Below are 141,890 nucleotides of genomic sequence, written 5' to 3' on the forward strand. Positions count from 1 at the left end.
GGTCTTGGTCTGGCAGGTGAGTTTCAGGGACACTGAACTGGTGAACCTGGGGTGCATATGGTGGATTTTCTCCAACCATTGGGCTCCAAGTCACCGCCATTTACCACCTTTTTGCTGTGAAAGAACACACATGGGCTATTCATCTATTCAGTTGACAAATACCTATCTATTTTTCAAGTATTTATTTATTTGGAAGGCAGAGTTACAAAAACAGAGGGAGAGAGAGAGATCTTCCATCCACAAGTTCCCTCCCAGTATGGCTGCAATGGCCAGGGCTGGACTAGGACCCTAGGACTGCAGTTGGATCTCACACATGTGGCAAGAGCCCAGACATTTAGGCCCACCTTCTGCTAGGTGCATTAGCAGGGAGCTAGGGAGCTGGATTAGAAATGGAACCACTGGGATTTGAACTAGCACTCCTCTGGGTTGCGCGCACTGCAGGTGGTGGCTGATCCCACTGCACTGCAATGCTGACACCGACAGATACATGTTACCTACTGACTGAGTGTTACACAGTGAAGCTGCAACAGCAAAGACACAGCCTCTGTTCTTGGGGAGTCACCATTGGGTAGGAGATGAGGGGTGGAGGGGCAGGTGGGAACAACAGAATTCCCAACAGCAACTTAGATCATAAGAAGACCAGAAAATGGGGAGGAAAGATAGAGAGCCTCGGAGGCCATTTGTAGGGAGAAGAGGGTATGATTCTCGTCAGGGTGACATTCAGCTCAAACCTGCTGAGAGAGCAAAATCTGGGGAAAGATTATTGACGGGGGAGGGATTGACCCAACATGTGCAAAGGCCCTGCGGCAGGGAAGGGCTTGTGGAACAAAGAGACACCTCTGTGCGTGGGAGTCAGCCGGGGTGTGACTGCCGAGTCACATTCATTTCCCCAAGTGAGGCTCTGATAAGGAGGTCAGCTGGAAAAACAGCCTGTGCTTGGGGAAGTGGCCGCCCACATCCCCAGGGGCCGTGTGTCACCCTGGCTGGGAATGCTTTTTCAACAGCTCAGCTTCTCCCAGGACACTCAGCGCAGGTGGCAGAGACATACTCCTGTCTACTTGCAACTTTTCTGCATGCCATTTCCCTGATTTAAAAAAAAAAAAAAATGCAAGCAGGAGAGCAGAGAAAGCTAATGGAGTGGCTGGCAGGAGCTGTGCTCAGGAATTCAGCTTTTCCCCAGGAGCCTGGGTGTGGTAGGGTATGGTGGGGTGGGGATTGCAAGGCGTGGCCACAACACGCAGGCTGGCCATGCAGAAGCCAAGAGCCTGGAGCTTCATCCAGATGTTCCACATGGGTACAAGGGCCCAAGGACTTAAACCTTTTTCTGCTGTTTTCCCAAGGAGCGGGGTTGGAAGTAGCGCAAACACAACTTGAACTGATGCCCATATGTGATGCTGGCACCGCAGACAGCAATTTAACTTGCAGTGCCACAACACCAACCCTCCAAAGTGATTGTCAGACTCAGCAGGTTGTCCCACCAGGAGTCTGGAATTGACATCTCCCCCTGCTCCAAAGGAGCCTGCTTTGGCCTTTGAGAATACTCAAAGCATCCATGGGTCTTGCCCTCCCTGTTGGCCAGGCTCCACCGTGGTGTTGCCAGGAATCCCCCACCTGGCCCCGCTTTTGCACTCAATTAAGCGAGCATCTCCGCGTGTGGTTTCATCTGTCATGGCACAGCACGCAGCCTGGATTGCAGGCGGTCCATCTCTCTTGCCTGCTTACCCCGGAAGAGAATTATTGGCAGATCTGCTGCTGCCCCAAGACAAACGGCTCCGGTTATCCGTGTGCGCAGGAAACGGCGGCCCCTCCGGGAAGAATGGCCGCAATCACGGCGGAGAGCAGCCTGCAGGAGGCGGCAATTACCCCCGTTACACTCTCCTCCCTCTCCTACTAACCCTTGATTCAGAAATGTGCACTTTTAGGCGTGAGGCGTTAGAATAAATTAGACAATACAATTACATGTAATTAAAGGGGAAAATGGGTAGCAAGCTGCAAAGATGAGCTGTGTTTTTGCTGAAGCAAAGCATGCCTCTGTCTGCGGGCTGGCCTCGGGAGGTGGCAGGGGAACAATTATCCTTTATAACTTCAGGAGGGTTGGCGTTGCTGGTTTTCATTATGGCGAGAGCTTGGTGAAACGCAGGCGGTACGTCTCTGAACCCACTGCCTTCTGCGCGCACGAGACGGCTTGAGTCTGGGTGAAGACTCCGTGGCACTCTCCACAAATGGAGATTGTTCCGGGTGATGCTGCAATTCGGATTTTCAAGCCCATGCAAAACTGTCTGCAGGCCAGAGCTAAGCAGTTGGATTTCTCCACCTCCCCCCTCCCCCAGTCCCACCCCGCCCTGGGAGGGACTCCACAGCCTCCCTGCTCTGGGAGCAGCGAGTTTCAGCCGCACTTGGCTTATTAAAGCCACCTGTGCCCCGGCTCTGTGCTCACATTCCCCAGCCCCCGTCTGCAGCTGCCCGTTTCTGCTTGTAACGGCTCTCCTTTCCACGCCGATTTGTGGGCGGCATGGTAAAAGCTCGCCTTTTACGGCTCTCATAAAATCCCATCTACTGAGGCCTAGGACCAGCCAGCAGGGCTGGGGTGAGCAGATCAGGTTGCAGCCTCTTACAGAGATGCACAAACACACCCAGAACAGCTCTGGTTTTCTTTCGGAAATGGAGGCAAGCAAAGCCAGCCGCACCTCTAGTGGTGCGCAAGGCAGGGAGAGAGGCAGATTGAGGGGGCACCTGCAGCAAGGGGCTGCCCAGGAACTCTCAGAAGGCAGCAACGGGAGGTTCAGGTCAGAGGCTCAGCCAGGAGGAAGGGTCGGGCAGCAGCAGGAGGTGGAAGGGCCACATATCCAGCCAGGCCGGCCCAGGAGATGTGGTCAGGGTCAAGGGACTTGTGTGGAAGGGGGCGTCCTGGACAGTGTGGTGGGGGCGGCAGGGCTGGGGACTCAGAAGCACCGAGGGTTCCCAGGGCACAGTGAAGACCTGAGCAGCTCTGTGGCTGTTCTGCGGCTCACGTGCTGACAGTAACTTCCCAGCCTGGGGACACCAGAGCCCCCCAGAAGCCTCCGAAGCTCCTCTCCTTTCCCAGGCAGTGGGGCCAGGGGTCCCCACCTGGCTGCAAGGACAGCAGGCTGAGGCGTGGGAGCTAGAAGAGAACCATGGAATTTGGGGGAAATTTTCAGGAAAGAAACACAGGCAGAGTGTTCAGTCTCTCAGCCCTGATGGGTGTTTAAGCTGGGGCATGGGGCCCAGGGGAGAGCATGTGGCCCCAACATCTGCCCACAGCGCATGTCAAACACACACACCTCTCCTACGAGATTCCTCTCCTGACCTAAGGGTCAAATACAGACAGTGCTGTGTTGGATCTTTCAGCGACCACAACACAAGACGGGCCACTGTCCGGTCTCCATGCCTAGGCTTCCCTGCTGATGAGAGGAGAGTGGAACAGAGAGCTGTGAACAGGACCTGTGCAGTTAGGGAACAGCCAAAAACGCAGGCTGTGGTCTTGGAATGTCTGTGTGGGGACCACACACTTCCCCTCAAAGTTGGCTCCAAGCAAGCAAGATGGGTAGGTGTCTGGCAGAGTAACCAAGGCGCTGTAGACACCAGCATCCCTGATCGGCCATGCCTGGGGTTCAATCCCTGCATCCTGCATCGTGTTACTGTGTGCTTTACCAGACAGCAACCAAGGCTCAAGAGGCTAGGTTCCTGGTTCACAAGAGAGGGATTGACTTCCTGTTGCCAGCAGGCATTTGGGAAGTGACCCCACAGAGGGAATCAGTATGGCTCTCAGAAAAGATGAAACAGCACAAAGAAAGGTCCCCGACTCCCACAACCCCAGGGTTCCCTCTGCCATCCCAGGCCATGGAGGTATTGCCAAGGGGTTCTAAGGATCCAGCTGGAAAATTGCGGGGTCTGGAGGGGAGGAAGTCCCACTTGCCTCTGAGCTTGGGTCTCGTGAGAGATTGTTTAAAAGACCGCAATGACATCCATTACACTGAGCAGCTGACCACCCAGGCCCTGCCAGAGCTATGCACAGTCAGGGATCTGGAGCCTCGTGCAAGGACCCGGTGCAAATGGAGCTGTGGTCGGCGTGGAATGTACAGCCGATTTTAAGACTCACGAAGGGAAGAAGGGCTTGGAAGATGCCATGGATCATTTTTATATGGAACACATGCTGAAAAGATAATATTTTGGATATATGAGGTTAAATAAACTCTATTACTAACAGTCATTTCATCGGTTTCTTGTTACCTGTTAAAATTGCCACTAAGAAAAGGTGGGTGACATTCACCCCTAAGCGGGTCCCCCTCTCTTCTGCGGGGCAGTACACAGGAGGAGTGGGGTCTCCCATCTTTTCTGGTCCTTGATGATGAAGTAACGGGGGGGCGGGGGGGGGGACGCAGGCCACCTCAGTGGGGCCAAAGGTGTGGCCTGTGCACAATTCAAGCTTTAGGGTTTTTGTTTGGGCTGTAAACTTAACCTGGGGTGCTTAAGGGAGACTGTGGGGAAGGGATCCCCACACTGTATTCGGATTTTAGATAAACCTCAAAAAATGTTTCAGTGTAAGCCGATGACTGTTGGTGCCCCACACGCTGTTTTCTGAATCTGACGACCCTTTGCAGAAACAAGGAAGATCCTATCAGAGAGGGCTACTGGACTGAAGAGGGAGGCAGCAGCCACCGACATTGAGGAACCTTGGCAGGAACTTAGGCGGAGACTCGGCTTCCACATCTGTGAAATGGGTCTCATTAAAGAAATGCACGTCCGACCGCAGGGAGTGCCCACGCGGGTCAGCCACTGCCCCCTCCAGCCTTCCCTCTCCTGTGCCCCGTTGGGATGGGGAGCCTGTGGTGGACAGCGCCACAGCGCCGCCCGGAGTCGACTTCCTCTCTGTGGTTAGGAGACTGGCTTCCCCTTTGTTTCCTGCTCCGGGACCACTTTTGGGCAGAGCTGTAATGTTCCCCCCTCGACCTGGGCAGCTTCCGAGGCGCGTGGGCAGGCCGGGAGGAGACCCCGGGCACAGTTCGGGCAGGCAGTGACACCTGCGAGTGGCCAGGGCCGAGCGCGGCGTGCTCCGCGAGGGCAGGCGCTTGTTTGCAGAGCGGGGCGAGTCCCCGTGCACCTAGATAAAGGAAAACATTTATTAACGTGTCGCTGCGAGGGGGAGCGCCCTGTGGGACGCTCGGCTCCTAGCAGGCACGAGCGAGCAGAAACGGAACGCGGAGGGCAGGCAAGGATCGCTTCGTTGCCAGCACAGGGCACCCTCTCCATGGCCCGCCTGACTTTGCGGCGATTGTAATGCTCGCTCGGGCGTGCTAAGAGCGCACGCGGCTCCGGCCCGCGGCCCAGCTCCCGAGCGAACCCCACATCTGTCCCGACTTTCGGCCGGGGGCGAGCGGGAAACGAATGGGTCCCCGCGAGGGTGCGCGCTTGGAGCCGGGAGCGCGGTCACCCGGGTCCCGAGAGCCGCGGAGACTCCCGCCCTCCTCCCGCTGCCCCGTGCGGGGCCAGACTTCGGGGAGAGGCCGTTCGCCCTCCCGGCGCAGGTAGAGCGGGTCCCCGGCCGGCGCGCGCCCGCATCCCCCGCGCCGAGGCCAGCGGGCAGCCTTAGGGGCCCGGGCGCGCGGTGCCAGGGCGCTGGCTCGGGCCGCGAGGCCGGCGGCGCTGGGAGATTTAAGAACCGCCCGGGCAGGGCGCGGAGACGGACTTTGGCGAGGGCGGCGCGCCGGGGCGGGGGCCGGGGGCGGCGGCGGGGCCGGGGGGCGGGGAGGAGGAGGAGGAGGGAGGAGGCAGGAGGAGGAGCAGCCGCCGTGCTCGCCGGGGGATGCAGCAGCAGCGGCGGTGGTGGCGGCGGCGGCGGCGGCAGCAGCAGCGGCGCGGAGTCCCCTGCGCCCCGCGGCCCGGCTGGGCTGCGGCAGAGGCGGCAGCGTCGCGCGCCGGGTGAGGCCGCCCGGGCCGTGCGTGCCGGTGAGTGGGGCGCGCGGGGCAGGTGGGCGGGCCGTGGCCACGCCGGGGCTCCCGGCGTTCGGGAGCTTCCCTCGCGGGGAGCACGACCACCAGCGCCACCCAGGTGAGGCGGGACCGGTGCGGTCCGGTCCGCCCGGCTGCTGCTGCGGCTCGGGCTCCGGCCCCGGGCCAAGCGCGCGGAGGTGGGACCTGGAACGCGGGGCGGGAGGCTCCGGCGCCGGCCGGCCGCTGGGGGATGACCCGTTTGACCCCGCCGGCGGGATGGGCGGGCAGGCGGGCGGGCGAGGACTTCCCGCCGCGCCCCTAACCCGCGGACCCGCCACGCCGAGCCCTGGTGGCCCTGGGGGAAGGGGGAAGGGGGAAGGCGCGCCTCGGCCAGCCGGCCGCACGGACACAGCCTCGTTGACCCTTTTGGGGTGCGACCCGGAGGGAGAGCCGGCTGGAAGCCAGCCCACGTGGGGCTTGTCCGGGCAGGACGCGGCAGAGCGGGGACCGGATTTCCAGAGTGACTACGAACTCGTAGCTCCCGAGGGAACACGCGGGCTGAAAGACAAACTTGCTCCCGGGCCAGGTCAAGCCAGTTGGGCTGCCCCGTGGGAGATGGCCCCTCCGCATCCCCCTCGAGGCCCTCTGAGGTCCAGCGGGCAAGCGGCAGCTGTTGCCAAGAGTGCCTCGTGTGGCTTGAACATTGCCTGTCCTGGTTCATTCGTTGTTCTGTTCCGGCTTTTGGGGATCTCCTTGTGGTGCCAGGCCCCCCTGCTGAGTGTCAGGACACCCGAGCGAGCCCCTGTGCTGCCTCTGGCCCCACTTAGAGGACAAAGGGGATGAGGTGGGGTCTCAGGTGGGGAAACGTCAGGAGAGACACCTGGAATCTTGCTGTGGTGGGCGCCGGTGTCCACACAGTTCGCCGCCCGGCCGGTCAGAGGCTGAGGTCCCCAACCCTGCACACAGTAGGTGCTGCACACAGTAGGAGGAGCAAGCCAGCCTCCTCTGTCCCCCTTGTGAAAGTTCTCTTACCTTCCCTGCGTCCTCCACCCCCGTCCTGTCTGGACTGTCTTTCCTGCAGCTTGTTTTAATCACTTTGTGAGTTAAAAGTCAATATTTAATTAACCAAGTAATTACGTTCAGCTTACGTTTGAATCTGGGCATGCGCCCCTCCCCCCTCCATCTGTCCCAGGCCTCTTTCCCCGCAGTGACCCCCTCCCCCTTGGGTGGGGGCTCTTGGGGGCTGCAGGAGCAGGGCACCCCTGGAGGCGCCGGCTGTGGCCGCTCCGGTCAGCAGTGCCGGGGACTCTCCCAGTGCAGCTCCACTTGTCCTAGCAGGACCCCCTCATTTAATCCGATCCCTTGAGAGAGAAGGCAGCCGGGGAGGGCGCTGCATTGATTCAATGGCCAGCGAGCAGCTCGGAGGACACTGTGCAGGTGTGGCTGCTGGCACGTGGGGCATAGGCCGTTTGTTCACGAGAGTTCTTATTTCCTCCCCGAAGTTCATGAATGTGAAGCCCCAGTGTTGGCATTACCGCCATGACCGAGGGCTGGCATGGGTTGGGGTTTGGGCTTTGTGTGTTGTTTCTGGGGTTTTCTATTTGCGTTTATGGCTTTTTCAGAAACCCTAATAACATGGTTAAGTTTTTGCCACTTAAGAGGTCCTGGACGATGGGTGAGTTGTCAGAAGTGTGGGTTTGGAGAAAGATCTCCATCGTGTGGCCCTGCCAGCACCCTCTCCCAAGGGTTCCTCTGGGCTGCTCTCCCGGCTGGTGACAGATACACAGCCACTGGGACTGCCCCTTCTCCTGGGTCAGCTGCGTTTCCCAGCTCGAACCTGCCTGCAGGGGGCGACTCTGACCTGGGAGTTTGGCCCGGAGGGAGAAGGCGTTGGCCTCTTCTTGGTCTTTGCCTCTGGAAGGGAGACGCAGCTCTGCTGCAGAGTGCACCAGCAGTTCCAGTTCAGTGCGGGGAAAGGTCTCCTCCAGACCCCAGGTGCCCGTTGGGATGGGACCCCAGCCCCGCAGCAGGCCCCGGTGTGACAGCTGGGCTCCTCGGGCACAGAGAGGCTGTGGGGTGCCTGGGATGTGGAGACCGAAGCAGCAAGAGGCCCATGGCTTCCCTACAGGTGCTTGGGGATAGGGCCCCCGTGCAGACTCAACTTTGGCCTTCTCTGCTGCGGACACACACACCTGTGGAGGAGTGTCGCAAGGGAACCGCTTTGTACCGTCTCGTCCTTCTGCGGCACCTGCGCCGGCTAGGAGCTCTCGCGTGGGAGGCCTCGGGGTGTGTCGGCTCAGGGAAGAATCTGTGGTCGCCCAGCCCTCTTTCCTCCTGCCTGCCAGAATACCCTGTGTCGACTCCTGTCACCGCACAAAGTGAAATGCCAGATGTGGCTGGCACAGAGGGGCCGGAGGCGGGCGGGCGGGGGGTGGTCTGAGACGAAGCCTTGAGCCGTGCACAAAGGCCAGAGCCTGGCAGATTCTGTGGCAGGTGCCACCCTCTTGTGGCAGGCAGCGGAGTCACATGGACCTGGTCCTGGAGGGGACCCCACCCCAGCCCACCTCCTGGTCCAGGGTGCTATGCCCCTGGGTGTGGCTGGGGGGCTAGGAGAGTCTGCCTTTCAGAGCCCTGCTTGTGATGGGCCCAGGGGGGGACCTGCAGGCACCCCTGATCGGGCAGATTCAAGGCGCTATCTAATTGGGAGATCATTAAGTTCATTATAATTAATTGGCATCCTGATAAATGGCATGATTGCCTAATTGGGGTGGTTGCTAGGGAACCAGGCCTCACTTGGAGCCAAAAGGGGAAGAGGCGCTGGGCGGGCCACGGTGGGTGTCAGGGCTGCCGCTCCAGCGGCTGAGGGGCAGGAAGTGGGAATAAACCTCGCTCTTGTGGAGCTGCAAATGGAGTGTCAGTGAGGGGCACTTTCCTAGAAGCACTGTGAAGTCATCAGGACTCTTTCTGCTGCAATCAACAGAAAAAAAATAATCGCTCAAAGCCGGCTTAAAGAGACAGGAAGACTCAGGCGTGCCCCTAACACCTGGGTACCTCTGGCATTGGGCACACCCGCCTTTGAGGTGCAACCTTGGCCCTGGGAACCCTGTCCTCCACATCTCTGCCCTGCCTTTCGTGGGGCCGAGCTCATTCTCTAGCTCCGAGGGGTGGGCTCTGGCAGCCCTGGGCACTATGGTTAGGGAAACCAGGCTGCCCGGCCCCCTGCCCAGTGACAAGCTGGAGGCGGGTGACTCAACCTCTCCACCTCAATGTTCTCATCCGGCGACTGGCGATGAACACGGCACCTGTCTCCTGGTTGGTGGTACAGGATGCAGTGAGATCATCTGGCGAGTGCTCTGGCGTGGCGTCTGGCACCGAGAGCTCTGGGCAAACACAGGTTCTTACCACGCTGGAGGGTGCCCCTGCAGGCCCTTGAGCTCAGCCCAGACCAAGGGAGTAGGCCTCTCTCCTGGGAAAGCTCCAGGATGCCCAAGCTTCCCACCAACCACCCCATTTTTGCCATGTGCTTGCAGCCATCCTTCACCTGTGTGAAAAATGAGGTCCTCCTCGGTGTCCCCCTACTGCTAGGGCAGAATGACCCTGAGACCCCCAGAGCCTGGGAGGACAAAGCAACAAGTTCAGTAACAGGCAGGCTTGCTTGCTCTGCCTGTCACAAGGGCTGCTAGCATGAGTGATGGAGGGTGGACGGGCCTATCCGCATTTTGGCCAAGGTGGATGCCATGGAAACAGGCTCCTCCTCCCACTGGGCCAGCCGGCAGGGAGGCCCGCCTTGTCTGCACTGGCCTGCAGCCTGGGCTGAGTGGGGGCCGGGGCCAGGGCTTGCCCAGCCTTCTGCCAGGAGAATCATCTGGAAGTATTTCTTTGGAAAAGCATGGCCTGGACCCTGCTGAGCAGAGTTCTGAGGGAGGATCTGGACGCTGGGGGAATTGCTGTACCTGGGTGTCTGCACGGCAGTGGGAGGGCTCAGGCACCGGGGCCCAGGGTGTGGGGACTTGGCCTACGGGATGCCTGGGGGAAGGTTCCAGGCTCTGGCCACACTGCTATGCAGGTTAAGGGGGCAGTTCTCTGCATTTGAGTATGTGTGTTTACTGAGCACCTACTATGTTCCTAACCATTGGGAGGCACCAGGGACAAACAGGAGAAAAACCTGGGCTCCTGGAGCTGGCATCTCAGAGGGTGGAAAGCTGATATCACCCCAGTAAACCAGTTCATGAGCACAGCCATCTCCCAGGGCAGAAAGCTCAGTGGAGGACACGACAGTGTAGCCTGGTACTCGGGAACCGCGAGGGGTCAGGATCAGCATTGATGACCAAGGAGGACTCTGCACGTGTGCCCTTTGAGCTGTGGGAACAGTGTTGCAGGTAGAGGGAACAGCAGTGCCAAGGCCTGGAAGCAGAGGAGAGGCTTGTCTCAGGTACCTGTCCCAACGGAAACTCTAAGTGCAGTTGGAAGGGGAGGCCAGGGTGGGAAGTGCATGCCATGTCATGGTGTGGTGTTTAGACTTGATTGTTGAATGTGAAAGGCAGAATTACAGAGAAGTCTTCTGTTGGCTATTTCACTCCCCAGCTAGCCAGGCAGGCTGCAGCCAGGAGCCTGGGACTGTATCTGGATCTCCCACGTGGATGGTAGGAGTCTCCCAGAGCATGACTTGGGCCATGCCCTGTCGCTTTCCCAGCTGCCTGAGCCAGCAGCAAGCAGGCTTGGGCCGGACTGGCCGGCTGTGGAACCAGTGATCCGAAACAAAAGCCGTGGCCTGACCCACGGGGCCTCGACTCCAGCTCGTTGTGTTTCTGTTGACCCGTAGTAACACATCAGTGTTTGTGGGTCACAGTGTGGTGCTGGTACACATCGTGTGATGATCAACTTGGAGTGGTCACTCGCACGGCCCTCTTCGAGCTAGGACATTGGAACAGGCCTGAGAGCTGGGTGGGAGGTGGGCGTGGGGGGCAGTCGGCTTGATGGCCCAGGGGGTGATGAGGACACCTGCCATCCACATCACAACACCTGGGGAGTGCCCCGCTCTCGCTGCTGACCCCAGGCCTAGAAGGCAGCAGGTGGCGCTCCACGTGGCCAGGTCTAGTGGGAGACCCGAGTTGAGCTCAGGCTCCTGGCTTCAGCCTGGTCCAGTCCTGGCCGTTGTGGGTGTTTACACTTGATCTTCTGTGTGGTCTCTCTCCCTCCCCACCTGTACCCTCTCTCTCTTAAAAAAAAAAAAAAATCCTCTGCTAGCTCATTAGCTATCTACAAAGCTTTCCTGTTAAGTAGGACTCTCAGCTGTGCCCTGGAAGGCCAGCCCTTGTTCTGCCTCACTTTGCATCATTGTACTGGTGGAATAACCTCTTCGCTTCTGGGACTTCAGACTTTAAAAAGACCTGATGCTCCACTTCCCATCCAGCTCCCTGCTTGTGGCTCAGGAAAGCAGTGGAGGACAGCCCAAAGCCTTGGGACCCTGCACCTGCTTGGGAGACCTGGAAGAGGCTCCTGGCTTCGGATCAGCTCAACTCTGGCCATTGCGGCCGCTTGGGGAGTGAATTAGTGGACAGAAGATCTTACTCTCTGTATCTCCTTCTCTCTGTATATCTGCCTTCCCAATAAAAATAAATAAATCTAAAAAAAAAAAAATACCTGGGGGTGGAGAGCTGTTGGATCCTGGGTGCTTTACAAGTGGAAGTTGTGACCACAGGCAGGGCAGCCAGGCCGGCAGTGGCTAGCCAAGGGTGGCAGGCGTGCAGATGGAGTTCGTGGGCGGCGTGTTCTGGAGGTGGAGCCGGCGGATGGGATGTCCGGAAGAGCTGAGCTGCTCAGCCCAGAGGCGCCTGGCCCAGAGGGAGGATTTTTGGTTGTCACAGCTGGTGAGAGAATGCTGCTGGTGGCTTTGGGGACACTGGGGCGGGACAGGGGCCAGGGATACTGTGGGAATCCTACGGGACGTGGATCACCCCAAATCCCATACCACAGGGAGGCAGTTTGGGGCCTGGTGATTCCTAAATGAGCAAGATTTTGGAACATGGTGGTGGGGTTGGGGCATGATCTGGAATTCAGTGGTGGAGAGGCGGGTGTGAGAGTCTGGGAGCTGGGTGTGTGCGGCCACACAGGGCAGCAGCCGGGACTCCTCAGCCCTCCGGGAGAAGGTGCTGTGTGCTCAGGTATAATTCCCTCCCCACGCTTTGGTTTGTGGGAGCTTATAGCACAGGCCGTGCTGAAGGCTGACTCCTGGTCACTGGCAGGCAGCGTTCAATGTTCCAGCCTGTGACTTGGGACCGTGGCCCCGGTTCCCAAAGGTGGCCTCGGTGGGCCACTGGTGCGGCTTGACCTAAACAGCGTCTCCAACCCAGACTGTGACGGCGAGGGAGTCTCCCCTGCCAGACTGCGCTTGTCCACGCACCTGGGATCTGCTGGAGGCGTTGGCCCGTCAGGTCTCCGCGTGGGAGGTGATGGACAGCCGTGTCCCTGGGGACGCCAGGCGGTGCCCCGGAAAGTGTTTGGCCAGGTGGATGCCAGATGTGTGTGTGGGGGGGGGAACAACATAGCCAGAGGCTTTTCTTATTGGCTGCGGGGCAAGAGCTCCTGCAGGGGACTTGACCCATCTCCGTGGCCCCGGGAGGAGCTTTGGGGACCGGACTGCAAACACTGCTGGCCCACACAAGTTCAGGAGACAGTTTGTTCTTGTTGAAAACCGGATAGTGCCAGAACTAAGTCTCCGGCCCTCTGTGGACACAGGCAGGGAGCTGACTTTCAGAGAGCAGGGAAGCCCGTGTGGGGTCTAACGGGCCCGAGCCCTGACCATTCGGAGGTGGATGGAGGCACATTCACTGCAAGAATTACCACGCCTGGAGAAATAGCAGAAACGCTTCAGTTGCACCCCTCCCCAAAGCAGGGGTGTGTGGGGCTGAGTCTGCCCAGACAAGGACGTCCTCATGGACTCACATCTTTCTCACCCCTGTTCCTCTGTTAGCATGTATTTGACCTTGCTCCCTCTTAGCCTTATGATGGCTGCCACCGCTCCAGACATATCACCTGATGATTGGGACCGCAGAGGGGGACACCCTTGCTGTCTCTCATAACCAGAAAGTAAAACTGTCCCTGCCCGTCTGTCTTTGCGCCGGAGAGGAACGTCCTTCCAAGAACCCCCACATCCTAGCGGCCTTTGGCGTTGTCTCCTGGGGCCAGGGTTGGGTTTTGCACTTATCTCTAAAGTAAACACTGGGAAAGAGAAATGGATTGTATTGTTTGACTTAATATCCAGCTGTTCTCCCCAACCATCAGCAAATCAAATACCTCCTTCTTTACACCATTTTTTTTTTTGCCAAGTTTACCTGGAATCAACTCATCATTAACCTAGGCACACACATTCTCATGAATGAACGCCCTGACTGTGGTTCGGAAACGGAAGGGAAGTGAACTCCCTACAGGTGCCTGGGGACAGTGACCGGGCAGTCATTCTGCCAGAGTCACGTGATGCTCACGGGGCAGGGGAGGGGCCGCTGATGCCGATGCCACGGGTCTAGTGACCCGGCGGCCATAAACAGGGTTCACGTTCCAAGACAGTCAGCAGTTTTTAAATTGTCATTTATTTATTTTCACTTTACTTGAAAAACAGAGGATTAGAGAAGAAAAAAAGGGTCTTGCATTCACTGGTTCACACCCCATGACCAAGACTGGGCCAGGCCAAAACTGTGTGTTTTGTGGAGTGAACCAGTGGATGGAATACCACACACACACACACCTTCTTTTTCTGTTCCTCCTCCTCTCCCCTTCTCTCCCCTCCTCTTCCTCTTCTCTCATTCCACCTTTCCAAATAAATCCTTAAAATGTACAGAGGTGGGAAATACCAGGTGGACCCCAGCAGTGACCCCAAGTGCCTCTCCCTGCCCACTCGCCGCCCTCATTTGCTCCGAGACATGGACGTGGCGACTCCAGCAAGCGTGGCTGGGAGCTCCGTGCAGACCTGGCAGAGCTGGGCAGGAGTTGTGTGAGAGACGGAGAGCATGGAGTCTGCAGCCACGACGCCTGGGTTCCGGCCCCAGCCGGGTCTCTCTGAGCCGGCATTCTGGCTCCTGGAGAATGGAGTGATCATGGCAGCTTTCTCCTGGAGTTACTGTGGACCCCGAGCCCAGGCCTGAGCCCATGGAGATGGCTTCCACGTGGCTGGTGGCCTGGCATTTGGCCCGGCAGTTGAGTCTTCCACGACCCAATCAGAGAGCCCGGGTTCAGGTGCCAGTATTGCTTCTCGCTCCAGTGTCCTGCTGACATGCGCCCTGGGAGGTGGTAACAGTGGCTCTGGTGCCTGGATCCCCGCCACCCACATGGGAAACCTGGATTGCACTGCTCCCAGCCTTGGCCGTGGCCCTGGCCGGGTCTCAGCCATTGCAGCAGGTGTGGGCGGAGTGTGAACCAGTGAGTGGGAGCACTTCTCTCACTCTTTCTTGGTCACTCTCAAAAAAAAAAAAAAAACAATAGTAATAAATTACAAAGGGAATGGACTAACGAATGGAAGATCTTCCTCTGTCTGCTTCTCTGTAAATCTGCCTTTGCAATTAAAAACAATAATAAATCTTAAAAAAAAAAAAACACATATTTGCTTATTTATTTGAAAGGCAGACAGCCAGAGGCCTCCCATCCAGTGGTTCATTCCCCAAATGCCTGCCACCTGTGCTAGCAGGAACCTGGAGCTCCACCCCGGCCTCCCACATGGGAGCCCGAGCCCGAGCCGGGTGTCCAGCCCTGAAGTTTAAGTTCCCGGGCACTCGCTTCATGCCTGGTAGTGCGTTAAGTGATGCCCATGTGAGCAGACATCACAGACAAGGACAGCGGAGCACAAAGAAGCCGCTCTTTGTCACCCCAGGCAGCGTCTCAATCCACAACGCTGGTGCCTTTGGAGCCTGTGAAATGGGTGGTTCTCAGGACTGCGGCAGTCGTGTGAGTTCATGTTGCAATTAGAGTTTTCAGATCCTCCTAAAAGAAAATGGGGAGATGGAGACGGTCTCTGACCACACTGGGCACTCCTTCCATGCCCCACCATCTGAGGCTGTGGCCAAGTTCGTTGCCATGGATCAGTCAGTCTCTGTAGTTCTGCTCTGTCAGTGGGGGCCAGGGCTGGGTTTTCCTTGCACTTGACAGTCCCCACCCTGGGCAGGTAACATCTGCCCAGCCCACGTGGTGCTTGCCTCTGCTTTTCCCACACTGCAGGAGGCCGTGGGTGGGTCCCAGGACACTGAGGCACTGTTGGTGGTGCCCACGCTGGCTGTGGGAGTGAGTGACAGGTGGGGAGGACCGTACCCACAAGCCGGACAGGTGGAAGGGCTGAGCCTGTGTCCTTAGCCTCTGGGTGCAAGGTCAGTGCCCAGGATACCTGGCGGGCATCAGCGTCTGCATCTGTGATTTGCCCACGCATGGTAATGCCCACAGCCCCAGCATCCCCAGCCCTGATGGGTCCTGGCTGGGAACCCCGGGGCTGGTGAGGCCTTGGCGTCCTTCCATCTGGTACTCCTCAGTCAGCCCCCACAAACCCAGCACCCTCGCGTCCCTACACAGAGCTGGTCAGTGGACCAGAGTCGTTCCTGATGTGGTCCCTGGCCTGGGAGTCTTGGTTGCTGGAATGGTTGTAAGGCGCCAGGCCGTTTCCAAGGTGAGCTAATGAGCGGCTCGGCTGCTCCTAGCAGGGGCGCGAGGCATGCGGGTGGTGCACGCACACGACCAGGGACTTGGGTAGAAAAGGAAGCAATAATTGGATTATTCATACTGAGCGGTCAGAATGTCTTTTTTTCTCTTGTGTGCTCCATGCTGAGCAAAACCCTGACCTCTGGGCACAGCGGGTTGTGTTGCATGCGGTTCTTGGGGCTGAGGAAGCGGGAGGTTAAGGAGTGGGGGAGGGGCCGCCTGGGCCACCACAATTAGGCGTGAATAATGATTCTCTTGAAGTCCCACTTTATTGCTTTTGGCCAGAGGCCTTCTGCAGAAATAACTTTGTAACTCCCTGCCAGGGAACCATTTGTCCACAGCCCAGACAAAGGAACAAAGGGGAGGTGGGGGATTTCTGTGTCTAGTTCCCACTTCCCCTAAGCACCCAGCAAGGACGGCAGGTGTGGCCTGGCTGGAAGGCAGGGGTAGGGGTCAGGCTGCCCCTCGGCGGAGCGAGCTGGCCTTCGCGCTTGCTTTTGCCTTTGCCAGGAAAGCACCTCACCCACAGCAGGCTTCGCCGCCTCCTCTGAGAGCGCTCCCCGGATTGACTCTTCAAAGCTCCTAGCATAGGAGCCGAGCCTGGGGTTGGAAAGTGGGTTGAGCGTTTGCTTCTCCAGTGTGAGTCAGGCCACTGCAAACAGGTGCCTGTCTCCCGAGGTGACCAGCTGATGTTGACTGCTTGTAAGCCGGGCCTTTCCCTGGGTTGTCCCGGGCACAGGTGACAGGAACTGGATTGAGGGGAAGTGCACAGGGGTGGGACCCAGCGGCCCTTGCAGGACAGGAATGTGCCTGGGGCATAGGTGACGCTGGTTCTCCTTCTTCAGACTTTCTGAGTTGTGAAGAAAGGCAGCAGCGCCCTGCCCCTTGGTCCCATGTGAGGCCTGTTTCCTGATTATGGGAAAGCTCGCGGAGTCCACACAGGCCAGTGTTGCGGCATCTTTAGCTGTCTGTGTGTGTGTGGTTCTCGGCTGGGGCACTGTTTTGCCCTCTAGGAGCCATTGGGGGTGGGGAGGGCATTCAGTTGGGGCTGGATGCTCCATGTAGGACAGGACCCCAAGAGGAGCAGTGACCTGGCCTCCCACGTCGGCAGTGACCGGGCCACAGGGAACTCAATCCCAGGCTGAGACAGCGAGTGAAGTGGGTGCTACAGCTTGCATGTGTGTGCCCATGGCTTGGAGCATGGTCAAGACCGACCAAGCTGGGTCTAGTGCAGCACAAGGACCCCTTGGCTTTGCTCTAGAAGCCCCTGCCCTGCAAGGCTGCCCGATTTCCCCAGAAACAGCTGGGAGCTGCTGCTGTGGCTGGGCTGAGTGGAGAAGCTGGGTGGTCCGAGCAAGGTCTGGCAGAGTGGGCCTGGTGCCAGCTGCCCTGCCCCACCGGGCCCCGATCCCCTGTCCCGGTCCTCCACGCTGCAGACATGTGCCTCTCGGAACGATGTTCACATTGACCTTGGCCCTGAGCACGCCTGGGTTCAATCGTTTCTCACCCCTGCAGGAGGGTGAGGCCGGGACGGCTCCCAAGCTAGCGCCCAGCCTGCTGCAGCTGGCCTTTCTGGGTTGTTGGGCTGTTGCCTTCCTACCCTGAGGAGGTGGAGTTACAGAGAGGGGCGCCTTGCAGCTCTAACTAGGAGTGCGTGATCTCTGACACTGAAGAGGGGGCTCTCTGCACCTGACCTGGTGACCCCATGCGAAGGGACAGTGTAGCCGGGGCAGTCACCTAGTGAGCCTGCAGGCCCAGGGCATCTTTGGGGTGGGTGTGACCTGCTGGGCAGCGATTCATGGGCTGCTGACTTCCTAGAAGGGACAGTGCAGGGAGGGACCTGGGCACTGAGCCCTTCCAGGCCAGGCCTCTGGACCGGGCAGCTTTCCAAGATAGCCACAAGGTGCCCATGTGCTCATCCACAGTGCCCTCGGCATGTCTCCTGGGGAAGCAGGGTTTGTAACTCCAGCCAACCGTGTGCACCCCTGTAACAGGGTGTGGAGAGTGGTGGCAGGGCACTGTGGGGGAGCGGAGAAGTGAAAGCAGCCCTGCCCGTGTGGCCTCCGAGGAGCCAGGCTGTGTGCTTGGGCCTGTGGAGAGGCAGCGTGTGAACGCCCCCACAGCCAGGGGTGCCGTGCTGGGCCTGTGCTGCAGCTGTGGCTTATGTCCCAGAGCGGAGTGGTCCGCAGTGCCAGGCCTGCCCCAGAGCTGACTGGCCCATGGTGCCAGGGCTGTCCCAGAGCTGACTGGCCCATGGTGCCAGGGCTGTCCCAGAGCTGAGCGCTCCATGGTGCCAGGGCTGTCCCAGAGTTGACTGGCCTGTGGTGCCAGGGCTGTCCCAGAGCTGAGCACTCCATGGTGCCAGGGCTATCCCAGAGCTGACTGGCCCATGGTGCCAGGGCCTGTCCGAGACTCCTGGCTCCAGTTCTCTGAGCATGGAGGAGACAGAGTAATTCCACACTCACTTGTGGAGTGACTCGTTACCCAGGATTCGTGATCCTGTAGAACCATGTCAGAATGCGTCCAGCACTCCTTTGCCATTCCCGCCCTGGGCCAAGCACTGTTCTCTCTCCTCGGGACTCTGCGCCCCCTGGCCTCCCTGCGCACAGCCCGTTCGGACCACGTTGCCCTTCGGGTCCCTCCTCTGCTCCATCCAGCAGGCACTGTGCACTTCTTGTGCCTAAGGGACGTTTACCCTGCTGTGCCCTGTGGCTAGAATGCTGTTCCCTAAATCATCGGCACCGCAGCAGGCGCTGGACAGGGCCCTCTGCTGGCCACTGCCAAGGGAGTTCCCGGCATGGCACCCTCAGCAGGCAGCCTCTCTCCCTGCATGGTTTCTCACCTCATCGGCCTTGCCATTTGCTCTGGTGTCTGGTGCACAAAGGGCTGATTTTCCAGATCTCCTAGCACTTAGAAGAGGGCCTGGTGCATGGTGGGAGCTTGTGAGTACCTGGAGGTGCCAGGGCTTGGCACCATGGGATGAACCAGAGAGTGCCTGTCCCCAGGGTGAAGGGGACATGGCCCTCCCACCCCGCAGGTGACTCCGAAGCAGAAATGAAGGACCCTGGTGTTGTGATAGGTGCTCTATTGAGAGCAGCCGGGGAGGTGGGGGATGCAGGAAGGCCCTCTGCCCCTCCCCAGGCTCCACCCACCGAGTCTTCCTGGCCATGCCCAAGTCACAGTTGGGGCAGCCAAGTCGGGGCCAGCAGTCACCACACCCACGTGCCTTCCGCTCTGCCACACACCTCTGTTATCAGTGGGCAAATAAGAGAGAGGAAAGGTTGCTGTCACAAGGTGGAGACCTGGGCCCAGGCCCAAGAGGTCAGCCATAGGCACACCGAGGTCATACCAGCCTGGGGTGCCGCCTGTATTGGCACCACCTCAAGCCAGCTCTGCTGCAAGGGCTTGCAAGGCAAAGAGGGAACTTGCCGAGTGCTGGAAACAAAGTTGTTAGAGGAGGGAGGAGGCACAGCCTGCGAGCAAGGTTCCTGCTTCAGGCTGCGCTGGATCATGCCTTGGAGGTTGTCAAGCCCGTTCTGTCCTCCCGGATGTCTCCCAGGTGACACCTGACCTTCCGCCCACTCACGCTGGAGCCGTGGGGGATGGCAGGGAGAGCTCTGATTGGCTGGGCTCTGGAACCAGGACCAAGGATGAGCGTGAGATGATGCCCAGGGCAGTACTGGGAGCTGTAAGAGGAGGCGGGCTGTGAGGTGACGCCAGTCAGCACTGGTTGAGCACCTACTGCAGACAGATCTATGACGAAGGCTGCCTGAGTGTGACAGTCGTGTAAGGCGAGTGCCACCTTCGGGGGCCATCGGAGGGGCCCGACGGGTGGAGCCGAGGTTCCAACCCCGGATGGTGAGGCTCCTGGACCCTCATAACCTCCAGCCTGCATCCAGCATGGCCCCCACGACCTCCCCTGTACACACTCTGCTTGACCGCATCCAGTGGCAGTCCTGGGGGAGCAGAAGGTCCCAGGCACCCCGCCCTCGCTCCTCCCACCCCAAGACCACGACTGACCTGGCAGGCGTCGCCTCGCTCTGTCCTGTTGCTGAGCCTGCCCTCCTTGTCCTGCCATGATCCCAGCCTGGGATGCGCTGCCCCCAGAGCACGGGAGTCCTGACCACTCTGGTTTTCCCTTGCTCTGTACCCAGAGCCATGCCCTGGAATTTCCTGTGGCATGGCGGTGGTGGCAGCAGCAGGTTACCTGGGTCAGCTCCATGCCCTTCTCGCTCTCTGCCCTCGTTTCTTTCCCACGTTGCTGAGCCCTTGTCTGGAAACTTTACCTTTGGCTCCTTCCTCTCAAGCACCCTGGCTGTTCCTTCTGTCGCCCTTGAGCATTCACTTGGTCAGTTGCCACCTAGAGCACCCAGGAGATAGGCACTGAGAAGGGCGAAGCTGTGGCTAGTCCGTTCCAGGCCTCCCATGCGACTGCACAGCTGGGCCACAGGTTGGCAGGTGAGTCTGAAGGACGAGACTCTGATGCTTGGCCTGTGACCTGTCGCTGGAGACCTTGTCCTGGCCTGGCCTCGGAAGCCTTTCTGTGAGCTGTGGGGAAGAGGCAGGTGGGTCCAGAGCTGGTGGCCGCTGGGCATGGTGGCGTGGTACAGACTGACTACTGGCCAGGGGCCCCAGGTGCATTTGCTGGAGACTCCGTGTAGCCACTCAGAGTGTTTTCCCAAGAAGGAGAAAATGGAGACAGGATCTCTTGTGTCATTTTTAATTGATTTCCTCAGCATCCGGAGACAGGCTGGCCCAGGGCCAGAAGTCGGAGCCGAGGGAATTCATCAGACATCGACCCACTGATGAGCTGGTCTGATGAGATAATTAGCTCCTGTTACTGCCCAGGCCCTGGCGCGGGGCTCCGACTTCCATCCGGAGGCATTGCCGCCCAGAGCGGATGCTGGAGGCCCAGTGTGCAGGTGCAGCTGACCGAGTCCTGGCTCTATCGCCCCATGACCCTGGCACCATCCCAGGCCTCCTGGCCACCTGCTGCTGTTTTTGGCAAACAAGGGAACTCAGGCAAGGGACTGTCAGCGAGTTGACTAAAGATGTACTTTGAGCATGCCCCACCCAGCAGTCCTAATCTTGCCAGGGATTCTTCGCTGGCACTTCCGGAGCTGTGTGATGGCGAGAAAGTGATGCTGGTTCTCTGTGCTCCATGGGAACAGTATCCACAGGCGATGCTGCTTGACAAAGGAGGGGGCACCTGGGCATACCGGGGCATTGCCCACCAACATAAGAGACTTCCTGTGCTCAGGGTGACTATGTTGTCTGTGATCACGGGGGCTGGAGCATGCTCATGGGCTGATGGGTGCAGGTACAGCTTCCAGTGCAAAGGCCAGAACCTGCCCCAGTGTTCCCTGAGAGGATGTGGGCACAGTTTGAAAACTACTGGGGACAGGTAAGGACCAGTGAGAGATAAGAGTGAGCGTCTCTCCTTGGCCACCCCCAGTCACGTGCAGTGGGAAGTCCTGGCTGGCGGGTCCTGGCTCCTGGAGAGCATGCACCAGGCGCAGAACCTGCGGTGCGCAGCGGGAGCAGAGGTGTGCGTTCAGCTTGCGTGGACTTGATTTGTGCAGTTAGCTGCTCTCCAGGGAAGCACATGCCAGAGTACTCCAGTGTGGCTGGGGTTGAGCTTGGTGGGGAGGAGCCAGGGCACGCTTGGCGGTTCGCTGTGCTGTGGCTCTCTCTACGTGGTCTTACGGTACACTGGCCTCAGGCCTGGGATGGCGTCCACGCATGTGCAGCCGCAGAGGTCAGCTCCCTGGGGCAGGAGGGGCAAGCAGTATCTGGCTGGAGAACCCAGCATGGCCGATGCCTCCCTGCTGACTCCTGGCAAACAAGGCAGTGCTGGAGACAGGGAGCCCCTCATATAAGACCCAGGGAAGAATTCGGGACAATAGTGAAAACAGGGCATGTGCAGAGGCCTGGCGGCAGGAGCGAGCTTGATCCTCCAGCCAGCAGGCTGGCGAGCAGGCTCAGGTCACACCAAGCCCTGGAAGCCCTGGCAAGAGTCTGCATTTCCTGTGTGAACAACGGAAGGCGTTGGGTGGTTTGCCCTGGGAAGAATGAGGAGGGCCCCATGGGAGCATGCGGAGGCTCCTGGCTAGCTCTGGGTGGTGGCCAGGCTTCCAACCCTCACCATGGTTAGCAAGGACCCTTCAAGGTCACGGCGCAAGTGACACAGCCAGACCCCCGAGCTGTTGTCCTCCCCACACCATGTGCACTGGCACCTTCTCTCTCATTTTACATGAATGAGGTCTAGAGCCACACTGTTGCCAGCCCCTGTGTCGCCTCCCCGAGGGAGGCACCTCGGCTGCGTGAGAGCTGTGAGGATCCTCTGCTTCTCCCACCCGTGGCAGGCCAGCAGGCTCTCAGTCCCTCGGGCCGTGTGGTCACTGACTTATCTGCAAGGTGGGGCAGCAGTGCCCAGGCAACCACCTTGCTCCCGTCTACGGGAGCTGGTCCCTGGGCAGAAGGCAGCCCACCATGGGCCGAATCTCCTGCAGGTGCCGGCGTGGCTTGCCTGGGCTGGGTGTTGGCACTGCCGCAGGCACTGGCTCGACAGGTCCCATTCCTGCCAGCTGTCAGACCAGCCGCTCTGTCAACATTGACCTGGTACTTCTCTTCCAGATCCGGCGAGGGAAGAGGGAAGACGGACCGGGAGCAAACCCACGGAAGGCAGTCTGAGACTGCTGCACCCCAAGAGTCGTGCCGCAGCGGCCACTGTGCACCATGGGCCCCCCCAGCCTCCTGCTCTGCATGCTGTGGGCCGTGCTGTTCTCCCTGCTGCCCAGCAGCTCCGCCTTCCTGTCGCACCACCGCCTGAAGGGCAGGTTCCAGCGCGACCGCAGGAACATCCGGCCCAACATCATCCTGGTGCTGACGGATGACCAGGACGTGGAGCTGGGTAAGGGTCCCGGGGTCCCAGGCAGAGACCCCCAAGATCACCTGGCTAGGCCAGCACCTCCTGCCACCAGGCAGTTGTGTGAACCCAGGGAGTTCACTTCTAGCACTCGAAGTCACTGCACACACGTGGGTTCACAGCTGACCCCGCAGGGTAGGGCCGTCCCCGAAGTGCCGAAACCCAGGAGAGGAGATGCTGAGACAACTCCTGCTCATGTTCCCTCCCAGGCAGTTCTGGGCTGCACCGAGGCCCATCTCCTGGCTGGTCTCCTTCCTTGGGGCCAAGGTCAGGGGCTTTTCGGCCCAAGCTCTGGCTTTCTCCGCTTGCTGTGTTTGCAGCAGAGGGACATGAGCCCCTGTAAATGAGGCCACCAAGGCTAGGGTCTCCAGGATCAATGGCAGCTGCTCCCCGGTCTAACTCCTCACTTTGGGGTCTGTGTCTGCGCCAGCCTTCAATTCTCTGGTTTGTGCATCCCATTTCTGCACCCACTGCAGTGCAGGTGCAGCCCACTGAGGAAACAGGGTTGGAGCATCCACAGGTTTGGGCTTCAGTGGAAGCATCTTGGAAGCCATCTCCCAGGTAACATTAGCCACAAAGGCAAGATGGCACGTGTAATTTTACATTTTATTTACTTGAAAGTCAGAGTTAGAGGGAGAGAAAGAGAGAGATCTTCCATCCACTGGTTCACTCCCAAAATGGCCCCCAGGGCTGGAGCTGGGTCAGTCTGAATTCAGGAGCCAGAAGCCTCTTCCAGGTCTCCCATGAGGATGCAGGCTTTGGGTTATCCTCTGCTGCTTTCCCAGATCATAAATGGGAAGTTGGGTTGAAAGTGGAGCAGCTGGGACCCGAACCAGTGCCCACACGGGATGTCAGAGGATTAGCACACTATACCACTGTGCCAGCCTCTAGTGTCTGCATTGTTTCAAGTGAAAGAAAACTGATAAGATTGATAGCATTTTGCTGAATCACATAGGGTTAAGCGGCTTGTTGTGGCTTGTGCCCGCCGTGCTGGGTGGCACTCAGCCCTTTGCTTTTCCCTTCTGTTGTAAATTAGATCCTCCCCCCCACCGCCCCCACCGCCGTACTGCCATGCACCAGGAATATCTTGGGAGAAGTGTTCTAGGCAGTTAAGAGCCGTGTGTGCAAAGGTCCTGGGGACAACCAAGAAGGCTGAGGTGGCTGGAGCTTAGGGAAGGGAAGCGAGGATGGGACCAGATCTCAGAGATGCTGGTGACTTACGGTGAGGGCTGCCAGTCACTACCAGGCCAGGGAGTGGGCAGTGCCAGAGCCCCCCTGCCCACTGCTCCCAGGTGAGCCTTTTCAGCTAAATCCAGCTCCAGTTTCAAACCTGAAAGGCTTTTTTATATCAGCCCAGGCCCTCCACATAGTCTGCTTCATGATCACAAGTATAGATTTTTCTCCCAGAGCTTCTCCGCGCAAGGGCTTGCTGCCAGGAAGTGATCAGAGCCCGGCGCCTTTCCTGACAGGCCGACACCTGCAATCGGCGGTTGATAGCTGGGAGGGGGATGGGGGTCTGCTGACCGTGGCCGTGGCTGGCACAGCCTCGCAGGCTACATCTCAGCATCAGAACCACTGGGCTCACCTATGCAGTTCCTCGAGGTGTTTTGGCCTGGCAGTGCCAGGGAACTGGAGGTCATGGGCAGGACCTAGAGGCGGGCAGGTTTCAAGCACACATCCAGCACCTGTCCATCAGGCATCTGTTGTCTGTGTGGTGCAGGCGGGGAGCTGGGAGGGGCGGGAGGAAGGGCCAAGGTGGAAGTGATGAGCTGCAGTGGGGAGAGCAGGTGGAGCCAGGTTGTGGTACGGGCTTTGAGTGGGAGGCGCTGTGACCTTGTTGTAGGAGGAATTGAGTTCCCTGCAAGGGCAGGCATAGGGAGAGGCAGTGATGGGGGACAGGCAGAGCCAGGGGAGCCGGTGACCCACGCTCGGTCCTTGCAGGTTCCCGAGCTGACGCGGGAGTTATCCGGGGTGAAGGGTCAGCACGTGTCGGAGTCTGCTCGTGCTATGCCCGGGGCTCCTTGAATGTCACCAGCAGAATAACACAGGTGTAAAGACTGGAACTGTGGGTGAGGGAGGACCCAGGGGCAGAAAAGGTGGGGTAAACACGGCTGACTTGAAGCAGATTTGTTCTGCCCATTTCATGGATGCCAAAGTAGAGGCGCAGAATGGCCAAGCCTCTTGTCCCAGGCCGCACAGCTACCAGCAGGATTCGAACCTGAGGCCCAGACCTTCCCACTGCCAGTTCCCCAGGACAGCTTCCTTGTTGTTTGCTGTGTGGGTTTTTTTCTCCCTGTTAGGAAGCACATTGTTGGCAGTATCTTCACTTACGCATCTCAGCCCCCTTGGGGAAGAGACAGCTTCCAGGACATGGCTGTGGTGCCCGTGGCATCCGTGCCTGCCATGCCCATGCCCTGGTTGGTACCCACGTGTCTCCTTCACTGGCTTCTGCAGGAGGTGGCGGGGGGGAGGGGGAGATGCGCTTTTTATAAACCACAAGACAGGTCTCGATCAATAATTCATGTTCCAAAAAAGCCCGGCACATTAGCTCACAGTCTGCTACAACTGGCAGGCAGAGGGTGGTCCTAAAAAATTTATCATCTGCTATTTTCTGCTTGCCCGTGCGGCAGCTCTCACGGTTTTCTGGGCTCGGAACTTCTCGGCTGAGATAATCCCAGGCTCCCTTCCAGTCCCAGGGCAGAGAACAGCCGTCAGCCCTCATTGCCTCATTGCCAGCTGGGCAGGAAAAGGGGTTCAGCTCTCCCCACCCCCGCCCTCCACCACCAACTGCAGGCCTAGGGGAGGGGGAGTGTCAGGTGCCTTGAGCACTTGCAGTGGGAGCTCAGTAGCAGGTGGCCTGACTTATCCATCCAACTTCACAGCAGTTGGGAAAAGCCTTCCATGCTAACGACCCTCAGAAGCCATCAAGGCATGTGACTGGCCTTGCTTCCGCCCACACCCTCACACCAGGAAAGAGACAGAAGCGCTGGGCCCTGGAGGCAGCCAGGCAGGCTGTGGAAGGAACTAGGCAGGGCTCCCTGGTTTAACCCGTGAGGCTTCAGACACAGCCCTGGCCTGGGGCGGGAGCACGCACAGCATCTTTGGTTTTCCAAGGCCTTGCATCCTGGACCGATGGCAAAGTCAGACGTTATTTGAAGAGGAAGCCTCAGTTCTCTTGGTGCAAAACCTCAGCACCCATGGCCTTGGGTCAAAGGCTACCACAAATCCAACAGCCATTAGAGGCGGCGGTGGCCTGGAAATTTCTGCCCTAGCGGGTCCGTAACAGTAACAATCACTTGTTACTGTTTCCAGTGAGACAGAAAAGAAGCTGGTACTGGGCCAAGCCGAAGCCAGGAGCCAGGAATACCATCTGGGTCTCCTGCATGGATGCAGGGCCCCAAGGAGTTAGGCCATCTTGTGCTGCTTTGCCAAGTGCATTGGCAGGGAGTTGGATTGGAAGTGGAGCAGCCAGGGACTTGACTGGTTCTCTGAGATGGTAATGCTTGTATCCCTGGCTTTGGTAGAATGTGAGCTTGGGGTCAGGGAGGGTTTGAGCTGTTGTGGAGGGACAGCCACAGGGAGGGACATGTGTGTAATTTGTGTCTCACTGTGACCTCTGCCGGGCGGGGAGCAGGACCGTGTGAAGGGAGTGAGACAACTCCAATGAAGTGTGTGCTGCACCTGTCCAAGCGTGAGACAGCGGACGCCGAGATCCGCCAAGAGGCTCAGCAGGGTGTGGCTGGCGTGTTGCGAGACAGCCGACAAGCAACAACTGACTCCAGGGTTCCAGCCTGGTGCTTCTAGGGTGGTGATGGGGAGGTGGGGAAGGCTGCAAGCCTGGCACTACAGATGCTGGAGGAGGTAGAAGGGGCCATTGGACCGGCATTGTGGAGGGCAGAGGCCCGGGGCTGGGTGAGCATGGCTAGGGGACAGTGGAAATTGCTCAAAGATTGTACTTTTCTGGTCCGAGACCTTGGCCCAGATTCTCTCAGAGGGGTCTGCCATCCTGGAACCCGCAGGCTCCCGGCCCTGGGAGGGGCTGCCCATGGGAGAGGCCTGGCCGGGCCCCTGTTTGCCACTCTTCTCCATACCCACTAGGAGACCACATCCCATGCTACAATTCTGAGTCCTGAGCTGCAGGGCTTGCTGGGGACCGAGTGGTGGGAAGCCCCTGGCCAGTTCCAGCGTGGCCTCCCCGTGGCCCCATCCCCTTGACATTCCTGCCACTGCTCACTGGCGGCAAGAAGACGTGTGGGTGCAGGTGATCGGAGGAGCAGAGAGGCTCCGCTTGACCCGCCCTGAAGTACATTCCTGAAAGGCCTTTTTTTTTACCCCAGCAGTTCAGCAGCTCATTTGAGTCCTGGAAGCTCAGTGAGCTGGGCGTAGGTTTGGCTGGAATGGGGCTTCAGCCAGATGGGGTTTTGCTTCTAGCTCACACGAGTGTGTCAGGAGGTTGGCAGGGACGCTTGCTGCCAGCGTGGGCTTCGAGGCGAGCTGGGACCAGTCTCCCTGTCTGTCTCTCTCACCCTACGTTTATGTCTTCAAGATCATCCTGTGGTTGGAGCTCCGGCTATCACAGCCTCATTCCAGGTGGTCAGGGAGAAAGAAGCGGAAAGGCAGAAGAGGGGGGCTCTTCAAACCCCACCCCATCCTAGAAGTCACCTGCAGTGTGGATAGAGCTTGCTTTGTCTTGTGAGCTTGGCAGGAACTAGAGGGTACAGGCAGAAGTGCGTGTTCAAGGAAAGTTTTTTTTATTTTTATTGGAAAGTCAGATATGCAGAGAGGAGGAAAGACAGAGAGGAAGATCTTCCATCTGTTGATTCACTCCCCAAGTGGCTGCAACGGCCAGAGCTGAGCTGATCAGAAGCCAGGAGCCTGGAGCCCCCTTCGGGCTTCCCACAAGGATGCAGGGTCCCAAGACTTTGGGCCGTCCTCAACTGCTTTCCCAGGCCACAAGCAGGGAGCTGGATGGGAAGAGGGGCAGCCGGGGTTAGAACCGGTGTCCATATGGGACCCCAGCATGTGCAAGGTGAGGACTTTAGCCACTAGGTTACTGTGCCAGGCCCCAAGGAAGGTTTTAATATCACAGTATCACGTGCAGCTGTGGTCGATCCATTGTCCCTAGCAGGTGGCTGGGGCCGGGGGCTCCCAGCAGCTGCTGCCCTCCTCTGCTGACAGCACAGGGAAAAGAGAAAAGCACCTTTCCTTCCTTTTCCTTCCCTCCCCGGACACCCCAGCGGGAGAACTCAATGACTGCCAAAGCCCATTGACCTCACCGGGGCCCCACCCGGCCAGAGTTCACTCAGGAAGCTTCCTGAAGGCACCCGCCCCGCCCCCAAGGCTCATTCATGGAATGCCAGCGCTCAGAGAGGATTGGAGCTTTAGGATCCGGCTTTGAGTCTTGGCAGAGCTGAGGTGCCGGCTGTAACATTAGACTTGAGCTTGTGATTCACAGGAGCCAGAAGTGCCCATAGGGAAAAGTACATCACGGAGTTAGCTCCCGGGAGCCAGTGTCGCCTGGAATCTAGTGTCACAGCTCTGGACTGACACAGGCGTGCCAGAGAACTGGTTAACTGCTGGAACCTTTCTTTGCTCCCTGCTTGGGCAGAGCTGTACTGGGACAGTTGGGCAGTCTGTGGGTACATCCTGCTGCGGCCAGTATGCAGGTGCTGCCTGGGGCGTAGGCAGGAGGCTCCCAGCTGACCTCGTGACCTTGTAGACATTCCAGGGACACTCAAGGGCTGGAAGAGGACTGCCCGGTGAATTCCATCCCTGCGGGTGGACACGAGCAGCCCAGGCTTGGTGCAGGACGCAGTGCTGCCCGCCTGCTGCCCCAGCCTGCAGTCTCAGCCCCTGCCATCCCAGGGAGGGCCGATTCACACCTGTAGGCAGGCCGCAGCCCTCCACCTGCTGACCACCTCTCTGTGAGGCTCTAGGCCATGGGAGGGAGAGTGTCTCCCTGGTCCTTCTAGAGCGGAACTAGCTCAGGGCTCGGGGCTGCTGGACCTCCAAGCACAGGTGGGCTGCAGGAGAGGAGGGGGAACCGGAAGGGCCCTCATGCAGAGGCTCCTGCATTTGTCCAATGAATTTGGAAAGCTGGGTTGGTATGAAGTGTCCTGATTTTCAAAAGGGTTGGCAAGGCAGTTGTGTGGCACAGTGGTTAAGAGACCCCGTGGGGTGTCTGCTTCCCATAGGGGAACGCTTGGTTTGTGTCCCTGCTCTGCCCTAGTTCCAGCTTCCCACTTACGCTAGGAGGCTTGGCTCTCTGCCACCCATGTGGGAGATATTGATGGAGTCCCTGGCTCCTGGTTTGGGCTGGGCCTAGTCCTGCCTGTTGTGAACATTTGCGGAATAAACTCATGGCTGGAAGAGCTCTCTTTGTCTTGCATAAACAATCACATGGCTTGCTAGGATTAAAATGAGGATTCGATGATGGCATAGAATGTCCTAGAAGGGTGGGCCTGCAGAGGGCATGAGGCATGTTCTTCTTCCTCTACCCATCCCCTGGCCAGGTGGCCTGAAGGTCCTGCTCAACTCCCATGGGGATGGCACAGCCTGTGGGCCCCACAAATGAGTCAGGTGTTGGGGTGGGGGGTAGCAGGTGCTGTGACAGCGCAGCACTTTCCTGTTCCTGGGCCCGTGGAGATCCACTGGGCTGCCTTCCTCCCACTGCCTGAGTTCCTCCCAGGGTCAGAAACCAGGCCAGCGTGCGTACTCAGGAAGGGCAGGTGTAACACCCTTCTAGAACCCCGGGCTCCTCTGGCTTGTGTTCTTGATGGAGAGCTGACCTGAGCCCCACTCCGCGTGTGGGTGCGGGGGTGACTGATGACAGATCCCAGTGGGGTCGCCAGGGGTCCCTCAAGGGGCAGCTGTGTCCCCGGCTGCTCGTGCTGGCGGGGGAGGACGGATTTCCTGCTTTTTCAGGAGATGTCAGGAGAAGCCGGAGAGAAAACTTATTATGGGAAATCCAAGGCGTGGGGACAGTGGAGAAGAAATCCTGGAGGTCTAAATTTGTGAAGCTCAGAATTTGTATAATCTAACATCAAAGGCTGTTAATAAAGGACAGTAAGACGTTCATCTCTATACCCGTGTATAAAAACACAGCATGCAGTGGGTTTTTTTTGAATGGCAGAGTACACAGAGAGAAGGAGAAACAGAAATACAGCTTCCATCTGCTGGTTCACTCCCTGAATGGCCACAGTGGCTGGAGCTGAGCTGATCTGAAGCCAGGAGCTTCTTCTCGGTTTCTCATGTGGATACTGGGTCCCAAGGCTTTGAGCCATCCTCTGTTGCTCTCCCAGGCCTTAATCGGGGAGCTGGATAGGAAGTGGAGCAGCCGGGACACAAATTAGTGTCCATATGGGATGCTGGCGCCAGAGATGAAAGATTAGCCTACTATACCATGGTGCTGGCCCGAAAGTGCAGTTTTCATTATCCTTTTACAAAGGAAGGAGCCATAAGACAAGGGTGCCAAGTGCACTGAAAAGCCAGCAAAAGGTCCTAGAGAAATGTCCTGTGTCTTCTTTCTTAACAATTTACTTATTTGAGACAGAGCGTTAAGGGGAGAGAAACCTCCTATCTACCAGTTAAGTCCCCAGATGCCCACATGGGCCAGGCCCAAACCAGGAGCCCCAGCTCCCTCGGGGTCTCCCATGCGGGCACCAGGGGCCTGAGCAGTGGAGCCATCATTGCTGCCACTGAGGGCCTGCCTTGGCTGGAAGCTGCAGGCAGGAGCCCGAGCTGGCAGTCCCACCCAGGTACCCTGCAGTGTGGACTGCAGGTAGGTGATCCACCAGACTGAATGCCCACCTGGTCCTGCTCAGTCAGGTGTCAGCCACTTGCTCTTTATGCCCTGGGAAATGAGGGCAAAGTACTGCTGGGAGCTGGCCTCGCCCCGGGCCTCGACACTGGCCTCTTGTTCAGTGTTCACAGAAGGGGATCCTTGTCTAAACGGCCTCTTCTAGAACTCTCTGTGCTTTGCTGTCTATTCCCCAGTTAAAAGATGTGCGTGGAGAGGCCACCAGCGTCCCGGAGCGGCTGCTTTCACGCTCTCTAGCCCATGCCTCGTTCTCCCCACAGCTGCAACCATGAATTTAACAGACATCCTTTAAAGAAATAAAACCCTGTGCCAGGTGGTGCCAGCCTCTCCTGTGGGCGCTGGTTTGAATCCCAGCTGCTCCACTTCGCATGCAGCTCGCTGCCTGTGGTTGGGAAGGCAATAGAGCATGGCCCCATTCTTGGGACCTCTGTACTCACAAAGGAGACCCAGAGGAAGCTTCTGGATCCTCCTGGCTTCAGATCGGCTCAGCTTTGGCCATGGCAGCCATTTAGAGGAGTGACCCTACGGATGGATGACCTCTCTGTCTCTTCCTCTGTAACTCTGCCTTTCCACTAAAAACAAAATATATATCTTTAAAAAAAAAATTGAAATCCTGCGAAGCAAAGACAGCCCATCTGTGCCCACCCACCCCTGACACACTCGGCCAAGGTGGAGAGGGGCAGTTCATGTCTCTTCTGAGAGCATTTTTTTTCTGCATTTACTCCCACATTTGTGGCCAGGAGAACAGTGGCTGTGGTTAGCGCAGTCCTGAGGCCTCTCTGAGCAGGTGCTGTTCATATCTGCAGGGACCCGAATGTCCCCAGGGGTCAGTCTGCTTGGGGAAGCAGGTGTGAGGGCCAGAGGCTGGAGTCCCCCGTGGCTGCTGGAGCCAGAGGGCGCAGCGGGAGTCTCATAGGGCCTGGGGGTGGGGAGGTGGGCAATGACAGCCTGAGAGAGTCAGAGTGACATATGTTAAAGGAGCCTCCGGCCAGCGAGTGGAGCACCTAGAGTGGGGGGCCAGGGTGAAGGTGGGTGACTTTAGTCCCCCCGCATCCATCCAGGCAAGGGCTACAGATGAAAGCCAGGGCACCCTGTGTCCAACTCCGATTCCATTTCCCTGGCCCCGCCTACCTCCCCTTCCCCAAGCAGGCCCTGATGTCATGGACATCAGGCAGTCCCACATGCCAATGACTGACCCGTGGTTGTTTTAATTAGATTGATTTATTTACTCAGAAGGCAAAAAAAGACACAGAGAGATCTTCCATCTGCTGTCCCACTCTCCAGATGGCCTCAACAGCCAGGGCCAGGCCAGACCAAAGCCAGAAGCTTCATTTGGGTCTCCCACGGGAGTAACGGAGCTCAAGCCCTTGGACCGACTTCCACTGCCTTCCCAGACACATTAGCAGGCAGCCTCAGCAGCTCAAAATGCCCCCTAAAAAGTCACCACGGATGGGTGAAGGCTTCCAGCGGTGAGCCCCGGAGTTACAGCGAGCTGGGAGAGATGGGGCTCCCACGAGCGTCCGCAAGAGAAGGAAGCCAGCTGTTTTTGTCTGCAGAGCTCGGACTGATGTTGGACAAAATAGGTTTGGGTTGGTGGGCCTGGCAGTGTTGAAAATATTATTCCTGTGTGGGCGTGGGCATTTCCTCCTGTGGGCACCACCCATCCGCCCTCGGCTGGTCCCGGGGTTTGAATGTATGCTGTGGTGCTGCAGCGGCGAGTTCAGCAAGGCCCCCTAGCACTCACACAGCCGCCTCACTGGCTCATGGGGCAGCGTGGATATGCAGGCACCGCACAGCTCGTGCCCACCTGTTCATGGGGAGAGGATGCGAGTGCTAGCAGGCTCCTATTTTGAGCACATTGAAACCAAACAGTTCCTTAGCTGCCTGTTCTTTGCTAACACAGGTGGCGGCTGGGATGGGGCGTGCCCGCCTGGCTGGCCTTTTGTCCTGCGGACTCTGGAGACCAGGATGGGCTGAGTCCTGGCTGCCAGATGCCCTGGCCTGGAGTGCCCAGGATTTGTGTGGTCGAGACAGCACGTGTGTCTGTGAATGTGTCCAGTCTTAGGTCAGAGCTCAGACTTGCCAAGCCCGACAGGAGTGGCGTCTTAGCACAGCGGGTTAAGCAGCCATCTGCTGTGACAGCAACCCATATGGGAACACTGGTTCCAATTTTGGCAACTCTACCTCTGATCAGCTCCCTGCTAATGTACCTGAGAAGGTAGTGGAGGGCAGCCTGAGTCTTTGAGCCCCTGCACCCATGAGGGAGGCCGAGGTGTGGAGGCACTGGCTCCTGGCTCAGTCCTGGCCATTGTGGCGTGAATCAGCAGATGAAATCTCCCGTCTTTCAGTTAGATAAATCTTTTAAAAAATAAATCAGGGATGTGAGATGCTGGAGCCAAGAGTAGAATCTGAATGTGATAGCCAGGGAGGGATCGGCTTTGGGGGGGATTGGATGAGGGGGACTGGGCACAGTCACTTGGGAGCTGGGGAGAGGCTCCCCGGTGGGGTCTGTGTGCCGACTCTGCTGTATTCGCTTGTTGAAACGGTGAGTTTTGTTGTAGTTGTTTTTAAAGATTTTTATTTGAAACATTGAGCTAGAGAGAGAGAGAGAGAGAGAGAGATCTTCCATCTGCTAGTTTACTCTCTGAATGACCACGATGGCCAGAGCTGGACTGGTCTGAAGCCAGGAGTTTCTGGGTCTCCCACGTGGGTGCAAGGATCCAAGGACTCAGCCGTCCTTCGCTGCCTTCCTCGGCGCGTTAGCAGAGAGCCAAATCAGAAGCAGAGCATGCCAAAGCTGTATGCGGAGTTGCTCCAGCCACACCTTCCAGGACCTGGTGAAGTCAGCGTTCCACTGTAGGAAGTGCTGGGACTGTGGCGGAGTGAACTGTTTGAAGCTGGGTAAGGCCAGACGTTTTAGATCCAGTGGACAAGACCCACCCACAGAGGTCAGGTCTCCTGAGCTCCATGGAAATCGGAGAGGAAGCAGGTGTGTGAAGTTAGCACACAGCAGATACTCGGGCGTTTGTTGGGCACCTGCTGCGTGCTGGGCTCTGCAATGAAACGGTGCAGAAGCCAGTGAACCCCTGCCCTCCTGCTGCTGCTCTGCCAGAACCAGGGGGTTCCTCAGCCCCCCCAGAACCAGGGGGTTCCTCAGCCCCCCCAGCCGTGGTCATCCAGCGGGAGTGGAGGAAGAGACCAGCTGATGTAAGGACACCTGCCACTCTCCCTCCCCAAAGTCCCCAGGGGCAATCAGAGGACTTCCATTAGCCCTGCAGGAATGGCCTAGTGAGGCCCAAGGCACTGCCTGACCCCAGCTGACAACAGGCTATGGGCTTCTTTCCAGGCTATGGGCTGAGCGGCACCTGCTGGTGGAGGGAGGCCTCACGGCTGGCCAGACCCTCTAATTGCCCAGATTTAAACCAAGTGACAGGAAAGGAGGGGGGGGCTCCCTGAGGAGCACTTGACCTTTGTCTTGAGTGAAGGATGGGCTCTGCCAACCCAACTTTATCAATCTCAGGGCAGGAACTCCAGGCAGTGGCAATATTGCATGCAAGGATCGTGGGGTGGGAATGAGCCTGGCACGTCCGAGAGCCAAAAACTTAGGGCTGGGGCGCAGGCGGGCGCCATACAGGAGCTCAGGCTGCCGGGAGGAGGCGGGCTTAGTCTCCACGCTAGAGGAGACTCCTGCCTCATTTCGGGCAGTGAACCCATGCAATCGGCTTGCCTCAAGAACCATCTCATTCCATTGGCTTCCTTCCTTTTTACGCCCAGTGCTTAGGGATGGAAATTAGCAAGGGGAGGGTGTTCAGGCTAGTCCTGTGGCTCTGGGGGTTGCTGGGTGCTGAGCACAGCTCTCGGCATGACCTTCAGCTGCCTGTTGCACGTGTGTTGGCTGCCCACAGCCTGAGGGCTCTAGCTATGGGAGGGGATTAGGCTTGGGCTTCTGGAACTGTCGCAGGCCCGTGCTGGCTCAGAACATCCTAGGGGAGTGGTGGTTCTGCACCTTCCAGCTTCCAGGGGCCTCAGGTGTTCCTGGGCTTACAGCTGCATCATGCCAGGCTCCGCCTCCTCTAAGAGCACCTGCCATCGAGTTTAGGGTCCATCCTGGTATTCCAGAATGAGCTATGCAGAAACCCCTGTTTCCCCCATAAGGTCGCAGTCCCAGGTTCTAGGGCTTGGGACTAGGGGCACCACCCACTCAACCCACTTCGGACCCTGAGACCTGGTGAGGGCTAGGCGGGAAGATGAGGCTGGCCTAGGCAGAGGACGCCTATGGGGTGTCTCCATGGAGACCAGGCAGGTGGTAGGGCAGCCAGGCCTCCCGTGTTTGCTGAGTGCTTCCCACATCCTAGGGTTCTGTCCTGCACAAGATCACACCACTTGGTGTTTAAGTTCAATGCCACGAGTTGGGGGAACCCTGGGACTCCTGGCAGCCCCGCAGTGGGTTCTGTGGGGACACTGTGGGGGTTCTGGGCTCCAAGAATCAAGTAGAGCCAAGTGAGTATTTCAGGGCTGGCACAGGACATTCCAGCTAGCCATGTTTGGGGAACAGGTTGGCCAGGACGCTGGCATGATCTGAGAGCTAACGGTTCTAGGGAAGGCCCCAAACCAGATCTAGTGCAGTTCCATGGTGGCTGCTTTCTGGAAGGAACAAAGTATCACATGAGTGTGAGCGACTGAGCCCAGCCCAGACCCGGTTCATCTGCCTACAGTTTTATGTGGTGGAGGGACGGGGGATGTACGGGCCCACCACTTACTTTCACAGTGCACCTGGGACGGGGGCGGCAGGGGCCTTGAGCGCCGCTCGCTCCGGCCGCCTCTCACCCACACCTGTGTTTGCAGGCTCCATGCAGGTTATGAACAAGACACGCCGCATCATGGAACAGGGCGGGGCGCACTTCATCAACGCCTTCGTGACCACGCCCATGTGCTGCCCCTCCCGCTCCTCCATCCTCACCGGCAAGTACGTCCACAACCACAACACCTACACCAACAACGAGAACTGCTCATCGCCCTCCTGGCAGGCGCAGCACGAGAGCCGCACCTTTGCCGTGTACCTCAACAGTACGGGCTACCGCACAGGTGAGGGAGGCATGCAGGGGCGGGCAGGCAGGGACTGTCCTTGCACCAGGGATGGTGTGGGATGAAGAGGGCAAGGGACAGCTTGGTTTCTTTCTCCCAGAGCTGTGCAGTATGCAGGTCTCTCTGCCTGTAGCCATGACGTCAAGTGGTGTTTGCATACCCATGGACATGTGCACGGTTGCAACGCAGCGTGCATTTCTCTCTGTTTGTCAGCCATTTCTCTGTCTGAGTCAGCCATTGTTGACTGTTGGGTTGGCTTCAAGCTGTCAGCACGGCAGAAAGCTCCAGAACATTGGGAAAAGGGCAGTACAGTCAAATGTGGATGGAGTAGGGAAGTGGATGCAAGGACCAGGATTGCTGTCCGTGGTGGCGACCAGGATGGTGCAGAAGTTGCCACGGCCTGGAATGTTGGGCATCCAACAGGGAGAGTCGGGGCTCCTGTGCCTTTACCGTGGGTCCTGGAGACCTCGTCCCACCCTGCCAGGCAGGTTACCTGACTCCGCCATTGCAAAACACCCAGACCTGATAAACTGAGTTTGCATCAATGAAAACGTAAATAAGCTCCCCCACTCCCCAACCTTTGGGCAAGAAGTACGCGCCGTTGTGAAATCAGACTTTGTAGCTGAGACATGAGGGCCCTGGGAAAGTGCACCCAGGTGACATGGAAGGCGTGAGCGGCAGTGATGTGGGAGGAAGATGGACTCCTGGGACTAGGGAGGGGAGCAAGCAGGAAGACACATCTGCCTGCATGCTCTTCCTGCTGCTAGAATCATCTGGAAAGTGAGTGCTTCTTGGGAGAACTGGGGGTGGGCAACTCGCCCTGCCTAGGCCATGGGCTCTGCGTCTCTGCAGAAGGTCGTGTGTTTTGGGGATCCCCTTGGACCAGCTCCCCAGATGGCGATGTCACTGCAGGCAGTGGACAGGTAGGAACCTGAGAGAACAGGGGAGCAGCTGGCACTCGGGCCCAGGAATTCTGGCCACCCATGCTCGGAGTTGCTGGCTGGGGCTCCAATCTGCCACTTTCCAGCTACCTGCTCCTGGACCAGCTGTATTTGACTTCCACGTCTTGGTTCCCACGAGCATGGATGGGCACGGTGACGCAGCTCTGAAGGTTTTGCAGATTCGATGTGCTAGAACAGTGGTTAGTAGTTTAGTGACCGTCATCTGTGCGGGAAGCACAGAATCCCACAACCCACCTGGGAAGCCAGCCTTCTCGGTCACTGTCCGAGGGCCAGCTGGTGGCACCTGCCAGGCCTTGGTATCAGTGTTGCCTGGCTGTGACCTGAGGTAGGCTGGCCTGTAGTTTGGGCTCGGGGGCCTGAGGGGAGAGCAGCATGGCAGGGTCCCTCCTGCACCGTGCCTGGGGCTGCAACTTGGGCTCCTGTGTCTGGACGGCCTCCAGGGTGGAGTCGTGATCGCGTCGGACGCTCTATCACCACGTGGTAACCGTCCCCGCTCTCAGTGGGGCTTCAGTTCCTGCAAGAGTTAAAGGTGAGAGTGGCATTCATCTCAAGCTGTAACTAGCCACCAGCGCCCCCCTCTCACCGCCGCCTGTGGAGCCAGCGTCACTCTGCTGTGCCTGCCCCGACCCCGTAGTCTGATGAAGGCCGGCAAAGAGGGATTGCCCGCTGGAGAGCAGTCACTGGGTTCTGGCAAAGCGGGAAGAAAATGCCTGCAGCTTGTCAGGGTGCTCAGGCCCTCATCCCTGAGTTCTGCAGGGCTGAGGCGTGAATTTTGCTTGAGTAATTTAGAGGAGGGAGTGCCCTTGCTGGCCGCTGTGCCGGTGGCCAGGAGATGGCCTTAGCCATGTCACACTCTCAAGGTGTCAGGATGCGGACAGGGACATCTAAGGGTTCCGGCCTCTTCACATCCAGCAGGAACTAGAGGGCACCTTTGCCCAGATGGCTGGACTGGTGAAGTCCTCTTGGATTGACCCAGCATGGGTCCCAGGCCAACGCATGAACCAGTGAGCAGGGAGGGCGCTCGGGAGCTCTCCTGTCACTTAGCCTAACCCGGTCGGCTATGCCTGGAGCAGCAGCTCCAAGTCTTGTGGCCCCCAGCCTGAATCAAAAGTCCATGGACAGATTGTGCTCGTTGGGTGGGCACTGTGGCATATCAGGTCAGGCTGCCACCGGCTGTCCCTATCCCATGCTGGAATACCCGATTCCAGTCCTGGCCATTCCAGCTTCCTGTTGATGCACCTGGGAGCAGCAGATGATAACGCAGGACTTGAATTCCATCCACCCGTGTGGCAGGTGGAATTCCTGGTTCCTGTCTGTGGCCTGGCCCAGCCCCAACTGTTGCAGGCATTTGGCAGTATGAACCAGTGAATGGAAGAGTGTGTGTGTGTGTGTCCTTTCCCTCTGTGTCGCTCAGAAACCACAGGGCCTTTGCAGTTACTCTTTCCTTTTCTAGAAACTTCTGTAGCCACACAGCCTGTTTGCCCACCTTCCACCAGTCACTGTTCCAGTACCACCTCCTCGGAGAAGGCTTCCTTGACTACCCCGTGCCCTTCCTGAGGAAGCCCGTTGTATTTCCCCTTAAAGCCCTGTGGCCCTACTAACGGATTTGCATTTTACACATCCGCCCATGCTAAGTCACGTCTCCAGCCCTGCCCCCGCCACTCCTGGCACAAGGCTCGTTTCCTTATGCAGCTCCATGCCTTTCCTGCCCCTGGGCCATGGCTGCACCCCAGCTCTGTGGGTGCAGGAACTATGTGCTGGAGTCCTGTAGAGGTGGGAGGGGTGTTGCACCTGCTCCCCTTGAGCCGGGCCCGCCCCCCTCCATCCTTCCTATGTCCCTTACTCCTTGTGTCTCTCCCCTCCACCCTATCTCAGCCCTTCTTCCTCTTTCTTCCCGGCGCCTGTGCACAACACAGGAGAGAGGAACCCCCACACCACCCCCCGGCGCAGCTGTCCATGCCATCACAATGGCGGCCTTCTCTGCTCTTGGCTCTCTCCGGGCTTGGCCCCCTGCCCCCTTCTTCTCTCCTCAAGCACACACAGCTCCCTTCTTCCTTGGCCCAGCTGCCCCGTGTGTGCCTGCCTGTCATCTCCGGCTCCATCCACCCACCCTCCTGGGACCCACCGAGGCCGGGTCGGCTTTATAGCCCTTACCGGCCTAGGCTGACCCCAGCAGTCCCCAGGAGACAGGGCTTTGCCACTTCCTGTGCCCTCAGGCCCAAGACCCCTGAACTCCAGCTGAGTGGTCACTCCGGCTCCCCTAAGCCTGCAAACTCAAACCGAGCAAGGCCCTTGGGCAGTGGCCTCTTATTTCTGTGGGTCTCAGTCCCAGCACAGCAGTGCAGGCCTCAGTGCTGCCCCCACAGACCCAGGCTGGGAGAGGAAGCAGGTACCAGTACCAGCAGGTACCAGTACCAGTAGGTACCAGAAGCGGTGAGGAGGCTACCAGGGCCAGGCTTGTCCAAATGCGGCCAGCACCCTCTGTCCCAGCCTCGCGGGCCACATGCGGGCTCCTGGGGTGGCTTCATGGCCAGGACACTGTCTCGCTCCTGCTTCTGGATCGCACACACCCCCAGTTCGCGTCATACGCAGGACACAGCTATGGAGACCGTCCTGCCCTGCCTCACGCAGCACAGCCAGCCTGGTTCCTGGCTGCATCCCTGCCTGCGGCCCTCCCCTGGGGGACCCCCTGGCCCCTTTTACCTCCTCCCTCATGTCAGTCTGGATGCAAATTTCCCTCTCATAGGAACAGCAGCACAGGCCCACCGTGACCCAGAAGGACCTTGTCTTAGTCGAGTCTGTCTAAGTAGTCGAGTGAGGACTGACGCGTGCAAAGGGCTGGGGGAGGAGACACAGGTGAGTCTGCCCAGCGGGGTCCTCCCACACGGTCCACTACCCCAAGGATGGAGAGTCGAGAGCTGAACCCCGAGCAGACCAGCCCCTCCCCACCTGAATGTACCCTCCTCCGTTCTGCAGAATCCTCCTGTTCCCAGCACGGATTTCTCTCAAGGGCCTCTAACAACTTTGGCAGCTTTCAAACGCCTGGGAAGGTGGCAGTGCCGGTGAGGGGAAGCCTGGCTGTGGGGTGGGGCGGGCACATGCATCTATCCTTGGGGCCTTGAGCAGCCTCCAGGGGGGTTCATGGCAGGTACGACCTCTGCGGCATCTGAGTGTGGCCACCAGCCGTGCACAACTCACTGTCAGTGAGCTGAAATGGAGTCATATTCAGATGTTGGTTTCTCAGGCACGCCAAACCTGGATGCACAGAGGGGACAGGCTGGGCAGGACTGCAGGTGCATTGCTCCATGCAGACCAGCCCCACTGTCAACACCTGGCAGGCCCACAGCACCCCCTAGGGGTCAGAGTCTGACAGCATTTCTGGTGGGGCTGCAGGTTGGGAGTGGCAGCTGTCCCCCCTACCCACCGGCCAACAGATGGGGCGCCTCTGTTGTCCAGCTCTGCACGGGAGAGCCTCCACATTGTTTCACATTCCACGTGGCTTCTGAGTTTTCTGCCAGCCCCTTTGCTGGGCAGATTGGTGTAGGCTTATCATTTCTCAACCTTGCGCCTACGTCTCTTTTATGTCTATACACGGAACATTTGGAGGGGTAGAGTTTAATATAGCGTGCGATTCCCACAGTACAGCGTAAGACAAGGGAGGAGACATTGTGCTGAAATGCAGAACTGGCATGAGTGAGTGCTGGCTTCTGAAGTCCTCATCCGGGATGCCAGAGCAGCCAGACTTATTTGCATTGCGAATGCTGGGCACCCACTCGTGCTCTCCGTCCCCTGGGCTGGCTCCTGGGGGGAGGGGGTCCGTGGCTCGGTGCAGGCGTGGGATGACTCCTTGCCAGCTGTGTGTGCTTGGGAGCTTTCATGTCCAGGTGCCCTGGTGTTACCAGTAAGCTTTCCTTTCCTTGTAGGCTGCGGGCAGAGCACTCTGGTAGGGTCTTCTGGATCTGGTGCACGCACGCAGCCTTTGTTCCCTGCAAGTTCCCTTGCAGGCGCATTAGGAAGCCTTGTGGAGTGTGTGTCGCTGAGCTGGGTCGCAGGTTGGATGGTGCTGAGAGCAGGTCCTGGCACGTTCTGGCTTTTGACATACCTCCCCCCGCCAAGGTGATAATTAAATCCCCACCGAGGGCTGCAGGGTTCCTGTGGCTGTCCTCTGGCACCATGGTCCCACTCTTCAGGACCAACCTCTGCTTAGAAAGGGGCGACAAGGACATTCAGCTCTGGCTGTTCCTGGCCGTGACTCAGCAGGCAGTGAAAGCTGGCACTGCTGCGGGCGCCTCCCTCTGCCCTGGGCTAATGGAGTCTCCAGGAAATGAACTGCCTGGCTGCACTGGCTGAGGTCACATGACTCTCGCAGGAGCAGATGGTTGAGGCCCAGCAGTGCCCCCCTCTGTGCCTGTGCCCACCCCTGCCGCTGTCACAGTCTAGGTGTCACCTACAGCCCAGTAGTAGCAGCTTCACCACGGCCAGGACAGGGACAGCTCTCCACCCCTGCCTTGGTGATCACGTTTCTCCCAGACTCCCTGAAACCTGCAAGTGATCTGTCGCTCACTGCTCTGGACCCTTCGGGAATATTAGCAGCTGCTCACCTGGGTTCCCAGGGCCTGTGTGAGCTGAGCCCACGCCCCCGCTGGCCACATCTCCCTGCCTTTCTAGCACCACTTGGGCTGTCCTGCGCTGCTGCTTCAGTCCTGCCCCAGGGCCTTGGCACAGCAATGGTCTCTGTCTGGTGTGCACCCCGCACAGTTGGTTCTTTTCATGGCAAACACCTCTGGCCCAATTCCTCCTCTTCCACGGCCTCCATGTAGCAGGGAACTCTCGCCATCCTCTGTCCTGTTCTGCTGAGACACCTGCTTCATGGTCCTCTTGGGACATCCTGTGCCCTTGAACTAACCGCCACTGTTTGTGAATCTCCTGATGCACTGTGCTCGGTGCCCATCCGTGAGCAGTGCCCAACAGGTGGTACAGCCTCAGCAAAGACCTGCACCAACATGGGGCGACTCGGGCATCCCAGCTCCCGGCAGGAGGTAGAAACACAACGCCAGCTGGGTGACTTTCACTGCTCAGCATCTAGAAGTGCTCATTCACCAGGCCCCTGTGCTCAGCTGCTGTCCTGAGACCCACATCTTTGAGCATCTTGAGTTTGCTTTCATTTGGGTCGGCTCTATTTTTAGGAAGATTTCCCCTTTGGGATAACAAAATGACGGCCAAGGTGCACCTCCTAGCCAGCCCCTGCCGACAACCAGTGTTGTTTCCAGTGGCCCCAGCCAAAGTCCCAGGGGAGCCTCCCATTGGTTCTGCTGAGGTCCAGTCTCTCTCCCTTTGCCCAATCAGGAGAGACTAGGGGAAACGGACTACCCTGATTGGCACCTTGCCGAGGGGTAGGAGCAGGACCCACCTCACCAGAACAGGTCAGGTTGGCTGGGGAAGGGGGTGTGATGTTGGCTGTTTCTCGGGCTGCTGAAGCAGCAAGAGTGGCGATGCTGGCGGGAGAACAAAGCAGGTGTTCCCACGGGAGCCACATGCAGCTTCCCTTCTCAAGCAAGGGGCAGTGGGAGGAGGGCATTTCTCCCAGCCGCGCCCCCCACTCCACCTCCAGGAGAGACCTCCTTGGTGCAGTCAGGCCCCGCCTGACTCATTCATCTCCCCCCTGGTTCTCAGGGCTACAGATCCCAGCTCCAACATGCAGAACTTCCTCGGCATTGATGTAGCACTGCGGGCAATAACTTGCGTCGGGCGTCTTTTCAGAGCAGAAGAAAGACTTGTGTTGTAACCTTGCAGGCAGCCCAGAATTCAAAGGCTCCAGTTAGAGAGCATCGCAAGGCGCCCAGCGCTCCGAGCTTTGGGGCTTGGGTTTATGGCGTGCCCCGCCTTCAGCCCTGCCTCCTCCGCCAGTGTGAGTGCCGGAAACACACAGACCTCAGGCTCGTGGCATATCACATCTCCTGTTGATACAGTTCCCGAGCAAGTAGAGGACTTTTCGCCCATTCACCCCTGGCCCTCAGAAGGCCACAAGAACCCACAGAGCAGATGGCGAACGTCTCCCACTTCCAGCTCCTTCTACTGGTGACTGGAGTGGGAGCAAAGCGTTCCCCCCGAGCAGCTCGGAACCAGCCTTGAATCTTGCAAAATCCAATAGCCGCAGCCCGCCTCCCCCTTATATACCTGTTCCCCATAGAGCAGTGGTTTAAGGACCCTAGATGCTTGCTTCTCTGGGGGGCACAGACAGCCCAGGAGGCTGTGGACCTCTGGGCTGCTCGTGGTGGTGCTGCTGAGAGCTTGCCTCTGTCGGATGGATCCCCACTGTGGCCACGTCCAGGCGGCAGGAAGTAGAAGACAGAGAGGAGGCATGCCCACTTCCTGTGGAGGAATAACCGGAAGTCGCCCGTGACTTGCATGCCCATGCAGACACATCGATCAAGTCCTTTACGCACGGTGGCGCGGCCGCTGCTTTACACGAGTGGCTCGTAGTGGAGAGCAGGTCTGATTGTTCCAGATTATTGAAGTGTCAGCCGCTCGTGGCGCAATGGAGTGAAGCGACTGTGGGCCGCTTGTCACCTTTGCTGGCTGCATGACATGGATGGAGGCATTGCAGATGAACACGTGGCTTCCCCGGTGTGGACAGCTGCCCAGATGGCCTAGAAACTTCTCCAAAAGAGAGGTATCTTAAGTCCCCTTGGCTGCTGCTCAGTGGGGCAGCCCGGCCCCCTACCTGGCGGTGGGCAGTGGTGTGCAATGGCTAGCTGAAGCACCGTGGGATGGGTGGCTTGCCTGGGGTCCCTCGGTTAGGCAGATCCAGGGTCAAGCCCAAGCAGTCAGGCACCTGCTGTGTTACTAGGGATGAAGGAATGGATGCGCAGGGTTAGTGGGTTCCTGTGTGGCCAGGGCTGCCAGCGCTGGCCAGCAGAGAGCAGTGGCCCTGGGCTCCCTGTTCGTGTCTAGCAGCAGAGCCCCCTGTTTTTGTTTGTTTTTAAGATGCATTTATTTTTATTGGAAAGGGAGATTTGCAGAGAGTAGAGAGACAGAGGGAAAGATCCTACATCTGCTGGTTCACTCTCCAGATGGTTGCAAAGGCTAGGGCTAAGCCCCCAAAGCCAGGAGCTTCCCTCCTGGTCTCCCACGCGGGTGCAGGGTCCCAAGGCTTTTGATCATCCTCCACTGCTTTCCTGAGCCACAGGCAGGGAGTGGATGGGAAGTGGAGCAGCAGGTCTTTTTAAAGTCTGAAGTCCCAGAAGCGGAGAGGTTATTCCGTCAGTACAATGATGCAAAGTGAGGCAGGCTTCTTCCTGGTCTCCCACATGCGTTCAGGGGCCCAAAGTCTTGGGCCATCCTCCACTGCCTTCCCAGGCCACAAGCAGGGCAGTGGATGGAAAATGAGCAGCCGGGACACAAATCAGATCCCCTATGGGACCCTGGGGCTTGCAAGGTGAGGATTTAACCATTGCGCCACGTGCCAGACCCCAAGGTTTTTTTTTTTTTATAAAAAGCAGGGTTAGGTCTTCTGTCTACTAACTCCTCAAATGGCCAGAAAGAAGCAAGGAACCAACATGTTCATTCAGGTCTCCCACACGGTGCCGGGCCCGAACCCCCTTCCACTGCTTTCCCAGGCACATCAACAGGGAGCTGGATCAGAGGTCAAACAGCCCAAGTTCGAAGCAGCACCCCTGTGGAGTGCCGGTGTCCCAGGTGGCCACTTAACCTGTGGAACGGCAGTGCTGGCCTGAGCCGAGAGTTTGTGTATTCTCTACAGGTGGGAGCCCACGGGCCGTGTCTGTCCATTTCAGCCTCGCAGTGTGACTTCCAGTTCTGCTGTGTTGCTGCAGGTGCCTTGTTTGGGGCTGGGCAGCCCTCGCGTGGCCGCAGGCGGTGTGTTTCATTCATCAATGAGCGGACGCTCGGGCCATTTGCATTTCCGGGCTGTCGCGAGCAGTGCTGCTGTGAACACGGACATGCAGCCATCTTTCTGACATGGGTTGTGTTTCCTTCAGACACCCCGACACACAGGGGGAGTTCCAGGATCATGTGCTGGGTCTAGTTTTTGTTTTGGGGGGACCTCCACAGGAATGAGCCATCTTGCTGTGGGGAGGCCGCAGCTCACTGCAGCCTGTCCCGGCTGAGCCGAGCTGTGGCGCGTCATAGGTGCCCCTGCCGGCCATTTATACGTCTCCCTTTGGAAAGTGTCTCGGAGCTGCTGCCTGATTTCCTGCGGCTCCTTCGGCTGTTTGCTGTCGAGTTGCCTGAGCTCTTTCTCCACCTTGGTTATTGAGCTTTTGTCAGGTGTCACGTGCAGACCGACCCCCGTCGTCCCAGCTGCCGCCTCACCCCGTCAGCTGTCTCCTTTGTGAGGCGGATGCTCTGGGCTGATGACATCCCGTGTGTCTGTGTGTGTCTGTTTGCGTTTTGGGTTGCCGAGTTTCCAGGGTCTGATGTAAACCCCCTCAGCCCGTTCTGACGTCCCATGCGTCTCCCTGATGCTTTGTCCCAATGGCTCAGGTCGCAGGTTTAGCAATGCGCCCAGCGTGTGGCTCTCCATGTCCCTGAGCTGGCTGCAGGGCCAGGCAGCCACGATGCTCTGACTGCTCAGTAACGTGTGATACACACCTGCTATCCCCACGCCCACCCCCGCCCCGGGAGCCTGGACTTGAGCCTGGGTCCCTAAGGAAAGAGCCCGTGGCACCCAGAGGGCCACAGGCCAAGCCAGGCCACGCCACACCTCTCTGACTCTCGGGTCTGATTTCCACTCTGACAGACACCAGCCTGCTTCCTGGGGACAGCTGGCAGCTGACACTCTGTCCGTGGCCTTCCCTGGCCTGGCCCCTGCCTCCCCTCTAGCTGCCTCTCTCTGACTTTCTGTGCACTGTACTTCTCGCCATGCCTTTAATTCTGGCTCATTCTCTTGGCTGGGTCTCCCAGTCCCAGAGCCCCAGGGTCCATGCTAATTTGCTTCTCCCACCTCAACTGGTGCCGGAATAACCATTTTAAAAACTGCCTTGGGAAATCTAATCAAATGCAAGCGAAATCTAATTTGGCACTAAAAGCCTGGCTGCAGCCCCGTTTTCCAGGGCCCCGTGGAGCCTGAATAATCAACTCCAGGGTTGGAAGGGGAGAGGCAGGAGACGGTGGCAAAGGCTGTTCCAGCAGAGAGAAGAGCGCAGGGCAGCGGCGCCCTGGGACAGCAGGCAAGGGTGGGCACCCAAGGGCATGGGAGGGACGCTGCGTACTCCCTCCCCCGCAGCTCCGCACCAGCTGGGCCAGGACCGGAAGCTCATTAGCATGCCTCAGTGCACATGCGCTCTCCTGCCAAGACCTTGGCCCAGATCCGGATCTGTGGGGACAAACCTGTAGTCTCCTGGGGCCTAGGAAGACCTTGGAGGGAACACAGGGCCCCACGGCATCTATCTGGGTCCCCAGCCACTCTCCTGCAGACCCACGGGTGACAGAGAGAGCTCTTCCATCAGCTGGTTCACTTCCCAAATGGCCGCAGTGGCTAGAGCTGGGTTGGTCCAAAACCAGGGCCCCAGAGCTTATTCCAGGTCTCCCATGTAGGTGGCAACAGGGATCCAAACACTTGGGCCATCCTCCACTGCTTTCCCATGCCATGCTGGGGCACAAGGGGAGCAGCTGGGATGCAAGGTGCTGGCGTTGCACCCCGCGGGCCCCCGATCATCCTCCCTGACTGTCTTGATCTCTTCTCTCACCCATAACACTGTCTTCATGCATCACAGTCCCCTGCTAGGACACCAGCTCCCAAGAGAATCTGCCTGCTTGTTCACAGCCACACCTGTGGTGCCCAGGCCAGCTCCTGGATGGCCTCACGTGGTGGCTGATGACAGGGACAGAGAACTGTGTCACAAGGCGGCTTTGTTCAAACATCATAGCACGTGCTGTGGGCCAGCATCCATGCCGGCCGTGGTGCCGGGCTGTCGCTGTGGAATGAGCAAGGTGGCATGCACTGCCTTGAACCTAGCAGGTGGTTCCAGGTACCGCCCGGACACACCCATTCTGTTATTTGCTGAGTGTTTTTCTCCAGGTTGCTTTATCCCTGGACATTGGTTGTTTCAAAAAGAAACTTGCATACCACCACTGGATAAAGTGCCAAGCTTCCTTCTGGAAGTTCTGATCCCATGGAGAAGTGAAACTAAGAAGTTGGCAGCTCTGGGACTAGCGTTGTGGCATAGTGAGTTGGGCCGCCACCTGCAGTGCCAGAATCCCATATGATTATGGTTCAAGTTCCAGCTGCCTGGCCTCTGACCCAGCTCCCTCCCAGTGCACCTGGGAAGGCAGCAGGACATGACCCTCGTGCTTGGGCCCGTGTCACACGCATGGCAGGCCTGGATGGAGCTCCAGGTTCCTGGTTTCATTTGGTCCAGCTCCAACCATTGCAAGAACTCTTTCAAATAAGTAAATAAATCTTTAAAAAAACAAAATCCACAACTGTTCAGCGTAGCCATCCACCATGCTGCAGCATTGGAAACCATGTCTCCTGCAGCTGTGCCCAGGCTGCTTTGGAGTGGCCTAAGGTGAGTGCGTGAACAAGTGCACCCCTCCCCGGGTGTGCAGACCCCGGGTTCAAGCAAGACATGGAGAAGCCCCCAGGCCCCTTCCCCCGCCTTCCTCTGGCAGCCACCGCAGCGTGCTAACCGCAGAGGCCCAGCTGGTCCAGTTCTGTGAAGGGCCTCGTACCACATGTGTCCATGCCAGGTTGAGGAGGGCAGCCGCGTTCTTGGGTACAGTTTTGGGCGTGTCTCGTGACTCAGGGTCCCCGTTGCACATCAAGATGCATAGTGCTGTGTAGCCGCTTTTTGCTGGAGAACATTCCTTTGGTTTCTGGTGACTTGCTGTTGAGTGCCACCATGAGCATATCCCACGTGTGCCAGGTGAGTGGTGAATGCTGGTCTGTTAGGTAAATGCCAAGATTCTTTTTCTTTTCCTGTTAAGAATTGTTTATTTATTTTTATCAGGAAGTCAGATATACAGAGAGGAAGAGAGACAGAGAGAGGAAGATCTTCTATCTGATGATTCACTCCCCACATGGCCGCTCCTGCCGAAGCTGAGCCAGTCTGAAGCCAGGAGCCCTGACCCTCTTCCAGGTCCCCCACACGGGTGCAGGGTCCCAAGACTTTGGGCCATCCTCCAGTGCTTTCCCAGGCCACAAGCAGGGAGCTGGATCAGAAGTAGAAGAGCTAGGGCATGCTCTGGCAGCCATATGGGATGCTGACACTTGCAGGTGGAGGATCAGCCAGTTGAGCTATTGCACTGGCCCCTTAGTACCACGATTCTATTTACAGTTAGAGGATACGACCGTTTTCAGCCCGAGAGGTCTCTGTGGTGGGGGGCTGGCGCGCCCTCTCCCTAGCAGGCTGTACAGGTCCCAGGCACCCCATAGCCCCATCCATGCCGAGCGTTGCCCTTTGTTTTAAATACCTGCCAGACACCAGGGAGTCCACAAACTTGAATGGGAAGATTGATTCTCGTACCCTGACACTTAGCCTTGGCTTTCAGGAGGAGTGTGGGCCACAAGCCCACAGGGTGTCACCCGTGGGGGCCCATGCTGCTGTTAATTGTGGCGGTGGCTGCTGGCCCATTCTCTGATACTGTCACTTAGCCTGGCAGCACTCACTCTGCACGGCCTTGCCTCTGGTAGCTGAAATTTGCAGAGGACACGTGACTGCACCCCAGCTTCTACTGACACTTGGATGGTCATGGCTTAAACAGTGACTTTTCCCTTCTGTGTGGTGTTATTGTGTGTGTGAAACATTGGAGAAGTGGATACAGGCTCCACGGCTCCACTGTTTTAAGTCAGTTGGTGGCTTCAAAAGGAGTAGGGGATGTGTTTTGCCTAGCAACATGGCGACCAGCCAGGCTGCCACCTCCTGGGTTCAGTACCCAGCTCTGGCTTCTGCCTGCAGCTTCGGCCCAGTGCCAGCCGCTGAGGGCAATCCGGGCAGGAAGCAGCAGGTGGGGGCTCTCTCTCCGTCTGCCTCTCTGATACATCAAGCGGTGGTCTCCTCGGCCAAGCGCTGGGGCTCCCACCGGCTTCCATCTCCCGCGCCTCCCCTCCTGCCCGCAGCTTTCTTCGGGAAATACCTGAACGAGTACAACGGCTCGTACGTGCCGCCCGGCTGGAAGGAGTGGGTCGGCCTGCTGAAGAACTCACGCTTCTACAACTACACGCTCTGCCGCAACGGCGTGAAGGAGCGGCACGGCTTCGACTACTCCAAGGTGAGCCGGGGGTGCGAGCCCGACCACCCAGGTTCTGACCGTGACCATGACCTCTGCTTCCAGGGGGTTTTCTTCTCCTGGGGAGCAGTGCCTGGTCCCCGGGAGTCTGGCTAGTCGACATCTTGTTGAAGCAGTGTGAGCCATGGCTTTGCACCCAGCACCCAGCTGGGCCACGACCAAGCTCCTGCAGCAAGGGCCATTAGAGATGAAGCTGCCGGCGCTGAGCAGGCACCAGCTCCCTACCCTGTGGTTGGTCTTAAATGCCAGGTGGGATCGCCAAGTGGGCTGTGCCACGCACTGAGGCCGTTGGCACTCCCAGCCCAGAACCTGTATTCCATACTTTGCGTTGTCTCCCTCTTTAAATCTCACGCCGCTCTTCCGGTGGACAGATCACCTGAGAAAGGTTTACCTTGAGGAGGAAATGGGTGAGGAGCTCCAGCAGTGACAGTGTCAGGCATGGCTGCATCTGGGCACTCACAAGTTGTCTCTCACTCTGGGTTCTGGCTTCCATTCTGTCCCCACCCCTCCTCCTGGGGGCAGGGACCCTGTCCAACACCCACCTAGCCCCCTGCCTGGCTGCAGACAGCGCATCCCCCACCCAGCGAGTCTCATTGGGTGACTGGGTCTGTCCCCTGACTCTCCCTGGCCTGCCTGCAAGTCGCATGCTGTCCTTGGTGAGTCAGAGGAGGGGATGGCCAGGGCCCTGCCCTGCAACGTGGGCCAAGAGCAGAGCCTGAGTGAAAACAGGGAACTCCTGGTGTGAGAAGGCGGACAGTGCTGCAGCCCGCCCCTCCTGGGGGCGCCGGCGAGCCAGGGGTCCCTCCCGCCTTTGCAGTGGTCAAGGCTGGTGGCTGCTTTGTGTCTAACTGGCAGACATGACAGTGCCCACCTGGCCTCGCCCCCAAGTCTCCCCCCCCAACCCCGGTGACTCAGTCCCAGCTTCGCAGTGGGGTCAACCCCAGGACTCCAGGCTGGAGCGAATCCCTGATGCTGCTGCGTGTCCGCCCCAGAGTGGGCAAGTTCCCTGAGTCTCCTAAAAACCCCCCACTTGCTTCCTTTTTCAAATTCCTCTGCACGGCTGGGCCTTGCCCACCAACAGTCCCAGGATCATGGCCTGGGGGTCCTCTTGCTGCTGCTTGCCCGGTTCCCTGCTGTACTCACATCGCCCCCCAGGACAACCCCAAGCATTCCTGGCCGCCTAGTCACCAGGTGTCGGGGGACAGAGAGGAGAGGCTGGGCAGTCAGAGCTGGCAAGTGCCCACCACACTCGTTGCCTGCCCCAGCAGGAGGCGGCGCGGGGAGGAAGCTGTGGTCTCTGCCCCCGTCCTCTCCAAGGCCCTCAAAGGCTTCTGTCCCAGTTACTGGTCTTCACTTATTCGTTGGTGAAATCCATCTCCCCATCTGTAAAGTGGGTATAATCTACTTTTCGAAGTTGTTGTGAAGATCACTGGAGAACCCATGTTGATTATGGGGTGGTACTGGGGTCAGGGCAAGGTGCGGGGGGCAGGCTCTGACCAGGTACTTTCTCTCCTGGTTAAGTACTGACACCACCACCTGGGAGTGGAAGGCAGATGGACACAGGAGATCCGGGTCCACCAAGGCAGACTGTGGAGCTGGGATTTGAACCCAGTTTTGCCTAACCCCAGGGCCCTCTGCCCAAGCTACGGCTGCTTCCTGAAGGGCTGTGACTCTGTAAGCTTGCAATGGGAAACTCCACCTGGACAAGCCAGCGCCCAGAAGAGGCAGCCCCGGCCACATTCCTGGCTGACCACCCTAGAGGGGTGGGCCAGGGGGCTGCCCTGGGGCACAGGTGGCCTCTCCTCCCCAACCCAGCCCTGGCAGCTGGAAGATTCAGTCCAGACTTAGGGTAGGAAATGTCTGTAATCCTGAAAGGCAGGAGACTGATGTGGGGGAGGCCGCTGTCACAGGCAAGGTCAGACCAGACATAAACGCTGCCCTCCCAGGACAAAAAGCGTGTTCCCTCCCGGATGCACCTGTGGGCACTGGGCTGCTGCCGGCACCTCAGCCAGCTGTGGTCTCCTTCCCAGGCCTCCATCGGCCACTCTGATGCCCCACTCCCTGCGTTGCAGGCACCCACAAATGCTTGTTAAGCACGTGCCAAATGAGTCCTTTGCACCTGCAAATGCCAAGACCAGGCAGGGGGGTGGAAGGGAGGTGGGAGGCAGGGCAGCCAGGGGAGGAGCACCGGCCGGTCCTGGAGCACAGACACACATTGCAGCCCTCACTGCTTCCTCCTTCCAGAGCAATCCTGTCGCTAAATGACAGCTTGCAGGGGACAGGTGCCTTTGCCCAGAGCCACAGGCGAGCAGGTCTCCCTACATTCCTGCAGTCTTGGGGAGCACTGTTAGCGCTGTAGACCCTCCTGTCGACCCTCAGAGACAGATGGGATAACTGCTCTGCCCACCACACACACGAAACACCCACCAGGACGTCCAATGCCAGAGCTCAATGCGTAGCCCATACCCTCCCACGCATGGTCCTTCCTTTTTGTGTCTCAGCCATGCACCATGGGGGGCTCCCAAAACCCACTGAAAGGGGAACACTAAAGTAAGTTTATTTTGATGCAAAATATTTTGAAATCCACCTGCTCAAGAGGGTTTGAAAACTCATAAAAAATGTGTTATGAATCAATGATTTCAGAATGTTTGCACCAAAACACAAACTTGCCTCTTTTTTTTTTTAAAGGGGGCGGGAGAGGTTATTTATTTTTACTTCAAAGCAGATTGTTTAGAGGGAGAGAAGAGAGAAATTCTTCCATGTAGCGGTTCACTCCCCCACACGGCCCCAACAGCCAGAACAGAGCTGATCTGAAGCCAGAAGCTTCTTCCAGGTCTCCCACATGGGTACAGGGTCCCAAGGCCTTGGGCCATCCTCTGCTGCCCTCCCAGGCCGCAAGCAGGGAGCTGCATGGGAAATGGAGCAACCGGGATGCGAACCAGCGCCCATATGAGATGCTGGTGCCACAGGCTAGAGCCACCCTGGCAGCATGAGTTCAAGTTCAGATAGGAAAGATGCATTGGTCCTAAGCAGTAACCATCCTTCCCCATCTTTCCTACTGGCCCGAGGCAGCAACATCCTTTTCTGTCTTATTTATTTACTTTTATTTATTTGAAAGGCAGAGTGAGAGACACAAACTGCTCTCTACTGATTCATCCCCCCCCCCCTTGTCCGTAGCAGCCGGGGCTGGGCCAGGCTGAAGCCAGCAGCCAGGAGTTCGTCTGGGTCCCCCACAGGAACCCACGTTCTTGAGCCGTCACCTGCTCCCTCCCAGGCGGCCATGAGCAGGAAGCCGGTCGGGAGCAGAGCGGGGATGTTAGCCAAAGCACTCTGGAGGGGCAGGTGCCCCAAGCAGTGTCACTGGTTTTTGTTATTTTATGAAGGCCGGGTTGCAAGGGGAGGGAGGGCGAGCCTGGTACGCCCTGTGCCCTGACACAGGTGCGGCCCCTCACCGGTTCCCTGCTCTCCTGCCCCCAGGATTACCTCACAGACCTCATCACCAATGACAGCGTGAGCTTCTTCCGCACATCCAAGAAGATGTACCCGCACCGGCCCGTGCTCATGGTCATCAGCCACGCAGCCCCCCACGGCCCCGAGGACTCGGCCCCGCAGTACTCGCACCTCTTCCCCAACGCATCCCAGCACATGTGAGTCAGCTGCCTGCCTGGCAGGCCCACGGGGTGGCCCGGGGTGGAGGACCAAGCTGCAGGACAGGTCTCCTTGGCTGGTGACCCCGAGGAAACTGAGGCATGGAGAGGCAAGGGTGCCTACCTGAGAACCAGTGTTTGACTCCAGCCTCCCATCCCTTCTCCTCCTGCCAGCTGGCTGGCACATCTTTCTGGAAAAGTCTCTCACTTTTCTCTGCCTCCAGCCACCTCCAGCTTAGCAGGGATGCTTGGCAGCCCTCGCTGTGACATTCCTGGGCTGCAAGGACAGGGCAATTTGGAGTCTGCCTGAATATTCAGGGTGTTTAATTTTCATTACAGTCAGAATGCATTGCCCTCCTCACCCTGCGGCTGTAATTACTTTCTGACAGCGCCCGCCCGAGGGGTTGCGGGGGGAGGCAGAGGCAGTGCAGTAACCTCCTGCTCCCTGGTCTTTAGGGACCAGGATGTGACAGGAAATGATGAACCGTGCGTGCGTTGTTCCAGCCTGCAGTGCTGCCTCCCACAGCTCCCTGCCTGCCTCCCCCAGCAGTCCCAGCCCCTCCCCTGCCCAGGCTCCCACCCCTGGTACAGCTGGCAGGTGTCCTGTCCTGGGCTTTACTGGGCATATGGGAGCACCTGCCCACTTCCTGCTGTACCATCCCCCACCCCAGCCACTCCACTCCCAACCCCAGGGCCCATCGCCTTGCCCCCTGCACAGATACGGGCACGTGGGCACAGACATGTGAATGTGCATAAGGACACGGGAACGTGACAGCACACGCAACCATGCACGCCAGCACTTGAAAACCTACACACAGACTCACACAAAGGCACACATGGGTTATCTCCCCAGCTGTCCCCACCGCAGGGCCCAGGGCAGGGGGTGCCATCCTGCAGGTCCCCGATGGCTGCTCTGAGGGCCCTGGGCAGGGGGTGCCGTCCTGCAGGTCCCCGACAGCTGCTCTGAGGGCTCTGGGCAGCCAGTTTTGCATTATTTGGTCTCAAAATCCTCCCAGAGGTTTCCCCAGGGAAGGGCAGCAGAAAGCAGTGTCCCCTCACTGTCTCGGCGTGGGGTGTTGGGGAGATGCCGGTCTAACTCAGGTTCAGGGACCCTTGCTACAAGTTGACCCCCAAGGCCTGCAGCCAGCTCCCATCTCCTGCCACAGCTTGCTTGGGGACATGGAGGGCGCCAGGGGAGGTTGGCTCATTCCAGAACCATCTGTATGTGGGTCAGGCCCTGGGCCAGTAAGCCAGTGCAGGGAAGGCCCCTGGTTCTAGAAATCCTAAGAAAGAAGCAGGGCCTGGAAGGATCTAGCCACGGGAGGCGGAGGGGCAGAAAGCACAGTCCAGAAGGCGCCTGGAGGCTGTGACTCACTCCTGCCTCGCACAGCAGCCTGCTCGGAGGCCAGCATGGCAGTTGGCCTCCGCCCAAGGCTGCAAGGTCATGCTCAGGATTCCTGCCCTCAGAGCAGGAAGGTGTTGGAGTTCCAGTGGCCCAACACTCCACACCTACTAGGGGTATCACTAGGGGACCCCCAAACCAGGTCCTCTCTCCCAGCTTGCAGAAAGCCACTTACCAGCACGGGGGAGGTGCAAGGAAGGTGTTTGTTGTGAAATGGCCAGGGGTGCGCCCATGGGTCTGGGAGCTGCCTGCAGGCAGCAGTTGAGTTCTGGGCTTTCCCTGCACAGATCACCCCAGGACCTTTCCGGCCATCAGGGCTCTGACTTGTCTTGAGCCTGGAGATTAGAACCTTGTAGGGCCGGCTGGGTCACTCACTCAAGTCCGCGAATTCCTCTTGATGGAGGTCTGTACGCAGGATGGCGGAACAAGCGGCCGTCTCCGAAAAGGCCATCTTGCACTCCAGTCCATCCCCACAGCCTCCTGTCCCTTTAAGCCTCCTGTTAAACTGCTCCATCTCTGAGCAAGGCAAACTCAACCTTTGTTTTCAGCTTGGCTGGGGGAAGGCTCAAGGGGCACCTGGCCCCAGGCTCCAGAGTCGCCCCCATCACCTCCAGATGGGGTTCAGTCAGCCTGCCCTACGTGCATAAGCTAAAGTGACAAAAGGTTCTTATGGCTTCAGAGGGAGCTATCTTTCCTGGAATCATCTGGAAGGTTCCAAGGCCCCGAACCAAGCTCAGCTGTGTTTCTGCTGCATAATCTTGCAGCAGGTGTGTCTCGGTCAAAGTTTTGCACTTGTGATATAAGTGCCAGACAGGCCCTGGATGTAGGATAAGATGGCCTTGGTGACCGCATACCTGCTAGGGCCACAGCTCTGCCTCTAGGAAGTGACCGCCTCGTTTCCCGCCTCCAGGCAGCAGCTGTCAGCACCATGGTGCACATTAGTCAAGATGACAGACGGTCACCGCTCAGATGAGGTGATAGTTCGCTGTTTATCGATTGCTGCGGATGGTCGTCACCACCACAGCCGCAGTCAGGTGTCCACTGACTCCATCACTCATTCTCCGAGATCCTGGGCAGGTCCCTGAATGTCTCTGGAGCAAGGTCGTGATGACGAAGTTAGAACGTGGCATGTCCCCGACTTGCTCAGCAGCTGCCCTCTAGACTTTGCCCTTACAGGCATAAACTGTCAGCTACAGCATCTTTAAATCCAGAGTCTAGTGTGAGGGGCTCTTCTGTAGCCCCACCTCAACCCCTGTGAGAGCCACCTGCCGCCTCCCAGAGGGAGTTGGGAAGCACCCAGGAGAGCAGGCTTGGGCGCTGGGCGGTGGCAGGGTGTGCACCTGAGCCAGTCTCAGACAGGTGTCGGAGAAACACCTCTGACCTTGTGGCCAGTCATTAACCCTGCACCTCCTGCAGGCCTCGCTGTGGAGAGAAGCTGGGGCACCCTGGAGCAGGGTCACTGCCCCTGTCCCCTCTGGGTTGCAACAGGTGATGGGGTGAGCTGTGCCCTCTCGGCTCCACCTGGGGCAGAGGAGTGTTGGCGGGGGTGCTGGAGTGCTGGGCCCTGCCCCTGTGGCCTGACCACCCTGTGTGTGTGTGTGTACCTGCCTCCCACCAGCACGCCGAGCTACAACTACGCCCCCAACCCAGACAAGCACTGGATCATGCGTTACACAGGCCCCATGAAGCCCATCCACATGGAGTTCACCAACGTGCTGCAGCGGAAGCGCCTACAGACGCTCATGTCTGTGGATGACTCCATGGAGACGGTAGGCACCTCCTCCTGCTCCCCGCTGCCCACCTCCAGGAGCTGGGCTGAGCTGGCCCGAGGCAAGGCCAAGGCGCCGTCTCATCCTGGGGAGGCGCTCCACGCAGTCCAAGCACAAACCACAGCCTCCCACATCCGCACAGCCCTGTGGACACAAGGCTCCTCTGTGGGTGTTTATGTGTACATGTTCTCAGCATTTATTTATTTGCTTGATGAGCAGAAAGAGGGTTCGCATCCACTGGCTCACTCCCCTGAACACCCACAGCAGTCAGGGCCAAGATGGGGTGGGAGCCCGGAGCCAGGGACTCAAGGGCCCAACAACTTGAACCAACACCTGCTGCCTTCTGCGCTCCATATTGGCAGGAAATTGAAAGTCAGGAGCAGAGGCAGGACTTGAACCCAGGCCCCCCAGCATGGGATGTGGAGTCCCACGCAGAGGCGTAACTGCCACCCCTCTGGCCATCCCCATGTGCATTTTGCTAACAGCTTCATTGAGACTTAATGTACCCACCGTGCAACCCACCCAGCTCAAGCGTGCACCTCCTGTACTCACATCACATCCTCTTCTCCGTGCAGTGCTAGGCCTAGACCAGTAGTGTCCCCCACCCAGGGACCTACCATTCTGCACGTTCCACGCCAGTGCAGCTGCCCACTGAGAGGCCTGTGGCACTCCCTGCTGTCTCGAGGTGGTTCTAGAGTGTGGCCTGTGGTAGGATCCAGCCCTGCTTATTGCTGAACAGCGTTCTGGCACATGGACACGGGTGGCACACTGCTTATCCATGTACGGCGGTCACAGTTGTGCTCATGCAGCCACCCAGTGTGGGTCCCACACTCTGAGCACCACGGGGACCAGCACCCCCTTCCTTGAGGCTGTGCCCTGGGGACCCTGACCCCAGCTGCCTGTTCACGTACACTCCGGGAGGCAGCAGGTGCTGGCTCAAGTCCTTGAGTCCCTGCGACCTGCTGTGAGACCTGGGTTGGGTTCCCGGCTCCTGGCTTCAGCCTGGCCCACCCTGGATCTCATGGGCAATAAAGATTTATTTGTATTTCTTTGGATAGGCAGATTTGCAGACAAAAGGAGATCTGCAGGTTCACTCCCCAATTGGCTGCAACAGTCAGAGCCGAGCCAATCCAAAGCCAGGAGCCGGGGGGTTCCGCTGGGTCTCCCACGCAGGTGCAGGGTCCCAAGGCTTTGGACCATCCTCCACTGCTTTCTCAGGCCATAAACAAGAAGCTGGATGGGAGACAAGCAGCCAGGATATGAACCAGTGCCCATATGGGATTCCAGTTCATGCTAGGTGAAGATTTTAGCCGCTAGGCTACTATTCCAGGCCCTCAAATATAATTTTTTAAAGATGTAAACTTTCTCCCTAAGATTATATATACATGTATTTGAAAGGCAGAATCCCAGAGACAGAGAAACAGATGAGTCTACAGATGGCTGAGGGGGCCAGGCCCATCCGGAGCCGGGAGCTTCCTCCAGGTCTCACCCCGGCCCATGTTGCAGATTTACAATATGCTGCTCGAGACAGGCGAGCTGGACAACACCTACCTCGTGTACACCGCCGACCATGGCTACCACATCGGCCAGTTCGGCCTGGTCAAGGGCAAGTCCATGCCCTATGAGTTCGACATCCGAGTGCCGTTCTACGTGCGGGGCCCCAACGTGGAGGCTGGCTCACTGTAAGTGCCCCGCCCTGCACCCGCAGCCTATTCCGGACTGCCCGGGGCGGACCCTCCCACGTGTGACCGAACTCTGTGGAGCAGCGTGTGCCACTGGGAGTGGCACACGCCTGGGCAAGGGCTGCCGGCCAGAAAACCCAGGAGCCTAGGGTGTGTGGGGGTGTGTGTGGAATTCAGTTCTGGGCGTGGGCAGTTGTCAGGCCCAGGTGGAGGGTTATTGCTGACATGAGCTGAGCCGGCTCCCCCGCCTAGCCTCGCCCTGGCACCACGTGGGCCGCTCCCCTTGGGCTCCCCTTGGCACCTGCAGTGTCAGTGCCAGGGGGCAGAAGGGAGCAGCAGCCACGGCTGTTGTAAGAGCAGGTGGAATGGGGTTTCCGGAAGGCAGAGCGATTGCTGTTAAGGGCATGAGCAGGGAGTACCTGGAGCTGGCAGGGGCTCACTCCTGACTGCCCTGGCACAGAGGGCCTCTTCTCTCACATGTACCTGTGGCCCTGGGAGCCGAGTGTGGGCTGAGCTCGTCCCGTGGCTTCTGTGTCCCCGCCAGCAGGGTGCTGCAATCACCCTTGTGACCTGTGCCTGGACTAAGCGCTTGGCGGCCATGTCACTTGCCCAAGTTCTTACTGAACAAGGTGCAGTTACAGCCCTGATTGATAGAGGACCCGGACACGTGCAGGGGTTTGGCTGCCCAGGGCCACATGGTAAGGGAAGGAAGGCTAGTGGGTTTCACCCACTGTGCCACACCACGTGCTGCTCTGGGATCACTCCCTGGGGACAGAGACAATCCGAGCTACTGAGGACGCCCTGAGTATGGCCACTGTGGTGTGGCCTGTGTTGGAGGCTGTGCTATGGTTTCTAGGACCCTGGCCTACACCCCACACAGACGAGGGGGAGCTACTGGGTGTCTGAGAGCTGGCAGTGGCGATCCCTCAGCAGATACTTCTCAAGGACCTGCTGTATGTTGCAAGCATGCCAGTGCTGGGGCTGCAGCAGTGGCCTTGGCATTGGCCTTCCTACAGCATGGACTCTGTCGGTAGCCACGGAAAGGGAGTCTGGGAAGGGCTTCACACATGCGTCCCTGTGCTGCAGAACGTGTGGTCTCACAGGGCGGCGTGTATGGGTGTCTGCTGCCCAGGCACCCAGGCACCCAGGCCGTCTTGCCTGGAAGCACCCTGGGTAGGGGTAGGGCAGGTGCAAGCTGAGCACATGACGCCCACAGCTGGTCTCACCTGCTGCCCTCGGGCATCCCTGCCAGGGTGGGTGTGTGGTGGCTTCTAAACCAGCCATGTTCCTGTGATTGCTGTGAGTCAGGGGGCCACTTTGAGGGACACAGGGGAGAACCTTCAAGACACAGGAACCAGCAAGAGGTTCTGAGTCCGGGCTGTGCCAGGCCTGTCTGGGCTCAGTAAGGGGGCTGCTGTTGGTCTCGGAGGCCCCAGAGGATCTGTTAAGGTCAGGGTGAGGTGGGGAGGACAGGCAGGCCTAATTGCCTGGCCTGTGCTCTGTCCCGTCAGGCAGGAGCACCCAGGGCAGAGCTGGGGGTGGCAGGTGTCCTCCGGGGGCAGCCCCTCTCTGCAGCTGTTCCTCTCCGAAGCAGGGCTGGGTGCCCCCCTCCCCTAGCTACCACTGCCCAGAGAGCCAAGTGTTTCCCCTCTTCTGCCTCCCCAGGAACCCCCACATCGTCCTCAACATCGACCTGGCCCCCACCATCCTGGACATCGCGGGCCTGGATATCCCCGCAGACATGGACGGGAAATCCATCCTCAAACTGCTGGACACCGAGCGGCCGGGGAACCGGTGAGGGGTGGCGGATGCCCGGTCGCGGGAGGATGCCCGGTCGCGGGAGGTCAGGCTGCCACTGCCCAGGTCCTCCCCTAGCCCCACCTGCCATCAGAGAAGGGTGCCCTGCTCCAGGACACCGTGAGCACTCCCCACGGGCAGGCAGTCCTTCCTGCTCTGGAGCTGCGCCAGGTGGGGGGTCTGGCGGTCAGTCATGGTGGTCCTCGGGGTTCAGTGAGGTGGGCAGCATTATCAGCCATAGTTCATTGTATTTCAGCTCTTTGGAAGGCAGAGGGCCGGTGTGGGGGCACGGCCCATTAAGCTGCTGCCTTTGAGGGCACATCTCACGTGAGCTCTGGTCAGACCCCCACTTCTGATCCAGCTCCCTGCTAACAGCCCTTCGGCTTGTCCCACCTCTGACTATCTCAGCCATTTGGGGAATGAACTGGTGACAGAAGAGCTCTTTTTCTATCACTCTACCTTTTCAAATAAGTAAGACAATCCCTAAAAAGAGTCCAAACGAGATCAAGTCTACTGGTTTACTCTCCAAGTGCTCCCAACAAGCAGAGCCCGGCCAGGTCAAGGCCAGCAGCCTGGAACTCCACCTGGGTCTTCCTGTGGGTGGCGGGGACCCAGGTCCTTGGGCCATCGTCTGCTGCCCCCCAGGACACACAGCAGGAAGCCAGATCTGAAGTAGAACTGAGACTGGAGCCCCAGCACCCCAAGCTGTGCCACACCGCCCATGTAGTGTCTTTTGGGAACTTCCGGAATTGGAGTCCCAGAGATGGGACCATCTTGACCGGTCTGGGCGTGGCTCTGGGAAGGCAGACCCCCATGTGCCTGGCAGTGACAACCAGGTGGGCTGAATCAGGGCAGAATGGGAAGTTGGAACCATGGCTACTGTGTGGCCACAGCAACACCTGGCGGCCAGCGCCGTAACTGTTCCCGACTTCTGGCTTCCAGGCGCCGGGTCCGCCTCTGGCTGCACCTCTTGCGGCCGTGGCCTCCTCCAGGACCCAGGCTGTGTGTCTGCACAGGTGACTGCCCTGAGGGGCCCTGCCTCCAGATAGCCTCCCCACCCAGTCATGAGGCCCGTGGATGGGTATGGAGGACACTAGTGGGAGTTGGGACCCTTGGAGCTGGTGGGGTGCAGGCCATGGCGGCATCTTTCTCAGCCCGTGAGTCTCCCCTAACTCCCATCCCTGGGGCGTGGCAGCGCTGCAAGGGCCTGCGGGATCACAGAGCAGAAGACCGGTCCCCAGACAGCTGCTGTGTGCAGTGTCGACCACCAGGGGGTGCCGTGGCCCTGCTGCAGACACCGAGATGCCCTAGGTGCTGGTGGCTAAGAGCTGGATGTGTGCTTTCTGCAGGTTTCACTTGAAGAAGAAAATGAGGGTTTGGCGGGACTCCTTTCTAGTCGAAAGGGGGTGAGTGCCAGGTTCTGGGGGTGCAGATTTAAGTGGCCCCATATCCCAGGGCATCAGAGATGTCACCACATGAGGGTGGCAAGGACAAGGGTACTGCGTCCTAAGCCCCAGCCACGAGTGAAGCCCACGTGCTTTCCCTGTGGGTGGGTGGGAGTCCGTGTGCGGGCCACGTGTACACACCTGCGTGGCCCCCCCAGCTGCACAGCAGCTTCCCTGGGTCCTAGACTCCTTACCGTCATGTGCTGCCTCGGTAGCACCCGGTCTCTAAGTTGGACTGGGGTCAGGCTGCACCTGCACCCCACCAGGGAGGATGCACCCGTCAGCAGGCTCCAAAGCGAGCTTCGCACCTGCTGTCCCGTCCCCCCCTCCCCCCCAGCAAACTGTTGCACAAGCGTGACAGCGACAAGGTCGATGCCCAGGAGGAGAACTTCCTGCCCAGGTACCAGCGCGTGAAGGACCTGTGCCAGCGCGCTGAGTACCAGACGGCGTGTGAGCAGCTGGGGCAGGTGAGACGTGCTGCCACCCTCCCACCCGTGCCCTGGGGCCTCCAAGGGCAGCCGAGGCCAGTGCCCACCGCCCACTTATGTGTGCAGCAGTGGGAAGGGCGGCAGAGGCAGGAAGTGTGGGTCACCTGGCCTGGGCACAGGCACACAGGGGGGCAGGGTGAGTGGGGCCTGGCAGAGAAGGGAGGGAATAAGCCAGGGCTGGGGTGGCTCAGGGCAGGCCCTTCCACCTGTCTGTGCTGACTCGGGGCACACCCCGGATATCGCACACGAGGGAGCAGATCTGGGTCTTGTCCGATTGGTAGGTGGAGCAGGTGCAGAAGGCAGGGCTCAGAATCCTGCTGCTGGGAGCTATAGCTTGGGGGAGAAAGCGGTTAACAGGAGAGGGAGTTAAAAAGTGCTCCTGTTGGGTTTTTGGACTGGAGCAACAGGTGGCGTGCACCTCAACCGCATGCACTTGTCTGGTCCTGGGGATGTGGGTTTTCATGAAGGTAACGCTGGAGCAGAGAACCAGAGGGGCCTCCAGCTGCGCTAGACACAAGGGGCAGCCTGGGCGAGGGTGCTGCGGATTTCAGGGGAGGGCCAGGGCCTGGGTGTGGGCACCCGGAACTGGCCAACATGCAGCTGAGCCCGCTGTGTCCCACAGAAGTGGCAGTGTGTGGAGGACGCCACGGGCAGGCTGAAGCTGCACAAGTGCAAGGGCCCCATGCGCTTCGGCGGCGGTGGCGGCGGCAGGGCGCTCTCCAACCTTGTGCCCAAGTACTACGGGCAGGGCAGCGAGACCTGCACCTGCGACAGTGGTGGGGACTACAAGCTCAGCCTGGCCGGACGCCACAAGAAGTTCTTCAAGAAGAGTAAGTGTGGAGGCCTGGGCGTGGTGGGTGGTACAGTAGAGCCAAGTGCCCAAAAAGATGCCCCATTACTCCATCGCCAGGGCCACAGCCAAAGTTTGCACCAGCCGCCCACGCCAGCATGGGCAGCAAGCAGTAGACAAGATGTGAAGTTGGCTAATGGCCTGGGGCATGCTGGGAAGATCAGCGAGGGTCTCTTTTGGGGGACAGGCATGGGCTGGACCCCCTGCACACAGACAGGGTGGTAACAGGAGACCCTGAGAGAGGTGAGGTGTGACTTGTGTTCAGAGCCTCGGCCATGGCTGGCCAGGGGGGTGTGAGCTCCCACAAGCTGGAGTTCGACCCCGGTGTTCCCCATGGGTGGCAAAGCCGACTGCCTGAGCCAGCACCACTAGCTGCCTGGGTGCACGTTCACAGAGCTGGAACTCAAACCCAGCTCCCAGCAGTACCATGCGGGGGTCAGGGGTGGTGGTGCTGTGGGTTAAGCTGCTGCCTGGGAGACCCACATCACAGTGCTTGGATGCAGAGGCTGCTGATTGGCGTGGCCCATTTCCCTTCCCCTGGCTGAACTGGAGGCGTGAGTTCTTTGTCTTCACGGCATTGAACACCCTTACGGGGTGACTGGAAGTTTAGGAAGTTGCGTTGAGCAGTGCTAAGAGTGGTCAGTCACCACCAGAGCCCCAGCGCTTGCAAAGCCGACCCTCTGAGCGCCCCCATGCCAGCCTGCGCCTTTTGCTTCCCTGGCGAAGTTAAGGCCCCCCCATAGAGACCTCCCAGCAGGGGAGCCACACAGCATCTGCTCTGATGACCCGTTCTCTGCCTGCTGTGGCCCCTGTGATCCACACAACATCCGCCCCAAGGGCCCGAGGAGTGAAGACGGCTCTGCCGCCCACCTCCAGGCAGCCCTGCTTGGTCGCCCTCTAGTGGTCACCTGGGACGCAGCCGAAGCCTAGGCTTCCCTGGCTGCCAGCCCTAATGGGCCAGACTGAAACAGGAAGTTGGCAGTGTTTTATAACAGGAAGAGGGCAGAGCTGGCAGGACCCACTACGCTGCAGGCTTCTGCCCACCCTAGCCCTGTGGAGCCTGGGCCACAAGACAGCTCTCCTGTTCATTTTTGCTTTTGAATATTTTGCTTTTGAATATTTATTTCAAAGGTAGTTACGAAGCAAGAGGCAGAGCTCTTCCATTTGCTGGCTCGCTCTCCAGATGGCCGTACAGTGAACCCAGGAACCAGCTGATCCTGGATCCCCCACATGGCACCAGTTAGATGCATAACCTGGGCACTGTGATGTGAGAATGCCTGTCCTAACATTGCCTTGGAAGTCCCCTCTCTCAAGACCTTTGCACCCTCACTCCAATGCCCACGTGTGTGTGAAACAAGCCTTTCTCTTCCCCAGCACTGGCACCCACAGCCGTGTGTCTCGGACAGCTCCCATGCGAGGCCTCGGGCCACGGGTAACCACCCTGCACTTTGCCCAAGGCTTCATCCCCTTAAGGGCTGAGTGTCTTACCGTGGTCTGGACTTGTCGTAGCTGCCTCATCTGGGGGCAGGTGCCTGTGGTGGAGGACCTGCCTGGAGACACCAACCAGCCCATCCCAGCCCCCCTAACCAGACTCTCGCTCCCACACAGAGTACAAGGCCAGCTACACACGCAGTCGCTCCATCCGCTCTGTGCCCATTGAGGTGGATGGCAAGGTGTACCATGTGGGCCTGGCTGGCACCTCCCAGCCCCGCAACCTCACCAAGAGGCACTGGCCAGGGGCTCCCGAGGAACAGGACGACAAGGACGGGGGGGACTTCAGTGGCACCGGCGGCCTTCCAGACTACTCATCCCCCAATCCCATCAAAGTGACACATCGGTGAGTGCAGGCAGAGGTCGGGGCTGAGGGGCACAGTGGGCGCTGGTGCCAGCTGCCCACACCTCTCTGGCCCTGGACACATCCCCCTGAGAGCCGCGCGTGTCCCATCTCTCGAGCAGGTGCTATATCCTAGAAAACGATACAGTCCAGTGCGACCTGGACCTGTACAAGTCCCTGCAGGCGTGGAAGGATCACAAGCTGCACATTGACCACGAGGTGAGCAGGTGGGGGCTCAGCGAGCACCCCGTGGGGGGCCACGGTATCCCAGCACCCCTGGCGAGATGCCTGTATTACGGCTTGTCCTTGGCACAAGCCTAGGGGGACGGGGGAGCTCTCGGTGGGCAGGACAGTCCTGCTCCTTCGCTGGAGCCTGGTGTGAGGAGAGGGGGCTTCCTTCGGCAGAGGGAGCCTCGGCGGCGGGTCCTGCTGCTCCCGCTGCTGCCACCACCAAGCTCAGGCGGTGAGGCCAACTGCGGCTCTCTCAGACCATGGCTGCCTCGCCCGCCTGGCCTCGGCCGTTTCAAGGCTGCCTCTCTTGCTCCCCTCCTCAGATCGAAACCCTGCAGAACAAAATAAAGAACCTGCGGGAAGTCCGAGGCCACCTGAAGAAGAAGCGGCCGGAGGAATGCGACTGCCCCAAGATCAGGTGAGGAGGCGGCAGGGCCCTGGGTGCTCTGGGTTACTCTTCTGCCCCCTGCCTCTTGGCCTTGGATGAACCAAGGACAGTACCGAGTTATACCCCCAGCCAGCTGGGCCTGCAGCACCCACGCGAGGTGGCAGAGCTGCCCTGATGGCCCTTCCGGAAGCTACCCCCAGGGCTCGAGGCCCACTAAACATCTGAGTCTGCAGCAGCTCTGTCCAGCAGCACCTGAGCCAGTGCTGGAGCTGGGCTTCTGGAAAAGCCTGCATGCCCCTGCCTCACCTAGTGCTGTCCTCACCATGCTCGGGGTGGACAGGTGGAAGGGACGCCACCTAAGCCACACCTGGCCCTGGCCTCATCTTCCCCAGCAGGGGACACCCCACTTGACCTAGAAGAGCCCATCAAGCAGGCCGCCCTACCCCATTTGCATGGTGGGGTGTCCGGGGGACCCCAGCTGGCCCTGCAAGGGACTGAGACCTGGGCTGGGCATCTGTTTCAGCTACCACAACCAGCACAAAGGCCGCCTCAAGCACAAGGGCTCCAGCCTGCATCCTTTCAGGTAAGAGAGAGCTGTGTCAAGATGCAGACGCCCCTGAGGCCACTGCTGTGACAAGCAAAGCCGAGCCCTAGCCCCCTGCCATAGCAGTGTGGCTGCCCTGGGCGCCTGAGCAGGTCTCCATGCGCCCCCTTGTGGCAAGATGCAGACAAGTCCAGGAGCGAGCAGGGGCAGGACTCGGGAAGGAGGGGGGATGAGTGGGGTCCCAGGAGCCACCCCCTTCTGACCTGCTGCCGCCTCAGGGTCCAACACAGGCCACAGGCAGCGAAGAGACCCCGTTCTGGGCCCGGCGCTGCCTGGACCAGCAGTGGCGAACCCTGGATGGCTGTGCCAGTGCTCTAGGGCCAAGGGAAACACACAGGTGCGGATTACTGAGGCCCCAGGCCTGCACCCCATGTGCCCCCAGGAAGGGACTGCAGGAGAAGGACAAGGTGTGGCTGCTGCGGGAACAGAAACGCAAGAAGAAGCTGCGCAAGCTGCTCAAGCGCCTGCAGAACAATGATACATGCAGCATGCCTGGTCTTACATGCTTCACCCACGACAACCAGCACTGGCAGACGGCCCCACTGTGGACGTGTGAGCAAGCCCGGGCAGGGAAGGGCGGCCTGGGACCCCAAGGGCCATGGGAGTTCAGGGAGGGAGGTCGCTCAGGGGCACTTCCCAATGTCTGGGATCCGCGGTGCTTGTCCACGCCAGCACTTGGCATTCGAGGAGCTGGCGGCGGGGGGGGGAGGGGGAGTAGGGATGGCATTCCTGGCAGCCACGGCCATGTCCTGCTGGCACACTCCTTGGCAGTGGGGCCCTTCTGCGCCTGCACCAGCGCCAACAACAACACGTACTGGTGCTTGAGGACCATCAATGAGACCCACAACTTCCTCTTCTGTGAATTCGCCACGGGCTTCCTCGAGTACTTCGACCTCAACACCGACCCCTACCAGGTACACACGGCAGCAGAGATGGGGGCGGAGGCGGAGGGTACCACCAGCACGTGCTGCACCCCTGAGGAGGTGACGGTGCTTTTCCCACGTCGTCCCACCGAGTCTCCCAAGAGTCAGGAAGCCATGGAGAACTGCCCAGGGCACACGTGGGGAACACAGGAGCCCCAACAGAGCGACTGGGACACGTGAGGCGTAAGGGAGGCAGTTTCTGTCATGTAGCCTTGGGGCCGTCTATCCTTCCACCCTTAAAGAAAAACCTGAATTTTAAGAAGACTTTACATTTTTAAAAGAACATTGAGGAAGGGAGAGAAGGCATCTTCACCAGCTGGTTCACTCCCCTCATGGCTCCCTTAGGCAGGTCTAGCCCAGGCCAAAGCCAGCAGGGAGCTGGATCAAAGCAACAGGGGGTAGGACTCGACCCAGCACCCCAGGATGGTATGTCTGTGTCAGAGGCAGCTTCACCCTGTGTGTGCCATGCCAGCCCATGCCTAGAACCTTTCCTGCATGAGCTGTGCATTGCCAGTGTCTGCCGATCCACTGCTCTGGTCGCCATACAGGCGGCCTACCTTCCTACTCAGGGGTCAGCCCTGTTACCAAAAAGGCTAGCAGAGGAAATAGTTGGGTCCATCACCAGGAGCTCCCAGACCTGTCCTTCCAACCAAGGCTAGGAAGGGAAGCTACCTGGCCAGTGCCTTGCAAGGAAGTACGCTGATGTGATTTTTGTTTTGTTTTTCTCTTTCATCCCCCAAATGGTTGTAATGGCCAGTGCTGAGCCTGGGACTCCACCTGGGTCTCCCACATGGCTGGTAGGGCCCCAAGCACTTGAGCCGTCTGCTGCTGCCTTCCCAGGTGCGTTAGCAGGGAGCTGGATCGGCAGCAGAGCAGCCAGCACTCAAGCAGTACTCGCAGGGAAAAGGCTTAACCCCGTGACCGGAGCACTGGCCCCCATAGACACGATCTAGTGGGTCTGGAAATGGAAACATCCTCACCTCCTCAAACGCTCCCCCTTGTGGCTACAGTAGAGGTCGGGGAGCAGACCCCACCTCCCCAGCACCTGCATGCCAGAGGTGTGGGAGTTGGGATGGGAGCCCCCGTCTCATCTCCTTGGCCACCTTCTTCCCACTCAGCTGATGAACGCCGTCAACACCCTGGACAGGGATGTGCTTAACCAGCTCCACGTGCAGCTCATGGAGCTGAGGGGGTGCAAGGGCTCCAAGCAGTGCAACCCCCGCACCCGGAACATGGACCTAGGTGAGCAGCCACCCCGGGCCAGGGCAGGGGCTGAGGGAAGCATGGGAGACAGGAGGTGTAATCCTGTGAGGAGCCATGAAGGCCACAGTGGGGCTGAGATTCTGTCCTTTGAGGGCCTCGGGAACTGGGAGGGCCTGGGCAGTGAGATGGTCTCCACCTGGAAGGGACATCCCAGTGGCTTCATGGGCGAGGGGATTGTAGGGACACAGCTGGGAGCAGGGAGGGTGGAAAATGAAGTCCACAGAATGTGGGGTGAGGGAACCTTGAGCCAGTTGGACAGTGCTAAGATAAGGATGCCAACTAGGTATTTTAAGACTGCCTTTTGCACCCCCACCCTTTGTGAGAAAGGGAGAAGTGCCCTCTTAACTGGGCACAGCAAGCACAGAGGGAGCAGCCAAGGCAGACCCGGGGCCCCTGTCCCTCCCCCAGGAGGGTATCTCTGGTCAACAGAGCACCAAGTGACTTGGGAGGAAGGACGCAGCCGTTGCTGTCAGTCTGAGTCAAGAGGAGAGAGACGTGGCCTTACTGTTCTCTGGGAACTGGGGTGACCCCGGCTTCTCAGTGGACCCTAACCTGCACCTGTCAAGGGCCCCCTTGGTGATCAGAACGGCCGGGAATTGAGCAGTGCACCAGTGCCAAGGGCTCTAGATGCCTACGCTAAGGCCCGGACAGCCCTGACAGCCCTGACAGCTGACCTTCATTATGGACAAGTACAGCGAGCTCACTGGGCAGGCTCCAAAAACCCATGCACTCGACCCCGCCCATTCCCCATGGGACCTTCCCGAGGACCCAGCCACAGTGGCATCTCCATTCTGCCTGCCTTTCCCAGGGCCCTTGGCTTCCAGGATCGTGGTGAAAGCCTTCAGGAGGCTTTCTGGGTTGGTGGGATTTGTTCATTGAACAGGTAGTTTGTGACTGGTCTCAACTCTTCTTTTTCTACTTACTTCCTCCTCTAGGACTCAAAGATGGAGGCAGCTATGAACAATACAGGTACTGCGTTTTGTCCTTTGCCCCTAGGGAAAGCGCCATCCCAGCCCACCCTGCTGCTCCACGCAGGACGGCTGGCACCCGGGATACCTTGTGTGTGTAGCTCTTTGGGAACGGCTCTCTTGGTGATAACATTCCTTTTCTTTTTGACACTTGGAAATGTAGGCAGTTTCAGCGTCGAAAGTGGCCAGACATGAGGAGGCCTTCCTCCAAATCGCTGTGAGTTGAGGGACGGTTCGCGGGTTGCTTTTCTTGTGCATGTCCTTGCCCGCTGCCTTGCTGTTCCCACAGTGACAGAGGCGGCAGGCCTGGAAGATGGAGACACCCAGGAGACACGTGTCATGCTTGCCACGCATACTCCCGGGCTATCACCAAAGAGGCGACAAGCCCTTCAGTATCAGAATGGCCAAACGAGGCTGCAGATGGCAAAGGGCGTGCTGGGCCACATGCTTAGCGGTACAACCCAGCCTCGTTCAATGGCATCCAGAAAGCCCGACCCACACCCCCACGGCACTGCTTCCTAACTGCAAGCAGCAAGGCAGGGGTTGGCGTGGGGGACCCTCAGCGACGACCGTGGTAACCTCACTGGTCCTGTAGAGCTGACGGGGACCTTGGGGAAATGGGGTCTTCTGGCTTCACTGAGGAAGCTCAGAGACGCAGACAGGCGAAGAGAATTTACCTGTAGTCACGTGTGAGCTGCCATGCCTGGGCCTCTCCCTGCTTTCTGGGTGTGCATGGTGAGTTCTTTAGCTGCTAACATCAGACCAGCTCCTCTGGGGCCTGCCGTCTCCTTCCACCTTCCCCTGGACCAGAAGCCAAGGTCAGCAGGTGGTAGCAGGGCCCCTGGCAGAGCCTCCTGCCCTGAGGGAGTGAGCGTCCTTGCAGCGTGTTTTGTTCCACAGGGGACAGCTGTGGGAAGGCTGGGAAGGTTAAGCCGAGCTGCAGACGGACCTCCAGAACCAAGAGGCCTCGCCTGGGTGCACACAGTGAGAGCCCTCGAGTGACTTCAGCAGGCCGGGACTGCGGGCCATGAGGCCCGCGACACACAGCCCGCTTGTGGGATGCCCGGCGGGAGTGGAGCGCCTCGGGAAACCCACTCGTGTCCCTGCTTTTGCTTTGAAGGATTATACCTCACCAGCCGCACAGAACGCATTTCCTGCCAGAAAGTCACCACTAACCGTCCCGGGAGGCTCGTGAGGGAGAACACAGACAGCCTCTTGGAAACTCCCCAGGGGTGAAAGTCACTGGAAATTTTCTGAATCTAGGGGAGAGACAACCGTTTTTAAAATGCTCGTATTATTCTGATTCGTCACACAGAAGGGACTCGGCGGCAGCAGGACTGGGGCGCGTTGCCGATGCTACGGACAGCGAGCCCCGTGTCAACAGCATCCAAGAGGGGGACCGAGCTGACCGAGCGCGCCCCGGCTGCCGCTGTGGACATGGACTTGGCTGTATATACGGGACTACTGATGTGTAACCCACACGGGAACACAGAGGAATCTAATAAGAAATCCCGGTTTTCCAGAGTGCTGTGCAAATAAACGCCCTGTGGCCAGTTGTCAGAGAAAACCCCTTGCCACTGTGAGCTTTGTGTTACCGCACAGACCCCATGCCCTGCGGCCCCTGTTAGCCCAGAACTGTCTGTGAAGGTATGCAAAGAGATGAAGGTGCTGGTCTGCCCCATTGTAAATCATATTTGTAATGAAGTTTTGCCCTACAGTGTTCAAAACCCCAGCCAATGGCCAGCGCTTAAATATGAAGAAACGTTTGACTTTTTGTTAATTCCCAGGAGTGTTCTGCTGTGTTTGTTTTGTAAAGATTCAAGATACTAGCCACAAGTACCTTTTCCCAAAGGAGATACTTCCTAAAATGTAGGACACTTCAAGAAACCACACAGGTAAGTGCGCCGAGGTGGCTCTGTGTACGACAGCGGCCGGAACCTTGAATGCGAGACAGCATGGAGGCTTTGGCCATGACCGGCTCGGTGTACTCACCAACTGGGAAGTCCTTCCGTTTCATAACAACAGTTCTAGCTTTTGCAGTGTCCCAAACAAGCTAGGCTTCCTGGCAACAGTTGCCAAGGGTTTTGTTCCTGGGGGTGGCTGGGGGTGGAAAGGGGTGTTATTTTCTTTCACTCCCCAAATGTACAGAGGCTGGACCAGGCTCAACGCCAGGAGCCAAGAATTCCACCAGGCCCTGTGAGAGCTGGTGTGGGGGGCCAGGGCAAGGACTCAAGCTGGGCGCTCCCACAGTGCCCCAGCCACCTGTCCAAATGCTGCACAAACTGCCACCATGACCTGAAATAGGCTTCTTTAACCTCTTTTACAAAACAAAACAAAAACAAGCTGGCAGACTCCAACGTTAAATAGAAACCTTTATTTACAGTCACATCTAAAATGGCCAGCGAAGCACTCACAGCTCAGGGGACCTTCTGGAGTCATCTCTCGTGGTCTCAGGGGTCTGAGGGATGAAAGGATTCTAAAGCAGTGCTTAATGTAAACTCGACTGAAACACAATTCATTCTTAATACTCTAAATCAATTCCTGAGAATTGAGATATTGCTCTAGGCCTGACATTTCCATCATGAAGCGGCCACATGCTGCCCGCTGCTGCAGTGACCCTGCGGCTGAAAGCCACTCACGCTGCTTGGGGACGCTGCCCCAAGCTTCTGCACAGGCAAGGGTGACGGGCAATCCGTCTCATTTCTTTCCAGCTGCTTCCGTCTAGCTGCGAGGGCAGGAGCCGGCTCTCGTCAGCTGAGCCTGCCTCTCCACTCTCCCCCTGCAGACAGTAAACGCTGAGTCTAAGCAGGACTGTGTATTGATATTTACACCTTTTGATCCAGATGCGATTTAAAGAGTGGCATTAATATGAACATTAGTGCCGCTTCTGTTTTTGTAAAAGAAAAAACATGTATGTGTTATATCATTTTGATCTTCATAAAATATATTTTAAATTTATATATCTTTGGATTCAGCAAAACAAAAAAAAAAAGGTAGGTACTGGAAATATCCCACATTTCTAAAAGCAGATGAAAAGCGGACTTGTCCTGGTCATTCAGAGAGATACCTAGGTTTGCGCAGGGGTGAGGAAAGGGTGGAGAGAGGCCGGCAGCAGGAGTACAAAGAGCATCATCCAAAACAGATAAAAGGGCAAGAAAGATTAAAAAACTAAATGTCTCAAAGATGGCACTGATCAAAAGAGAATCAAAATCTTGAGTTTGCACCAATAGGATGAATAGGTAGAAAATATAAACACTTGTAATAAATTTAAATTGTCCCTCATATAAAAAGGAGGTGAGCCCAGAGCCAGGCCTGAGGGAGGAGGGCAGGCGGCGAGCTCCTGCTGGGTTCTGAGTTCTGTCGGAGTACAGAACACATCCGACACGGCTGGTCAGGACAGGCTCGTCCTCTGCGCTACCTGAACCCCGCAGACAGGAGAAGGGGTCACCGGAAAAGTACAATGAGGGGAAGTTTATGCACTTATAATCCCAACTTTATTTTTAACACCAGTGGAGAAGGGGTAGGAGACTCAAAATGCTCTATACACTTGGGAAAAAAACAAAGTGCCCCCTCGTGGTGGCTCTGGGAACATCAGGGCCAATGTTCTTCCCAATCAAGCCATCTTACCCCCCTTCCTTCAGACATTTACAAAGACTGGCTGAAGGTGTGAAAAACAACTGTAAAAAAATTATTGTAGTATTACTATAGTATTGCTAGAAAATTATGCCGATGCTGGCAGAGATCTTTGAAATTCATAAATATTCCAAAAACCCAGCTCTATGAATTGGTTTTGAACCTAATTAATCCTAATAAAAGAATTAAAACTTGATTTTCCCCCTGCTCCTAAGTCAGTTTGCAGGTGTCGGGGGGAAAGGCAGCTGCAGGAGACGGGGTAAACTGGAGAGGGGGTGTACAGGATCCAGACCCCGGCAGACCACATTTAGGGACACTACTCATAACTCGCGGGCACGTCACGACCACGTCGTGCGAGCAGAAGGGCAGGAAGTACGCCCAAGCTTACACTCCTGGGAACTCACGTGGGATCCGGGTCCTAGCAACCAAAATCCTCCCAGAATGGATGAAAAGACAACTTAATTAAAAAGAATTGCTACTGTTTCATTTATGGACTAATAAAAAGCCAGATTTCTTTTAAATCAAACTGCTTGTTTTTGATTCCTGATTTTTAAAAAGAATTTATCTCCACATATCCGTTCTTTCCTCCTAAATTAATAAAAGTGCTTGGTTTTGGCAGAAGATTTTTTTTTCTTTTTAATTTAAAATGCCTACATCTTAAGCAAATGATCTTTTAGAAGCATTTAGAGTGTGAGATGGAAAGGGGCGAGGCCTCAAAGGCTGGAGGAGGCAGAGCTGCCGGCCGCTGTCCCCGCCCACGCCACACAGTTGAGGGCAGGGCTCTTGTGTTGGCAGCCCACCGCACTGAGCTACTGAAATCAGCAATGTTAAATATTTATCTTCACAAACTCTGTAAAAATGAGTTGTTGTGATTAAAAAAAAAAAGGTATATACATATTTTACATAATACAATATCTTAAAGGTCATATTTACAAAAAAAAAAACTATTCACAGAAACACTGCAAAATTCTGATTCAGAATGCAGTACCTGGCCTTGAGTTTCACAAGTTTATTTTCAAAAAGCATTATTGCTCTACCATATAGGCAAAGGGTGACACTAGTATTTAAAGAAAAAAATCATAGTTCTTGTCCAACAGATTAGACAAAAACCAGGAATGTGGTTCACTCCTCAAGACCTCAAGAATATTGCATTTATCCTTACGTTTTAAATAAAGTGCACTCGGCTGCACGCTAGCATGTAAAACTTTTGCTACTGCTGCAATTAAATACTGTCGTCTCATTTTCCCTTCTGCAAAGCCATCTGACATGAGTGACAATCCCTAGAGGTGAAGCATTACAGAACGTGGGGACACACCGAAATCTCCGTCAGGGACTGAGTGTTCGCCACCAGCAGCTAAGGACACGAGTAGGGAAAGCCAATTCCAAGGGAAGTGCTCAGTAGGGACGAACACACAGGAGGAGTGCGACTGTGTTCTTGGTCCAACACTGCTCTCAGTCTCTCGATGTCCTCGGGCCACCTACATAGTACTATCTGAAAGACTTTGGCTATCAAGGCAGAAAGAAGTGACACGAGGGAATTTTGCGATCAGTGACACCTCATATCTCCAGAGTCGCATCCCTGGGAGGAGTGACGCCAGACACGCTCGTCCTCTGGACACCAGGACACAGGCAGACACTGCGCTTCAGCTTAGAAGTCCATCCACCTCGGACATCGCTTGCAACGCCCTGGACGGAAACCACAGGGACACTCCAAACGACTCCCTCCCGACGGTCCCTGCACAGGGTCACCTGACAGTGACCTCAGAGGACCTGGTCCACAGACGTCAGCAATATTTCTGTTAGCAATCAGAGAGAACAAGAACAAAACAAGCTGTCAGCATGACACACACACACACACACACAAAATCCCTTTGTCTCCAATGAAGGCTTACACCCAGGCTCTGGCTTAGATCCCATATTATCAAAGAATGCAACACCAAATGCCTCAAACCCAAAGTTTTTCTAATTTACATATTTGGGTTTTTTTTCCTTCTTTATTTCTGGTTTTCCATTACCATATTTTTAATTTATAGGATGACACCCAAGTTAAAACCTACTTAGAACCTGTAGATGACAGAGGAGGGAAGAAGGTTCTATTCAGAGCTCAAGAAAGTTCTTGAAAAAGGGAGCCATCTGCATACCTGGTCAGGACCCATGGGCATGCCGGACATGGGCATTGGGTGCATGGTCATCTGTCCCAAGTGACCACTGCTACCATTCATGTGCATCATGCCATACGCTGCAGGATTTCCCTGGTGGGCAAACTGCTGCTGGGCGAAGGAACTACAAAGAAAGTGCACTGTTACTCCCGGAGTTGCTTGAGCAACACAGAGCACACATGGAGGCCATCACACCATTTTAACATCGGAGAGGATTTTCCCGAGAGCCTGCCCACTTCTCACGCTGTCTGCACTCAGCACCCGACCGGTCACACGCGCAGGAGCCAAACGGCACACTCGATAACCCACACTGCTGAGCCCTCCAACCGAACATGGCTCGAAGTACACACAGGTTACTTTCCTGGACTTTTGGCACTAGGAGGGACTAACTTCTGATGGCACTGGTCTTTACCTGTTCCTGGCCAGGTTTCCTGATGGCCAGGCCTTCATTTCTGAGGACTGATACATGGGTGCAGTCTGAGGGTGCTGCATCATGGGATTCTGGGAAGGACCCATTCTTGATGACATCATCGCATCCGGAGGACTGGACACTCTTGCAAAAGCTGGGTCCGGCTGTTGTCCCATTCCTTGAAACATGGAAGAAAAAGAAATGACTGCTCATGCGTCCTTCTCAGATCATCAGCTTTCTGCAGTAACTCCATTATCCCTTCCCAAAGGGAACAGTACAAGAGGCTGCGTCCCTGCCTCTAGTCAGGATGGCAAGACAGCACTGGGCTCGGCACCGAGGCTCCCTGTCTGGTCACCCACAGGCCATGGCTTCAGTGGCCTTGCCATGCACAGGGGACTTTCTCCACTCGCACCCCTGTCCTTGAGAGGGAAGAGTTCTTGTCCCAAAGTGGGTGTGCTGCATCCAGGGTGTTCAGCTTGAACCCCACAGCATCCTAGAGCCTCTCGAAGGCAGGACTAGAGAGAAATCGGTGTCACTCCTAAGGTGCCCCTGCAGCGGACCTGCAGAGCCCACACAGTACATTCCTGCCACTGGCCTGTTCTCCTACACCGCGACACACAAGTAAGGAGAGGGGCTGAACGGTGTTTATTCTCATGACACTCAAGTCCTTTCCACTGTTACTCCAGGGAAAAGATGCCCATTCCCTGTCCACTTTACCATAATTTGGTGGATACGGAAACTGCTGTGGCGGTGCTTGTGGCATCGCAGGTCCTGCCAAGATGCCATCCATGCTGGGGGAGGCGGTCACATTGGGGGGCGGGCTGAAGGCCTGGGGTTGAGGCTGCTGCATCATCATGGCTACCCTCTGCTGTCGGAAGTGATGACTCAGTAGCTCTCGGCTGCGCTGGGCAGCCATCTGAGCATTAAGAAAACCCTGCCAACAACCAAGAAAACAGTGCTGTTACACAGGAGACCCCTGCACTACATCAGGAGATAGGGAAAACCACCACCCAGTGTTACGCGCTAGTCTTTATGATAAAAGCTTTTAGGCTACTGGGGAAAAGCTGGTTGAAAGAGGGGTTGGTGGTTTCGGTGCCAAGGGAAAAAAAGTTGTCAAGTTTTCAATGTAGCTAGAAACTCCTGTAAGTGACAGAACAGTTAGGGATAGAATCTGAATACAAACTCTTCAGGAACCAGGAAATAAAACCATTAAAGGGAAGACTGAGAACGTGTTGGGGCAATGGGTCGGAGCAAGAAGGGGACAGGGTTCCAGGGTTCCACTCAGATGAACAAGAACCCACTCGGGAAGACTGAGTAATCTCATCTAAACCTTCCAGAGGGAGAAGAGGAGAGCCTGCCAGGTGCCGGGATCTGCGTGCTAAGTGAGGCAGAGGAGGAGAGCCTAAGTGGGGAAGCCGACAGCTCTACAGCTCAGGGCATCCTTTGCAAGACACTAACTTTTGCCATCTCTTTGTAGGGCAACCCACTCGCTTTTACAGGATGTCGGGTTACCAAATGTACAGGTACTTCCAAGTGGGGCCCAAGAAGGCAATAAGCCAGACATCTCACCATTTGTTGTTTTTAAACAACATCCACAGTAGGTGACCGTCACAGCATCTGCCTCACTCCCATCAGTGACTCGAAGCCCTCTCCCACCACCCCTGCAGACACACAGTGTGGATCTTCCCTCCCAGAACACACCATCACTGAGACTGGAACTGTATTTTACCAAATGAACATGTGTTTTCATAATCCAGGAACGCAGAAAAGCTTACAGGTTATTTTAAGTTCCTAAAAAACCAAGGGATAGCTGCTATTCTGACACAGCAACTGCCTACACATTAAAACAAAACAAACAAACAAAAAACCCTAATCAGAGTGATTTTAATGAAGAAATCCTCTGCCGACTCCTGTCACCACCAGCAAAAGAATAGAACAGGAAGCAGGTGAGGGGCTGTGCAGTGAGCGCAGACTCTGGGAGCACAGCAGCTCCCGCCCCAGCTGAAGACGCAGGGACACTCACCTGGGGCTGTGTCATGGGCCTCATCACGGCAGCACCGCCAGCAGCTGGGTTTTCCATTTTCATTTCAAGTGCTTGGCGACTCTGATTCAAAAACTAAAGTGAAGCAGGCTCGTTAGAAGGCAAGAAACCTGCTGACATGCCCCAAACAGCTCGGCAAGCCCTCAGCGCCACCCAATAAAGTCACAGTGACACCTCTGAGTCCACTCATTTGGTTAAATGTCACATCTAACTGAACCAAGTATGCCTCCACACTGCAAACAGCTAACGAAGCAGGGGAGTGCTGTGTGGGGCACAGTTAAGCTGCCACTTCCGAGCCCCGCACCCCGTCCTAGAATGCCGGGCCCAGGCGCAGCACCTCCACCTGTGACCCAGCCTCCTGCCCATGCCGTCCGGGAAGTGGCAGGTCACAGCCAAGTGTTTAGGCCCCTGCCACCCACAGGAGACCCGACAGAATCCCTTCCCAGCCCTGGCTGCGGTGGCATTTGGGAACTAAAGCAGCAGAGACAGGAGGTATCTATCTACATCTTCTGTCATCCACCACCCAGCCTTTCAAGTAGACGAAAACAAACATTTCTTTCACAAGACTAATGATGCAAAGTGCTTGCCTAATGTATAAAGCCTTACTGTTTGACACAGGGAGGAAAATACAAGTGCACTGTATAGTTGAAAGAGAATCTTCCTGACTGTTCAGGCACTTTAGGAAACAGGTTGAAGTTGATCAGACCAGCAGTGAATAAAGTACATCCTCTACTACCTTTCCCTAAGTAACTTCTAGTGAAAAGAAGAAAGGTGACAAGGAAGATGGGACCAGGAGACCACGCACCCAGCTTTCCCAAGAACCCTCAGTCACTAGTCAACCCTATGCAGTTTAATTCTGTCACATTTAATAGTTCAGCATACTTTAGACACACACGCTAGAAATTCAGTCCTAAGACACCTGTGGGGAGGCAGGCACTGGGTGACTCAGACGGCCACGTGACACATCAGAAGGCAGGAGCTGGATGGCAGCTTCCTGCCAGCGGAAACCCTAGAGGGGGCAATGACGGCTCAGGTGGCGGGGGTCCTGCCACCTGCCTGGGGGACCTGGATTGGGTTCCAGCTCTTGATTTCAACTCCCCAGGGGATGAGACCCACTCCCTCTACCTCTCAAATGAAAAATTAACTTTTCTAATAAAATTAGAACATTAGTTGGGAATAAAGAACTCTGGCCCTATAAAACTACAAACCAGAGGTTCCAACACTGGCTAACACTAAGGGGGCTTAACTATTTGGTTACTTATACTAAGGACTTGTAACCGGGTTCAAGTTGTGCTCTACTCCTCCAATCCAGCTCCTTGCTAAGGCAGCAAAAGACGACATAATTATTTGGGGTCTTGCCACTCACATGGAAAACCTGGAAGAAGCTCCTGGCTCCAACTGTGTGTAGGCTGGTTGTTGCAGCCATCTGGGAGTGAACCAATAGAAGTGCACTCAATCACACACACTCTCTTTAGCTCTTCCAAATAAATAAATCTTTAAGAAATTTTTATAGGGGGGTGGCGCGTAAGCCTAGTGGCTAAAGTCCTTGCTTTGCATGTGCCAGGATCCCATACAGTCACTGGTTCTGATCCCAATAGTCCCACTTCCCATCCAGCTCTCTGCTTGTAGCCTGGGAAAGCAGTCAAGGACAGCCCAAAGCCTTGGGAACCTGCATCCATGTGGGAGACCCCGAAGAGGCTCCAGGCTCCAGGCTCCTGGCTTTGGATTGGATCGGCTCAGCTCTTGCCATAGTGGCCACTTGGGAAGTGAATCAATGGACAGAAGATCTTCCTCTCTGTCTCTTCTCTCTGTATATCTGATCTTCCAATTAAAAACCAGTATCCAGTTCTAAAAGCACGACTCTTTGGCAGAGTCACCTGCACATATCTTACATGGAAATGCACACAAAGGGAATTCCTTTGGTTGAGAAAAGAGAAGAGAGAGAGAGACAGCAATGGGAAAAGCTCTGAGGAACATAAGCCAAAACAACCTGAAGACGATGAGGCCAACACAGAGCCCGGCGGGCCCAAGCGGAGTCCAGGACGGTTACCTGCTGGCCCTGCAGCCTCTGCTGCAGCTGCATCCGGAGCTGCTTGGGGGTGTTGGTCCGGGGCCTCATCATGTTGGCCCTCGGGTGCATTCCCTGGAGAGCAAAGTTGCCTTGTTGGTTCATCTGATTCATCATCGAGTTAAAAGGTGGTGATTGTCCCTGAAGGTTAAAGCCTCCTTGCATCGGAGGCCCCTGTGCAGGGTACGCCTGCCCGTATAACGTGGCCTTCTGATCCATCATCACTGCTGCTTCTTGGCCTTGGAAAGCATCCTGTTTGGGCTCCAGAGCTTGTCCCTTAACATGAAAGACAAAAACGAAGTACACCTTTGTAAGCTCAAACAGCAAAGCAAGGCTTCGAGGGAACGCAGCACAATCACGCTGAACAATCCCAAAAGCAAAATCAAGGCGACTTTCGTATCATCTTCAAATTGTCACGAGGACACACTACACACCCTCTCTGTCCAGGACTATGTCCTACTGCCCGGCACAAAATATGACACAGGGAGACACTCAGACACTGTATGAACCAGATAATCATAACCCATCAAACACTTGGAGAAACAAAACTGCTTCCAAACCATGGAACCCATGGAAATCAACAAATGTTCATATTCTGTTGGCACATATGCACCAGATGAACATGGTGGTGCAAAAAGGAGGACAGAAGGAATCCATTTGTCTAACAAGTACATATGCGATTACATGACAGGTATCACTTCGCCTAGGGCAAGGGACATGTACGGGCTAAGGACCAGCAGGTGGCAGGGGAAAAAGTAAAAATTAAAAATGTTTTAAAATATTTCTTTGAAAGGCAGAGATATAGAGGTCTCCCAACTGCTGGTTCATTTCCCCAACTGGGCAGGTGAGGGCCAGAGGCCAAGGACTCGGCCTGGAACTCCCACTTCGGTGGCAGAGACCCAAGCATCTGAGCCATCACTTGCTGCCCACCTGCCCCCAGGGCACGTATGAACAGGGCGCTGGAATGGAGGGCAGACTTGGCACAGACACACCCGCAGCCTACCTGATTCACCAGCTCAGGGATGCCCAGCGCTCTGTCAATCTCCTCCAGGCCCGTGGCGTCCGTGTTGCTCAGGAGGGTGTGCAGCTGATCCAGCAAGGCTCTTTCATCAGTCTGGCCTTCCAGGTTAGGAGGAGGCCCAAGGAGATCGTCCAGGGAATTCCTGAGAAAGGACCAGAATGTGACTTGCCGTCGATTTATTCTCTGTTTAAAGACGACACTGAATCTGAGCCTCAAGGCACAGTGTTTCGTGTACAGTAATACCTCACATGACTGCAAACTGTGAACCACATAAATGAGAAACCAGCACCAATTTAAACTTAAGACCGGCGATTTGAAACTTCACTGGTCATCTCAGAACATCAAAGCTTCACCTACAATCCTGCCACCAAAAATAATCTCCAAATTCCAGGCATTCAGAGAACAGCAGAGCCTGGGATTGGGGGAGTGGACTGTTTTCAGGATAAGAATAAAGATGATGGAAACTGTGATATTTGAAAATTTGGAAAAATCAACCAAAGCACAGAAGAAAGATTAAAAATACTGAAATATCAATGACTACAGCCAGACAACTACCAAAATACCCTGGCTCTCCCTGACCCACAAAACACCTGCTGACAACATAATACCAAGTTCAGAACTGCAGCCCTAGGTGCCACGGGGCTGTGCACCACCGCAACCCTCCGCTAACAAACTCACTTAGTTACATCAATATCTACTCCACAAACTGGTTCCTTTTTTCTCTTAATTTACCACTAAGGGTACTACAGTTCCCCTCCACTATCGTTACTGAAATATTCAGACAACTTTTCTCCCCCAAAAAACTATCAATTTATGACTGTTAATGCTAAACAAGATGTAACTGCATAGAAACTTTTGATGTTCAGTTTGTACTAAGCTGTTTTATATAGGATGGATGTTAATGTTGACGCTTTCACTGTTCCTGCACCACTGTGTTTTAGCTTAAACTCAAAAACATAGCTTGGGAGACAAAAAAAAAACAAAAAGGTTTATAGCAGCTGGTTGTGTATACTAAAATTGAGATGTCAAGGAAGTAGTTACATTTTCTAACATATTGGTCACTCAATACCATGTTAATTAACTTCATGATGTTAGTTTCATTGTTGAAGTTGTTGTTGAAGTTGCGTAGTGACATCTCATTGGAGATGATATTCTGCCAGCTGTACTTTCAGACCAAGGATGGTCTCCCAGTGAAACTGTTGAATTTATCTGGACAATAAGATGCTGCACTCTCTGCATGGTCCATACCAGCAATGAAGGAATCATGACTGGATATGATCTGTACTACTGTAACAATATGGAGGAATTCAATATGGGGGGAGGGCTTGGGGGAATCCCAGAACCTATGAAACTGTGTCATTAAAATTATATAAAATTTTTAAAATAAATAAATAAATCTTTAAAAAGAAATATTTAGACAACTTTAGAAAACAACTGTCTAATCCACAGTAAGTTTCCAGACAGCTATAATGTATCCTTTGAACATCATTTATAAGATCACCGGGACATATGCCTATCCTGTCACATCACACAGGGGCTGATCGACTCCCCGCCTCATGGAATTCTGGAAGGTTCTGAGACCTAACCACTAACAGGCGGTGACACCACACTCCACAGCTCTCCTGGCTCCCCTCCGACAGGATGCACTGTTCACCTCAGCCTCATTTTGCTTCACTGTTCTGAGAAGTGTCTTCCTTGGCCAAGTACCTCAATTTCATAGAGAATTTTCTCATCCTCTTTCAGGTTTGCCTGTATGCCCCCATAATCCAATACTAACTTGTTAACAGAGGTAACAAAACAAGAAGCCTTACCTGTTTTGAGTCCCATGTGGGCCCTGTTCCATGGACAGCATGCCATCTGGCCAGGAACCTGACTGGTTGGTTGGGGCTGCTTGGCCATAGGGATTGACCCCCATTCCCACAGGAATTTCACTAGGCCCTGGGGAAAGGGGAAAACCACGCACATGTCCAAGTAAGTCAACAGCAAAAATGACCTCAAATATTAAATTTTCTCTTTTAAACGAAGGGGACACTCACTCATGGGAAGTTGCTGCTGCTGCTGCATCACTGGTCTCACACCTGGGATGCTGGTAGAACGCAGGGGCAAGGAGGGCACAGAGCCTCCCAGCGTGGGTCTGGGTAAAGAGCCATTGTAATCTGCTGCTGGTCTGCCCATGGCACCTGAGCCCATGGGTTCCACTCGGCTGGCCTTCGGGTTCGGCAAGCCCCAGTCTCCCGAGGAAGGAGTCTGAGTCACAGTCATGTTTCTGTTTGGTCCACCTAAAAGGCAAATAATTAGGTCTTTCCCATGTTATTTACATTCCTCCTCGTATTGTGCAGTCATCATGCACCTCAATGTTGGCAACAAAGTATTCTGCCACCATAAGAACAGGCTGGCCAACAGGACAGTGCTGACAGGTCACTATGCTTTGTGTTCATTTCAGGTTCAAAAAAGTCACAGCATGGAAAGACTTTGACAGTTTAAATAATCATAGCAGTTAAATTTTTTTTTTTTTTCTAAAATCAGATATACAGAGAGGAGGAGAGACAGAGAGGAAGATCTTCTGTCCACTAATTCACTCCCCACGCGGCCGCAAGGGCTGGAGTTGAGCCAACTGGAAGTCAGGAGCCTGGAGCCTCTTCCAAGTCTCCCACACAGGTGCAGGGTCCCAAGGCTTTGGGCCATCCTTGACTGCTTTTCCAGGCCGCCAGCAGGGAGCTGGATGGGAAGTGGGACTGCCGGGACTGGAATCGGTGCCCATATGGGATTCCAGCTCCTTCAAGGTGAGAACTTTAGCCAATAAAAGTTACCACGCTGGGCCAATATATCAATTAAAATTTTAAGCATGAATGCTGGAGGGGAGAAAAGCTTATGATTGATTCCCAATTATTTAGCAGGTTTTAAATATTTTAAATTTTCTTTGCCAAAAAAGTTTTTTTTTTTCATCACAGACACAAATCAAAAATAACATACCCATATTCGAGCCATAATTTTCCTGGGTGTCCACCATTCTGGGATTTCCACCCAACGCAGGTTGCTTTGGTAACGTAGGGAAAGCACTGACATTCTTTCCAGGAGGACCTGAGCCAACAGAAACAGGGCTGTCTAGAGACACTGCTCGGTTATAGGGAGGGCGAACAGACTGCGCAGACTGGGGGCTTCTCAAACCTGGTGAAAACAGAAGCACTGTGTACACAAATATCTTGACAATGCAAAACACACACACCACACACACACACACACACACACACCCCAACACCAAACACTGTAACTCCCCAACCCGGGTGGCTTTCCTTCTCATGAAAACAAGCATTGTCTTCCTCTACAAAGTAAACACTAGGGAGCTCAGGAAGCCTGCATCAGACTACAGTGCAAGTTCAAGGCCCAGCTGCTCCATTTCCAATTCAGTTCCCCCAAAGTGTCTGGAAAAGCAGTAGAAGATGGTCCCAGTACTTGCGTCCCTGCCACCCATGTGGGAGACGCAGATGGTGTTTCAGGCTCCTGGCTTCAGCCTCTGAAACATCTTTGCCACGGGATATTCAATGGTTCATTGCATGTGTCCCCAGCCCTTTTAACTAATAAACCGGGTGTGCTCTTTGTGAGGCACTGTATCGAATGCAGCACAAGGCTCAGGCTCTGCCTTCCAGGGGAGAATGGGAGGAGTTAACCAGCTGAGAAGTGCAACAGAGATGTGCAATGGTGTTAGTAAATCCAGCAGGAAACACATAACCTATTTGGGATTGAGAGAGGGGTATAAGAGAGAAAGCTGTAACAAGGTGGCCAGAACTGCGGTACAGCACACTAAGCCACCGTATGTGATACCAACATCACATATGAGCACCAGCTCGTCTCTTCCAACTCGGCTCCCTGCTCATGGGCCTGAGCAAGTAGTAGCAGAAGAGTCACGTGCTGGGGTCATTGACACCCACGTGAGAGACCCAAAGGGAGTTCCTGGCTCCTGGTTTCAGCCTGGTCTTGGCCCTGTAACAGTCATGGCTATTTGGGAAGTAAACCAGAAGACAGGAGGCACTTCCCTCTCCCCTCAACAAATCCTTTAACTCAATAAATAAATACTAAGCCTCTCCCTTCCCTCCCTCTCCCCCTCAAAAAATCCCATATTTCAAATACAACAGAAATCATTCTGAGGCTGAAATACTGATCACTTGTTGAGTCTAACGTGTTCATCCATATTCTGTTTTACTTAGTGTTGCAAAGGCCACCAAGGGTTCAAACTCCTATAGGTTCTTCCAACCAGACAGCTTGTCTTCTAATCAAATATGGAATGAAACATGGAATTTGCTCCTAACTTGGTTTTCTTGTTCCAATTTTCTATCTATTTCAGTTTAGGAAATTGCACCTCTGCAAATATAAATAGCCATCATGAATTATTCCTTTACACTTGATTCACACAATACATCCTCATTAAACTGATAAAGAAGTAAACACACAGGAACAAAAGAGAGGTTGGGAGAGACCCAGCAAACACCCAAGATGAAAACTCTCATGTTAAATGACAAAGTCCCCAAACTTTGTTTTTAACTATTTAAAAGGCAAAATTACAGAGAGGAACAGAGATAATAAACCAACCGGCTTATTCCCTAAAAGGCCTCCATGGCCAGGCCAGAGCCAGGGACTCCTAGGTCTCCCATCAGATGTAGGGCTTTTCCAGGAACATTTGCAGGGAGCTGGATAGAAAATGGCACAGCCAGAACTTAAGCCAGTGCCCAGATCAGGATACCAGCACTGCAGACAGCAACTTAACCACCATGATACAAAGCCAGCCCCCAAAGAACAGGTTATAATCTACAGACTGAACTGCTTTTTAATCCACCTGTGTGTGGACAAGGACACTATATGCCCCAACACTCACTACACATCTAGAATAATCAAGGATGAACATTCTCTTATAAGCACCATGATTACTGGCATATGAGTTAGAAACAGACACTAAAAAAAAAAAGGAAAATATCCAAGAAGTTTTCAAATCACACACACATGTAAACACACACGTTAAAAACTGGTATAAGAAAATGAGAGGCAGAATATCTGTGGTACGTTTATCCGTGTGCACAGACTGCAAAAAACCAACCTGTTGGCACTTTCTTACCCAAAGAATTAGTTCCTTGAAACATCTGCTGCTTGGTCCCCAGATGACCACCATTTGTAGACATGGAATTGTAGAAATCAGAACTGGTTAGATCACCAAGAATAGCATCCAGGTTATCCAAGTCTCCAGAGCCCTGGAAGCAAAATTTTAAGAATTATATTGTACACACTCCTAGATGTACACACACACCAGAATACAGGCAATGCAAGCAAGCAGAAAACAAGTTACCTGAAATGATAGTGCCCGACTTAGGGCTGTCTCCCTTACGGCAGCTTAAACCACTAAGATAAATACTGGATTCGGTGCTTTCAAATGGGGCATTTTTCAAACATTTGGTTCTCACACTGTACAATGTTCTGCAGCTGACCCTGGTCACTGCAGTGACCTGAGCCGTGTCTGTTGGGGACGTGAGTCTACACATTCCCTCTGTAAATAAGCGTCACTGGACACAGAAGTGACAGGCTGACACTCAGGAACACAGTCTTAGGCATGCTCTCAAAACAGCTTTGATCAACAAACTTGGCAAACAGTAAGTTAAAGAAACTAAACCTACACCCAACTGTTGGTCTTCCCTAAGCCTTTTATCTCCTCTTTTTTTTTTTAAAGATTTATTTTATTTTTATTGGAAAGGCAGATATACAGAGAGGAGAGACAGAGAAGAAGATCTTCCATCCAATGATTCACTCCCCAAGTGACCCCAACGCCGGATCTGAGCCAAAGCCAGGAGCCTGAAGCTTCTTCCGGGTCTCCTGATAACTTCCATTATGCCCTCAATGATCAAGTGCTCAACAACAAACATCTCCGTAAGATATTTTCAAATGGAGCCCAGTGCGATAGTCTAACAGCTAAGTCCTTGCCTTGAATCTGCCAGGATCGCACTGGTTATATCCTGGCTGCTCCACGGCCTTGAGACCCTGAACCCACATGGGAGATGGAGGAGGCTCCTGGCTTCTGACTGGCTCAGCTGCAGCCGTTGCGTGCACTTGGGGTGTAGATGGGAGATCTCTCAGTCCTTTTATCTATAAATCTCCTTTTCCAATATAAATAAATAATTCTTAAAAAGAAAAAAAAAATTTCAAATTGACACTAAAAAGTTAGGTGTATTCTTAAATATATACATCTGATATCTCTACATTAAATCAGAGTGAACTTACTAATGCTGAAAGAATAACAGAACAAAGGACCAAGATTAATTTCCATTAAACAAACCTAAAATAAAAGAACTGGTGTATAATGTATCGAAAGGAAAGGATGAGACACGATGACTAAGTTGGGATAACAGAAAGAAAATGAATTACCTCCTCGCTTGGTTCGGTTTTAATTTTTGTGTCCTTCTCTTGGCTTGAGCTGGCGGTGGTGGAGCTGCTGCACTGACCCATTTTACTCTCTGCTGTGTCCACCTGGGGCTGCAGGTCCTTGGTGAGGGCATCGCTCGGCTCATCCCTGTCCAGCAGATACCTAAGCAGCGCGTTATTCTCCTTCCTCTTGGGACTGAGCTGCTCCTGCTTAACGCTTCCCTCCGTGCAGGGAAGCGTGCTGCTTGTGTCCTTGCCGGTGGCCTCGGCAGTAATCTTGGCCACTTCAGCTGGCGAGTTCCCATTCTGCAGCAACTTGTGCAAAATCCGGTGCTTCTCTTGCAACAGCGACCCGTGTAGATTGGATGTGGAGGACACGCCCCCTGACGTCGAGGAGGATACTCCAGAGGGGCTGGTGATGCTGACAGAGGAGTCTTTAGAACTTGAGTCAAGGGGGGAATTGGTCAGGGAGGAATGCCCCCGGTCATCAGAAGAGCAGGTGAGTAGCTGAAGCAACTTTTTATGACCTTTGCTCTCCAAGGGGCCCCGCTGATTCTCTGACACCTCCACACTGCTCTCCTTGCTTTCTCTGTCACTGAGGTGTTCTCTGCTATTTGACTGACACATTGAACTCTCCACTGGGTTCTGGTCACAGTACAAGCCAAGGGGACTTTTGGAATCCTGACTGTTCACTTTACTTGGTTGGGTTATATTCATATTTGGAGAGTTATCCAATTTAGGGCCTGGTGAAGACAGAGTTGATAAAAGAGAAGTCCCCACGCCCTCACTGATGGCTTGCAGGGCACTGAGAGAGCTGCTGGAAAAGTTGTGGCTCCCGGTGGTGCTGGAAGACCCCATGGGAGAGTGCACACCTGGATAGAGAAAAGTTAGGAAAATAAGCTATCAGCCTAACAAGATACCACTTAATTCTTCAAAATTTACTTTAAAATAAATCTGTAACAATTACAGTGATATGGAAAGAAAAGATTCACTTAAAAACAAAAATTAGAGCAGGCACCGGGCCCAGGAGTCAGGACACAGGTTAAGATGTATGCATCCCACACTGGAAGGTTTGGGCTCAATACCTGACCTGGGAAGCAGCGGGTCACGGCTGAAGTACTGGAGCCTGCCACACAGGGAACCTGACTGAGTTCCCAGCTCTGACCTCGGCCCTACCTGGGCTCTTCCAAGTATTTGAGGGAATAAACCAGTAAACAGGAGTTCTATCTCTCCACTGGCAAATCATTTTTTTTTAATATTAACAAAAAAAAAAAAAAAAAGGAAAAGGAGTGTCAATATGAATACCTGCAACAGGAGAAAACTGATGCGAGGCCATCTTTGGACTACCGCGATGACGAGGCGAAATCATGATGTTCTGCTGGCTGGAGCCCAGACCAGGACTGCCGTGCGGGGGGCTGCTCATGTGGAGTCCATAGTTGTTGTTCTGGTACGAAGATGGTGACTGCATGCTCGGCCCGGGCGTCAGCGAGCTCATGTTACTGGAGCTCCCATACCTAGCTCCACTCATCTGCCCTGTGGTGCTGGGGTCTGCCGCGCCATAGGTCCTGCTATTCAGAATCTGTAGGCCTTGGTTGGGTGACACATTCACGCCACCCACAGAACTACTGCATGCTGGGGCAGGAGCTCTAACGGCCTGTCCAACAGAGCTTGGGGTTGGCCTATACCCATTCTGTTCCCTACAAAGAAAACCCACAACAAACCTTCACTACAAAATGCTAGCACTACAATCCTCAAACATTCCCAGGAAAAACATAGTGACTGCCTAGGAATTTAATTCATCAAATGCTCTTCCAAATGATTTGTCCAATTCAGACACAAATCAGTTATTAACCTAAAAATCTACTTTAAAATAAGTGACAGAACTTCCCATGAGTACTGCCAGCACAGCACTGGTAACCAGACTCTTAGCCATAGGAGTTAGCCTGCAAATCACTCAAGAATCCTTTCTCATGCATTACTCATTTACCGTTAGCAACAACGATAGTAAGAACACTTTATTCCTAAAGAGTACTTTCAAAATTTAAATCCAGTCCCTAAAAGCAAAAGAATGTATTATTTGAACTAAAAGAGAACAGAAGTAATTACAATATGAATGCATTTTCCTCCAGCTTACCCAAGAAGTAATTAACGAATAAAAAGTCATTTCCACATAAAACCTTAAAGAAGACATACCTTAAATCGAGGCATCTAAATGCATTTCACCAGATCTAAGCACCTTTCTGCTTCTTCTCCCGTTTTATCTAAACACCAAAGCATCTTGGAAACACTAATGCATTTCGTACAAGAATATACGAGAACGCATCCCTACCTCTGAAGGAAGTGGGTTGACACAAAGCCGTGCCGGTCGTTAGTTACAGGGTTGCGGAAGAGCTTGCTCTTTGTCTGTGCAGTCACGATGGTGCCATCAGCCAAGGAAAACCGGTACACGGGTGTTTCTGCATGGCCGTGGATGTAGGCTTCAGGGGAAATACGCCAGCATTAGTAATGAGAGGCAGCGACATGAATATCCATAAAGAGAAAGCAACAGATTTCAAACATATTTTCAAAACACAATGGAACAGTGCACTTACAACATTATGGACAGGCAGAAGTGTGTTCAAGAATCACCTGCCAGCACAAACACCACAGATAACCATGGCGGCCGTATGCTCAGTCGGTGCGCTACAGCACACCCAAGACGGTGAGAAGTAAGATGAAGAGTCAATTCAATTATCTTTACCTTCTTGATAATGACGCTTCTGGGTCCCCGGCTGCCCGTCATTAAGACTAAAAAATCTCTGGATACACCTTCGAATCGTGTCTTCAAAGCCAGGCCTCATGGAGGACCTCAGTGAATTTGTATCTATATTGACAACTTTTCCTATTTAATAGAAAATAAAGATTGAAACCCAACCAAGAATTACCAACCGGCTTAGCATTGCGAAACAAAATAGATCAGATTTTCACTGCTCCACCTTCTCTGGTTCGAATTTCTGTTATATCCAGAGCTTTTCTTATTAGGTACAAAGTTATACTTGTAATATTTGGTCTTTGCCCAGAATCCTGGCATAGAACTCCTAAAATGCTTGAACTGTCCTATGTGATAAGAGCTTAGTTCTGCCAACACCATCACCCACCTGGTCCCAGCATGATGGGCTGCCTCCAGGAACCAAATTCTATCGATTCCCAATCTCTGAAGCTCTGTAACCATGAACTTAAACACACCTGTTCCCTCTGTAAGAGGCCCTTGCCCAACAGTCCACTGCAGTGACGGGAAGGGACTGCCATGTAATGAGGTAGATGACTGTCAGTATACCCACATCCTCCACTAGAATGGTGGGGCTGAGTTCCTTGCACCAGCATCCTGCCACTCCAGATGCTGGAAGACAACAGTGCTAACTCAAATTTGTTGTGCCTGTCACCTACGTGGGAAGCCTGGATTCAGCTCCAGGTTGTCAACTTTGGGGTCTGGGCCAATAGGAGAGGTGGGAAGTGGATGAGACAGTACATGTGTGCGCTCTTTCAAATCAAAGTTACAAAAATACCAGACGTGCATTCTTTCATGATGAGGGAAAATACTCAGGAGATCATTTGAAATGCTTATTTTCATCTCCATGAGAAGCAGAGCAACAAAGACTGATCTTCCATTCCTGGGTTTAACACCCCAAATGCGAAGAACAGCCAGAGGGCCAGGTGAGATACAGGATACCAGCCCCAGCTGGGTCTCCTGTATGACTGTGAGGGACTCAAGCCAGGCTGGGTCCAAGGAGAACCAGGACACAAGCTGCACTTTGATACATTAAATGGACATCCTGGGGGAAAATTTAACCCACTGCACCACAACATCCACCACATAAGGGCACTTTTTTATGTGTTTACTTTAAAATTTGTCATTGATTTATTTTAGGGGCAGTGTTAGAGAGCAGAGAAATCCACCCACTGGGTTTACTCTCCAAATACGTAAGAGCTTTAGTAAGAGTCTCTTAGGGTTCTGTAAGAAATCGACACAGAGCCGTTGCTGCAGCAAGCGCAGCCTCGAGGACAGTGCCGTGCACAGCGCAGGGACAGGTCACTTTCACTGGAGATCATGGTGCGAGAAGGTGTATGCCCAATTTTTACCTGAAAGATCATGTCTAGTAATAAAGCTCTCGGGGTTGGGTGGAAATGCTCTTTCTCCTGTGGTGATGCGGCGTGCCACACAGATCATGCAGGACTGCAAATCTGCAATAAAAAATGCAACCAGATAAGGACTTCCAGACACAGCCATTCAAGAGGTGAGCAGGGGCACCTACACGGGAGGGCGGCAGACCGTCAGGGTCCAGAGAGTGGGCTTGTGCATGGGCTGGGGGATGGCGCTGATGGAGCATGTGGGGACCTAGGGAATCCTGCCCAGGTGGGTAGAACAAGCCTGGGGATTTCCCCACATCCTTGATCCTGGGTGGCTGGAGGGAGGGAAAGAAGCGGCGAGACCTGGGATAGCATGCTGGCCTGGTGTGCAGGTGGGTCAGGCTTGGAGAACTTCAATCGGGCCTGGGTTTTGGATGTGTGGAAGGGTAAGGACCCAGGTCAGCACACGTGTCAGGAGCTTGGGATCCTGGTGAGCGGGAACAATTCCTGGCCAGCACACTGGCCAAAGACTGGGCTTTGGAAGGCTGGGTGGAGGGACCGAAGTGCTCCCAGGCACAGGGATCATGCATTGATTATGGAAAGGGACAAGGGGATGTGTGGGAGGGAGGACCACTGAGGGAGTGTGTTGCAGGTAAGGCATGACTTCCGAGGGACTTTCATCAACAAAGCCACTGTACTGCAGGTAAGTTAGAGGACTGAGACCGAGCAGTCAGACCAAACCTTAGCACATTGACATGTGCAGGAGCCAGACTGGAGTGCGGGCCATGCCAGGCTAAGTTATCATACCTACTGGTCTGCTGGGCAGGACTGGGCCGCAGCACCCGCCAATGGGGAGGGCTAGGTCAGGTCAGGGTGCAGCATTCAATGGCAAAAGCCAAAGTGGGGGATGGGCTATACTGAACTTCATCAGAACAACCACTGGCACATGAAGATCTGTGGCTGGAACAGGCCTAGCTGGCAGTTTCCACTGGTGAGTGCGAGAGCAGAAATGGGGCAGTGATCTGGGCTGGACATGGCTGCAGTGTCCCTTGGTATGGGTGTGGACAGGGTCTGGGACATGCCAGACTGGACTAGACTCCAGCTCCTACTGATGTATGTGAGAGCCAGGGTGGACAGGAGATGGACTGGGCCTTGGCTCCCACTGAACCATGCAAAAGCTAGGACCGTAATACCCAACAGCAAGAATTGGAATGGGTGTGGGCCGGTTGGGCAGGGCTGCTGTTCCTTCCAAGGCAGAAAGTAAGCTATGCCAATCTGGGCCTAGGACCCACCAATGTGCATGAGATCTGCCCAGGGAGATCTGATAGAGGAGCTTGGGGAACTCCTTTGCCAGGACACAGTCCCTGCAGGTGAGCACAAGACCCAGGGCTGGGAGCAACCCAGACCGGGCCAAGTTATGGTACCCACTGACATACATGTGGGTCAGGTCTGGGGGCAGGTCAGGCTGGGCTAGTTCATAACACCCACTGGCAGATCTGAGAACCAGGACAGGGTGCAGGACAGGCCGGATCGGGCCATAACATGAACCAGTTCACATTAGGGCCAGAACTGGAGGCTGACTGGGCTAGGCTAGGCTTTGTAAGTAACCACTAGCATGATCTGGAACAAGGGGCAGATTGGGCTGGGCCAGTCTATAGCATCCACCAAACTGGGCCACAGCACCCACCAGCACATGCAAGACTCAGGGGAGGAGGAGTGCAAGCCCAGTACATTGGGGGATGCCCTGTTGGCCAATGATCCCTCTGGTGAGCATGAGAACTGGGTCAGGGACAGACCAGACTGGGCAAGGCTACAACACCTGTTGGCCTTCATGTGAACTGGTTTACAGGGAGAGCCAGGCTGTGCTAACCATCTGTATCCTCAGGTGCATAAATAAGCCAGAGTATATGCAGGTTAGTTGGGCTATGCTGCAGCATCAGCTGGCAAGTGCTCAAACTGGGTGCAAATACTGCCAAGCTAGACTGCAGAACCACCAGGAGAATGTAAGATACAGGGCTGGGAGTGGGTCCAATAGGGAAACAGTGGGCACCTCTTTACCGGACTGCAACTCCCACTGTTGAACATGGGCTGCAGGTGGGCCTGGTAGACAGGTGGTGGCACCTGCTGGCAAGAGCATAGGCTAGATGGTGGGACTGGGAGGGTTGAGCTAGACTTCAATGCCCATTGACATGTACAAGAGCTGGACGGAATGTGGGACCGACCGGACCGGTCTACAACACATACTGGGGTGCACAGGAAGCAGCGCAGGGGGTGAGCCTGGCTCCAACTAAGGGGCCGTTCCAACTAAGTTACAGTTTCCACTGGTGTGCATGAGGGCAGACTGTGTGGTAGGCAGGCTTGGGCTGGTGTATGTAACAGATGGGGCTGGAGACAGAATCGATCCAGCAATTGCAACCACAGTGTGTGCACAGGCTGATGTGGGCGACTAAGAAGCACACACGGGTCAGGCCTGGCATCACTTCAGATGAGGCTTCCTTGGGAATTCCCCAAACTGAACAACTAGACTCAGAACTCTAACCCTGGGGAGAACTGCAGAACTGTTGGACTGACCAGAGTGCTTGTGTCAGAACTGGGCCATCTCAGTGGAAAAGTCGTGGACAGCATATGCAGATGCACATGGAGGATTTGGCAGTCCATTGGGGCCTGGAGAGGACATCTAGTACCATAGCAGAAAAAGGAGGGCAGAACAAACTGGACAACTATCCCAGTCAAGCATTGACAGCAAACATCTGGGCAAATGGAGACTCTAGAGTGGACTACGTCAGCCAATGGTCCTCAGAAGGATTTCTTCATTCTTGGAGCAGCAAGATTGACAGCATTTTGTAATTGTCAAAACCATATGACCAGAACCCTTGGAGCATGCCCTACCTCAAGGAACCTGGGATGACAGCAGGTGGCCATTCCCCATACCCAGGTACTGAGGAGGCTGTGTGTGGCTTCCTCCCAACACCTCCCTTTCCCCAGACACAAGAAGAAAAAGAAAATTTGGTCTCAACACAGTCTCACCCACTTTCCCCTAATCCTCGACCATTCCCACCAAAATAAAATTTCTATTAAAAAAAAAAGAAAAAAGGTGAGCGGGGACAGGAATCCAACAAGAGTCACAACAGTGCGAGTTCCACAACTCCAAGTCTTCACTGAACATCACAGACATGGAAGTACTCTCACCTTCCCCTTCCTCCATCATGGCCCGGGGCTGAGACAGGGCAAAGCACTGCATGGTTTCATATCTCTGGCGCATGTCAGGACTGGTGTTCGGATCGTCCAGAAGGTCATGCGACGTTTTCATCAGCATACGGCAATTGAATGTATGACTTTTTTGTCTCTGGGTCTCATTCGTCCAAGAAACCCCATTGACTTTGAAAGACAAATGGAAATCATGTTTACAGAACATGGGTAGCTATAAGAATGAGTATTAGGAGTTCAAGCTGCATTTTTTTTAAAAACATACTTTTCTTATTTGAAAAGCAGAATTACAGAGAACGAGTCAGAGAAAGACCATTCACTCCGCAAAAGACCATAGCAGCCAGAGCTGCTCTGGCCCAAACCTAGTAGCCAAAAACTCTTCCAGGTCTTCCCATGGGTACAGGGTCCATCTGCTGCCGCTTTCCCAAGTGCATCAGTAGGGAGCTGAACTGGAAGTGGAGCAGTGGGATTTGAACCAGTGCCCACAGGATTGCCAACACAGCAACTGGAAGCTTGGTCTACTACCTGACAGTACCAGCTCCCAAGCTGCATTTTTCATTATGCATGTTTTCCATAACAATGACGCTAACATTTCACAGTGGCAACACATAAAGCATCAAAATAATTCCAACTTTAACAACTATATATTTTATTAACTCATTCCATATTTTGACCCTATGAAACACCAAATTTTGAAGTCCTTAAGGCCATATTTGAGAAGTTTGCCATTGGGGCTGGTGTGATTCCTCAACAGGCGAATCCTCCTGCAAGTCCAGCATCCCAGATGCCTCAGCAGCATGTCCTGGCTGCTCCACCTCCTATCCAGCTGCCTGCTCATGGCCTGGGAAGCTGAAGAGAATGACCCAAAGCTTTGGGACCCAAAGGCTCCCGACTTCAGACTGGCTCAGCTTCAGCCACTGAAGTCAGTTGGAGAGTAAAACAGCAGATGAAAAAATCTTTTCGTCTCTCCTTCATTCTGTAAATCAATTTTAAATAAATAAATAAATATTTTTTTTATTTTTAAGTTCACTATTGGAGCCTGTGGCTGTGGCTCAGCCAGGTAAGCCAGAGCTGCATGCCATGTGAGTGCTGGTTCCAGTCCCTGCTGCTCCACTTCCCTCCCCAGGTCCCTACTGATGTGCTGAGAAAGGCAGAAAACAGCATAAGTACTCAGGCACCCTGCCTCCCACTCAGGAAGCCCAGGCAGTCTCCTGGCTCTGTCTGGTCTGGGTGAGCCCGGCAGCTCAGGCTGCCACGGATCCCATCGCACTCTCTTCTTCTCTCTTTCGCCCTCCCTCCCTAGAGCTTTGCCTTCCAAATAAAGAAGTCGTTTTTTTTTAAGTTTACTATTCACTAATTGCCTTTACATACAAGTTTGATCTGTTGTTTTCTTAAACATTCACTCTATTTTAAAAGAAATGATCAAGGGGGAAACATTAAACATAGCCACACACTTAAGAGCCTACCTGTAGACTTGGGCAGGTTCTTAAGAAAATCCTTTCTGTCTTCTTCATGTAAGATACTGTAGACACTTGTGTTAACCAGGTCCTCCTGCTTATACTGTAAATACTGGGTAACATTTTCTGACACAAATACAATGTTTCCATCTCTATTCACCACAAACAGGAAACCATCCAATGCCTGAAAAAGGATATGTTAGTTAGGCTGTTAGTGACAGAACTGTACCCCCAAGCTCTTAACTGAAATCTTGGTCCTCAGCATGACTGTATCTAGCAACAGAGTCTCTGAGGAAGTGACTAAGGAGAAAGGGTCGAAAAGTGGGGACCCCACTCCAGGCAGATTGGCAGCCAGGAACCCCCATAAGTGTCAAATGACACACCAAGAAGAGAGACCAACTCCACTGCCACCTTCATCTTACCCTCCCAGCTCCAGACCGGCAAGTAGTAAACTTGGTTGGTAAAGTCCCACGATCAAGTGGTATTCTCTATCAGGGTAGCCTTAGCTGACAGACAGCAGCCTTGGCAGTAAACAAAACTTGAAAATTTTAACAATCACTACAAACAACTGAGAGCCATCGTTTCTACCAAAATGATTACTGCCAAAACACAAGGATTACAGAAAAAAAAAAAAAAGCATTAGGTTTTTCCTATTTTCAGTGTTGTTTACAAAGCTGAGAAAGATGTATGCCCCAGTGGGCCGATGATTAGGGAAGGGTCAGAGCACAGAGGCAGGTGGATAGGACAAATGCTTCCATTAGATGGTAACAGCTCCTCTGGCTAGTCCTCCACCTCCAAGTGTTAGGATCTCATATAGGTGCCAGTTCATGTCCCAGCCTCTTCACTTCTGATCCAGTTCCCAGTTTGTGGTCTAGGAAAGCAGCGGACAACTGCCCCAAAACCCTGGGACCCTGCACTGGGTGAGAGACCCAGAAGAAGCTCCTTGCTCCAGATCGACTCAGCTCTGCCCACTGCAGCCATTTGGGGAGTGAATCAGCAGATGGAAGATCTTTCTCTCTGTAAATCTGCCTTTCCAATAATAAAAATAAATCTTTTTTAAAAAGTTCCAATATTTTATTCTCCTGCACCTGTGGAGTGGAGGAGTACTACCCAACACAGCAGCTGTCACCTGCCACTGCATCCATACGAGATCGCAAGCTGGAGGTGCAGTGCTTCTGCTGCCAATCAAATTCCAAGGTTTTCTTTTAAGTATTTGATTTCTTATTTGAAAGTCAGTCACAGATAGAGGGGAAGAGACAGAGACAGACTGGTTCATTCCCCAGATGGCCACAACGGCCAGTGCTGGGCTAGGCCAGAGTCCCGAGTTTCACTCAGTCTCCCACGTGAGGGGCGCAGGAGCCCAAACACTTCAGTAATCTACTGCTTTTCCTAGGCCATCAGCAAGGAGCGAGATCAGAAGTTGGAGCAGCCGGAACTCGAACTAGCGCCACATGGAACGCTGGTATCAAGGTGGGGGCTTTACTGTTGCCACAGTGCCAGCCCCACCCCCAGTCCCTGCTGATGAGCCTGGTAAAGAACGGAAAGATGGCCCCCCTGCAGGTGACTCTATCACCCATGTAGCAGATGTGGATGGAGATCCAGGCACGTGGCTTCAACCTGGCCCTACCCCAGTTTCTAGGGTCAGTGGGGTGTGAGCCAACAGATGGGAGACCTCTGTATATGTCTGTCTGTCTCTCTCACAGCATTGGATGGCGAACGTCTTCACACTTGCCTGAAGCAGCAGAGGGCCCAAAGAGTCTTTATCAATCACTCCCTGACCTGTTGAAGACACGTCAGCTTTCTGAACATCATCATCGTTGCAAATAGTTTTTCCTGAAAAGACAAGAGACAACTCTATGAATATAGCATATGTATGTAAGTTACAGACTAAGCCTGCCTTCAAACAGATCTGGAGCCGACACAAAGTCACACATGCATACATGCACACATAAAGAAAATGTCCTGATAAGAGGACGCTATGATTGTGAATTAGAATTGTTGTGTAGTTATCCAGGAAAAAAGATACCCTAAATTCTCTTTCAGCACTAAATGCATTACCTCATGGTGCCCTGAAACAGAACTAAGATGTGACATAGCAACAATGACATACCAATTCTGTTGAATGTTTCCTAAAGAGCAAAGACAGTGCATGCATTTAACCTTTCACACGGACTAACCCCAGGTAGCTGCAGGCTGTCTAAACAAGGCAGCAGAAGGGCAACACGCAGAAGCTGGAGCTGTGGTGCAGCACATGAAGAACACCCCCCGCAGGCCCAGCAGGAGAGCCCAGTGGCTAGATCCTCGCCTTGCATGTGCTGGGATCCCATACGGGTGCCAGCTCGTGTCCCAGCTGCTTCATTTCCCTTCCAGATCCCTGCTTGTGGCCTGGGAAGGCAACGCACAATGGCCCAAAGCCTTGGGACCCTGTACCAGAAGCTTGTGGCATCAGATCGGCTCAGCTCTGACTGACGCAGCTACTTGGGGAGTGATCTTTCATATCTCCTTCTCTCTGTATATCTGCCTTTCTGATAAAAATAAAATAAAATCTTCTTATAAAAAAGAATGCCACCTGCAACCCCAACTGCCCATATGGGCACAGGTTCAAGTCCAGGCTGCTCTACTTCCAATATAGCACTCTGCTAATGCTATAGAAAAAGCAGAAGCATCGGAGCCCCTGCCACCCATGAGGACACTTGGGTGCAGCTCCTGCCTTCTGGTTTCACACTGAGCCAGCCCCAGTCACGGTGGCCATTTGGGAAACAAACCAGTTGATAAAAGCTCACTCTCTCTCACTCCTCCAGCTTTTATAACTCTGCCTTTCAAATAAATAAACCTTTCAGACAAAAGGGAGGTGGGGCATAAACAACAAGGCATTTCTCCCCCAAAAACTTGAGTGTTTTTCTTACTTTGTATTACCTTGCTCTTTTATCTGACGAATCTGTCTTACTGTCTCCTTTAAAATCGCACATTTATCTGGCTTGACATTGAACGTGTCGATATCACTCAGATTTGCAGATATCAGTTCGGCCAGTTCTTCAATATATTTGCTCTCCTGTTCTCGTCTCCACTTTTCACCTGTGCATGTGAGACTAAGGAAAGAGAACGAAAACCCATCAGACTGTACAGCAGCGCTGCTTTCACACGTAAACAAACCAAACTGAGCTAACAGAGACTCAAAGCACTGTACTGTAATCGGTACGTTAGCAGAGATTCATGCAAACCTGAATTCAATTCCGCCTTTTTGCTAGATGGCCTTGGGTAGAGCTAGCCTTAGCTCCTTTATCAGGAAAACAGGAATAAATAAGAGAGATAGTAAGAAATAACAAAACCAGTGACAACTACTTATAGCTCACGGTGACCATTAATTTTTCAGACCATTTATTTTTCAATTATCATAGTAAAACTCAAAGGACAGAGATCTTGACTTAAGGCTAAGAGCAGTACCATTCAAAAACCAGCATTGGTTTACCTTCTGGCTTTGTAAAGAAAGAAAGAGCGGTAAAGCCTTACATGGTCAAAACCAAAGATTCTTCCCAAATCTTGGTCGTCTGCTCCCCAATACTCCCCTGACTGTTGGCAGAATGCTCTTCCACAGGAACCAGGCCCTTTAGAACCTTTACTAACTGCAAGATGCTCCCCTCATCAGGACCACTCAACAAGGGGCAGTGCATCCGTGTAAGGATGCTCCCCTCATCAGGACCACTCAACAAGGGGCAGCACGTCAGCACAGAGGTTACTAAGTGGAAGCAGACATGCTGGCTTCCCACAGGACGCAGCTGGGCAGGGGAGGCCGGGGCACGTGAAGCACATACCCTGGTCCCGGGGTATCACACTGCAGCTTACGCTTTCGCGAGTCACTAGCCCGAGGATCCAAGTTCTCTCCTAGTCCACTCATTTTGAATATTCATCAGCAACTAAGGAAGAATAAGACAGACACGAGCATTATGAAATATTCATGACTCAATGACAATGTTGCCGTGTGGAATGACCGCATCCAATAAATCAGTATCACTTTCCAGTTCTAAAATGTCAGACAAATCAGCACACTTTATCACAAATTATTATACTGCAACTATCCAAGTTCATGTGCCAGCGTAAATATTCAGAATGTCCAACTCAGAGGCAGAAGTGCTTCCAAATCCTGGGATGAGTACTGTGGCACGAGAGTTGAGCTGCTGCCTCGAAGGTCGGCATCCCAAATCCAAGTGCAGGTCCAAGCCCCTGCTGCTGGGCTTCCCACATAGCATTCCCGCTCACAAAGCCTGGGAAAGCAGCAGCAATGAGCCAAGGGCTGGGGCCTCTAACCCACAGAGCAGACTCAGTTGCAAGCTGCGCTACTGCCTTTAGCCTGGGCCAAACTCGGCTCTTGGGCATCTGGGGAGTGCACCAGTGGACAGAAGGTCTCTTTTTTCCTTAATCTGTGCCTCTTTATAACTCTGCCTTTCAAATAAACAAATAAGCTTTAAAAGAAAAAATAATAATACACTGTCCTCCTATACAATAACAAGAAAAGAAGGTTGCCAAATCTTCAGTGCTGACAAAACCCTCACCATTATTTATACAGTAAGACCTTATCTTGTAATTTGGTAAGAGGTCTCCAGGGCCCAGTGCAATAGCCCAGTGGCTAAAGTTCTCACCTAGCATGCCCCAAGATTTCATATAGGCACCGGCTCATGTCCCTGCTGCTCCACTTCCCATCCAGATCCCTGCTGAGGATGGCCCAAAGCCTTGGGACCCTGCACCTACATGGGAGACCCAGAAGCAGCTCCTGGCTTCAGATCAGCTCAGCCCCAGCCATTGCAGCTACTTGGGGGAATAAACCAGGGAATGCAAGATCTTTCTGTCTCTTTTCCTCTCTATACATCTGCCTTTCCAATAAAAATACATAAATATTTTTTTAGAAAAAGATGTCTCCAAATGATAGACGTCTGACTTCCCCCAGGCTCTTTCCTGGCAGGTCCCTTTGGGAATCTCATTCCTACCAATCCCCAGGTGAGTTCTCTCTTCCACCACAAGGAAAAAAAACTAGAATATAGGAATGACATGCTACAACTGGCGTACATATTCCCGAGGTTGGGGGGCATTTTGACATTGATGCACAGAGCACCAATTATTTTGATGTTTTTTTTTTAATTTATTATTTTTATTGGAAAGGTGGATATACAGAGAGGAGAGAGAGAGAGGAAGATCTTCCGTCCTCTGGTTCACTCCCCCAGTGGCTGCAACGAATCTGAGCCAACGAAGCCGGGAGCCTGGAGCTCTTCCAGGTCTCCCACGCGGGTGCAGGGTCTTAAGGTTTTGGCCCATCCTCGACTGCTTTCCCAGGCCACAAGCAGGGAGCTGGATGGGAAGTGGGGCTGCTGGGATTAGAATCAGCGACCATAGGGGATCCCGGTTTGTGCAAGGTGAGGACTTTAACCACTAAGCTATCACGCCGGGTCCTTGATGTTTCTTGATAGAAATAGAGTATAGGATAGCTAAAGATTTATTATGAAAAAATGTAGGGTATTTCCTGAGAAAAAGAAGCCACTTTAACACACGGTAGCCGATAATTTAATTTAAGACACCTTCTGCCTTCTCTTACTAATAATTTTATCTGTACTAAATTTTCTTTTAGGAAATGACAATGAGAATCATTCAATTCCATATCAATGATCAAAGTTGTAAAGCACTTTTAATGAGATATAGCCCAAATAATACAAATGTCCACTAGGTGGCACAAAACCTTCATGAAGGAAAACAAGACTAAAATTTAAAAATTAATGAAGATGCTGATCATACTTAAAATACATAGTTTTAAAAATCCAAATCACATGATAAATAATCAGGATTTCTAAATTATATCACCACAATCATTAATGTAATAGGTATATATTAAGTACTACTAAAATCCATTTTATAATTTTGGCAGTGAAGTATAAAGAACAGAAAGCTGAAATGTCTGAAAAATTTATATTTTCTCTTTGACATAATTTTAAATGAAACAGAGAAAATCACTTGAACTTGACTGAAAGTGTCTCAATATTATGGTTTTAAAGCATAACTCAGGATCAATCAATCAATCTCAGGAAATCTACACTTTTAAACAACTTCAAGTCAAAGAAAGTCATCAGCAGGATTAGCTTTGTGGCATAGCGGTTACCATCACTGCCTGCAACACCACACCACCTGTGGGCACCGGCTCGGGTCCCAGCGGCTTCCCTCTCCACCCAGATCCCTGCAACACAGGAGGCCCAGGCTCGCAGGCCCCTGCAGCAGCATGGGGGACACAGATGAACCCCCTGGCTATAGCCTGGTCCAGCACCAGCCACTGCAGGTCTGTCACTCTCTAACTCTTTCAAACAAATACACAGATCTTGAAATTCAAGCCCAGAGAAGTAATCGTCATAAAAGACAAAGTCTAGATTTCAAAACCTACCAGAAATGAATGGAACATCTGATCCTAGACTGACTAGATCCTGTACCATGGAAGAGAAAAGGCACCATTAGCGGTCTGCAAAGCCACCGACAGCGGACGAAGCAGGCATCCACGCCCCTGAGCCGCCTTTGTCGGAGGTGCACCGCCATCAAAGCAGACTGCTGATGGCTGCTGCCAGCTTCTAGAAATTCAATCTCATGAAGAACCTGGATGTTGTCTTACTCTCCTTAATGCTGCGGCTTTGGGGGAGCTTCAGGCCTCGTAGTCTGAGCATTACTTGCAAGCAGGAGGAAATAAGAAGATGCAGGACAGCCCCTGAGACAAAAGCGGCCTGAAGCTTTTGGCAGCAAGTAACTTCTGTGTTTAGAACAGTATCACCCTAAGATACACTGCACCGCAAAGACCTCAATGGTCAGGGGGGAAACTGCTGCAGTGAGCAGAACGGTGTGTCTCATGTTCTGGCCCTGGAAGCAGAACTGCACACAGGATCTCACCCGCCGTATGTATTAGCCAACATGCTGGCTTCACAAGGGTATTCAAAGTCAAGTTTTACCGAGCAGAACCGCAACCTCCCTGTTTCGGTTGCATCCAACATATCTGGACCTTCGGCAAGAGATTCTTGCTATGTGGCATCTGGATTACGCTCGTCATTCACACCAGCCGACCTTTCCTGACGGCACACAATCCTAAGATGTATCTCCAATCCATTCCCATACCAGATTCACATCAACACAGAAGAAATTTTGGAAGATTAAGTGCCAAAATACACAGCATAACACTTGCATACTTTTAGCATCATACAGAATTAACCTTTCAGGAAGTATGGAACAATTTAGACGTTGTGTGGCTTATTCCTCCAGTCATTTCAAACTCACGGTTATCTGTCTGCTCACTTCAGGGTTGCATCCCCCACATTCACACCAGGATATCACAGGTTTGCTTACACACTGTTTAAACCAACTCTTATGACTGCTTAATTTGCTGCTATAAATCACATTCTGTTTTTAACAGAAAACTTCCATTTTGAAAATCTACAACTCTTCAGCATCCTTAGGCAAAGCCTCCCAGTTAATTCAATGTTTGCACTCAGGTACCCGTTAACAGAAGGGCTTGATAAAAGAATAAGAGGGGATTCTTAGATCTTTTTAATAAAATGTTGCCCTTCTCTTGTACAGATCATGTAGAATATACTCTTTAAATTAGTTAATAATTTTAAGAGGTAGAGGTACATTTTTGTTTTAAGCTTAAAACAGGGCCCAGCGCAATAGGGTAGTGGTTAAAGTCCTCACCTTGCACCCACCAAGATCCCATATGGGCGCTGGTTCTAATCTCCGCAGCCCTGTTTCCCATCCAGTTTCCTGCTTGTGGCCTGGAAAAGCAATCGAGGATGGCCCAAAGCCTTGCAACCCTGCACCCACATTGGAAACCTGGAAGAGCTCCTGGCTCCTAGCTTCAGATTGGTGTGGCTCTGGCCATTGCACTCACTTGAGGAGTGAACCAGAGGACGGAAGATCTTCCTCTCTCCTCCTCCTCCTCCTCCTCTCTGTATATCCACCTTTCCAATAAAAAAAAAAAAAAAAAAAGCTTAAAACAATTCCTAATTGGGGCTAGCACCATGGTACAATATGCTGCTGAGCTGAGCCATGCTGAGCACAGCACTGGCCATTGAGGCCACTTGGGGAGTGAATCATAGGACAGAAGATCTTTCTCTCTGTAAATCTGCCTTTCAAATAAAAATAAAAAATAAAAAATAAATCTTAAAAAAATTTATCAAAAATAACAATACAAAAAAAAAATAGAAAAAGAGGGAATAAAAGCAGGGGACAGGGAGGGGAGCAGGGGATGGGAATCAAAGTCTCTGGGAAAACCCGAGACAGGCACTCCATAAAGGCTGCACTCCAGATTCCAGTTTCCAATGAGCGCTCCTGCTTAGACAACTCAGTACAGCTGCCACAAAGTTCATCTATGGGCTTAACGCTGCAGATTATTTTTTTCCCTGAAATATCACACAGATTACAACGCTTTCTGGATATGTTACCGCAAGCTGGTCACCTGTGTATTTCACAGGCAAGCGGAAGAGGCAAGGGCATGACCATGGGGCGATCATGAAAACCTCACTAATCAGACGATCCTTCCAAGGTCTCCTGCGTTCCACTTCCTGTTACCCACGGGAGCACAAGAAGAAATGCAAGGAGAAGGCAAAGAACAAATGCTTTTAAATATGGGCCCGGCACGGTGGCGCAAGTGGTTAAAGGTCCTCGCCTTGCACGCCCGGGATCCCATATGGGCGCCGGTTCTAATCCCGGCAGCCCCGCTTCCCTTCCAGCTCCCTGCCTGTGGCCTGGGAAAGCAGTCGAGGACGGCCCAAAGCTTTGGGAACCTGCACCCACGTGGGAGACCCGGAAGAGGCTCCTGGCTTCGGATCGGCATAGTATCGGCCCGTTGCGCTCACTTGGGGAGTGAATCATCGGACGGAAGATCTTCCTCTCTGTCTCTCCTCTGTGTATATCCGCCTTTCCAATACAAAAATAATAAAAAATAAATCTTTAAAAAAAATGCTTTTAAATAAAAATAACAGCCAGATCCTTTTGTTTTGCTGACAATTCAGGCTTTGGAGGATACAACATAGTTGAGATAATGCAATCAGTTTTCCAGTTTTTGTGCAGTTGCAGCTCCAACAGCAGGGCCTCTAGGCACAGGCCAAGACGAATGGCACCGCAGCCGAGTAACTCCCGCAGTATCGGAAGAGAAAATGTGCACAACTACAGGCTGCAGCAGCACAGCAGTCCAGCCCGCAGGGAACCACCTGCAGACACCTTCTAAAAACAGAGGGGAGCACACATCTGCTATCCGCAACACCCAGGTCCGGTAGAGGCCACGTCCACAGGGAAGGAAGCAGGGTACACTGGAGTCCTGAGCATTTCTTGCCCTTGCTGCTTAGTTTGTAATCCCAGCATCTCAGGAAAGGGATGCAGCAAGGAACAACAAAGTCATTCTATGTTTACCATATGACGGAACTGACACCGTCTGAACAGGAATCAATCACTCCACACACACAGCCTCCCCTCTTTTGTACGTCTGTCTTTCACTCAAGCACACAGGTTGACTACAAAGCTCCTTCAACTTTAGGTTCAGGCTGAAACCTGACGAGGCTGCATTCCATCCCAGCTCCGCAGAGGCTCTGCTACCAGGGAGTGAATCATAGGACAGAAGATCTGCCATGGGCACACCCAGGGGGGCAGCTACAACAGACTTTTCCACCTCGCATGGACGCATGCACGGCAGAGCAGAAGTTCACACGTCCTCACTGTGCACGAGTGAAGCAAGTCCGTTCCACCTAAACAGAATTAACCTCTCCTGACAGCATCCTAACCAGCCGCCAACTCCTGCTCCTCTTAAAACACAATGCACTGATCTATCTGCTATGTCTGCTAGGTCTGAGCTTCACACACTTTAAATTGAGCTTCATTTTAAACACGTCATCCCTTTTTTCACTAACCGCACCACCAACACTCACCAAAGTAATCTATGTTGAAAGAGTTTTGGTAAAAGATAATCCCTGAAACACTTTGTTTTGGTTCTAACCTCAAGTCACTCCTTTGTTTTTAAATCTTACATCCAGCTAGAATATTAAGATCACGTTACACCATCAACTCTGACACCTTCCCCAATTCTCCCAGAGAAAGCTCTCAAAGTTTTCATATTCTTATCCTAACATTTTCGTATTCTTGGGTCCTTGTACTCACATGGGCGATCCAGAAGTTCTTGGATCCTGGCTCCTGGCCTCACCCTGACTCAGCCATAGCAAGTGTGGGCATCAGCACAACGAGCCAATGAGTGGAAGATCTCTGTGTTTTGCGCTCTTTGTAATTCTTTCAAGTAAAATAGACACTTTTTAAAAGATTTATTTATTTATTGTTGGAGGCAGATAAACAGGGAGGGAGACAGAAAGATGTCTAAAACCAGTATTAGAAATGTCCCTAGAAATCACCTGTCCTATGAAAGATTTTCCTAGCAATTAAACCTCTAAGCAACTACCAACCTTAGGATGATAATAATACTATGTACAAAGAAAGAATGAAAGCATTTGTCAAAAGGCTGGTCGGCGGTGTTGTGTGTTAGGCTGCCACCTACAATGCAGGGATCCCTTTTAGGCAAAGCTGCCAGTTCAAACCTAGTTCCCTGCTGCAGTGGCCAGGGAAACAGCAGAGCGTGGCCCAAGTGCCTGGGAGAACTGGATGGGGCTCCAGAGCCCTGGCTTCACACTGGCCCAGCCTCAACCACTTGGACAGTGAACAAGCTAGGGAGGAAAATCAGTCACCCTCTGAGGTCCCCTGTAACTCTTCCTTTCAAATAAAATCCTTTTGAAAATGTCCAAAAAGAAAGCAAGAAAGCACTAACCTTTGGGATAGTGAGGAAGCAGTAACAGGTTAAAAAACATCAAAATGGGAACTCCACACTAACTCTGTAAACTTTCCTGACCTCCAACAACAGCTGACCACATTCTGTGGAGCTCCACATCTTCAAGACGAGGTCCCATCAACCCGGGAAGGAAGCTGCAGCAACACCACTCCAGTGATCTCAAACGGGAACGCAGACTGAGCTTTCCCTTGGTGACGTTCAAAGGTTAACTGGGGGATTCATAACTTCATAAAAAAGCTTCCTCTGTGTACTTTACAAAAGCTACTGCAGCCTGTAGGAAAGGGAGCAGGGACTACCTCGGTATTTTAAGAGCATAATTATCAACTTCTGTAAAGTCCATCATGCAACTAAACTGGTTACCAACAAAACCTGCTGCCAGTGTTATGGCACAGCTACCACTTTCGATGGCAGCATCTCAAAGGGGCACAGGTTCCAGCTCACGTACTGGGCAAGCTGCAGAAGGCAGTCCAAGTGTTTGGACTCCTGCTCCCCACATGGGAGCTCAGATGGAGCTGTTAGCATCTGGCTTCTGCCCCAGCCACTGTAGCCATTAGGGAGTGACCTCTTTTATTTTTTTAAAAATGATTCATCCTTATTGGAAACACCAATCAGATTTATGGAGAGAAGGAAAGACAGACAGAAAGACCTTCCACAACGGCCAGAGCTGAACCAATCCAAAGCCAGCCCAGGAGCCAGGAGCTTCTTCCAAGTCTCCCACACAGGTGCAGGGTCCCAAGGCTTCAGGCCATCCCATACTGTTTCCCAGCCATAAGCAGGGCTCTGAATGGGAAGTAAAGCAGCTGGGACACCAACCAGCACCCACAAGGTATGGGGAGTGAACTATTTTTAAGAAAGCAAAAAGCAGGGGCCAGCCTGCTGCAGGCGGTTAACCTGCTACTTCTAACAGCGGCACTCCAGCTCCAGGTGTGACCGCTCTGCTTCCAATCCAGCTACCCGCCACCTGGCCTAGTCTGTTTCAGCTACCTTTACAATATTGTTGGAAAGATTAAAAATAAAATCAGACCTCCAATAATGAAGAGCACCTCCGTGTCTGGCAAACGGCAGGCTCCTGAATAATGAGTTTTCCCAAAAATCTTAAGGACTACAGACAGAAACAAGGGTCTCTAACATAAAGTACACTGATTTCAACCTAAATTCAGAAAAGAATACATCTGTGTTTCCTAATTCCTACATAGACTAACTTATGTAAATTATCTAAATTATCTAAATGGCTGTCTGAGAGAATTAAAGCGCTGTCTCTTAGAAATGCTAAACTCTTGTGGTTTTCTGCTGTGAAGGAATGCCTGTGAGAACAGGTCTAGGGGGCTCTTGGCTCAGCTGGCTGGGAGGCCCAAGAGGATGGCACTAACACCTTGGTGCCCCACCACCCCAAGGCACAAGGGAGGCAGGTGTTAAAGGTGGAGAGCAAAATGAGCAGAGCTTGACCTTGACCCAAGTCCGGAGGCCAGCACGGTGGCACAGAAAATGGGGGCCAGTTGTTTCACTTTTGATCCAATGTCCTGCTAATGTGTCTGGGAAAGGAGCAGAAAATGACCCAACTGTTTGGGCCTCTGTGCCCATGTGCGGAGTCCTTGGCTTTGGCCCTGCCCTGTCACAGCTGTTGCCGACCACTTGGAGAGTAAGACAACAGAAGGAAGATTCTCTCTCTACCTCTGCCTTTCTAAATAAATAAATAAATAAACCTTTATTTAGAAGGAAAAAAAAAAGTCTACTACTCCCTTGGTAACTAGTCCACTGTCACAATAATATGTCAATCCATTACTGAATTGCTCTTCAAAGATCCCACCTCTTAATACTACCACAATGGTAATTAAATTTCAAGACAAATTTTAGAAGGGAGAGTTAAACCACAGCAGATGCTATGGTAGAAAGAGGAAAACTTGAACTGTTGTTCTGTAAGCAGCTCATGTATTTTCTTAAAATTTCTGATACTACACATTCCTCAGTCAAAAGGATATATAAATGTAGACTTGTTATTAAATACAGCACAAGGCTCGTCAGTGATTAAGTATGAGTTCATCTTGGAAAACGCGGGTTTCACATTCATAATTGATTGCCACCATTTTCATAAATGGAAAGACAGTGGCAACTTAACTAGCCTAAATTTAAGATTCCTTTCACAATACATCATTCTTAATAAAAATGGCTTCCTTTTCAACTGCCAGAAGAAAAATGGAAAGGAGTTCAGGCTTCTTACATTTCAAATAGAAATAAACGGGAGAGAGCTATTCAAGCACTGAAACATCAACAATTTACACGGTGTCTTCATACCACAAAACAGGCTTATCAAAAATCCATTTAAAATTTCTCCTACACATGAACCATTAAATTCCAACTTCCTTCCCTTCTCGCCCTCCTGCAGCATGTCTGGAAAGGAAAAGAGTACAGGATCATAGCTGTGCATGGTCAATTTACCTTCTAAAGTAAAAGCTTGTCTCTCAGTATCTTGTAGCAACTTAATCTGATGTGCACACCAATATCAAATGGTCAAAACATGTGAAAACACCAACCACAAAAGGTGTTAATAAGCTTGCTGTCATATTATGAAACATTTTTAGTTCAAAAAAATTTTTTTGATTATCATGATCTAACTTTAAAGATAATCTTAAGAACCAAGAGTAGGAATCACATACTTCTGATTTTACTTGTTTTTAAAGATTTATTATCTGTTTTGAAAGGCATTGGGACCAGCATTGTGGCAAACTGCATCTGATGCAGGAACCCCTTACGGGTACCAATTCCCGCCCCAGCTACCCCGCTTCTGACCCAGCTCCCTGTGGACGGCCCAGCAAAGCAGTGGAATGTGGGGAAAGCGCTTGGGCCCCCTTAATTCCCCCTTAACTTAAATGCAGGAGACCCAAATGAAGTTCCTCGCTCTGGACTGGCCCAGCCCAGCCCTTTGCAACCATCTACGGAATGAAGCAAAGGACGGAAGATCTCTCTGTAACTCAGACTTGCAAACAAACCTGTAATTATTTAAAACTCAGAGGAAGACAGAATTCCACAGAAATGAATGAAATGGCCTGCAGTGCTGCTCTTTGGATGCTTCTGCACTTAGGTTAACATACGGAGCTCTTCAGAGATTGAAGGTTTCTTGTATTAATGACGAGCAATACATGATGGAAAATTTATTTAAAGCTTAAAAACATATGTCGAGCATGTGTGCACATGTAGAGCTTTCAAAGTTGCTTTAAAATGTGAAAATGAGCAAGGGTCCTGCTATCACAGCTCAACGTCGGCTGTCACACACTTGTGTCTAATAGATACTATTTCTTACAAAGCATAAACCCAGAAAGGCAATTTTTCTAATCCACCAGCTGCAAGCAATGATTATACACAGCAAATTCTACTCAAGGTCAGAAGTTTAAAGGTTTTCAGTATCAACTTCTAAATATTACAGGCTTTATATATTAAGTATTATACTGATTCAAAAGCAAATTCCTATTAAAACAATCTTTGGAAACAAATACAATCATAAGAAAGCAATTAGGAGCTGGCATATGAGGGAAAGAGCTGTGATAACACGGATATAAACTGCACTATTTGCACAGCATGTCAGTGTTCAGATCACTGGCCTGATATTCAGGCCAATTACATTTCTTAATTAAGTTGCAAATGCAAATATTACATCAGTTACAGAATAACTGATTTCAGAGTTGTTTTATATCTGCATTTGTCCAAATCCAATAAAGCTGTCAGTTTTTATGAATAGTTATCAAAATCATACCTCCATCCATTTTCATCAAGAACAGAAAAAGGTGGCTGGATTAATAGCAAGTGGTTTGTGGGCCCGGCACGATAGCGTAGTGGTTGAGGTTCTCACCTTCAACTCACTGGGATCCCATTTGGGCACCGGTTCTAATTCCGACAGCCCCGCTTCCCATCCAACTCCCTGCTCGTGGCCTGGGAAAGCAGTCAAGAACAGCCAAAGCCTTGGGATCCTGCACCCACGTGGGTCCTGGTTTCAGATTGGCTCAGCTCCAGCTGTTTCGGCCGCTTGGGGAGTGAACCATCGAATGGAAGATTTTCCTCTCTGTCTCTCCTCCTTTCTGTATATCTGCCTTTCCAATAAAAATAAATAAATCTTAAAACAAACAAACAAACAAAAAAAGCCTGAGACCTTCAGTAAAACAAATAAGGAAACTGAAGCCAAATGAGATTGTTCTTTCTAGTTCCCATGCTAGAAAACAGGGATTCTGTGTTCTGTGGATTTCAATTGGGGGAGGTGTTATACGACAAATCATGACAAAACTAACAAATGTCCATTTTCCTACATACAGACAATAAACCTAAGAAGCCATCCATCTGTCACAGGTTTAGCATTTAAGATGCCCAGGTTTCATGTCAAAGCAACCAGTTCTGTGACTGGTTTCTGACTCCAGTAACTGGATTTCCACCACTCACACAGAGACTGGATTAAGTTCCTGGATATCAGCTTTAGCCTTGGCCTAGCCCCTGCCACCTGGCGTGTGAATCAGAAGATGGGAGCTCTCTTTGCTTCTATCTCACTAACAAACTGTTTACTTTCACATATTCAAGAAGACAGAAATCTTCCTTCTGTTGTTTCACTCCCCAAATTCCTCCAATAGCTGGGGCTGGGATAAGCCACAGCAGGAAGCCAGCAGCTCAATCTGGGTCTCCCCTACGAGAGGCAAGAATCCAGGAATTTCACAGAGTACCTGCTGCCTCCTAGGATACACACTGGAAAGAAACTGGAATTGGAAGCACAATCAGGACTCTAGCTTAGGCACAATGCCTGCTGCGCACATCCCAAGCAGCTCCTTAGAACCACTGTACCAAATGTCCACTTCTCTCCCAGAAAGATTTTTTTTGAATCCCAAGAGCCAACAGCTCAGCTCTTAAAAGAAATAAACGAAAGCAATTCCCTTAAATTGTTTAGTTTTTAAGTTACTTTATAAGACTTCCATGACTTTGGTTCATATTTTAATTAGAGAGCATAAAAGCAGAGTTTATAACCAAAATAGTTAAACCTGAGTGGTATGACTCCAAATCAAACTGAAGGACTAAGACAAACACCTTCACTATTCTACCGTAAATACATCCCGACCCCCAGACTGTGCCAGGAGTAACTTATCTTCATATCAGCATTTTCTGCAAGATTATGGTACATAGTTTTAGAAACTAAAGTTTTAACAAAATGTTACATGAAACCATTTGGTAATTATTTTGGCCTTGGCAATGTTTGCATTTCTTTATCCAACTATACTCAGTATGTTCTCATCTTAAGTAAACTGACATAAAAACTGGACAAAAAAATTTTCATGATGCTAAATCTATCAACTCGTGAAAGCTTTACTTCAAGACAATGAATGATCTCAGAGCCCGAGATTCCAATGTCAAGATTTTAAAACTTCTGTGGTTACAACTGAATTTTTGTGTTACATGCCACGCACACTTTCCAGGACTAGAAAAATGTCATCTAAAAAGACTGGCTAAAAATACAACTGACTTCAAGACTACTTTAATTCTCTAATTAAAAAAAACAATAAGATTTATTTATTTGAAAGGCAAAAGAGGGCCCGGTGCGGCGCGGTGGTGCAGTGGTTAAGGTCCTCGCCTTGCACGCTTGGGATCCCATATGGGCACCGGTTCTAATACCGGCGGCCCCACTTCCCTTCCTGCTTTCCCAGGCCATGAGCAGGGAGCTGGATGGGAAGCGGGGCTGTCAGGATTAGAACTGGCATCTATATAGGATCCTGGCGTGTTCAAGGCGAGAACTTTAACTGCTACGCTATCACACCAGGCCCAAAACAGAATTTTTAAGTAATAACTGGCATTTGACCTAACAGTTAAAATGCTGGTTAACCCTGGCACTTCATGTCTTACATCAGAGTGCCCGGGTCTGACTCCAGCTTCTCCCAACGCAGACAGTGCAAGGCAGTGGTGAGGATTCCAGCCACCCACAGAGGAAGCGTGGCTTGACTCCCTCACTCCCAGCCACGGCCCCACTGGAAGGCTGCTGCAGGCATCCGAAGAGCAACTAGGGAATGAGAGCGTTCTCTGCGGAAAATGAAAACTGGGCAGTTAAAAGAGAACACTCTTGGGAGCTGGCACTGTAGCTCAAGAGGCTAATCGATCTGCAACAGCCAGATGCCATATGGGCACCAGTTCATGTTCTGGCTGCTCCGCTTCCCATCCAGCTACCTGATTGTGGCCTGGGAGAAGTGACAGAGGATGGTCCAAAGCCTTGGGACTCTGCACCTGTGTGGGAAACCTGGAGGAGGCTAGAGGCTCCTGACTCTGGATCAGCTCAGCTCCAGCTGTTGTGGCTGTCTGGGGAGTGAACCAGCAGATTAAGATCCCTGTTTCTCCTTTTACAAATCTGACTTTCCAATCAAAAACCAACCTTTAAAAGGAGAAAACTCTTTCATCTGCTGGTTTATACCCCAAATGACCCCCCAAATCTTAAAAAGACTCAGAGCATACAAAAATCACTGTAAAATTACATGTATACATAACTAAAAACAGTAAAAAAGGAATCCTCTTTACTTCTCATGTCAAGAGTATCATTTTGTAGGTTTAGTCAATATCTGTAAACTGATTCACCAAAACAAGCAGACCTTAACTGTTACAACTGAAATATTTTTCGAATTATTAACAAAGACTGCAATGCGGAGAGGCCATTACGTAGCACTTATTCTGGGTTTACTGGGACAAACCTCACCAATGGAAGGTAGGTAGATTACTGCCTGGCAGCCTAATAACCTACTAAATTAAGATAATTTGGAAGAAAAATGACCTCATCCAAAACTGTGAGTACAGCAAGTTAAATCTGATGGTAAGAAATTATTTAGAGGAGCATGCACTGTGGCACAGTGGGTGTGTCACTGCTTCAGCTGCTCCACTTCTAACCCCGCGTGCTGCCGATGCCCTGCCACCTCGGGGTCCAGGGGGAGTTCCAGGTGCCTAGAAAGCCATGGGGGGAAAGTCCTAAAATTTTGCCTTTCAAATAGCTCTTTTTAAATTTTTATTTTTAATTTTAAAAAAGATTAGGCTAAGGTTCACTTGTCAAACCAAGCAATCTCAAGAAAGTGAGGCTGAGCCCGACGTTGCTAACTGCTCTCACGGCCTAAGCAGAAGAGGAGGTGTCCTCTCGTCCTAACCCCGGAAGGCTCGGTGAGAGGCAGGCCGGCACGCATCCCAAGCCCGTTGATCCACCTAGTATTACAGAATAAAACACTAAGCAGAAAGCAAGTTTAAATTAAAACAAATCAAAGAAAAATCACAAAGGATCAAATCAAACTGAATTACCTGGCTAACCAGTCAAATGATATTCAGGTAGAAGTTTATTTTTATTGGTCTCTGGGTCCACTGCTCAGCAAATATTTTAATCCTGAGGGGGAAAAAGAAAGGAGTTAACTTTCAATGCTCTGTTCTTCATATAAACATTGTTTTTAGCCACACAAACTAGCTGTTCCTTTCCCTTACCCGGAGAATACAACAGCCCTCAGGTACCATGGTTCTTCCCAGGTATCTGAGCAGGCACCCCATTTTCCCATATTATCACTTTTATGCTAAAAAAAAAAAAAAAAAAAGATGCAACATACACAATAAATGTACTGAGATGCCCTCACATGAATGTTCAATAGTCAGGAAGGCAACACTGTCACCCTGGCAGTGCTCATGCGTAAATGCCTTGGTCCCAGAAAGCTCAGGGTCTACCACGGGGTGGACAAAGCAAGCAAGTTCAGGGGGAGGGTGCAAGGGCCACAGGTTTCCTTGACCGCTTCATAAAAGGATGTATTTGGCTCACCTAAAAGTATTATTTCCAAATAGGAAAATGAGGACTATATACAATAAAACATGTGAACAGTAGGCTTTCCCACATGAAGAAACTATAAAGTAGGTCCTGATATCACAAAGAAATGAGCCAATAAAAACATTCACCTCTACTTAAGAATTTCCAAATGCAACAATAGAGCAGTCACCTGACAACCACTGATTCTAGTAGTATCTTTATCAGGACAATTATAACCTAAAAGTAGCAGCATTCATGTTAGAACTGGCAGGTCTGCTGGGAAGTGGAAAGAAACAAACAACACAGCCAATAGCGAAGCCCACAGAATAGATGAGAAACGCAGAGTGAGAACGGATGGGGAGGCACTGTGCCCTCTGTAGGACTGACGATATAAAATTAACAGCAGTCCCAGGCGGCAGGGAGCTTTGCAAAGGGCATCTCAGACCAGTTGAGACCAGAACGAATAGCCAACCTAAGAAAAAGAGTGAACGAAAATCTAGCAGGCTTAACCCGTGATATTGCAGGTAAAGCTGCTACCTATGGTGCTGGCATCTCCCATAGGTGGTTATCCCACACCCAGCTGCTCCAATTACCTCCAAATGCGCCTAGAAAAGCAGAAGCATCCCGTACTTACACAGGAGACTCAAAGAAGCTTCCTAGCTCCTGAATCTTACCTTGAACATTCAGGGAGTGAACCAGAAGAGTGGAAGATAAATGTCTGTCCCTCTACCTCTTGTTTCTCTCTCTGGATCTCTGCCTTTCAAATAAATCAATGTTGACAAAAGAAAAAGAAAACTGGAACTACATGAGGCTGACGCCTGGAAATGCCAACAGGACATAAGTGACCAGCAAATGTTGTGGACGCATTTTTCTCCTCTCCTGTTGAACGTGGAAGGGACCAGGGCTCTATCAGCAGTCATATGAAGCTCCTTGTTCTTCCCTGCTCCTGCTGGCACCCTCCCAGAGATCACCTCCTCACTGTTCTGAAGTCACAAAGATGCAGGAAAACCCAGATGCCATCCGCTCATCTGCAAAGCCTTACAGAGTAAGTTTAGGCTCACACCCTGGACATCCAGCTAAAGGCCACGGAACGCTGCTGTGAGATGCAACGGTGTTTTTGCTGCAGAGCAGTTTATCAAGTGGAAAACATCTCCTTTGTCAAAACTTATAACATTTCACTTACGAGAGTCAGATGCAACCAATCTACAGCCACAATGAGAGGGGAAAACAAAATCTCAGAAAATTTAAAAAGTATTTATTTTTATTGGAAAGTCAGACTTACAGAAAGGAGGAGAAACAGAGAGAAAAATCTTCCACCTGCTGATTCACTTCCCAAGTGGCCACAACGGTAGGAAATGAACCAATCCAAAGTCAGGAGTTAGGAGCTTCCTCCAGGTCGCTCATATAGGTGCAGGGTCCCAAGGCTTTGGGAGGCCACAAGCAGGGAGCTGGATGGGAAGTGGGGCTGCTGCGACACAAACCCGCACCTAAATAGGATCCTGGTACATCCAAGACAAGTATTTAGCCACAAGGCTATCAGGTGGGGTCTAATGAAAATTTTAAATTACATAAAGGCTACAATATTTTTTTAACTATATAAATTCAGAAAAAAACAACTTCACTATTTTTAGTCTGTTATTACAGGTCCAAGTAAGTAAAAACGCTTTAGGTGGAGGAACAATTGCAACACAGCACGTTAACCCCCGCTGGGGACGCTGGCGTCCCACACTGCACTCACACCCAAGTGCCTGAGTCAGAGAGCCGAGGCGCAGGGTGCCGCTTACTGCTCTGCCTGCCCCAGGAGGCAAGCGAGGGCCTCACTGCCTGAGTGCCTGCCACCCACTGGGGAGAGCTGGGCCATGCCTGGCTCCTCGGTCAGCCTGGCAGGCACTGGGGCATACCAGCAGGTGGACAGCTTTCTCTGCCTTTCAAATAATAATAATGTTTTTTAAAAGACCCTTTTTAAAAAGGGTTTAGTCTAGAGAACACTTATCACAACATCACCAACAATTTTTTTTAAAATAGCATTTTTTAAATGGGCGAAAAGGAAAAACAAATGTCTGATAAAATAGGAAAAGGGTTAAAAAAACTGACACATTGCCGTTTATCCTATGACTTATAACAGAAAGGATCAGGATGACATAACTCATTCTATATAGTTATTTTAACAAGTTATAATCATAACAAATAATTTTGAAATTATAAACTTTTAGTTCTATACATAGTCAACCTGGAAATTCAAATGATGAAGCAAAAATAGAATCTCTGGTTTCAGAAAAACAAAGGTTTGATCAAGTCCAGCTTGATGGACGGTGGCTCACAGGCTAATCCTGCCAACCAGTGCCAGCCTCTCGTGTGGGTGCTGGTTCTAGTCTTGGCTACTCCATTTCTGATCCAGCTCCCTGCTTACAGCCTGGGAAGCTAGTGCAGGATGGTCCAAGTGCACCCACCAGGGAGACTCAGAAGAGGCTCCTGACTCCAGATCAGCTCAGCTTTGGCCATTGTGACCACTTGAGAGTGGACCATGGATAGAACACCTCTTTCTCTCTGTAAATCTGCCTTTCCAATAAAACTAACAAAAAAAATTACATGAAACATAGAAAATCTGAATAAATACGATATGTAAAAGGTAGCTCAAAGTAAAAACTTTTAAATCAACATGTCCCCAAAAAAATTATACCATGCAATTTGCTGATCTATTGATATTATCCAGTGACTGAACTATGGCACTAAATGCCCTAGCATTTTTTTAAATTACCTTGAGATTAAGAAAACTAAAATAAATCTGCTTGGCAGACCAGTTTTTACTGAGGCCTCACATCTTTGGCAAAGCTGAAGTTAAGAATGAGGTGGTTACCGAAACTGCCTGCTAGTGCATGTTCTGCCTCCCTCCATCTCCCTTGGAAAAACTGCGTGCCGTGCCACAGGAGCACGCAAAATAAATACAGGAAAGAGGGTGGGAGGGTTGGGTGGGGAGGGCGGCAGAGCGCTGGGCTCCACCAGCGGAAGGCGTTCCACCAGAACTGCTACAGGGTCAAAAGTTTACAGTGGTTTCAATTTCACCTTTTAGCAGCCAATCAGGAAACAGACTGCTTGCTGACCCCTCAGGCTGCAAATGAACATTAACCCATTGGCTACCAAGAGTGCAAATACTGGTTCTCTTGTAAGGTGTTCTGTTTCTTCAGCTCTCTCTCTCTCTCTCTGTCTCTCTCCCCCCCCCCCCGCCCCCGAAAGAAGCTAGAGATGGCAAAGAACGTCTTGAGTTCACAGTGACAATTTTACTTAAAATCGTGCCTTCTTTTACAGGTGCTAGAGAGTATAAACAATCAAGCAATTCTCATTTTCCTCCCTGAAATAATTGTTGCTACACCCTGTAACAACTAACACACCAAGCATTCACGCCGTATGAAGACAAAGAATGAAATTAAGCAGAGACACACTTCCGTAAGACCACAAGTCTAAGAACAGTAATAAAAGACAGTGCTGGCTGTGTTTCCAGCAAATGCTGTAAAAATAACTCAGGTAATGGCTTTAATTATTTACACCCCAGTTTTTCTAATTACATGGCTTCCAATCCCCTCCCCAAATCATTAACATAAACATGGAATATTCCTTCCCTTTTCATACTGCCAATCTACAGATGGAGTGTGTGCAGCGCTTAAGGTTTGAACGTGTTTTTCTCCTCTGCTTCTCTCCCAAACACTTGGGGAATCCAGGAGTAATGGGCTATTCAATAAACTCAGGTGTGAAACCTCCCCCAACAGACCCAACTGCACCCTCCTTTCATTTTTTATGTCAATTTCTCCAAACACAGAAATCAATAAACCATTAAATACTATTTTCAATATTCTATATTTAAAGCAGTAGATGGTGGCCCAAAAAAATCTCTACTTTATATATTTACTGTACTGCACTTAAAACTAGATCCAAATTAAAATATTAGATCTCTGTGAAGCATTTGAAGGATGCAAGTACAAAATAGCCATATTTACTGCTCTTATCAGAATAATCATTTGAACTCTAAGTAAGTAGTCAACCTAGTTAGCAATGTTTCTCAAAGACTAAAGGTAGCTGAATTTTAGCATTCTACTAACTTAACTTGAAGCTTAGTAGCCCATCCAGGTACCACCACTGCCTAAGAAAATTATTTCATGTAAGATCATCCTCATACAAACCAGCAGACGATATGGAAATTTTTGAAAACCCCAAAGTAACCAACATGCAAAAGTGCCTTACTTAGCACACTGCTACAATGCCTCTAGTTTATGTACATTATACTTCATAGTGCATAAAATTTGCATAGTAATTTAATGTCAGTTGTTAAAAGACAGTAAGTAAATGTAAGGCTGAAATAGTCATTTCTTAATTCAGCATTAAAAACAAGTAATTTTCTAGTTAGCACTCTCAAACCCTTTTGCGTATTTGGCAATAAGGAAACTATAATTTTAAAACAGATCTAGTTGATTTCTTAATATGGCTGGCAAAAAGCTTTATCTACATTAAATTAGGATCCTTCCGTATATCTTCGTACAAGATGGCCTCATTCTGAAAGAAAATGGGTGTGATAAAATTTTACATCAAGTCAGCATGTTAGCAAGCAGCTTTTTTGTGTGTTCTGAATTTGATTAATACAAGCCAAGGTCACTTCCTGAAAGATGCCTACCACTGCAGCTGCAGGCACACTAAGGGGCTGGGGGAGGGGAGTGGGTGATGGCATTTACTAACACTCAGGATTCCATCTCCCAGGGGCTATGCTGCGGAGTGGGGGGGAGAGCGCAGGGAGACCTCAGAGCTCCTAGCATGGTGAAATTAAAATATTTCATTCCTTAATATTTACGAAATTTAATCCAACATGTAATTTTCACATCAACAGTATATCAAAGATACCCTCCCCTGTAATGTTTAAAAATGCATCATTTTCATTCCATGCAAACCATTTAATGCCAAACGCAGAAGTAAACTTAGCATTCAGCACAATTTAACCTGTACTTGTTATGCAAAGTGCCTACAAAGGAGGATACAGACCACTGATGAAAACAGAATCAGACTCAAATTTCTTTTACATAAAACCAAAAAGAGACCTAAAAATAACCATGGTAAAATCTAAAACACAAAAGACTGAACTGGAAAATACTTGCAGCTTTTGTTCTGAAATTCAACTGAATTTTCATCTTATCAACATTAACAAATATTACACCTCCATGCTAAAAAAAAATCATCAAAATACATATTATCAACAACTAGAAAACAAACCCTCTCCTTAAACAGTTAACATGACTATAATTAAGAAAACATTATGTATAATTAATACTCTATGCTCTAAATATCTGTACTTTAAACACATTTCTACCAACTGGATAAAATATTAAGCGTGGGCAACAAATACAGATGTTTCTTGTATTTTTCTATATGAAATCTTGGATAGAATGTTGTTGCCTGCAGGACAGCAAACACAGGATGACAACTGATGGGATATTAATTGTATGAGAACAACTGATTGGATAGCATTTGAATGAGAACACTTGACAGGAAATACAAAACAAAGAGTTTCAAACAAGGGTGTGGAAACAGCTGATGCGTTCCATGGGAACTACGTAAGCTCCTCAATACCTCCTCCCTTATCTATAAAAAAGCCTGATGCCGCTAGCCAACTTCTAGTCACCTAGATGGTAACCCAAGCCTGTCACCTCCGGCTCCATACACCAAGGCCATTGCTGCAGGACAGCGCACAGTTCCCTTTCACTAAATCTGGTTATACTTGAACCTTAATATCCAACTTACAATCAGGAATACAGTGTTTTTAATGGTTGTACAACCAAAAAAGTAACTTCTCTCATTATTTATATTTTCTACATGATTTTTAAGTGTAATGTTTTGTAACATTTATTTTTATTGGAAAGGTATTACAGATTTATAGAGAGAAGGAGAGAGAAAGAGCGTCCATCAGCTGCTTCCCTTCCCACATGGACACAATGGCCAGGGCTGGGCCAAAGGCAGGCAGCAGGAGCCAGGCGCCTCTCCCGGGTCTCTCCCGCAGACACAGGCTCCCAAGGCTTGGGCCATGAGTTGCTGTTTTGCTTTGTTTTGTTTTGTTTTTAAAGATTTATTTTTTGTTTTTGTTGTTGGAAAGTGAGATACACAGAGAAGAGGAGAGAGAAGAAGATCTTCCATCCATTGATTTACTCCCCAAGTGACCCCAACGCCAGAGCTGAGCCAAAGCCAGGAGCCTGAAGCTTCTTCTGGGTCTCCCACATGGGTGCAGGGTCCCAAGGCTTTGGGCTGTCCTTGACTGCTTTCCCAGGCCACAAGCAGGGAGCTGGATGGGAAGTGGGACCTTCAGGATTAGAAATGACACACATATGGGATCCCGGTATGTGCAAGGTAAGGATTTTAGCTGCTAGGCTACCACACTGGGCCCTATCCTCTTCTGTTTTTGTCTCTCCTTTGCACTTTTAATCTTTTTTTCTGATTGAGATTTGGGTCAATAACTTGAACAAGGAGTAAGTGCTGTTGCACTCAAGGCCATACAAATTAACATTGTGTCTTTTACAATCTTTTACCTTCCAATGACTGACAGGAAAAGGCTGTTATTGAATAGGTGCATATATCTTTTGAATATGCAAATGCTTATTTGAACCATCTTTGAGTTCACTGGGAGGAGAAGACCTGAGCAAGATCAGAGGGCATTCCTCTAAAATAGGACAAATCCCAAAGCAGCAACAATGTGGAGCATTGGTTATTCACGTTCCTGTCTCCTCAAGAAACGTTACAGGGTAATCAGGAGCATCAATCTTTTCCTCAGTTTCTCCTGACTTTATTTTTTTTTTCCACCACATGAATCATTTCAAAGCAGTAAAGAAAGCCCCGTGAAAGCAGTAAGCTTCTAGACCCGGCTTCATTCGGGCTCAGCTCCAGCCCCTGCAGCCACTTGCAGAGTGAATCAGCAGGACGGAAGATCTTCCTCTTTGTATATTTGATTTTCCAGTAATACTTTTTTTTTAAAAAATGTCACCCACTAGCTACTTGTCATAACCAGGAGAAGAAAAGTGAATATTCCCTCTCCAATCCAACTCCATCTTTCCTCTCTCCTGGTTTCATCCAAGTACTCACTTGGCACGGAACACAAATCCAACTCAGGCCCAGCAGCTTGTTGCCTGGTCTTCTTCCTGGACCACTGCAGTTTGTATACCAAAAATAGAACCTGAAAGGAAATTTTGACTATAAAACAAAAGCAAACAAAACAGCACATCTTCCAGCTCTGCCAGAAGGATTTTTTTTAAATGCTCAAATATTTTCTATGGTCTAACACCAGACAGCCTGGCTGCCCTATACTGTTTCAAAATTTTAAAGGTATTTTTGCCTACCTCGTAAACTACGGTTAATCAGTAATAATGTAAGAATGTCACTGGCTTGGGCCCTGCATGGTAGTCTAGCGGTGAAAATCCTCACCTTGCATGCCCTGTGATCCCATACGGTCGCCAGTTCTAATCCCGAAGGCCCCACTTCCCATCCAGCTCCCTGCTCGTAGCCTGGGAAAGCAGTCAAGGGTGGGTCAGAACCTTGAGACCCTGCACCCACATGGGAGAACCAGAAGAAGCTCCTGGCTCCTGGCTTTGGATTGGCTCAGCTCCAGCCATTGCAGCCAGTTGGGGGAGTGAATCGGCAGACAGACGATCTTCCTCTCCGTCTCTCCTCCTCTCCGTATATCTGACATTCCAATAAAAATAAATAAAATAAATTTATATATTATTGGCTCAACTTTTTATAAACCAGTCATGCTGGCATTGTGACACAGGTTGTGATGCCAGTATTTCACTGGGTGTGTTGGTTCAAGTTCTGGTCGTTCCACTTGTCATCCCCTTCCCCGTCAAGTGCCTTGGAAAGCAGTGGGAGATGCTCCCTGGGTCCACGGGCCCTGCACCAGGCGTGAGATGCCGGAGAAGCGCCCGACTCAGCCCCAGCCACTGTGGTGAGGGAAGCAGTGGGCAGAAGGTTTCTCCTCTCTCTTCCCCCACCCCTTTCTAGCCCTGCCTTTCAAGTAAATATTTTAAAAATAAATAAAAATAGACAATAAAAATTGTTTTTACAGGAGTGGTCATTTGGCCAAGAAGTTAAAGTTACTAGTTGGAATCCCCACAGCCCAGAGTGCCTGAGTTCAAAGGTTCGGGCTTCACTCCTCACTCCAGTTCCCAGCAGAGGCGCCTCAGGCACACCACACGCGCGGCTCCAAGCACTGGCCCTGGCCAAGCCGGACACACACGGAGCTCCGGGCTCCGGTCCGGCCCAACCTCGGCTGCTGGGCTTTTAAAGGGTGAATTTTTTCTCTGCCTTTCAAATAAATACATTTAAAATGTTCATGTTTTCAAGATATCTAATATAATCTTGCTAAAATTTTTGCAGTGCCAAAATATCTACCAAGACATTTCTTAAACCAACACTTTGTCAGATGACAAGAGGTGCCATCCACCCAAAGAGGATCTTTTTCCGTGTTTTCCTATTAACACTAGGTCAATCTGTAGACTCAGAAAAACCTTGCGTAGCAGTGCATACTAACAGATTTTTGTGGGCAGACTGTTTTGTGTACAAGTAAACCCAAACAACTCTACTATTTGTCATTCCAATTATTTTCCAACTTGAACCAAGAGAAACAAGCTGTTTACAAACACTGCTAGACTAGATGCTACCATTTCATCAACAATAGAGGAGAACGTTAAACTTTCACTACATTAAAACAACCTGCCTGGGAGACCCCGGTAAGCCCTGGCACTGCTGCCACACAGGGAGCCATCAGCGGGTGGAAGCTCTGTCTCTTTAACTCTTTCTAATAAATAAATCTTTTAAAAAGAAAAAAAAATAATAAAAACATGTTGAGGAGCATGCATTGAGCCTGACGGTAACGAAGACACCCACATCCCCCAGGTGAGCTTTAGCAGCACGTCCTGACTCCAGGGAGCCTGGGATTCACGCAGCACAGCTTGACAAGCACCTGGGGAGCGTAAAGGGAATGAACTAATTCAACGGTCAATGGGACTGCACACTTACTCTGTCTCAAATGTTTTAACAGAATCTTTCTTTTAAAGATTTATTTATTTTTATTGCAAAGTCAAGATATTTAGAGAGAAGGAGAGACAGAGAGGAAGCTCTTCTGTCCATTGATTCACTCCTCAAGTGGCTGCAATGACCAGAGCTGAGCCGATCTGAAGCTATGAGTCCGGAGCCTCTTCCGGGTCTCCCACACGGGTACAGGGTCCCAAGGCTTTGGACCGTCCTCGACCGCCTTCCCAGGCCACAAGCAGGGAGCTGGATGGGAAGGGGCACCCTTAAGGGATACAAGCACCCATATGAGTTTTAGACTCATGCAAGGTGAGGACTTTAGCCACCAGGCTATCGTGCTGGGGCCGCTCTGTCTCAAATTTAAGGTGGACTATGTCAGCAAATGGACCTTGGAGGGACTATCCTCAACCTTGGACAACAAAATCAACAGCATCTCAGAACAAACCCACTTAAGCAGTACCCTCAGAACATGCTCCACACTGGGCACTCTGGGATGACACTGGGTGACCGTCCCATATTCCTGAGGACTGAAGCAGTCTCTGTTTCTCTCCCCACTTTTCCCAGATACAGCAAGAAAAAGAGATTGGAAGCAGTTGTCTCATCCATTTCCCCATTCCTCGACTCTTCCACCCTAATCATTGGTTCACATGGGCATGTATCCCGCTCAATTATGTAAACATCATCAAATATAAAATGATTATTTTTTAAAAGTCACACTCACATTCAAACATCACAAATATAAAACATACAAAATGAAAGGAAAAATGCAAAATGGCTGATGTTAGGAGTGAATTGTGCCTCTAATTTCATATCCTGAGGTCCTAATCCCCTAACAGACTATTACGGTACAAGTACTTGGGGATACTAAGGAAGTAAAAGGCCACTAGATCTAATCTAATTGGGGGGATTAAGACACTAGCAAGCACAGAAATGGCCATGTGAACACCCAAGGAAAGCCAGCCATCCATCTGCAGGTCGTGGGAAGATACTTCCAGAGAAAGCAACCTTGGCCAACAACTCCATCCTTGGACATCTAAGCTCCATCACTGAAAAATAAATGTCTGCTGCTTAATCCTTCCAGGCTGTAATGACAGCCCTAACATACAGATCATTCTTTCTAAAGCTAGGCTGAATTGATAAGATAGCAGTGTTTTTCTAGTTGCAGTCACTTGGTCTCTACCACTTAGAATTAAACAGACTGGCAAAGACCAAGACCCCACCGCAAAAAAATAGAGCATCTAAAACCACAGTCACACATTATACGAGCATATTTCAAAAAGTTAATAAAAAATGAAATCAAAAGGAAAGTTAATTTTTGTACAAAACAGTATTGGTATTCAAGCATCATTTTTTTCACAATATGAATTTTCCATGAACTTTTATTTTTATTTTTTTAAAGATTTATTTTTATTACAAAGTCAGATATACAGAGAGGAGAGACAGAGAGGAAGATCTTCCATCCGATGATTCACTCCCCAAGTGAGCGCAACGGCCGATGCTATGCCGATCCGAAGCCAGGAACCAGGAACCTCTTCTGGGTCTTCCACGCAAGTGCAGGGTCCCAAGGTTTTTTGGGTCATCCTCGACTGCTTTCCCGGGCCACAAGCAGGGAGATGGATGAGAAGTGGAGCTGCCAGGATTAGAACCGGTGCCCATATGGGATCCCGGCGCATTCAAGGAGAGGGCTTTAGCCACTAGGCCACCTCGCTGGGCCCTTCCATGAACTTTTAAAAGATCCCTTATATACCACATATTTCACCTCCAAAATTATCATTGCGTTATCTATCGTATCTAGACTATGACTGATGTGAAACAATTAGCATCATATGTTAATTATATTAACAACACCTCTTCTGAAGGAAAACATCTAGCTTCTGAATCTGTAAATGTACCTATTAAAAGATACTCAGAGGGCCCAGTGCGATGGCTCAGTGGCTAAATTCTTGCCTTGTAAGCATCAGGATTCGTTACAGGTGCTGGTTGGTGTCCTGGCTACTCCATTTCCCATCCAGCTCCCTGCCTAAAACCTTGGGATGCTGCACCCGTGTGAGAGACCCGAAGAGCTCCTGGTTTCAGCTCAGCTTAGCTCTGGCCGATGTGGCCACTTAGCAAGTGGATCAGCGGATGGAAGATCTTTCTCTCCTATGTTTCTCCTTCTCTCTGTAAATCTATATTTCCAATAAAAATAAATAAATCTTAAAAAAAAAAAAAAGATGGTCTGCTCACTCTTGCAATGTTAGGAATACTTGTTGTGTAAGGAACAGACTTTGGGACCAGACTAGGGTTTAAACCCTCAGGGTGGCCATTCACTAGTGACGCAGGCAGCAGCGTGCTAGTTCACCTCTCTGACCCTCAAATTCCTCCAGCGTAAATGGGGATCAAACTAATATCTGACAGGATTACCAGGATTAGAGAGAGCCAAGTGAAGCACCTGGCACAATTCTTAACACAAGGTAGGCACTCAATAAATGGCGGCAGATCAGACGTCGTCCACAAAAGATGCGACAGAAAGCAGGTGTCGGTGTCTCACTAGAACAGTCTATAACACAGTAAACCCTTCTGGAAGGCAATGTTGAAATATCTACCCAAGCACAAGTTATTCCTCAGACATTCACAGGCTCAGAAATGTAATTTCAAAGAATCTGTTCTATGGACTATTTGCGTAAATGGGTAACAATGGTAGCATTCTCTTTGTGGCACTGTTTTAATATCAATAATGGTTTGTTATTAGACTGCACCAAAACCACATTTGGCATTAATTTTAAATGAAGTATGTCTGTATACTAACAAAAATTTAGCAATGACAGCACAATTAAAATGATCCAACAAGGTAAAAACTACCTGTCTATACAAGTACATGCAACAGACAGACTTCTGAAAATAAATGGCTTTGACTTTTCACTCATTCTATTTCCTAATCTGCTTAAAGTGACAGTAATCGGGCCCAGCGCGATGGCGCAGTGGTTAAGATCCTTGCCTTGCACACGCCGGGATCCCATATGGGCGCCAGTTCTAATCCCGGCGGCCCCACTGCCTGTGGCCCGGGAAAGCAGTAGAGGACGGCCCAAAGCTTTGGGACCCTGCACCCTTGTGGGAGACCGGAAGAGGCTCCTGGCTTCGGATCAGCATAGCATCGGCTGTTGCACTCACTTGGGGAGTGAATCAATGGACAGAAGATCTTCCTCTCTGTCTCCTCTCTGTATATCTGACTTTCCAATAAAAAAATAAAATAAATCTTAAAAAAAAAAAAGGTGACAGTAATTGGTGCAACATGCTAAGCTGTCGCTTAGGACGCCAACATCCCATATGCAATAATCTACTTTCAATCCAGGGTCCTGCTAGCGCACCTGGGAAGGCAGCATGGAACCCCTGACAGAATGCCTGGCCTAAATCTGGCTGGTGCCGCCCCTGGGGAGCAAACCAGAGGAAGGAAGCTCTCTCTTCCATCTTCTGTCCTCTCCCAAGCTCTTTTCTGTCCCTCTTCCTTTCAAAATAATAATAATAATAATAATAATAATAATAAAAGCTTCCTAAAAATAAATAACTGCTTTAGTCGCAGAAGCCAGCACTTAGCCTATCAATGAACATGCCACATCTGCACACTCCCTAGCAGCAGGCCTGGTTCAAATCCCAGCTCTGGCTCCTGATTCCGGCTTCCTGGGAAGAAGCAGTGAAGGCTTAAGCTCCTGGACTGCTGTTGTGCACACAAGGCCGAGTTCCCAACGGGCCCAATCTCAGACACTGTGGGCATCTGAGGAGTAAGGAAAGACAGAGCTCTTCAAGTCCTCTGTCTCCCAAATAAATGCTGATCACTCAAATGTTTGAAAAGCCCAGTCTATGTACCTGGTGTTATCAAAGAAAACAACTGCACACCAATTCAGACAAGTCAGTTTGAAATAGCATTCTGGATTAGTATAACCGTAATTCTCCTACATTACTGAAGATAAAATTGTACTGCACAAAATATTGACAGTAAAATTATGAAAACTCACAATGCAAATGAGACCTCCTTGCTTAGTAGATAGGAAAATTAAGCCCAACAAATAAGTGACTTGACAGTGATACACAGATGATGAAGGGTGAGCACAGGGGACCGGCCTCCGCCCAACGACCTCTCTTCTAGTTACGTTGCAGCATTGTATCACAGCTTATACAGTTCCAAGTCAACTCCTCTTTTCAAATAAAATAGCAAAAACAGGACCATAAATACACACAAACGAAGCAAATGGTAGCTGGCTAACACTACTATCTTTTCTGGCAATTTGCTCAGCATTCCCCGACATTTCAAGCATGTAAAAACAACCTCATCAGACACTGCAAACGTGCCTACCTGCAAGACCAAGTTACAAACGCTCCCGGAGAACTTACTCAGCAATGCCCGGGAAGTCGCACGACTAGTCAGCTTCTAACTAACTGAAAGAGCTAACTTTCTAGCCATGTATGTCCCAGTAGCGTTTCATTCGTCTGACCCGCATTTTCCCTTTTGCAGTGTTCCTCATTGTTGATTTCAAACTAGCCTGCCAACTTCAAGCAGGCGACTAGCGCTGATTTGTCTATCCCCATAATGAAGATGACTACACGAGGCCATTTCATTCATGTTTTCGGTGGTTTGAAAATGACATGTACAGATACTTAATGAACAGCTTTTCTCAAACATCTATATTTAACTAAAAGATAAAAATTCAGAGAATTAGGACAGAGAAAATAATAGTAGAAGACAAAGAGTGCATGAGACAGAAGACAAGTAGAAGACAAATCTCTAAGAGGCGATTTGGAAATGATTCATTCTTTCATGAATGAAGACAGAAGCAAGGGATGCCTTCAAGGTTCAAGAAGAATATTCAGGAATTTCTGCTCTTCCATTAAGACAGAAATCTGAAGGGGTACATATTCAGGCATCCTCAACATAAATGTAATAAAAATGAAATCGCTCCATATTGAAAACACACAAATAGGATTTAATCAAAACAGTACAATGCAGGCTTCTAATCTGGAACGTGAAAATTTAATGTTAAAAGAGTAGTTTATCAATGCTCTTAACACAAAACACTGTTTAAATATATAATTCTCCTAAAATCCTTAATTAAGGCAACATGACAATCAGCTTCACTTTATCCACTGAGTGTAGATATTTTTCTTTAAAAATCCAAGTATTCAGAGCTATGAGTGATGAGTGACCTTGAGACAGCACTTGGAAGGCAGTCACCATGGCAACACTACCACCAAAGTGCTTCATCCTTAGCTAAAGGACCAACCTGGCGCATCAGGATTTAAAAATTTCCAGAAACATTGTTTCTGAGAAGAAATAAAAAACTGGTTTTAAAAATGCTCATACTAACCCTTCTGCTTTAGCCTTCCTATTTATTATTCATAAAGGGAGACATACACCAACACACTGTTACTGAATGGTGACATGGTAGACCTTGCAAAGACTCTTTTTACCTTTTATTTTCAATGCAGGAAAAAAGCAACTGTTGGAGAGCACATTATAGACTTTTGTGTTTTAAAGCACATTTGAAAATTTCAAAAGAGCCACTAGACAAAGCTTCTACTCATCGCTGTCACAAACCAATCTTTTTCCAGCCCATGCCTTGATAAAGAATACATGAAAGGGGGACAGTTTTCAAATTTCAACTTGCTAGCTACACATTCATGATTCCTCGTGCACACACTATCACTCCTGACACTTCATGTTTTTATAAAGTTAGTGTCTCCAGACATAAAGTAAGTAGCTTTTTCTAGAAGACGTACTCCATGAAAGCTAGGAGTACGGCCCATCATGTGTGTGTGTTTACCAAGGCAGCCAGCATAAACCTTAACTCCAAAGGACTTCGGACTTTTTCGCATGTATCTGCAGAAAGAATCAAGAAAAAGCATGGACCACCTCTTACTAAGCTGACATTTGGGTTTTTCATGACTTTAGTTAAAAAGCAGTGACTGTCAAGATATTCCATTTGGATCTGCAAAAATTGTCCTGTCATCCCAATTTATTCAGAGGAACTAGATGATTCTTCACCAAAAGTTTTAAGGCCATTTCTTTCTCTTGGCAGGCAAATTTCTGTTCCTATTCACACACAGAATCTGATAATAAAATACTACGATCAAAAGAACTATTATGATCAAAATTATACATATAATAAAGTACTAGTTTATACGTGGAAGTATTTACCAATCATCCCACCTCTATAACAAAAGAATAAATTGGCCAGTTAAATTCCATCTGATCGGGCCTGGCGCGGTGGCACAAGTGGTTAAGGTCCTCGCCTTGCACGCCCAGGATCCCATATGGGCGCCGGTTCTAATCCCGGCAGCCCCGCTTCCCTTCCAGCTCCCTGCCTGTGGCCTGGGAAAGCAGTCGAGGCCAGCCCAAAGCTTTGGGACCCTGCACCCGCGTGGGAGACCCGGAAGAGGCTCCTGGCTTCGGATCGGCATAGTATCGGCTGTTGCACTCACTTGGGGAGTGAATCCCTCTCTCTCTCTCCTCTCTGTATATCCACCTTTCCAATAAAAAAATAATAAAAATAAATCTTTTAAAAAAGAATTCCATCTGATCATAAGTGCTAAATGTTGGGAATCATTTTATTTGGGGTTATTTCTACAATCATTATTACGGTAATATCTTAATTGCACCAAACATTCTAAAATCTTATCAAATATATATGTACATACATATTTTTTCAACATATATTAAATTTGTTTAGACACACAGAAAGGTCATCCTCTCCTGTCCATGTATTTTTAATTCATAAATTATAAATAAAACCTGTTGGAAAGCAATGCCATTTAGTTCTTGAATGCAATCTTAGTTACATGAAAAAGATTTTCAGTGAGGAGACAGTATTGTACAATTTAACCCTCTGCCTGCAACACTGGCATCCCGTATGGGTGCCAGTGTAAGCCCTGGCTGCTACACTTTCAATTCAGTTCCTCACTGGTACAACTGGGGAGGCAGTGAAGCATGAAGTAAGGCCTTGGTCCCCTTATCTGGAAGAAGCTCCTGGCTCCTGGTTTCGGATCAGCTCAGTTCTAGCCACTGTGGCCCTTGGGGAGCAAACCAATGCATGAAGATCTTTCTGCATCTCCTTCTCTCTGGATATCTGCCTTTCGAATAGAAATAAATAAATCTTTAATAAAAATAAAAGAAAACCCCCGTGGCATACAGTATAAACAGCATACATATGATATTAAACTACTCACAATTCTTCCTTAACAACAAATTACTCTCTTTTCAACCAATTTGAGTCACTTTTTTTTTTTTTACATTTTTTTAAACTGCAAAGTCAGATAAGCAGAGAGGAAACGAGAAAGAAGATCTTCCGTCCAATGATACACTCCCCAAGTGGCCACAATGGTCAGAGCTGCGCCGATCTGAAGCCAGGAGCCCGGAGTCTCTTCCAGGTCTCCCATGTGGGTACAGGGTCCCAAATCCTTGTGCCACCCTCAACTGCTTTCCCAGGTCACAAGCAGGGAGCTGGATGGGAAGTACACCCGTGTGGGAGACCCGGAAGAAGTTCCTGGATCCTGGCTTCGGATCGGCATAGCATCAGCTGTTGCACTCACTGGGGAGTGAATCATCAGTTGGAAGATCTTCCTCTCTGTCTCTCCTCCTCTTTGTATATCTGACTTTCCAATAAATAAATAAATCTTTAAAATAAATAAATATTATTTATTTTTATTGGAAAGATCTGCTGGTTCACTCCCCAGCTGACTACAACAACTGGAGCTAAACTGATCTGAAGCCAGGAACCAAAGCTTCTTCTGGGTCTCCCACGTGGGTGCAGGGTCCCAAAGCTTTGGGCCGTCCTCTATTGCTTTCCCAGTCTACAAGCTGGGAACTGGATAGGAAGTGGAGCCACCAGGACATGAACAAACACCCATGTGGGATGTCGATGCTAGCAGGAGGAGGATTAGATGATTGAGCCATTGCACCGGCCCCTGGTTTAAGTTTCTGAAAGATCCCTGCAGAGGTTATGTTACTCAGACTGCATGCAGGCGAGGGCAGGCGGTAACAAGATCTGTCAGGACATCATCACAGTAACTCAAGAGATTTTGGTGCAGAATTTGCAGAATACTGAGTTGTGACCAAACTCTAGATAGATCTTAAAGATGTGGAGATTAGTTAAGAGAAATCAAGTATTTTTTTAGGCCTGGGCAACTAGAAAAAGGGCATTACCAACAAGTGAGGAAAAGCAGATTTCTTTCTGGTTAAAAGAAAACCTTAAAAAAAAAACCTTGGGCCCGGTGCTGTGGCCTAGTGGCTAAAGTCCTCACCTTAAATGCACCGGGATCCTGTTTGGGTGCTGGCTCTGATGCAAGCTGCTCCACTTCCCATCCAGCTCCCTGCTTGTGGCCTGGGAAAGCAGTCGAGGACGGCCCAGGGCCGTGGGACCCTGCACCCACGTGCAAGTTACTGGTTCCTGCCTTCAGATCGGCGCAGCACCAGCCGTTGCAGTCACTTCGGGAGTGAATCATTGGACGGAAAATCTTCCTCTCTGTCTCTTCTCCTCTCTGTATAACACTTTGCAATAAAAATAATAAAAATAAATCTTAAAAAAACCTGACATGGTAAGAGATCAGGAGGTCAGGTTTGAACATACTTGACATTGAGATGTCTGCTCAAAATCAAGTAGAAGTGGGTTGAGAAGGGACGGCGGAAAGGAAGCAGGGAGGGGAAGAACTCAACATCTCAACATTTACCTCATCTTTCCTTCCTGCACTGCATTCACCCGGGGAACTAAACAGTTGACTGAAGCAAGTTTATCTTTCCAGAAGTATAGCGAATAGCGTTTTGCTGCTAATAAATTAACATACAGTACTGGTTTACCAGCAGCTGCTGCTACAACAGAGAGAACACCAGTGCCTTCTGATAAGCCCAACTCTTTCTGAGACGGCCAGCCTGCACCACAGACACGGCACTGCCCATCTGCTGGCCAAACCTCAGAGTGTCCATTCCAGACAGCACCAGGCTTGGCATGTGTAACAGAAACAAAACAGAGAAAGTGACAACTTGTCGCCCCCCGTCATAGAAAACACTTTCTTCCCCCCCGTTTTACCTTTCCTCCGATCATCTGCTCTGTAAAGCACCTTCAGAACGCTCGGCTAAGAACCAAGAGCTCCTGCCGACCACCACTCCGACAGCCCCATGGAAAGCAGGCTCCAGCCCCAGGCCTGCAGACAAGCTCAGCCCAGGAGAGCCCTCCAGCCACAAGCACCCAGCGAGGCTTTTCTCAAAAACACAGTGGGCCCCTATGTCAACAGATTCCACACCTGTGGACTCAACAAATACAGACCAAAAATACCTGAGAAAAACGTCTGGAAAATTCCAAAGAGTATACCTTGAATTTGCCACATGCTGAGCAGCACAATGAATTCCTACAAAAAAGGATTGTGCCAGCAGACTCTGCCTCCGTCATCTAGACAGATTCCCTCCCGTCTCCCTTGCTCTCGTGCCTCGCACTCTGCGCACCGCGTGCCTGGGGTCTCTCTTGCACACTTCACGGTTAGGCCTCTGCTGACTGTGTGTGCTGCACGTGCACACCCCTTCCCGTGCACACCTTAAGCAACAAAGCAAACTGATTACTGGCAGAACATGTACACTGCATCAGGCTTTATAAGTAACTGGGGACAGTTCAAGGTATACAGGATGATATACACATGTTACGTGCAAATATTACACCATTTCTCATTAGGGATGTGAGAATACACAGAACTTGCTGTTTGTGGGGGACTGAAGGGTAGTGGAATCAATCTCCCTCAAATAATAAGAATAACCAAAACTTTTTTAATGCAATGAATAAAAATGTACTTGTTAAAAATGATGACTGAGGGCCCAGCGCGATCCTCGCCTTCAACGCGCCAGGATTCCATATGGGCGCCGGTTCTAATCCTGGCAGCCCCACTTCCCATCCAGCTCCCTGCTTGTGGCCCGGGAAAGCAGTCAAGGACAGCCCAAAAAGCCTTGGAATCCTGCACTTGTGTGGGAGACCTAGAAGAGCTCCTGGCTCCTGGCTTCGGACCGGCTCAGCTCTGGCCGTTGTGGTCACTTCAGGAGTGAATCATTGGATGGAAGATCTTCCTCTCTGTCTCTTCTCCTCTCTGTATATCTGCCTTTCCAATAAAAACAAATCTTTTTTAAAAATTATGACTGAACCCAAATCTGATCAGGCCTTGAGAGCAAACAAAAAATTCACATCTTAAGAAGTAGAGGATGGGACCCAGCACAATAGCCTAGTAATTAAATTCTCACCTTGCATCTACCAGGATCCCATATGGATGCCGGTTCATGTCCTAGTTGCTCCTCTTCTCATCTAGGTCCCTGCTAGCGGCCTGAGAGGGCAGTAGAAAATGACCCAGTCTTGGGACCCTGCACCCATGTGAGAAACCTGGAAGAAGCTCCTGATTATTGCAGCCACTCGGGAAGTGAACTAGCAGATTTAAGATCCTTCCGTTTACGGGTGCCCGGCGCGGTGGCACAAGTGGTTAAAGGTCCTCGCCTTGCACGCCCGGGATCCCATATGGGTGCCAGTTCTAATCCCAGCAGCCCCGCTTCCCTTCCAGCTCCCTGCCTGTGGCCCGGGAAAGCAGTCGAGGACGGCCCAAAGCTTTGGGACCCTGCACCCACGTGGGAGACCCGGAAGAGGCTCCTGGCTTCGGATCAGCATAGTATCAGCCGTTGTGCTCACTTGGGGAGTGAATCATCGGACGGAAGATCTTCCTCTCTGTCTCTCCTCTCTGTATATCCGCCTTTCCAATGAAAAAATAATAAAAATAAATCTTTAAAAAAAAAAAAGATCCTTCCGTTTCTCGTTCTCTCTATATATCTGCCTTTTCAGTTAGTGAATGAATGAATGAATGAAAGACCCTCTGAAAGCTAATGCTGAGCTGTGCCTGACCAGAAGCACAGCCAGAAACACTATCAAGCACAACCTCCCGACACTTGGCGGCCCTTTCTTTATTTTCTGTGCATCTATAATGGTATTTCTGTATTTCAAAATGTCAAAATCTACACTAGTGTTTCTAACTTTTAGAAGTTCCTCACAAACACTAGGAGTCATAAAAAGCCGCCTTGGCCAGTGAAACGGAGTCTCTTGGTGTGTCGCTGAAGGCGGCCCTCGATGCGAGCTGCCCTTTCTCTGCATCTCAAGTCTTCGCCAAGCGACCACCTTCCCCATCCGCTCGCTACCACAGAAGCAAACACGGCGGAAAACATGATTTCTTTTACCTTTCAAATAATTTGTAGCTGCTATGCTCTCACACAGAGAAAAAAAATTGTTACAAAACATTCACACTCAGTTCGCAGTATCAGTTATAAAAACAAATTAATACAATATGATTTAAAAGTAAAGTAAATAACTTCACTAACTGAAAAAATATCTCCCAGGAATTCATTTCAATCTTTCCCTGGATGAACCCAGCCTCAAGCAACTCTCCTTCCTCTAAACTCCATAAGCAATTATTCGTACAATTTACTTGGCAATTAATCGTGCATTGCCTTCTTAAACCTGCACCATTAGCCTCTGAAATGTTATTTAAAACTCCTATATCTAACTCTCCTATTTATTTCTCACCTCCCCAGACTATAAATTCCTTGAGAGAGACACACACACACACACACACACACAAAGCCTTTTTTTTTTGCATATAGAGATGCATAGAGCAGCTAATATGTGGTAAAAATAATACTTTTGTTATTTTCTTAAAAAGGAAAAATCAGGGCCTGCCTTACAGTGAAACGGGTTAAGCTGCCACTTGCAACCCCAGATGCCATATGGGTACCGATTTGAATCCCAGCTGTTTCGCTTTCCATTCAGCTCCCTGCTGATGTGCCTGGGAAAGCAACAGAGACGCACACGTCCTTGGGGCCCCTGCTTCCTTGTGCAAGACCCACGTGAAGCTCCAGCTTCTGGCTTGGGCCACTGAGGTCAGCTGGGAAGTGGACATGCAGGCAGAAACTCTCTCCCTTTAAACGCCTTTCAGATCATCACACTCTTTTAATAAATAAAGCAAAGGTAAGCATCTGCCTCCATAAGATTCCAATAGTTGAATGACAGTTCGTGTTTACAAAATTAGAAGTTTTTTCATGTTGTAATATCTTTGAAATCAGAACATGCCATTCAACTGAAAACACATCATAGTTCAATGGGCAATTTCACTTTTTTTTTCCCCAAATAACATATATATATAATACTACATTTTCTAATTGAATTCTTTCTTTTGAAGATTTATTTATGGGGGTCCAGCACGACAGCCTAGTGGCTAAACCCTTGGTTTGCATGCACCAGATTCCCATATGGGCATCAGTTCACATCCCAATTGTTCTACTTCCCCGTCAGTTCCTGAGTCCAAAAGCCTTGGGACCCCGCACCCACGTGGGGGACGTGGAAGAAGTTCCTAGCTCCTGGCTTTGGATTGGTTCAGCTCCGGCCATTGTGGTTACTTGGAAAATGAACCAGTACACAGATCTTTGTCCCTGTCTCGCCTTCTCTCTGTAAATCTGACTATCCAATAAAAATAAATATTTTAAAAAGAAAAAAAGAGATTTACTTATGGGCACTAGCATTGCAGCACCACTTATTAAACCAACACTACCTGCAGTACCAGCATCCCCACTGGCTATGGTTCCGGTCTCAGCTGTTCCACACAGAATCCAGCCCACTATTGGGCAGCTGGAGGGGCAGTGCAGGACGGCCCACGTGTCTGGGTCCTGCACCGACAGAGGACACGCACAAGAAGCTGCTGGTTGAGCTTAGCCCAGCCCTGGTCATTGCAACCATCTGCGGAGCGAACCTGAGGCCAAAGGGCTCTCTCTCCCTGTCCGCTCTGTAACTCCAATTTTCAAACAAACAAAAAAATATTTCCCAAAAAGAGAGTTAGAAAATGCCAGTGCCATACACAGTGGCCCCCAACTGATGACATTTTAAGTTTGATGAAATCACTGCAGCTGGCAGCATCCTCAACCAATGCCAGCCTTACCACCCCTCCTTCCCTCACATCCATTCATGCACTGTAACAGGAAACCACTCACTCAGCTGTAAAGTGGAGGCTCCAGCCAGTTCAAGCACTCCTCACACAGTGCCCAACAAGCAAAACCTTTGTTACCACTACTCTGAATTTATCCCAGAAACATTTCAGTGCTTGTCTCCACTCTCGAGCGCCAAGACTACAGGAGTAAACAAAGCAGACGATTCTCGGTGCAGACACATTTGTGTTCCATTAGTACACACAGTTTTATAGAACAAGAAAGGGAAAGCCAAAATTCCTAACCGAAACAGGTTGAAAAACCTAGTAAACCAAGAAAAATACAACAACCTAGGCAAACCATTACAGAAAATTCTATCAAAGGGCAAAATGAAGTCTTAGAAGCAGGGCATTCAAGAGGTGTTTTGTTCTAATCAAAGGTTTAGGGAAGTGGTTTAGGTCCCAGTGCAATGGCTAAGTAGCTAAACCCTTGTGTTGCACCAGGATCCCATATGGGTGCCAGTTCACATCCCATCTGCTCCACTTTCCATCCAGCTCCCTGCTTGTGGCCTGGGAAAGCAGTCGAGGACGGCCCAAAGCCTTGGGACCCTGCCCATGTGGGAGCCCGGAAGAAGCTCTTGGTAGGATCTTGGCTTCAGATTGGCTCAGCAATCACCGTTGCAGCCACTTGGGGAGAATCAGCAGATGGAAAATCTTTCTGTCTCTCTTCTCTATATATCTGCCTTTCCAAAAATAAATAAATAAATAAAACTTTTTAAAAATGTTTCAATTACCCCTGAGTTTTCTTCGACCCATCCAAGTCAAATCCCAAACACAATCCTGCTAAGTACACCTTTAAATACACACAATCACTTAACACCTCCATTGCATCATCACAGCGTACACCAACTGCAGCACTGTGCCAGCTGTCTAAGGCTCCCTGCTTGACTCGTGTGCTGCTCAGGGACACTCGTCATAGAACAACCTGAGGGGTGTGTTTGCTTTTTGAAGAGTTATCTATCTGAAAGGAGCAAGGGAAGAGGGGAGAACCAGCTCTTCCATCAGCTGGTTCACTCCCTCAACGGCTGCAATGCCTGGGACTTGAGCCAGTCAAAGCCCGGAGCTCCTTCTGGGTCTCCCACACAGGCCACCCTCCGCTGATTTACCAGCGCATCGGCAGGGAGCTGGGTCAAAAGTGGAGTAGCTAGGGCTTGAACTGGCAGTGGCTTTACCCACAATCGTCCCAGGATTTTTGTTTTAAAGATTTGAACACTTGCTTTAGCACACATATACCAAAACTGTAAAGATCTATTTGAAAGATAGAGTTAGAAAGAGAGAGAGCAAAAGAGAAACAGAGAAATCTTCCATCCACAGACTCACTACCTGATATGCAACGCAGGTATCCCAAACCACATTTTTTTTTTAACATTTATTTTTATTGGAAAGGCAGATATACAGAGAGGAGGAGAGACAGAGAAGATCTTCCGTCCAATGGTTCACTCCCCAAGTGACCAGCGCGTGCAAGGCAAGGACTTTAACCACTACGCTATCACGCCAGGCCCCCCAAACCACATCTTAACCACTAGACCAAATGTTCATCTCCACAGGTTACTGATAAGCCTCATTCTTACAGTTTATAAATCTTTGCACTTTTATGTATTGTACATCAACATCAATTCACTTTTGCAATCAAGAATGAAAATTCTTTAATCAGAGGGAAGGGAATCAATTATATTTCAGAATTTTCAAAAGCATACCTAAACAGTTGTAGCCACTTCCCACCTCATCCGAAATGAAAAGTCCCAGTCTACACAAATGCCGGAATGCATACTCTGGTTTCTCTTCAGATTGTACAAAATCTTTCGCCTTTTACAAACACCCGAATGCCAGGCTCACAGCACTCGCTGCCTCCTCTGGAACCAGATGGTTCCCTGCCCTGCCACACTGCTCACCTGGCTGTTCTCAGACGACACTAAGAACGCTCGCTCCCAAAGCCGCTGTATGCAGTCTGCCTGACACACACTGTCCCCATGTGCAACCCTGCCCCACAGGATTCACAAGGTGTACAGCCTGAGCCCTTACTCAATCAGTTCTCAATAAAGATAACCATGATTCCTACCTAAAATCTAAACACACACACACACACACACAACCAATCCCCAGAACTTGTACAACTTAGATTTTTTTTTTTAGGTAGTCTTTCCAGTCACTGTTACATTCCTAACATCTGGGCCCAGCATGGTAGCCTCGTGGCTATAGTCCTTAACTTGCATGAGCCAGGATCCCACATGGGAGTAGGCTCAATCCCAGCTGTTCCACTTCCCATCAAGCTCCCAGCTTGTGGCCTGGAAAAGTGGTAAAGGACGACTCAAAGCCCTGGGCCTCTGCACCCATGCAGGAGGACCTGGAAGAAGTTTCTGGTTCCTGGCTTCAGATCATCTCAACTCCAGTCGTCGCAGACACTTTGGGAATGAAGCAGAAGACGGATGATCTTTCTGTCACTCCTTCTCTCTTTAAGTCTGACTTTCCAATACAAATAAATAATCTAAATATATAGATAGATAGATAGATTCATTATATATATATTCTATATATATATATATATATTCATTCCTAACAATCTAGAGAAAGGCCAACACTTAGTTAGCTTTACTGAATAAATTAAAATAGGGAAACAGGGCCAGTGTTGTGGCACAGCAAGTTAAGCCACTGCCTTGCAATGTTCGAGTCCCTGTTGCTCTACTTCCAATTGAGTTTCCTAATAACGCAGCTTAGAAAGCACAAGACGGCCCAAATCCCTAGACCCCCTGAACCAGCCTGTGAGATCTGGATGAGTCCCAGGCTCTTGGCTTTGACCTGGTCAAGCCCCTGACCACTGCAGGAATTGGGAAGTAAACCAGCAAATGGAAGATTCTCTCTCCCCCTCTCCGTAATTCTGCTTTATCAACAGTCTTTTAAAAAAAAAACTACATGGAAACAAAAATGAGAATGAAAGAATTTTAGAGGTTTTGAAGATATATATGTTCAAGGGGCCTAAGACTACAAACCAACCTGCCAGAAGCAGAAAACACTTGAAGGGGGAAGAGACGTGCGAGGGTAAGATGCTCAAGCAAGAGTGAAGAGCCACAAGAGGGGAAGGACGTGAGGGGCGCAAGGCTGGAGGGGAAAAGCAGCAACTGGCCAGAATGAAACTTTGGCCGAGGGAAGGAATCAAGTCGTCCTGGACAGACTCGGGGCTGGGGGAGGAAGTGCACGAGTGCCCGCAGGAAGGCGGAAAGCCAGCGGGGAAGAGCGGGTCACGGGGCAGGGGTGGAGGGCCCCAAGGTCACACCCCACCCTGTGCAATCCAAGACTAGCAGTCCAGAGAAGGAAAATGAACATTAGGCATTAATATGCTTTGGTTTTCCAAGTGAAACTGACACAAGAATGTTTCAAAGACACAAGCATCTGTTGTACCACTCAGAACCCCCAAATTCCTCATCACAGAAATACACTAATGTTTAAAAGATTAATTCATAAAACTTGCATCCCTTCACTTCATGCCTACATACTAAGTCAGACATTTCCCACAAGAAAAATGAACCAAGTCGGCAGTCACAGTGTGTATCTGTCACCTCTTCTGCTCGGCCAGGCTACAGAACCGGGCAGCCCAGGCTTCCATGGTGGAGAAAACAGGGTAACACTGCTTATCCTCAAATCTGGAAGAGGCTTACACAGCAGACCAAGCAGAGTACCAACTCGAAATACAAGGTTTACCGCCTGAGAAAGATTAACATAAACGTAAACTAAAGTCTTTTTTTTTTTTTAAGATTTATTTTTATTATTTTTTCATTGGAAAGGCGGATATACACAGAGGAGAGACAGAGAGGAAGATCTTCCGTCCGATGATTCACTCCCCAAGTGAGCGCAACAGCCGATACTATGCTGATCCGAAGCCAGGAGCCTCTTCCAGGTCTCCCACGCAGGTGCAGGGTCCCAAAGCTTTTGGGCCGTCCTCGACTGCTTTCCCAGGCCACAGGCAGGGAGTTGGAAGGGAAGCGGGGCTGCTGGGATTAGAACCGGCGCCCATATGGGATCCCGGGCGTGCAAGGCGAGGACCTTTAACCACTTGCGCCACCGCGCCGGGCACCCGTAAACTAAAGTCTTAAATGTCTCTTTAATCACACCAAACCAATATTGAGCTTACTCAAATCTTCCAAGCTTGCTTTTACTTTTCAGAGCACTATTCTATATGCAATGAAATATTATGAAATATAAACAGCACTATTAACTAGTATATGCCTTTTCAGGTGCACAGTAAGTCCACTGAAATTAAAAAAAAAATCATTTAAAACAAAAATTTGAGTTAGAAGATTTTCAAGTTCTGTGTTGATGGCCACACTATTCAGGCAGAGATAAAACAAAGGTGCCATCCCTTCGACGTGCCTACGTGAGCACTGCTCACAAGCTGGCCATACGCCACTCTGTCACTGGGAGTCACTTCTGCACGGGCCCAACGGCAGAGGCGCGGAGCCCAGAGGAGACGCCTGCCTGTACGTCATGGCAGGCAATGGTGCAGTCTCACAGGCTCACATCCAGATCGTCTGTGGCTCTCTTTCATATTCCTTTATTCCTACAAAGCAGTACTTTAAAGGCTGGAAACTTCCACTTTTTTATTAACTTGCCATCTTAAATATAAATAGCAAAATGTTCTAACTTTCCAACATGATAGAAAAGAATGCAAAATATGGATCTTCAAACTGGGATGAGGGGACTGATAAATAAATGGGTGTGTTTCTAGGCAGTAGAAAAACTGCTCTCAGAGATAGCTTAAGATTATGATAAACTTAATATAAACAAAAAATGTGGGGACCAGTGCGGTGGTATACACGGCTATTCCTCCAGCTGTGGGTGCTGGATCAAGTCGTCACTGCTTCTGCCTGGGAGGGCAGCACAGGATGCCCAAGTCCTTGAGCTCCTGCAGCCACGTGGGAGACCCAAAAGAAGCTCTGGGCTCCTGGGTGCGAAATGCCACATCTCCTGCTGTTGAGATCATTTGGGAAATGGCCCAGTGCGTGAAAGACCCCCTTTCTGTCTCTCCACAACACAAATAAAAACAATTAAGTCTTTTTAAAATCTTTTTTTAAAAACATGGCAACACCTAGCAAATCCAGTTTTTTTTTATCAGCTGATTGTACAGGCATTCAAAAGCGAATGCAATGGGGCCAGCACTGGGATTGTGCTAATGTGTCTGGAAAACCAGAGGAAGATGGGCAGACACCAGCACCCCTGGCACCCACCAAAGGAGACCCACACAGAATTCCAGACTCCAAGCTTTGCCCTGGTCCAGCCCCAGCCAATACAGTCACCTAGAAAGCAAACCAGCAGATAGAAGATCTCTTTGTCCCTTCCAAACTTTTTCAAATAAATAAATCCTTTTAAATAAATAAGTCCAGCATTGTACACATCACTACCTTTAATATCCCCGACCCAGCTGCTCCACTTCTGACCCAACTTCCTGTCAAAGCACCTCACAACACAAAGAAAGATGATCAAAATGCCATTTGAAGAGAGAATCGGTGGGAGAATCTCTCTAAGCGGATCTTATAAGCATTCTCAATAAATAATAAAATTAAACAACAATTCTTTAAATGCACACATGATCAAGAACGTCTGTATTAGTAGAGAATCATTAATATCTGTAGCACTAGGCCCAGTGCGGTAGCCTAGTGGCTAAATTCCTCACCTTGCTTGCACCAGGATCCCAAATGGACACCAGTTCGTATCCCAGCTGCTCCACTTCCCACCCAGCTCCCTGCTTGTGGCCTGGGAAAGTAGTTGAACATGGGCCAAAGCCTTGGGACCCTGCACCTGCATGGATGAACTGCAGGAAGCTCCTGGCTCCTGGCTTCAGATTGGCTCAACTCTGGCCATGCGGACACTTGGGAAATGAACCAGCAGATGGAAGGTCTGTGTCTCCTCTCTGCAAATGTGACTTTCCAATAAAAATAAACGAACCTTTTAAAAAAATAGATAAAACCTCTTACAACTCAGGAACAAAAGGCAAAAAGATAAGGGGTAAGAAGGGAAAAAAAGAAGTCAACGATTTGAACACATTTTTAAAATACATACATACATATATATATTCCCCCCCATTAGAAAGGCAGATTTACAAAGATACATAAAGAAAGACCTCCCATCCCCAAGCATTCACAACGGCCTGAGCTGAGTTGATCTGAAGCCAGGAGCTTCTTCTGGGTCTCCCACGCAGGTGCAGGGTCCCAAGGCTTTGGGCCCTGCTCAACTGCTTTCCCAGGCCACAAACAGGCAGCTGGATGGGAAGTGGAGCAGCTGAAACTGGCACCTATATGGGATGCTGGCAGAAGCAAAGTGAGAATTTAGCCACTAGGCCATCACACTGGGCTCTGAACACATACCTTAAAGATAAAAAGATACATTAACTGATTTGAAAGTCTACTGGGGAGCAGGGGAGATAGAGATCCTCTCTAGCTGGTTCACTTACTCCTCAGACGACCGCAATGACAGGGCTCAACAAGGCCAAAGCCAAGAGCCTTTTCTGAGTCTTCCATGTGGATGACAGGGCCCAAACGGGCCATTTTCCACTGTTTTTCCCATCCCATATGGGATTCTGGTGCTTGGAGGTGGAGAATTAGCCAGCTGAGCTGTCACACCAGGTCCCTGGTATAAAATCTTATACCCAGGGCCCAGCGTGATGGCGCAGTGGTTAAGGTCCTCGCCTTGCACGCCCGGGATTCCACATGGGCGCCGGTTCTAGCCCAGCAACCCCA

The 141,890-nt window shown here is 51.9% G+C and overlaps 2 protein-coding genes across 9 annotated transcripts; one reads left to right on the forward strand and one right to left on the reverse strand.

Moving 5' to 3' along the window:
* Positions 1-5,831: 5,831 nt before the first annotated feature.
* Positions 5,832-69,529, forward strand: SULF2 (sulfatase 2). Of its 7 annotated transcripts, none has more exons than XM_040981359.1 (20): positions 5,832-5,967; positions 22,267-22,543; positions 35,223-35,462; positions 48,507-48,658; positions 52,154-52,323; positions 55,344-55,494; positions 57,001-57,176; positions 58,842-58,970; positions 60,323-60,379; positions 60,756-60,885; positions 61,529-61,736; positions 63,365-63,593; positions 63,710-63,809; positions 64,145-64,239; positions 64,733-64,792; positions 65,196-65,365; positions 65,585-65,727; positions 66,855-66,978; positions 67,935-67,968; positions 68,131-68,311. In XM_040981359.1, the coding sequence occupies exons 2-20, from the start codon at positions 22,369-22,371 to the stop codon at positions 68,186-68,188; spliced, it is 2,601 nt and encodes an 866-aa protein (XP_040837293.1). In that variant the 5' UTR covers positions 5,832-5,967; positions 22,267-22,368; the 3' UTR covers positions 68,189-68,311. The 7 variants fall into 7 exon arrangements, with proteins under 7 accessions (XP_040837293.1, XP_040837294.1, XP_040837291.1 ...); XM_040981360.1 differs by having other exon boundaries at positions 63,713-63,809; XM_040981357.1 differs by lacking the exon at positions 5,832-5,967 and adding an exon at positions 68,868-69,529 and having other exon boundaries at positions 22,270-22,543; positions 63,713-63,809; positions 68,131-68,184.
* A 792-nt stretch (positions 69,530-70,321) lies between these two features.
* NCOA3 (nuclear receptor coactivator 3) lies at positions 70,322-113,656 on the reverse strand. 2 transcript variants are annotated; one of them, XM_040981355.1, is made up of 22 exons: positions 112,605-113,656; positions 98,284-98,385; positions 97,388-97,560; positions 96,204-96,304; positions 94,481-94,655; positions 92,997-93,185; positions 89,820-89,921; positions 88,441-88,581; positions 88,030-88,177; positions 87,006-87,397; positions 85,704-86,572; positions 84,406-84,538; positions 82,272-82,379; positions 81,335-81,577; positions 81,110-81,236; positions 79,281-79,440; positions 78,260-78,553; positions 76,192-76,284; positions 74,886-75,102; positions 74,172-74,346; positions 73,742-73,883; positions 70,322-73,396 (listed from the first exon to the last, which is right to left on the reverse strand). In XM_040981355.1, the coding sequence occupies exons 2-22, from the start codon at positions 98,364-98,366 to the stop codon at positions 73,385-73,387; spliced, it is 4,077 nt and encodes a 1,358-aa protein (XP_040837289.1). In that variant the 5' UTR covers positions 98,367-98,385; positions 112,605-113,656; the 3' UTR covers positions 70,322-73,384. The 2 variants fall into 2 exon arrangements, with proteins under 2 accessions (XP_040837289.1, XP_040837288.1); XM_040981354.1 differs by having other exon boundaries at positions 82,272-82,466.
* Positions 113,657-141,890: the final 28,234 nt, after the last annotated feature.

The sequence above is a fragment of the Ochotona curzoniae genome, unplaced genomic scaffold (assembly GCF_017591425.1).
Source record: "Ochotona curzoniae isolate NIBS_2020 unplaced genomic scaffold, NIBS_Ocur_1.0 contig_3520, whole genome shotgun sequence".
NCBI classification, from domain to species: domain Eukaryota; kingdom Metazoa; phylum Chordata; class Mammalia; order Lagomorpha; family Ochotonidae; genus Ochotona; species Ochotona curzoniae.

Bases quoted from the DNA above. Each gene is read 5' to 3' on its own strand.
- NCOA3 (XM_040981354.1), bottom strand. From the start codon at position 98,366: ATGAGTGGACTAGGAGAGAACTTGGATCCTCGGGCTAGTGACTCGCGA. The intron at 79,441-81,109 runs GTAAGGCTTCTT...GTCCTTTCTCAG, and splicing joins CCACATGGGACTCAAAACAG to GAATTCCCTGGACGATCTCC. The intron at 74,347-74,885 runs GTAAAGTGGACA...CCATGTTTCAAG, and splicing joins TCCGTATCCACCAAATTATG to GAATGGGACAACAGCCGGAC.
- SULF2 (XM_040981356.1), top strand. From the start codon at position 22,369: ATGGGCCCCCCCAGCCTCCTGCTCTGCATGCTGTGGGCCGTGCTGTTC. The intron at 64,793-65,195 runs GTAAGAGAGAGC...ATGTGCCCCCAG, and splicing joins TCCAGCCTGCATCCTTTCAG to GAAGGGACTGCAGGAGAAGG. The intron at 66,979-67,934 runs GTGAGCAGCCAC...TTCCTCCTCTAG, and splicing joins CACCCGGAACATGGACCTAG to GACTCAAAGATGGAGGCAGC.